Source organism: Pseudonaja textilis, chromosome 3 (assembly GCF_049901715.1).
Source record: "Pseudonaja textilis isolate UNSWEBS1 chromosome 3, rPseTex1.2, whole genome shotgun sequence".
NCBI classification, from domain to species: Eukaryota; Metazoa; Chordata; class Lepidosauria; order Squamata; family Elapidae; genus Pseudonaja; species Pseudonaja textilis.
Genome location: NC_141992.1, coordinates 134,859,134 through 134,990,018, shown reverse-complemented (window position 1 = coordinate 134,990,018; position 130,885 = coordinate 134,859,134). Strand labels below are relative to the sequence as shown.

General features: G+C 41.0%; 1 protein-coding gene across 7 annotated transcripts; it reads left to right on the top strand.

Annotated features, from left to right (window-relative positions):
• The first annotated feature begins 17,756 nt into the window (after nucleotides 1-17,756).
• On the top strand, nucleotides 17,757-71,197 carry TFAP2A (transcription factor AP-2 alpha). 7 transcript variants are annotated; one of them, XM_026715083.2, is made up of 8 exons: nucleotides 22,878-23,044; nucleotides 27,277-27,303; nucleotides 28,714-29,148; nucleotides 32,500-32,551; nucleotides 35,229-35,460; nucleotides 37,282-37,400; nucleotides 41,053-41,194; nucleotides 43,286-45,087. In XM_026715083.2, the coding sequence occupies exons 1-8, from the start codon at nucleotides 22,994-22,996 to the stop codon at nucleotides 43,572-43,574; spliced, it is 1,347 nt and encodes a 448-aa protein (XP_026570868.1). In that variant the 5' UTR covers nucleotides 22,878-22,993; the 3' UTR covers nucleotides 43,575-45,087. The 7 variants fall into 7 exon arrangements, with proteins under 7 accessions (XP_026570870.1, XP_026570869.1, XP_026570868.1 ...); XM_087930833.1 differs by lacking the exons at nucleotides 22,878-23,044; nucleotides 43,286-45,087 and adding exons at nucleotides 24,872-26,019; nucleotides 68,857-71,197; XM_026715081.2 differs by lacking the exon at nucleotides 22,878-23,044 and adding an exon at nucleotides 24,872-26,019.
• The last annotated feature ends 59,688 nt before the right edge of the window (nucleotides 71,198-130,885 follow it).

Sequence of the window (130,885 nt, the reverse complement as noted above, 5' to 3'; positions counted from 1 at the left end):
AATCAACCACTTGTCATGACTGGAGTTGAGTTAATCACTGCTTGAGGTTTCTTGTCAATAATCTCTTTTTAACCTTTAGAATAGTGCAATTTGTAAAACAAGTTGTCTTGTGTGGGATTGAATCCAGCACTGTCTCTACAGCTCCCTCAAAGAATTCCAAAGACGTTTACAAAATTATGTATACATAAGTAGAATGAATCCAAGGTAGGGGATTGTTAAATCACATTTGCATCCATCCATCCCCATCGTTTCAGAGCAGTTTTGCTTCTCTTTGGCTCTATGACCTTCCACCTCTGAAGTATTACATGCGTTGCACTCTGAAACTGCTGATCAGTGGGGTTTCAGGAAGGCCACTCAGACATGTCTGGCCAATGTGTCATCTTCTGCTCCGCCTCTGAAGACAAATCTACCGCCAACTCATCTTTTGGGGCAGGTTTCTGTAAGACATGACAACGTGCAATGTTCAGGGCTTTAGACACAGGATCTGAGTCCTTCTTCTCTTGTTAGTCAACTGAGAACACACGTCATCCATAGCAGCTCCTGATCAACAGTGGCAATATTGTCAATGTGTATGGTTAGCGTCTTAGAGCAAATCAACAAGAAGAGCAGTGGTTTCAAGCTGAATATGATTTGAAGGCCCATCAAGCTGGATTCAGAACCCCAATTTTCTCATGTGAAAGCTGGGGCAGAGGAAAGCTTCCTCGTCTCTCAACCTCCATGTAAAAAAGCCGTCTTTAACTGAAGTCAGAAACACACACTAGGCTAGGCTGTAATATGGTTTATTTAGTTTCAGCTCAGCATACTTGGTATATCTAGCTCAGAGTTGGCATTCAGCAGATTCTGACCAGTTCTGGAGAACCGGTAGCGGAAATTTTGAGTAGTTCAGAGAACCGGCAAATACCACCTCTCTGGGGATTTTACAGTATCCTTTCCCTGCCACGCCCACCAAGCCACGCCCATAGAACCGGTAGTAAATTTTATTGAATCCCACTACTGATCCAGCTGATGGTGAAGGATTTAATTCAATCCAGGGTTGGGAATTCTGCTAATATTATGAGATGTTTTTAGTAAAATCATGGTAGCCATATCTGAACTTGATCTGTACTTTTAAAGTGAAAGGGAGAAAAAGAGGCAGGCTGGATGACACAAATTCAGACAGTCATCCTTTCTATGCCATGCTAATTGTCTAGTACAGGGCTCTTCAAACTTGTGGATTCGACTCCCAGAATTCTTCCACCAGGAATTTTGGGATGTGAAGTCCACAAATCTTAAAGTTACCAAATTAGGAGACCCCTAGTCTGGTACGTTTGGAGAACTTCCGTTGACTTTATTTCTGTGAAAAAAGAGGGTGCCCCTTTGACAGAAAAGAGAGATTCTGAAGTGAAGAAGGGGATTTGGGTGCTGGGATTCATCATAATGCTTCACAGCTAAGCAGGAATATGAACATGGCTTCTTTCCAGAGAAATGTGAATAAGGCAGCCTAAGTCCACTGTCAGTTGTGCCTGCTGGCTGCCAGGATCTTACTTCATCTTGGCTTCTGGCTGGAAGGGAAAAATAAGCAAGGTTACTGGGCTTGTTCTGCTGCCACCAAGCCTCACGCTCAAATTGCATAGTGCGTGTGTCCAACCATATGGCCAGAATATCAGACCTGCATTTCCACCAGCAGCACAAGCTGTAGAGGCCTATCTGTTGCGTGCTCCCTTCTCAAGTGCTCCAGGTTAAAAACTCTGCCATTAGAAATTGTTCCTGTGAATGAAGCTTTCTTAGCTAATGCAACAAACAGGAAAGTCTGAACAGAGACACTTTAAGTTAAGGCTCCCTTCAGTCAATGGTCACAAAAGTCAAGATGGCGGCTCTAATTCTGCCTGTCTTGCAGTTGCGCTGCCTTTGGAGGGCAAACTGTGCGCAACTGTCTCAGAGGGAAGGAATTGAAACAGCTCCACCCGGAAAAGCTAGTCCTGATCAAAGGAGACAAAGGCAAAGGTGCATTGGTATTGCCAGCTGCAGCTGCACTTGGCAGAATGGAAGAGGCAGCAGCGTTGGCGGCATCCAGCCTGCAAGCAAGCCAGCCCTAAATGCTGAGTTTAAGGGTGAAGGTGCACCACAGGCAGATCCAAGGAAGCCACGCCCTCAACCACACTGCTCTGACAGTCTCCTGCCTGAAAGCAACACTTCTGTGTGAGAAATGTAATTTTAAACTTAGGACCTTTGCAGGCAAAGAATCTGAGGAGCGACTGACAGAATTACAGCCGGAACAAAATAAGAGGCCTCTTCCCTTCCAGCATCTTTCTCTCTCTCCTTCCCAGAGGTGGTATTCAGCAGGTTCTGACCACTCCTGGAGAACCAGCAGTGGAAATTTTGAGTAGTTTGGAATACCACCTCTGACTGGCCCCGCTCCCATCTATTCTCTGCTTCCCGAATCCCAGCTGATCGGCTGGGTCTTCTTTTGTTGCCCTGCACAGGAGAACGGAGCTGGAAAGCAGGTTAGTGGGGTGGGAATTGGGGATTTTGCAGTATCCTTTCCCTGTCATGCCCACCAAGCCACGCCCATGGAACTGGTAGTAAACATTTTTGAATACCACCACTGCTCCTTCCCTTCCTGTCCTGCTCCATCTCTACTGCAGTTGCTAACCTTGATATTCCGCATACCATCCATATTGAAGAACAATTAATCAGAATAGAGATGGAAGGGACCTTGGAGGTCTTCTAGTCCAACCCCCTGTTCAAGCCATTTCAGACAAGCTACTGTCCTTTCTCTTCTTAAAAGCGTCCAGTGATGAAGCACCCACAACTTCTGAAGGCAACTTCTGTTCCACTGGTTGACTGTTCTCACTATTAGGAAGTTTCTCCTTAATTCACCCTAGTTTGGCCCTTGCCGTTTACAACAGCTAACTCATACTTTGAAACAACACTAGGAGAAAAGACACAGATGTTGCCCCTTCCACAGAAGTTGGTGGGGGGGGGGTGAAAAAAATTTGCAATGTGACTAGACACTTCCTTACTTGGGTCCCCATGGACAGTTACTCCTGGGGGAACCTAGGAGAAATTCCATGTTATTCAGGGGTGGGATTCAAATTTTTTAACAACCGGTTCTGTGGACGTGGCTAGGTGGGTGTGGCTAGGTGGGCGTGGCCATGTGACTAGGTGGATATGGCTCCGTTTTTTTGCAGAACCCCCCCCCTGTTTTTGGGGCCTTCTGGGCCTCTGGGAGCCTCCGGGGGGGGGGCATTTTTGCTCCCAGAAGGCTTCCCTGGGGCTCAGGAAGGAAGAAAAGGAGCCTGGAGGGGCCATGCAGCCCCCTCCCACACTCTATTTTAGGGCCTTCTGGGCCTCAGGGAGGCTTCCTGGGGGCGTTTTTGCTCTCAGGAAGCATCCCTGGGGCCCAAGAAGGCAAAAAAATGGAGCATGGGGGGCCTCAGGGAAGCCTTGTGGGTGAAGCAGTAAGACAGTGAGGGGAATCCCGGCACAGCTGATCATAGGAACAGCTGGTTGTCGGGAGGAGGCCTGGAATCCATTCAGAGGATTTATTCATGCTTTAGAGCAAGGGTCTTCAAACTTGGCGAGTTTAAGACTTGTGGACTTCAACTCCCAGAATTCCTGAGCTAACATGACTGAAGGAGGAATTCTGGGAGTTGAAGTCCACAAGTCTTAAAGCTATCAAGTTTGAAGACGACTCTCTAAAGCAGGGGTCTCCAACCTTGGCTACTTTAAGACTTTTGGACTTCAATTCCCAGAATTCCCCAGCCAGCTTTGCTGAGCTGAGGAATTCTGGGAGTTGAAGTCCACAAGTCTTAAAGGTTGGAGACCCCTGCTTTAGAGAGTCGTCTTCTCAAGTACCTTTCCCTAATTTGGTCCCTCCCAAACAGCCTTGCTGAGAGTGATACAGTGCATTGAGAAAATAACAAGTTGGAGAAGTGTGCTTTTGAACTCTTATGCACCAGAGAGGAAGATGAAATGTACTTTTCTTTCTTTCTTTTTTAGAATAGAATAGAAAATGGAATGAAATGAAATAATAGAATAGAATAGAAAATGGAATGAAATGAAATAATAGAATAGAATAGAATAGAATAGAATAGAACAGAATAGAATAGAATAGACTAATACTTTATTGTCCATGTGATTAGACTCACAAGGAATTTGTCTCCGGTGCAAGCACTCTCAGTGAACATGCAAAGAACAGACTAATACTAACCATAATAATGATACCAATAAGAGATGATAGTAAAGAAGATGACAAAAATAATAATACTACAGCCATACAGCATGGGGAAATATACTTAGATAAGGCAGTACTGTGAAAATTAGGTGTTCAAAAGAATGATGGCAGGAGGGGAAAACTGTCCCTGTGTCTGCTTCTTTTGTCATGCAATGCCTTCCAGAGGTATCTCAAGAAGAGGACCTGAAACAGCTTATGTCCAGGATGTGAGGGGTCTGTAGATATTTTCTCAGCCCTTTTTCTGACCTGCACAATATACATTCTCTTTATGGAAGGCAGGCTGGTTGCAAATTGTTCTTTTCTGCAGTCCTAACTGTCCAGTGGAATCTTTTATCTGTCCCACTTGGATGCTGTACCAAACCAGACAGTTACTGAAGTACAAATGACAGACTCAACCACTCAGCTGTAGTAGAACTTTATCGACAGCTGTTGGGCAGTCTGAACTTTCTGAGTTGATGCAAGAAGGGCATTCTTTGTTGTGCCTTTTTAATGATGGTTCTAACGTTAGGAGACCATTTCAAATCCTGGGATATTATAGAAGCCCAAAACTTAAAGAATTCTATTGCTGATACCCACTTCATACCAGGAAAAAAATGATTCCTTATTTAACTATTTCTCCCCTGTAGTGAGGCATCGGGTGGGAATCTTTCTATGTGACATCTGGGCTTTGGGCTCCAAGGAGACTTCAATCATATATAAAACTAGCTCAATACCCATGCTTTACTCTGAAACTATGTGGTCGGGCTTAGTTTTTGGGGAGGAAAATAAGGGGAAAAAAGTATGCCTCTGCCTACCAGCATCCATCAGTATTCATTCGGCAAGCGTCCTGTCAGTGTGTGAGAGAGTTGAGGGCTGTTTGGAAACTGAAGGAGTATTTGCTGTGTGAGCAAGGAGACAGCAAGGAGCCTGGGCGTGGCTTAGCTCAACTATTCTGTACTAAAGCTGGTTGCTATTGTGAAACTTAAAACAAAAGGGAAACTCCTCTCCTCTGCTTGTGTTTTGCATTTGGAACAGATTTCTTTTCAGGTGGGGAGGGGGAGTAGAACTCCTTAGCATCAGAGCATGTTAATAATAATATACGAAATATTAATGCTCTGATGGTCATTTCAAAAAATCCTTTCTTAGTGAGAACCTAGAAGCCAAGAGGAATATTCCAGAGGAGATTTTACAGTATCCTTCCCCTGCCACGCCCACCAAGTCACGCCCACAGAACCGGTAGTAAAAAAAAATTGAATCCCACCACTGGAACATACGTGCCAGTTTCAAGTTTGTAGGCTTTACAGTTCAGGAGAGTTTATGCTGATGCAGGAATGGTATTTCACTTTATGTGTGTGTGTGTGTGTGTGTGTGTGTGTGTATGTATGTATGTATACATATATATATTTGTTTTCTTAAGTTTTCGTGGTACTTACATGTATAGCATTCAGCTTTGTTCGGGTATTTTCCCACGTCATTGTAGTTGTGCTTTTAAAGTTGTAGCAAGTTTGGCAGAATCTCATCTGCCATCATCAGGCTTCTGTATAGGGCAGATGTATGATGGCAGATGAGATTCTGCTGAAACGTTGCTACAACTTTAAAAGCACAACTACAATGACGTGGGAAAATACCCAAACAAAGCTGAATGCCATACATGTAAGTACCCACGAAAACTTAAGAATATATATATGCCACATTCTACCTGCAGTAAAATGTTGTGCTTTGAAACCAATTTTATTTTGCTCTAGACTAGCATGTCTTGAAGTCTTTTTTTTTTTTTTAGGCCTATTGACGATGACTGAACTCTGACAGCACAGTGTACAGTACTACCATGTAGAATGAGAAATGACAGGATAGGCTTATCAGCAGAGGTGGAAAAACCCTGTGTGTTGCTAAAGGCACAGTCACAACTTACACCCTTATTACCAGGCACTTTGTGTGGATTAGTACATCCAGAAGATGCTGGGAATTATTTTTCAAATACGGCTCTGTGTTAGTCAAGCCAGAGAAACTGCTCTCCTGCTAAATATTTCTTCCCAGTATCTTCTGATCTGTTATTGCTCCTTTCTGGAATGCGTATTGAGATTTCAAAGCAGGATTGCAGCACCTCCATTTTGCACACACATGTGTTTTCAAGCTAACTATTCCCTACGGTGGTTGGTTGGTCGCAACAGCACCACCAGAACCTGTGCAGTACTAGAGACATACTCCTAAATAACCTGTAAGGGAGGAAACTGTTTGAATCCCTCACCTGTTTTTGAGTAAATATTAAATTGCTCTGTGAAAGGTTGATTGCAAGATAGTTGCTGAGCTTTATTTTGTGTAGGATTGGGCACATGGCCTTGATTTCTTTATAAGCCCCAGAGGGGAATAAACGACTACATTAATCTAAGCACAGAATGGGGCTCCACCTGTGTTTAAGTGGATGCTCTTGGAAATATCTGAATTTTATTTCAGAATAAACATATTTCTGAAAAGAGATGCAGCCTAACAATCCAAAGGCAATTTGATTGCTGCCTTTCAAACTGCTCATCTGTTTTTATTCCTGGGGAAAGAATAGCTGGTTCAGAGACAAAAAGTGTGAGCACTGCGACAGTTGAGTTGCCTATATTTTGATTTTGATGTTGATGCTGTGGCCATTGGGCTCCTCTGGAATAAAAATTACCACCTCCTTACCTTCAAACTGGCATGGCTTTAGATAAGCCTGTATCCTCCATGGATTTCATGGGCAGGTAATCCCTTCCAGCTATGCAAATATCAGATAATTTCCAACCCAGACTAGTACAATGCAGCAAAAATAAAGAACCGGTTCTTAATCTTATTTTTTGCAAGGAAAGGAGAAGAAGATCTGTTCCCCTTTAAAAAAAAATTATTTATGTAAGTTAGTGGTGCTGTATTCCCAGGATCAGAAAAGGAAACTCTGGAAAAGTTTTCAACAGGAAGGCCAAGGAGGGTGCAGAGAAGAACCCTACCCAGTTTGATTCTGCACCAACCCCTTGCGGGGCTGTGGAAGTGTTCTTGCATCAGACTCTAATGATGCCCTCTAACTCCAACAGGTAGTAAGCAGCTTGCAGCATGCATTGCTGGGCCAAGAACAAGGCTTGATTTAAGTCTTGGAGTCTGTTTCCTATCTTCAGTAAATACAAAGCAGGAAGGGATTCTCCAAAAAAAAAAAGCCCGCCTCTTGTGTGCCAGATCCTTCTTGCTCAGCCATTCCCAAGCCAATGTCTCCAATTGGGTTGGACCATAACTCTGGTCAGTCCCAGGGTCTACGACAACTTACCACAGCCAACTCATCACCGCTAATTCGCCATGTCCAACTCGCCATGGGACAACTCGCCAGAGTCTCCACGGTCTCCAACCTTGGCAACTTTAAGGCCTGTGGACTTCAACTCCCAGAATTCCACAGCCAGCAAAGTTTAAAGAGGACAAGAGTTACACTAATATTGAAGAAAACGAAGAATGGAATCATGAAAGAAGTGTGGATGACAAAAATTTAAAAAATATTTTAACTATTTTAGATAATGAAATTGAATTGTTGAATAGTCTTGCAGCAAATTGTCCTGTGGTTGAATTAGCAGTGGTGAGTTGTCCCGTCAGTCCCAACCCGGGCAGTTCATGCAACTCGAGCTGATTCAAGAATAGTCCAATCCAAGAACTGACTGGATTTAAAATAGACCATAGACCAGAATGTTTTTTTTATTTGGAATTATACAAAAAAAAAAATACAATAAGGAAGGAGTTATATTTGATAATACATGTCATGGCTGTGGCAAGAATGGTATTTGCCCAGAAGTGGAAAGAGAAAGAAATTCCTAGTGAAGATGAAGTAATAAATAAAATTTTGACTTGTGCTGAAATGGACAGGTTAACACTAGAGATGAAAAAAAAGGATGAATCGGAATGTTATATAATTTGGAATAGATTTTACTATTGGTGGGGACAGAAAGGAAGGATTAAAGAGGACAGCTGTGATTATGAGACTTAAATAATACCAAGAGTGTTGGAAGATGTAAATAAGGATGAATAAATGTATATATGTCTATATATATGTACAAATGTATATAAGATCTATATTCTATTATATTCCACTAGAATGATGACCAAAAGTTATGTCAAAACAACTCCACTATGTTCAATGTTTTTTTTTTAAATTGTTATGTTTAATTTTAAAAAAGAGTACTCCAATCCATATGAAAAATGTCTGCCTGGAGAAGGCTGATCTAGTCATCCATGAGTGGAGGTTCACTTTCAATCCCATCAACCCCAGCAATGAGAAAAAGACTTGCTCTTCAAATGTTCCTCCTATCAAGGCATCATTCTTACTTTTTAAAAAGACACAGCACACATACAAACACCTGTAAGGTGGTGACCAATAACAGATCTGCATTATAATGAATGACAGAATCAAGATCTGCTACTTTTGAAGGCGGCTGTCCTGATAGTAGCAACGTGTGTCAATAGCTCTTCGCATGCTCTGAAACAAGGAGCAGCTTTTTTGATGCCTGGCAGAGCCCATCAAATAAGGGTTCTTCTGCACTGTAGACTCCTCTACATAAGAAAGGCAATCCTACTGTAAAACTCCAGTGTATTCCCCGGGCCCATCAATCTCCCTTATAGAGAAATAAAAGGCCTGCTTGCTAGAAAGGGAGTTCCAGAGAACTCGGGGACACTTAAAACAAGGAAACCTTTGGGATCAATTGACACTCACCATCAGATTGGATTTAAGTGGGAACAGTTTTGCCGTCTCAGTAAATAAAACACGGCCTACCACCTCCCAGATTAGGTGGCTGTTTGCATCTAAAGGGATGCAAATTCAGGTTCTTTATCTGAATTGATGAAGCAGCTGTTCAGGTTCACACACACACACACAGAGAGAGAGAGAGAGACAGAGACAGAGACAGAGACAGAGACAGAGACAGAGACAGAGACAGAGACAGAGACAGAGAGACAGAGAGCAAGCTCTCCAGCTTGCAGCTCTAATCGTCCATGATAGGCTTGAGGGAGCCTACATTCATCAGGACCAGCCCAAGGGGGCCTATATTGTATTTTTCCAAGTCCCACTGAGTTCAAAGAGCATTTAGGAGTTAAGGGCTTTTGAAACACCCTGAATTCAAAACAGACAAGTTGCCATCGAACAAAATCGGTGCAAATTTCCAGCTAAATTTGAACTGGCTCTAGCTCTTTTCTTTTCTCAGGGTCTCTTCCCTTAACCGTAGTCCTCAACATACGACCCCCCTCTCCCAATCGGTCTCCCCCTTGATTTTGCCTGTCAGAAGGTTGCAAAAGGTGGTCCCATGACCCTGGGACCCTGCAACCGTCGTCGTAAATGTGAGTCAATTGTCAAACGTCCAACTGTAAATCACAGGACCGTGGGGATGTGAAAAATGGCCCTAGGTCAGTGCCATGTTAACTTCAAATGATCCTTAAGGGAATTATTGTAAACTCCCTGTAAAGAGTCTAACTTCTTCCTTTTAACCATAAGCGTTGGAATATATAGCCCAATCTCCGGAAGAAATACAGTTCAGTTCATTCCCCTCCCCAAACTCTCAACTTCTTCTCCAGAAACTCCAGCCCTGGTTCGGTTCCTGGGAGCAGATGGAGGAAAGGACGGAGCAGAGGAGCAGAGGTGGGTTTGTTTGCTTGCAGAGAGAGGCCTCGTAGAAGGTAGTCTGGGGAGTTTCTGTGTCCTTCTCTTCCCTCCCCTTTCCCCGCGGTTTTTTTTTCTTCCTGGGGCGGATTAAACTTTGACAGGCCTGCCTGGATAAGAAGTGATTTGGCCTCTTTTTGATGGCGGGATTGCAATTGTCAACAGAAGGAAAATCTCGGGGCTGATCATGGTCACGCATCAGGTGCACAGCCGCATTTTGTGCCAGGCAGGAAACCCCGTGATGCAACCTGACAAGCTGCCGCCCAGGAAAGACATTGGCTTGGAAAAAGAAAATCTCACAAACTCCCCCACCCCCAATGTCTCTCTTTTCTAGAGAGTCTATTGAAGAGAAGGACCAGGGGAGACATGATAGAGTATATTTGAGGGGCTGCCACAGAGAGGAGGAAGGGGTCAAGCTATTTTCTAAAGCGCCTGAAGGCCAGACAAGGAATAATGGCTGGAAACTGAACAAGGAGAGATTTATAACCTGGAAACAAGGAGAAACTTTCTGACAGTGAGAACAATCAACCAATGGAAGAAGAGCCCTCGGACGTTGTGGGAGCGCCATCACTTGGGACCTTCAAGAAGAAGAGGAGATAGAGAGAAGGAACTGCCTCCTTAATCTCCGACAGCAAAAGCCACTTTAAAAAAATAAGAAACTAACGCGTCGCCAACTTTCTCCGTAATTTTCCCGTAACTTCTTTGTGTGTGATAGAAATTGCGTTTTTTAAGTATCTCTGAACCCACTACTGAATCATTTGAAAGTAGCCGGACCTCTTTTCATCCTATGGCACACCCCTCCGCTCCCCAATATTAGCCGGCTTAGGAGCCTAATTGAAGTAGATTGGATCGGATTATTCTTGCTTTGTGGCCACCTCCCGGCTCCGTTAAGTAGAAGTCACTTCCAGCAAGCTCCGGTCCGCGGAGGGGGAATTTGAGTTCGACCTGCGGCGAGCCCTTTGCAATCGATTTCGGACCGCCAAGGAGGAAGTTCCTTTCGATCTGCTCCACCTCCGGTGTCCAAAGTACGGTATTCTGTGGAAGAATAAGTTTTTACAGCCTCAACTCCTCGCAGCTTCAACCTCAAAGGGTCTACCCTGGACCTCACCCCATTTTTAAGAGGTCCTTAAGGGGGGCGTGCATAAGCGCACCAGCGTGCCTACCGTCCCTGTCTTACCCGTCCCCATTTATCTGTATTTACTTCCCTCGTTCTTGTCCATCTTCGTACTTCTACTTGTTATCTTGTACACGTGCGACAAATAAACAAGTCAGGGTGGATTGGCTTTCTGACGTGCCGCTTCTCAGCTTTTCAAAACCGGCAGAGCCGTCTTCGCGCTTGAGATCTGCCTTCTGTTGGAGGTGTCCATTGTGTCCAAGCTGATTGAAGTTCTTTTGATGTTGTCTGAGCGGTTCAAACAGACGAACGGTCCAGAGTGGGCGCGTGAGAACTGTGGCCAATATAGCAATAGCGCTTTTGAACTTAGATGGCAATTCACAGGGCTTCACAGAGTCAGCCTACCTCCCCCAGCAATCGGGGTCCTCATTTTACTCACCTCGGAAGGGTGGAAGGCTCAGTCAGGTAACAGATAATCAGAGTTGGAAGGTACACAAAAGGTCATCTAGTCCAACCCCCCCCCACCCCCAAGCAGGAGACCCTACACCGTTTCTGACAGATGGGAGTCCAATCTCTTCTTGAAAATTTCAGGTGATGGCTCTCCCACAACTTCCAAGGGCAAGCTGTTTTTATTTTTTATTTTTTTGACTTCCAATTATCTAAATAGCCATAGTTAAACCATAATTAAATCATGGCTTGCTGGAAAAAAAACTATAATTGCCTTGACCATTGAGACATGGTCAGTGTCAACCTTGAGCCTGGTGAGACTTGAACTGCCAAATTGCCAGCAGTCAGCAGAAGTAGCCTGCAGTGCAGCATTCTAGCCACTGCGCCCCCTCGGCTCTATCAATCACACCCTTCCATGCCGAAAGGCTGGAAAGGCTGTGATTGGCCACGGTTCTCAGGGACGACTGTCTGTTTGGAACGCACAGACAACATCAAAAGACTTTGTGCTAAACAGCCATTGAACACAACTGAGGCCTCAAACAGAAGTAGCCTTAAAGTGCAAAGTCGGGTCTGACTCTGCCTCAAAGCTGAGAAGTAGCATCTTATAAAGCCAGTCAACCATTGATTCTTCAGCCATTGATTCTTCAGCAGCAAGGCACATTTAAGAAGAAGGGCAATCTGGTAGAAAAACAGTGTCAATCTGCTGGCAACAGGATCTGGAATCAAGGGGTTCAGAAAGAAAACCGGCCAATGAATGGAATGCATTGGAGAAGATCTATCCAAGGGCTGCCTTACCTGAGTTGCAAATACCTACTTGACCAATAGACGGCAGCAAAGAGTTACGATTCTGTCTCTAATTTAGTCAGTGGACTCTGGCTTTTCCCAGTCCAGACAGGACACAGAGAAGGCCAAATATAGAGAAGCCAGTTATATTCAAATAGATGGTTTCTGAATGTACATGTTTTGGAGCTGGATTCTGGCTTTGAATGGGCTCATTGAAATAAACCACGCCTATGATAGATATGACAAACTTACCTCTCATTGGCGTCAACGTGTCACTTGAAACAAATACAGCTACACCCCATTCGGTATGAAGAGAGGCGCTTAACTTTAATCTCCTGCACCTTCAAATGACTCTCTTGGAGGAGCAATTTAACCATTATAACCCTAACTCTTTCCTTGGTTTTCATTCAATTATTTTGTCCCTTTCCAAATTTATGAATGCTGATCTTTGACTCGAGGACATCACCCTACCCCACCCTCTTTCTCCTCACTTTCACATACATTGCAGTGAATATTTTAGAGGGAATTCCTGCCTGAACTTCTCACCCTTCTTTTGGCCTTAGGTTCAATCTGCTTTTTAAGAGGAAGGGGAAAAAAGTAATTAATGAGTGCAAACTGCTTACAGTTTGATAACTCATCTTGCCTGCTATTAATTGCCCTTCATCGCTTTCTTAATTCTTCCCCAGGAAAACACTACAGATATACATAAGATGCAACACTATTGCTAAGGGTTGTATCTTATGATTCTTGATGCATGTATTTTATTTTTTATTATGTACACTGAGAGCATTTGCACCAAGACAAATTCCTTGCAAGGGCAATCACACTTGGCCAATAAAGAATGGAATTCTATTCTATTCCATTCCATTCTATTCATAGCAAGGCTTGGATTGAAGCTGGAAGGCGGGAAAGATAAAAGTGGCCCCTGGAATAAAGCAGATGCAGTGATCCCCCCTTGCCCAGTCTGATGGTGCCTTGGACTACAACCACTATCATCCCCAGCCAGCATGGTTATTGGATCTGTTCTCTAAATATGATGGGAGTTTTAATCAAAGATTGGGAGATGCTGGAGGGTGGGAGGAGGAAGTGTGATATGGGGGTGGCCCATTTTTCTCTCTCCATGATCCCACACTTGTTTAAAAGAAATTATGTTCTGTTTGCAGCCTTCCCTACTTTGACACACTGTCCAATGTATTGGGACTACAATTCCCATCACATCTGTAGTATTCATTCATTCATTCATTCATTCATTCATTCATTCATTGCCAAAGTGGCTCTGACCCATTTAAAGTTAACCACGATTAATAATGTAGTCCTATAGATATTTTTCCAGAAGGAAACCCTGTTAGTTCAATGAAATTTACTTGCAATTCAAAGCAGGTTTAGTTAAGTCTGCCCTCACATATACAGCCATGGATGGCTTTTGGAGGAGGGTTAACCCCAAAATGTGATTGAGGCCGGGGCTATAAAAGTTTGGGTTTGATGCTCTCAGCCTTCACGTGCTGCTGCTTGCATTTCCACTGTCTTCCACAGGACCCAACAGGTGAGCCAAGCAGTTGATTTTCAATTTTCAATGCCATCAAAACATGTTGGGTTGCAGGTCCCAGTTCAGTAGATTCTAGCAAAGCTGGTTGGGAAATATGGCAATCTCATCTGGAAGATCATCAGGTTGCAATGGTTTTATTAGATAGACTCATTTCTTTTTCACTTTGGTTTAACCCTAGAGTTCCTTGCATAAAATAGACTGTGGACTATCCGTAACTCTGTGGAGCAAATATAATGTTCCAGTACTTGCAGAGTAGGATGCCAGAATTTGTTTAACCAGAGCTTCATTCGGTAAAGTACAGGCGGACCACGGTGACTATGACATTAAACTGAGCCTTTCAAATCAGAGTCACTGGTTCATACAATGTGCTTACTGGAAATCAAACCACCTGATGGCTTAATAGTGGCACAGGAATCCAACCAGAACTTAAACAGGGCTCTCCAAACTTGACCACTTTGAGACTAGTGGACTTCAACTGAGTTCAGCTGAGGAATTCTGGGAGTTGAAGACCACAAGTCTCAAAGCTATCAAGTTTGGAGACCCGACGTAAAGGAATCCGACGTAAAGGAATCCGACTAAGACAGTCTCCCTCCCACCCCACCCCAAGTTTCAAAGGGCCTGTCTGGTCACTCTCCCCTTTGTGATCAAGAAGGCACCATAACTTGAAGTCAACTATGTTTTTTAAAAAAAATACCTGCTTAACCTGGAAATCGACTAGAAAAGAGCAATAGCAGCCAGGAGGTAAATCCGGGCCATACCCCCTTGCTCTGCCCTGCCCAGAGAGATGGAAAGGGGAAAGTAAGAAGAACCCCCAATGGTTGAGATGAAAACTTTTTCACACTCTGCAAGGCCTCAAGGCCTGAATTTGAACATTCAAAGCTCCTCCAGTTGCATAATGGGGACGATTGGTTATTTTCAGATCTCTCTCTCTCTCACACACACACACACACAATCTGTCTCTTTCTCCCTCCCTCTCTCTCTCATTCTCTCTCTCTCTCTCTCACACACAGTCTGTTTCTATCTCCCTCCCTCCCACCCTCCCTCTCATTCTCTCTCATTCTCTCTCTCTCACACACACACAATCTGTCTCTCTCTTTGTCTCTCTTTCCCTCCCTCCCTCTCTCACTCTCCCTCTCTCTCACACACACACACATTCTGTCTCCCTCTCCCTCCCTCTCTTTCATTCTCTCTCTTTCTCTCCCACACACAGTCTCTTTCCCTCCCTCCCCCCTCTCTCATTCTCTTTCTCTCACACACACACTGTCTTTCCCTCCCTCCCTCTCTCTCATTCTCCCTCTCTCTCTCTCTCACACACAGTCTGTCTCTATCTCCCTCCCTCTCATTATCTCTCTCTCTCACACACACACACAGTCTGTCTCCCTCCCTCTCCCTCTCCCTCCCTCCCTCTCTCACACACACAGTCCCTCTCTTTGTCTCTCTCTCCCTCCCTCTCCCTCCCTCCCTTATTCTCTCTTTCATCTCTCTCACACACACTCTCTCTCTCTCTGTCTCTCTCCCTCCCTCCCTCCCTCTCTCTCTCCCTCCCTCTCCCTCTCTCCCTTCCTCCCTCTCTCTTTCATTCTCTCTCTCTCTCTCTCTCACACACACACACTACCCTTCCTCTCCCCACAGGGACAAGAAACTCTCGGGTTCCTGTTCCTCTGCTCACCTTTGCAGCAGCTTCATTATAGAACTCGCCCCCTCCCCCCTCCAGCCCCGCTTTTGGAAACTTTCTGCCTTTCAAAAGAAGGAGGAGGGGTCTCTGCAGTTCTGAGAGGACTCTGCAGTTCTTGTTGCAGGCCTGTCTTTTTTGAAACCGGACAGCCAGCCTATCGTAACCGTGTAGTTTGGAAAGGAAGCCCAACGAGGCCCCCATTCATTCAAAGCCCAGAACCTCGGGGCCGATTAAACTCCAATCATTTCGGTCAGAGTATCTGGCCCTTGATAATCGCGGTAAGAAGTCGCCGCGTAAAGGCTAACACGACTTGCGCTTCTTTGACTGGCCCAGGATCTCCCCTCTCGTTAAATCCGAATTTCATGCCGATCTGGTTTTTCTCCCTTTTTTGTCCCTCACCTGCCTCCTTCCTGAGCTTTCAACCCGCCCTAGAGAAAGATACTTGGGATCAAAGAAGAGGCCGGCTCGGTTCTGGCCACGCAAGGTCTGTATCCAGCCTTGCGCCCTGTAGTCAAATGCAGGCGGAATGAATGCCAGGTAAAACGCCGAAGGGTTCTCGGGCACTGCTCAGCCCTCTGCCGGGGAACTGAGCACGAAGCTAGGGGGTCATTGGATCGCATATACCATGGCAGCTGCAGCTTCGTCTGTCTGTCTTTCCTTCCTTCCCTTCTCCCTCTTTCTCTTTCTTTCTTTCCCCCTCTCTTTCCCCCTTTCCCCCTCCCTCCCTCCCTCCCTCTCCCTCTCTCCCTCCCTCCCTCCCTTTCCCTTTTCCCACACCCCCGTCTTCCCCATGGGCATATATTTTCGGAGAAATGCACAGGAGAAGCCACGAAAGGCGCTATTTTCTCTCTTCCCAAAGGCTGGCGCCCAGACCGGCTGAGCGAAGCACATCTGAGCCGGCAACCAAGCGAGGGAGCCAAATGATTCCTGACAGAAGCCTGGCGTTCGGAAATGCTTTACGCACAATCCCAGCCAAACTTTTCTCTCTAAGCCTTGCTTCTCTTCTCTTTCTTAAAGGGCCCACAGCACCCAATTTCAAAATGTGGCATTCGCCTCCTTGGGAACCAAACACCAGAATAAGATAGCCCGCTTTAAAAAAAAAAAAAAAAAGAGCATTTCCCCTCCCTGCCGCCAATCTGTGTGAAAAGTCACTCAAGTTGCAGCCGACAGTAACACAGCGGGACACAAGTAACTGATGTAGTGCCGTAACGCCGCCGACTCGTGGCTTGCGGTGGTACCAAATCTCTCTCTCTCTCTCTCTCTTCATTACTGCTAAATCCCTACAGCAATTGTTGGATGAACTCTAAAGCGCTCGACAGCAGAGTCTCGAAATGGCTTTAAGTGAGTCATCTCTCAACCTGTTGGGTTACAATTCCTATCTCCGTCTACCACAGCCAAGAGCAGTTGTAAACTAACACATTCGAACGACACCAGAGCAGAAGGAAAAGAAGCAAGATCAAAGACCTTCTTAAGCCAAGGCCCGCTTTCCTCCTTTGGCTTTTTACCCCTCAATTAACACGTCCCCCCACTTCCCGTCCAGCCTTTCCTAGCGGAAAACTCAGACTAAGCCCACCACCTCACCCTGCGAAGTGACCCACAAGTCAAGCGAAGTTGAAACGCTAGAGCAGGGCCTCCCGAAACTTGGCCACTTTAAGACTTGTGGGCATCGCTGGCTGGGGAATTCTGGGAGTTGAAGTCCACACGTCTTAAAGTGGCCAAGTTTCGGGGGTGGGGGTGGGGGCTGCGCTAGAGTTTAACCCTGCGGCCCCATTCCAATTCTGCTTCGCTCAAGAGATCCAGACTGAGCGGGATTGCAACTCTTTGCTGTAGAAAAAGGTCCGGGCGCACAACTTCCAGCCAAGTTCTCTCCCTCCAAGGTCTCCGTTTCTTTCAAATAAAGAAATCTCTTCTTGCGTCCGAGCTGCACTTGACGCCGCTGTAAACGATACCCCCTCTCCTTTATTTGAACGCAAAGCCCACTCGCAGCTCGGCCCGCGAAGCCCGCCGCCCAGCGTCCCCCATTGAAGTCAATGAAGGTCCGCGGCGACTTCGGGAAAGGCCAGGGACTCACCTGGCTCAGTTGGGGCAAAGACCAGGCGAGGTCCCGTTCCAGCCCTGTGGCTGCTCTAAGCCAGGAGGGACCCGCGCTCGGATTAGCCAGTCCTCCTGCCCCCCGGAGGTCTGCGGTTGCCGCCCAAGCCGAGGAAGGAGGTGGCTCGCCGGTAAACCGACTGGACTTTGGAGACGCCGCGGCGGCGGCGGCTTTCTGGGACACTTTCCGTGCCAGAGCGCCTCAGTTCGCCAGAAGCTCCGGCTCTTGGCCGTTTGGCGAAGCGTCAGAAGAGCGAAGCCCAGTTTCCGTCGCTTCCTCCTTGCTCGGTCATCGCTTCTCTCTCTCGCTCATTCGTTCTGTAACCCACCACCCAAAATCGCCTTGGCGATGCACAGGAGCGCCAGGGCCACTCAGGCTAGCGCTCATTCGGCTGCCCTGGAGACGCGCGCCAGGCGCTTAACCGGGTCTCCGTTCCTCTACCCTCCCACAAAGCTCGACCCATAGAAGGAGAGGACCGAAGACGAAGGTGCGGGGTGGGGGTGGGGGGCGGAAATCATCCTGGCAGTCCTTCTGGCTCGCTTGTCCTCTGATTTTTCCCGGCTAGGAAAGGCGGGCCGACTCCCAAGAGAAACCGGGCCCTGAAAGGAGACCAAGGCGAGACGCGCAACTCCTGAGCTGCTCGTGGCGGTGTAAATCCATCATCCGCGGAGACAGTTTGTGAGCATTCCTGAGTCAATGCGCAGGCGCGGACAGGTAGCGCCTTGCACTTTATGACCAGGTGAGCAGTTCCTCTGGCAGGTAAAAGAAGTCTTTGCCTAAAGAGATCGCAGAAGAGGCAAGCGGGCGGATCACTCATTCCATGACCAGCGGGGACCTGGTAATAGGCAGCCCGGAGCCAAAATGTCACTTCTTGCAAAAATGGGGGACTGGCAGGTAACACAATTCCTCTATTCCTTTCGCTTTTCTTTTCTTTTCTTTTCTTCTTTCCCGGTGCAGGGTTATTATTATTTGGGGGGGCTTGTAATTTAAAGAAGGAAAAGGAAGCAGGGATCCAGGTCAGCAGGCTGAGTCACTAATCCAATAGTCTTAAGGGCAAGGGAAAAGAAGGCAATCTGATTAGGATACTACGTGGTTATGCAAAGAGACTCCGTGACCTTTCAACAGGTTGGGGGGGGGGGGGGAGAGAGAGAGAGAGAGAGACGCTTACGTTTAAAAAAGGAGCAACAGCGCCTGGCCATAGCTTTGTCTTTACAGTCACCCTCACTGGAGTCTTCCTGTCTGGGAGTTGGCTGGTTTGCTGGTTCTTTTTAGCATGGCTTTATGAAATCCATTGCACATACTAAACCTTTTTTTTTAAAAGAAGTTTTTCAAGCCCCGTGGGTCGATGTGACTGTGGTGTGTGAGAGAGCAAAAAGCAGGGGAGCAATGCACAAAGATGTTTCCAAAAAAGGAGCATATACTGTACATTGTGTAAGCACCTGGTTAGCCTCTCTGGCGTGGAGGTCGGGAGAAACTTAAAAGGCGCCAGAAAGCGAAAGCTATGTTGCTTCAGACTCTAGGCCTTAGTAAGGCGGATGCTTGGACTGCGGTCAGAGGTTCCCCCATCCTTCAGAGCGAAAAAGCTTAACACACACACACACACACACACATACATATGGCTGAACCTCACTACTCACCTTTATCACTGTTCCAGATCTCAGCGGCCAACCTGTAGCTCCTAATGTGCTTTGCATTTAGGTGCCCTGCCTCTCCTTTGCTTTCTTAATTTCAGGGCTGTTTCTGTAGAAAGAGAAAAGGTTAACTTTTACACAGGAAGCTTGGTGGCTTTCTGTTTCTTTCCGGGTCGGATCAAGAGAAAAAGAAAAGTTTTTTTTAAAAAAAAGTTCTTTTGATTTCTGAAAAGTTTCAGTGCTCCCCAGTTCTAGATAATCTGTGAAAATGTGTGTCTATGTCTGTGTTTCCAGGGGAAACATAGCTGAGTCTTAGACAACCTTAAAACGAGTCCTTGTTCTTTGGGTCCTTGGCTTCTTCCTATGGAAGTCAGGAGTCGAAGCCCGACAGTCTTAGCTGCCAATATTTCAAGTTACAATGTTTAGGATTGAACTGGAACAGCCTCCCAGTCAGAGACAAATTTGCAGTAAAAGCTCTTTCTTGTACTGCAGGGAATGGCATTTCAGGTGTGCAAAAGTTGGCTTGGAGGCCAACTTTTGGCCTAGGGGGCTGACCCCCCCCCTCCACTGGTCTAAAATGGGCAGAGCATTCGTTTTTAAAGGGATGGTCAGAAGAGAGCAACCTGTCTGTCTGTCCTCCCAGAAACCCTGATCAGGGGGCCTAAGTCCCCAACCAACTGCTCCCTTACAGGCTTGGGATGCTAGAGATCCCACTGGTATAATTGAGTAGGGACAGCTGAGAGACACATGAGGCCCATCGTGCATGCCAGAATGTTAGGGGGGCCTCACAAGGCCCCTTTCGGTTCACCTGCAAGCATGCCTGAAGCTCTTCTGCCATATTCCTTTTCCACTACTCCCCTTCCCCTTCTTTTCTTTACTGGGTTTGGGATCCTGACCCCAAGGCCTGGCCAGCCAATCTATGCAGGGCAGTTACCCCACTGCCGGTGCTCCTTGAAGAAAGGCCGAGCTTCCGATCCCTGCCTGCAGATCTCTCTCTCCCCCCGCCCACCACATCCTCGCCGTTTGCTGAGGTGACCCTGGGGGAAGAGAAATCACCCATTCCCGTTAGTGCCTGGGAGCCGAGTGGCGCAACAGCCTCGCAGCTGGAAGGCACAGCAGGGCCATGATGGGAAGAGGGAGCGGAGAGGGGTGTGTGTGCGGTGTGTGTGCGTGCGCGCAGTTGACTCGCCCTGCCAGCGGCTTGGCGATGGGCCTCGGAGCGAGCCTCCCCGCAGCTGGATTTGACCTTCGAGGGGAGAGGGAGGGAGGGAGGGAGGGGGAGAGAGAGAGAGAGAGCGAGAGAGCGAGCGAGAGAGAGAGCAAAACGCCCCTTCTCTTCAGGGAGTCGGGAGGAAAAGGAAGAAGGAGAGGAAAAAGACCGAGCGTAAATTGGGCAGGTGCTCCCTCCAGAACCCGGGAAGGCTGCTCCAAGAAACCGGTTGCACGGCTCTTGGTCTGATACGAAACTTCCAGATGCTTGAAGAGTTTTTCCATCAGCCAGTTCTGCCCTCTGCTTCAGTTGGGGTTAACCAACTTAAGGGTTTGAGTGTGTAGTGCCTGCTAAATCTCCGAATGGGCCCCCAGAATCTGAACCCAATTTGCTTCCCAATTAATTCGCCAATCTGTTGGGGCCTTGTTGGAGGTGGAGGCGGGCTGGACTATAGCTGGGGAAAAGAGCCTCTGCTTTTTCTTTTTCTTTTTTTGGAGTGGTAGGTTTTGCTGTTTTGCTGTTTTTTTTTTTTACAAAGGCTGTTTCCTTTGCCACTGCGGCTGTCCTCGGTGGAAGGGCACAAGCGGCAAAAGGGCAGCTCCCAGCAATGTTTCTGGGCTGCGGGTGTCGGCGTCCGAATAAGGGAAGAGGCTTGGTTTTAAAAGAATGGCCAGCTCAAACTTCCCACCTGCCTGATAAGAAATCAGTTTGGACTCGCATAAACAGACGAGCAAAGAGACAATCGCGGTAAACGGAGGAGGAGGAAGAGGAGGAAGAGGAGGAGGAGGTGGAGGAGGAGGAAGAGGGAATCCAAACGAACAGTTTTGAACAAGGAATGAAATGAAAGAGGAAATAAAGATCCGAGGTGTAGCCAAGGCCCACACCATTTGAACAGAAGTTGGGCTCTTTCCCTATCAGTCCTATCAGTCAATCTTGCCTGAAATTCGATTCCAGATATTGGGCGACTTGGCCGGCTCTGCTCGCATTCAATATGTGCCTTTCTCCCTGCTTTCCCCAGCCTTGAAAAAGGGAGTTGATTTCGAACAGAAAAAAAAACTGGGTAGGAAAATCCACACCTCTGCCTTTATTTAATTCACTGCTTGAGCCCAAATCCCCTGAGTCATGTGGCTCTGTTCGCCTCTCTTTGTCCCTTATGAAGAGCTATTCTCTGTAAAAGAAAAAAAAATAGCTGTTGTCTGTTAAAAACATTACACTGTGGCCTTGAGTCAAATTTATTGAAGTCTGAATGCTACCTGCCTGAGCTCCCCTGGAAACCACCTGTTGTTCAAAGTGTTTCTAATAACAAGTCCCATTTTGGAATCGAGTCCAAGTCAATTCTACTCAAGAACACAACCTTGGAGAATTGGGCAACACACCTCACTGTTTCCGATGAGCTGAAAAAGCACGGAGGGCCAATTCGTGGCCTCCACATATGTGAATAGGTAACAAGGTACCGAATGGGTGGGCGGGGGGAGTTTCATCAGTGTAAAAAATCCAGAAAGTCGCCTGCAGTGTTTTTTCTCCTTGCTGCTAAACAAATTGGGATTCACAAATGGTGTGTATGTGTGCGCCTGTTGGGTTTTGGAGAAAAAGCGTGCGGCGCGGGAGGCGATCTTTGTTAAACAAAAGTTAATGACTTCAGAGAACGAGGGAAAAAGTATGTTGAAGTCCAAACCTGAGCATTTAAAAAAAAACATTGGTGGCGGCGGTGGTGGTGGGGTTCGGCCCAGGGAACTTTTTGAGTAAATGGGGTGTGTGTGTGGGCGGGGGGGTGTCGGGCCCGACTCAGACCGTTAAGACGGACCTTTCGGGAATCCACCCGCTTCCCGCTAGATTCCAAGGGTCCAGAATGGGATTGCAGGTTGCGGCGGCTTTCAAGTTCGAAGGAGGGAGGCTGCTTCCAAACAGAAAAGGACCCCCGTCGGAAACACGGCTTGGAAAGGGGGCTTTTCTACGCTATTCCCCACTGAAGAACATTGAGGGGCAGCGGCTGCAGAGGGAGGCGGAGCCTGGAAGCAAACTTCAAGGGTCTCCCACGGGGTGGAGGGTGGGGGTCGCCTTGTGGAAGGTGGCCGAGAGAAACAGATGCCCGGAAGGCAACCGCCTTGCAATGCGTGGAAACCCTCCCCGCCCCACCCAAGAGAAGGGCCCGTTTCCATCTCCCCCGTCGGGGCCCAGTGGTTTCCAAAGGGGGTTCACCCCCCTCCCCCTTCCAAGGGAGGCAGAGCGCGAGCGAGTGGCGTCTCTGCGACCCTGGTCCCTTCGCGGGCCAGTTGCTGCGCTGCTGAGCAATTGGCCGAGGGTTGCTATGCTAATGAGGTGGCGGCTGGGCGGTTGGTGAAAGACGGGTGGGAGAAGGGAAAAGTTTCGACCATTAGAGGGAGATCTCCGAGCGGGCACGGGAGATCGCCTCCGCCTCCTCCTCCTCCTCCTCCTCCTCCGCCTGCTCCAGCACTCCAGCGGGCGCGCTCTGCATGCCAGAGGAGAGCGCAAGGCAGGCAGGCAGGCAGGGCAAACAGCCTCGTCCTCTCTCTCTCTCTCTTTCTTCCTCCCTCTCTCTTTCTTTCTCTTTTTTTTTCTTTCTTCCTTTCCTTCTTTCTTTCTCTCCCTTCCCCCTCCCCTCTCGCCCTCTTGCCTCTCGCCACGCCAATCCATGAAAATGCTTTGGAAACTGACGGATAATATCAAGTATGAGGAATGTGAGGTAAGCGCTTTCCGGCGACTGGGGCAACTGGGAAAGAGCATCCCTTTCCTCCCGCCCCCGTCTCTCTCTTCCCCCAAATGAGAGAAAGAGAGAGAGAGAGAGAAAGAAAGAAAGAAAGAAAGAAAGAAAGAAAGAAAGAAAGAAAGAAAGAAAGAAAGAAAGAAAGAAAGAAAGAAAGAAAGAAAGATTGCCAGCTGCGATAGGAAAACATCTTGCAACACCCAACGAAGCTTTGGGCGACCAACTTCTTCACTTGCCGACTTGGCAACTGGGGAGACGAGGGCGGGTGGAACCGAAAAGGGGCAGGCGGAGGATGCACGCCTGTGTGGTGGGTGGTTTAGGGGAGGAAAAAAGAGAGAGAAAAGACCTTTGCCGAAGCACACCGGGAGGGGAGAAAGAAAATACACCCACGCGGCTCTTCCTGCAAAGGCTCCGTATCCCAACAGCTACAGGGAAAGGAAGGGTCGAGCAGATGGAATGGATGAGCAAAGTGAATGCGGACGAGCAAAGGCACCACAAGGAAAATATATATATATATATGTGTGTGTGTGTGTGTGTGTGTATTAAAATGCGTTTTATTTTAGTCACTCCCGAGATTCCCAGGATCTCCCAAAGAGAGCCATCTTATCCGCTCTCCAGGGAGTTGCCTTGGATCCACAGGTCTGGTGGTGCAGACTCGGGAGACCTCTATCCGATAGGGGTAGTTGTCATTTCTGCATGCAGCTCCCTGGTTCTTCTTTGGTTAAGAATTACACGAGGAAAAGGAAGAAAAGGGTGGTGTTGAGGGAAGGCAGCGTGGTTTTAAGCTCTCTTTTTTAAAGTCGAAAGTGGAGCCTCGTGGGCATAGCGGGTGGGAGATGCTCGGAGTAATTCAGGTGGTGTGGAGAATAGGCAGAGGTGGAGAAGCACCGCCTAAGTCAGTCAGGTGCCAGAAACAATCTGTTGGTAAATTTGTGCCCCTGGGGTGCCTTGGCGATAGATCTCGCACAGACGTCTCCTATCACAGGGGAGAGTATAAGAAGTGATAAGTACTTGGATATATGGGAAGTGTTTATGAAAAGGCAGAGCATGGATCACTGCAGGAAAAGGAGTTTGCTGATTAAATAATCGCGTGTCTTCCACGTGCTCGTAGAAAGATGAGAGTTAAAGGCTAGCTTGTTGTTTTTGTGAATTGCAAGAATGGCGCTATCTTTAATTGGGTCTGAGTCTTCCAAATTCTTTGGAGGCGGTGGCGGGGGTCTCTTCCCTACTTGAGGTGTGCAATGCAAACATGAGCGCGTACATACAGTTTTGCCTTTAATTTTGTACACACACACACACACACACACACACACACACAAGGATCCGGGCGAGCGACACTTTGGAAAACCATTAATTAAGAAAACCAGCGTCGATTGGCGGGGAGATTTATGGCTGCTTTGGAGGGGTGAATCTATCTATAAATGTAGAGAGAGCAGGACAGGCTCCCTCTTTCATTGAAACGTGTGAATTGAGAAAGTTGCGCGGTTCTTTCCTGCTCTGTCATTTTCGGGTTGAAACCGTTTCCTTCCTCGCTGAGGCTTTGCAAAAAGCCGGGTTTGGGGATTCCCACGCTTGGAGCTTCAGACCAAGAGATTCAGAGGTGAGACTTCCGTGGCTGGACTGAGTGGTGTTTTGGGGCAGGGTGCGTGGCTGGTTGGACCCAACGGCTTCGCAGGACGCCCGTCTCCGAGAGTCAGCGGCTAAAACTAGCTTAGCAAGGGCTTAAACTTGACCCAGGCAGCTGGAAGTTACCTTATTTTTCCCGTTTACTTGGGAACAACTGCACCGAGCCTCGCGGTTTGTATTTCTAGGTAAATGTACCTGAAGCGGAAGATAAAGCGAAAATATAATCACTCCGATTACATTTGATTGCATTTATTTATGTAAAGTCGGGCCACAGAAGCAGCCTTGGGAAACTCGCAAGTGTTTTGATTGGCTTCCCCGGGTTTTTCCTCTGCCAAACGCGGTTGACATCGGAGTGCACTCTTACGTGCCCCCTCCACCCTTAATTTTTCTGCCAGGTGCCAGATTCTTCTTTATTAAAACAAAAAACCAAACCAAACCCACAGATGAGTGAGTCTTTAATTTGGTTGCCGGAGCTTTCGGCTGCCGCTCAGCGCCCCTTTTTGCTGGGAGGGAACCTGGAGAGCAGCATCGGAAGGCGGCGGGGGAGCGAAAGCAGCTCGCGACCCGCGCAGGGTTGGGTTTTTCTTTCATGCCTCTGGTGAGGTGTGCTTCAGGAGTTGTGCCGAGGCCTGCTTGCTCGGCGGCAAAATGCCTGTTGTTATGATAAGCTGGCAGGAAAAGTGGAAAGAGGCCTGTCATTTCTCCGGATTCGCTGGCTGGGAGCTGCCCAGCCAGTTGGACGGGTTGGGCCCAGCTTGGAAGCCCGAGCTTGTCAGGACCAGTAAAGCGGCAGTCGCCTCCCTTTCTTTCTCTCTCTCTCTCTCCCCCCCCCTTCCTTCCTTCCTTCCCTTCCTCCCTCCCCCCACTCTCTTCGCCACCCTCTTCCCCGATCTTCAGTCCCAAAGGGGGAAGGCGCCTCTGGGCTCCCAGGAGGCGGAGAAGGAGCTCCAGAGCCCCGATTCCCTGGGGGTGGGGGAACTGAACGCCTGGGGAGACGGGATCCCACGCGCCTTAGGAGGGAGGGAACAGCCCGGCTCTTCTGCTCGGGGATCCGGCCTAGGCCCGCAGCGCCAGCGCCGCCTCCTCCTCCTCCTCCTCCGGGCCCTGGAGCCATGGACCTGACGCAGCAGCAGCAACAGCAGGACGCCGCCGGAGCGGAACTGCCGGGCCCGCCTGAACACAGACAGCTGAAAGCCGGGGACAGCAAGCCGGAGCCAGAAAGCGGCACCTCTGGGGTCAAGAGGGGAGCAGGAGCCCGGCAGTTGCTAGCCCTGGCCTTTGAGGAGCCTGACTTCACCCAGGCGCCGCTCCCGCCGCCGCCGCCCGAGGTGCGCCTCCCTTGCCTCGCGCGTGGCTTCTCCACGGCTGGGCTTCCCCTCTTTTGCCGAGGAACCCCTACTGGCTTCTCTCTCCCATTCGCCCTTCTTTCCCACTCTGCTTCGGCAAGTTTTTCAGCTTGGTCTCTTTTCCAATTTCCTTCTCCTCGTTCTGCTTTCGGGCGCTCCTTCCTTCCTTCCTTCCTTCCTTCCTTCCTTCCTTCCTTCCTTCCTTCCTTCCCATCCCTCCTCCTCCCCCCGTCCTCTCCAGATTCTTTTCCCACCCATTCCCCTCTGCACCTTCTCCCGCACTCCTCTTACTCTGCCTGCCTTGGCTTGCCTTGCACCCACCCGTTTGCTCTCCCTGGCTCTCTTTCTCTTTCACTTCTGCCAGCCCTGCAACCTTTTAAAATGTTGCCCCTTTCCTGTGATTCGTCAGACGCAGCAACGGCATGACTCTCTCTTCTCCCCCACCCCCGTCCCCTTTTTGTCTCTCTCTCTCTCTCTCTCTTTCTCGCTCCCCCCCTCCTCTCCACTTCTGATTAGATACACTGATTCTTCATTCAATGGACGTCATTTAGAACAGCCTCTGCCTTGAGTTGCTTCCTCGCTTCACGCTCGATTTCCAGCCATTCTTCCCTTATTAAGTATTCGTGTAGTATTAATTGTCATGAATATCTGCTATTAGGAGTCTTAAAGGAAAGCAGGCTTGCAAATTCCCCTCCCTCCCTCCCTCTTTCTCATTTAGGAACTCACGTGCAGCAGCAAAAGGAGGGAGGGAGAGAGAGAGAAAGAGAGAGAGAGAGAGTGCGCAAGCGAGGTGGGGACCAACGCGCACACACGCACACCACCCGCAAACGGATTAAGGAACACGCGCGCGCGCGCGCGCGCGAGCGCGCGCACCCCCGCTCAACTTTGAATCGTGAACTCTCACGCCAAGGATCCGGCTTCTCGCCTTCGCTGCTGCAGAAACGTCGGGCATTCGGTTGTGGACTGATGGATTATAGGCGCGCTTGCCCAGTGCTGGCGGACAAGTCTGGGCGTTGGGGACTCGGGGTGGTCTAGACCCGGGCTCCTTCCATTGTGTGTGTGTGTGTGTGTGTGTGAGAGAGAGAGAGAGAGAGAGCTTGTGTGCAAGAGGGAGAAAGAGGGACAGAGCAAGAGTACAACTAGGAAACGGGCAAGCGACCTAGCGAGACCTAAAGAGCCCACTTTTTCTCTGCCTTTTTGTTTTTCCTGCCCTGACTTGGTTCCCCCGAATCCGCGCAGATGTTAGTTCACAGTTTCTCAGCGATGGTGAGTGTGCTTCAGACTTCTCTATCTGGGATGGGTGGTGGGAACCTCGTCACCATCATGCTTTTTTCCCCCCTCATCTTCTGGGGAGGGGGGGAGGGTTGTTGGTGGTGGGGAGGCGGATAGCCGGCTGGCCGGGTGTCACCTCCCGCCGAAACCTCCCCTCTCTCCGTGTCTCCCCCCCCCTCTCTTGCTCGTTTGCAAAAGCTTCCCGGCTCCCCTTACTTTGGCTGCTACAAGTAAACTACAAAAGGCTAGCCATGCTTCCACACCCGTCCATTGTGTTTTGTTTTGCTTTGCGTTTCCCCTCCCCTTCCGATTGGGTTTCACCTCTTCTTTCCGTTCTTGTCCTTTCCCGGGTTAATAACGCTCCCCGGGAGATTAAAGTCCAAGGCATTTAACAGCCACCTTTTTATTATTATTTCCCTCTACCTCCCCCCCTCCCCCGACTTCTCTTTGGATGGCTGTTAATTTCCTTGAGATGTACCTGCGGGCTATCATTTCACAATTTACCAAGTCCCGGTTGTACAAAAGCAAAACCTCTCTGGACATTTCCCTCCTCTTCGGCTTCATCTTTATGTTTCCAAATCGTTTCTCTTTAATTTTGCTGCCTTGTTATTTACATAAAATACGATTTGCATGTACACGTATATGGATGTGTGTCTGTCTGAGTGTGCAATTTACACGCGCACATACCTACGAGGCTGGGTGTCCCGTATTATATGATGATTTGATTCCAATCCATGGAATAGCACCATTGGTTTATCCATTTTGATCCCACGCTAGATTTGTAAATGGCTGGCTTACGGCACACTTATATTTAAGTATTTTTTTCTCCCCCAAACGCTGTTCTTTTTCATGGCGTTTTGGGTGTCATTTTCCAGGAGAAAAGAAGGACGAATGAAGCAATGATGCACTTTCACTTTTTTCGAACAAGGAAAAGAGCATTTGTTTGCTCTTTCACTTTTCTTTTTCTTTTTTCTTTTTTGACAACGATGCCCGTAGGCTTTTTAAAAACAAAGGTTGCGCACGCCCACAATAAGAGCAGAATACACACCATTCCTCTCGAAAGGAAAATCTTCTGGATCTGCTCCGAGTAGGAGAATTTTGTCCGTTTTCTTTTCCCCCCCCCCACTGGGAGTTTTGCCTTTCCCACCCCCCCTCCCCTCCAGTTTGTTAACTTGTAATTCATGCAGCTCCATTTAGACGAGATTGTTCTCTGCCCAGACGGGAATATCTCGAAGGCTGCGTTTGATTCTAGTCTGAGCGCAAATATTGTAGCTCATATTTTTTTTTAATAGGGTGATAAACATTTGGCCTAATCCTGTTTAATTTAAACTTTCTCTTCCTCCTCTCTCTCTCTCTCTCTTCTCTGGTCTCCCCCGTTCCCTTTTTCGTGTTCTTATTCATCAGGACCGCCACGACGCTACCAGCAACGGGACAGCCCGGCTACCCCAGCTGGGGAGTGTGGGCCAGTCCCCCTACACCAGCGCACCTCCGCTCTCCCATACACCGAACGCCGACTTCCAGCCCCCTTATTTCCCACCTCCATATCAGCCCATTTACCCGCAGTCTCAAGACCCGTATTCTCACGTTAACGATCCGTATAGCTTGAACCCACTTCACGCCCAGCCTCAGCCGCAGCACCCGGGCTGGCCGGGACAGAGGCAAAACCAGGACACGGGGCTTTTGCATACGCACCGCGGACTTCCACACCAGCTCTCCGGCTTGGATCCCCGAAGGGATTACCGGCGGCACGAAGATCTCTTGCACGGACCTCACGGCTTGAGCTCAGGACTAGGCGATATTCCCATTCACTCGATACCTCACTCGCTGGAAGACGTGCCGGTAAGGAGACCCGTGAGGCGGGGAGGCAGGCGGCTTCCTGTCGGCTCTTTCCCTCCCCCCCTCGTCCTCCCCCTGCCACGCTTCTTCTCCTTCTTCTCCTCCCCCCACCAGGGGATGGGAATTACAGTGTGCATTTCAAGCCTCCAGCACACCCTCCACGAAGGCAAGAAGCGGTGGTGTCTCGCGGTTGGCAACCGGAGTTGAATTGTCTCCCGCCAATGTCTTCAGTTGCTAATGCAGAAAAATAGCTCTTTGCTTTTGTTGGTGGGGAGTGGAGGAAGGAAGGAAGGAGAGAGAGAGAGGAGGGAGAGAGAGAAGGAGCTGGCAAGATCAGAATACCCCTGACTGGCTGCCTTGTTGGTGACAAAGCGAGGTAACTCTTTGGAAAGGCTCTTAGAAAGCCTGGCCTTCAGTCGGATTTTGGCTGGCTTGAAAAAGAAAACAAAAAATGACCCAAAGCTTTCTTCCCACTTCGAACCTGCTTGTTTGGACGATGGGGAGGAGGAGGAGGAAGAAAAGAATCTCTGTGAATTGCAATTCTTCGGATTGCAAACATGGCGTAAGAAATCTAGGCCCATCACCCCCCACACGGAGAAAGAGAACAATGTGCTGCGGTTGCTATTGTGGCTGTTATTATTTTAACTAAGGTTTTGGAGGGCCTTAAATGTTTTTTTTTAAATTATTATTCGGGTCAGGGTCTGGTTTCTCTTATCCACAAATATAATTTGGGTGTGGGGGGAATGGTGCCTCTCCTCCCATCTTTCAACAGCCTAGAGCCCTTTCTAGCCAGGGGCAAGCACCATCTGAGTCTGGCTGGAAAAGAAGGTCACTTCTCCAAAAAAAAAACCCAAAATACAAAAAAACCTCTCCTACTGAATGCAGAATTTATACAAGCCAGTAATTTTACTCCTGCTTCTTGTGCTGGTTACATTGGACAGAAAACATTTGTGGGAAAGGAGAAAGGAAGCTTCTAATATTAGCCTAGGGTTTGTTTTGGTTCCTCTTACTAAAATGTCACCGCAGATTACTGAATCCAATATTATCATAATACTGACAGTTTAATGATTTCCAATTGCACGTTGCAAGGATAATTTTGCCACGGGTTCCTTTCAGAAAGCGATTTCCCCACCTCCTTTATTCCATTCCCTTTTATTAATCCATATTTGAAGGAAACGGAGGAATTCATTACAGCTCCAACTCTCTTTTTCCCCCAAGAAAACTGCGCTTAGGTTTTGGTTTGCAAAAAAAAAAAAAAAAGCCATGCCTTACTTAAAGTATCCATGTCTCTGTGGGAATTGGGCACTTAAAAAAAAAGCCACACCAACCAGTTTTCTTTTAATTAAAAACAACCCCCAAACAACAACAAGAATACCTGGTTTGGAACTAGGGTTGTTTAGGCAAAAAAAACCCAGTTTGAATCATCACTTAACTAAAAACAGTTGCACCGAAATCAGGGGGAACTTCCACTGGTGTTTTGTTTTAGGTATCAAGTTGCAAACGATTTGATTTTGTTGGGATTTCGGTTGCGTTGAGAATTGTATGTGCATTTTCTTTTTGAATAATAAACATAGGTTATTTTTTTACTATCCCAGCAGTTAATAGATGTCTGGCCCATTTTAAGAAAGGCCGTTGCCAAGTAGTTTTAGATAAAAACATGTAACAGGAACACCTCCCTCTTTATTTGGGGTCGATTATTCCCAAAGCTGGTAAATCTGATCCGTTTAAAAGGGAAGGGCATTGATCTTAGGAGAGAGGCGGGCGGCGTCACGTTAGGATGCATGCTTTGCTTTGACAATGGAATAGAGAGCGGCCTTGCAAAGGCATCACGGAGCGAATGAAGTTCCTCGAAAATTTTCATGATAGGAACGGCTATTTTCATTTTTTTCTCCTGCTACCGCAGTTAGCCATTGATACAAGGACAGCCGCTTGATACGGAATACTTGCTTAAGCTGAGAACGAGAATTATTTTTAAAACTAAGTATCTGGGTGGGATTTTAAAAACCTGACAGCCGGTGGCTTCCGCGGATTCTGTCTAGGTGAAGAAATCAGACAAATTAAAAACGTTACCCCACCCCCACATTTTTTAAATAAAATAGGTTGAAGGCTGTTTGCTTGAAGGGATATTTCTCTACATCGTTTAAAAAAGAAAATCCGAGAGAACGGCAGCCATAGTCATTTCTGCACATTTCTCAATTTAATTATGCTCAAATCCAGAAGCACTTTAGGCAAGTTACAAATGAGAGCATTGAGTACAATAAAACCTGTAATAAAGCAACTTCGTACCATCCACCCGGAATCATTGAGATCAGGCACAATTAACAGGAGCATAAATCCAAGGCAGAATGGAAAAATGATAGACTCGGTATTATTGTTGGACGGAGACTTGGTGAAGGAGAAGAGGAGGGTGGTTTCTTGGGGAGGGGAGAGGAGGGAGGGGTGGGTGGGGGACTCCGTAGGAGCCTATGGGGGACGCGCGCGGGCGCGCACCTGCGCTAAATAGTAGCGCTGAAGTTCGGCAGCGCGAGAGAAAATTCTCCCGCTTAAGCAGCGTTAGTGCTACTTTGTAAACACAGGCAGACACATTAGATTGACTGTCAGTTTGGGAATTGGAAAACACGCTTTTCATTTTACTTTCTAATCACGTCTGAAAGCTCCCGCGTGCCCGGAGCATCAAGCTTTCCGAGCAGAATTTAAAAGCAGCGGCAAACGCTGCCTGGAACTAGAGGGGAGCCAGAATTGCCACGGCCTTCAGGAGCTCGCAGGGATAGCCTCCCTTCTCCTATCCCAATTTTCCGGATATTCCCTCCCCCCGCCTTTCTGTATGCATAGGTGGCACAAACACATTCTTCTAGAATCTTATTACAGTGTTAACCTCAATTTTAAAAGCACAAAGAGCCGGGAAGGCTTTCCCTTAAAATGCTTATTTCAGAGGGAGAGGCACTGTGATAGAAATTCAGTTTAAGCCCATGTGTGTTAAGAAGCACGGTGAGATTTATGCACAATTTACGCACATGTAATCAGGAGTTGCCCTTAATGCAGGAAGCCTGAATTATAACCACGTTTAGGCATTCTTAACTGAAGGTAATTGCTATTGAAACCAGCGGCCCCTACTTCTGAGCAGATGCCACTAAAGGTCCCCAAACCTAGCCGTTTCTGCTTTCCAAAGATCGTGTGCAATTGGAACCCAATATTCGCTTTTTAAATTAAAAAACGTCAACATGGGGAAATGAATATTATTCTATTTTTTTAAAACACCAAACTAGTTATAAGACGCAGGGAAATAAAGACCTTGGCGGGTTTCTCTTGGTGTGTTTAGAAATTCATACCCCTTTTGTATTGCTTTTGTTGCAGCACGTAGAGGACCCCGGTATTAACATCCCAGATCAAACTGTAATTAAGAAAGGTAAGCCACTTCTTTAGCATTCCAAGCATGTCCTCACAAGCTTGATACCGAAGCAGCCGAGAGAACTTACGAAAGCGATTGTTTTCTCCCCCTGCCCTCTCCTCGTAATTTACAACAGCTGAAAATGGAAAACGAAATTGACAATCTCGGTTGATAACCCCTTTACTTAATCGCACCCTCTGTATATGTATGATTATATTATCGAGCTAAACAGATCCATGTTTTAGCAGTTCCTAATGACATTGTGGTTCAGAACTGACTTCTAATTTCTTCAGTTGCCTTGAAAGTATGTTTCATTACCTAAGAAAGAGCCAATCCTGTTCAGCCGCCCCCCTCAGCCCTCTTCCTCACCCACCCACCCCCAGGCTTCAGGTTGAGGAGATTGTTCTGGATTGTTTACATCTGAGGGCTTTGTTGTAACAAGCGAGCAGGATGGCGGAAGGGTAGTCGCTTGCTTAGCCTGCTCTCTGCAACGGGGGCTGTGTGGTTTGGCTTTTCCTATGGTTTCAGTTGCTGCTTCCTCCTAATGTCTTGTTGCACTTGTGTTTTTTTTTTGTTTGTTTTTGGTCTGGAAGAAAGCGTCCTCCCGTCTCCCAAACCTTGTCTGGCTTCAGAATTTCGTTGTTGTTGTTGAAAGTATTCGGGATGTTGGCAGCAGAGCAAAACGGTTGGCTTTAATTTTAATCCGTGTTCAGGGAAATGCCGGATTCTGACCAGTTGGTATGAAAGATTTGAGAAAGGATCAATGCGGCTTTCTTACATAGTAGCAGGGTCTTGTGCTCTCCAAAACAATACTTCCTTGAAAATCTCAGCATTACACAATGAAAGCTAAAAAATTTACCCCTCCTCCCTGTCTGGAGAGTCTTTGTCACGTCAAATTAGATGTGCAAGGAATAAATCTTAAAGTGATGCTCTTTCCAAGTCGACATGATAATTGGCTCTTTTATTAGTAATCTCAAGAGTTCGTTTAACTCCTATTGTCTCTATTAGCCTCCCCAGAGCTATTAATGTCACAAGTGATCTATCCAAAACCTAGATATCCCTCCTCCACGCTCCACCCTTTAACATTTGGATTAGACCTATTAAAGTGAAAATGGAAAGTATAGGAGTGTAGGATGAAGGACAAGAGGAATAAACAGATGCTGATAAGAGTAAATATTTATAGTGCTGGAACATAATGCCAGGTCCATTTTCCTCCAAACAAGACTGCCCTAATTTTTCAATGATGCTAGCCAAACTAAACATGGAATTTTGGTAGGTTTGGGAGAATTTTACCCTTCTCCTGCATATTATAATAATGCCCTGGAACTTTCTGTCATCATTAGGGGAAAAATGAAAGTTATGTCAAGGAAGTTTCTTTTCTTTTTGGGAAGTAAATGGTAGTAAGGAGGCAGACCAAAAAATGCATCCATTTTCCTTTATTTTGTTTGGGGGTAATTGTTAAAGAAACTTGTACTACCTTTGAGAACAGTAATGAAAATACCTCTTTGGCGCCTCTTTCCAATATACAAAGTTGCAATTGCAGAAAACGTGACATCTAATCCAATTACTTTGAAACTATTCAATTGGAAGTACTAAGGGCTATTCTAGTACAAATTAAGCCCATAGCCGTGTAGCTTGTAGCATTACATCCCACCCCCCAAAACAAGGGAAAGGTATATTGTGTGGCCATCCTTTATATTAAATATTGGTAACAGGGAATACGTCTCCTTCCGGTAACCCTTTCGGTATCTTTAAGATTACAGGCGAACTGTTGTTCCTAGAATAATTTAGGACAGACGAGGTAATTTTAACTCCACCTCTTCTTCCCTTAATTTTGATCCAATCCTGATTTAGACTGGGCCTTCAAGGGGGGGGGGGCTGGGAAGTAGCCAGTCCAGACGTTGAAACTCGTTGTGTGCACTTCTGCCTGAAAAGGTTCACTTAGTTTTTAAATTAAGAGCTAAATTTTTAAGCAAGGGCTCAGAGCCCCCCCCCCACGAGCTTTCCCTTTCTCCCTCAGACAACTGAGAATTTAAAATTGAGGTTCTCTTCGAAGGTCATCCTCTAGGTCAGGGGTCTCCAACCTTGGCCCCTTTTAAGCTTTGCTGGCTGGGCAATTCTGGAAGTTGGAGACCCCTGATGTAGGGGCCAAGGGATGTAGTCCCCTGCCCAAGTTGCTGCGGAAGGAAATTGGCCTATTCCAACCCCCCCCCCCTTGTAAGCGTCTTTCCAAGTTTCCTCATCCGAAGTCGAGGCTGCGGGAGGGTGGGCGATGGGTAGAGGTCGCGAGAGGGAGGTCCGGGGGAGGGTGCTGGCCAGCTTCGGTTGTTGGCCTTCCAAGCGAAAAAGGCGGAGGAAGAGGAGGAGGAAGAAACCAAAATGGAGGAAGGGGCCGCCAGCCTCGGGGCTACTACCCCTTATTCAAAAAGCTTTCCTTCCCCCTCCCCGAGCCGTCATTCCCGTTGTGGCCCATCTGCCATCATCTCTCAGCCACCTTTCCTGGCTTGTTTTCATCCCCTTCCCCACTCCTGTCATCGCCCACGCCTCCCCCCACACGTCCCCCAAGCCTGCCGCCCCACCATCGCCTCAGGCTCCTTAGCAGCTGCTAATCCCTTCAGCGTTTGTGCACTAACGCGGCTCTGCCTTCCCTCGGCCTCCCTTCTCCCCTCCCCTCCCTCCGTCCCTCCCTCTGCAGGCCCCGTGTCCCTCTCCAAGTCTAACGCCAACGCCGTCTCCTCCATCCCCATCAACAAGGACGCGCTCTTCGGCGGCGTGGTGAATCCCAACGAGGTCTTCTGCTCGGTGCCCGGCCGCCTGTCGTTGCTCAGCTCCACCTCCAAATACAAAGTCACCGTGGCGGAAGTGCAGAGGCGCCTGTCCCCGCCGGAGTGCCTCAACGCGTCTCTGCTGGGCGGAGTGCTACGGAGGTGAGGCGGCCCGACCGAAACTGGCCTTCTTCTTCTTCTCCTCAGGCGCGCGGCAGACAAACTGAGGAGGGGAAAAGGCAGCCGCGGATTCGGTGCGAGGGGCAATGTGGCGGGAAGGGAGCCCATTGGCAGAGAGGGGTGGGCACGTGGTTGCCGTGTTCGGCCTCAGCCAATCCTCTCTTTCCCCAAAGGCTCCAGCTCCCACCTCTCTTCCTCCCGTCTATTGTTTTTAATTTCTCACAGTAGATACACTACCCCACACTTTAACCCCCACACCTCGCCCCTTCACACATCTTCATTTTTTCCCCCCTCCAAAGCTGCTTTTCTCCGCCCCCTCCTTTTTTTTTTTAACAGAAGGCAGCTGCTGTTACTAGCAGGATACCAGCCTTTCTTCCCAATATCCCCAAATGTCACTTTGTCAATTAACTGCTGCAACATTCTGGGCTTCCTCAGACATTGCTGGTTTTAAGTTCTGCTTCACATTTCTTTCTTTTTTTTAAACCACATTTGTTTTTGCCCTTCATGGTGCTTCTCGTGGCTCATTTATGTTTTTTTTTTTCACTGTAAGGGTTAATAATTTTTGAAAAAGTACTTTTGAGAGTATTCTTGTGTTAAGTGTTTTCTCATAATTCCCTCGCATTAATTTCCTCATTAACCATTTCCCCTTCTTTAAAAGTTTGGCGGAGTTAATGAGAATATACCTCAAAGATCCATGTTTTGAAATCGGAGCCACACTCCTTCCACATTTTCCTCTAAAAATGACTCTAGGTCTAGGATCTTTGGTTTTACTATTCCCTTCAAGTCTCTAAATCTTGCATTTGAGTTTCGGGTCTTTTTTTTTTTTTTCAGAGTAGACAATATAAGAGAAACTACCTACATCTCAATAATAAATCTGCACCTGAAACAAAATGACAGCAAAATGACCAGCCATTTCAAAAGATTGTGATTTAAAATATTACCAAGTATGAATTGCAATATATTTATTGAAAACGCAGAGACAGTTAAAATAATTAGTATTTAGAGTTTTCATTGCTGTCATTATCTGTAAGCTGGACCATATTATAGCACAGCATCATGTATCTATGGAAATTAGGCTGCATTCAGTTATAAGCAGGCAGCATGTCCTGTTAATGAGACCCACTCATATACAGTCAACATCAGCAATCACAGGAAGGCCCCTTTAGTGTAGCAAGGTCACTCATCTTAGCATAGCATGTTGAAAGCTCATACACACCAGCTGAGGGCACTGCCAGCATTACTTTCCTGAGGAAGGCCAGTGCAAGAGGGGAATTTGGCTAGGAATACATTTATGAGAAAATCATAAAAAAAATTCTCATACTAGTGTGCAAGATAAGCGATATCTTTCCTGTTTAATCTGTGTACCAGATTGAATGTAGTACTGTATCTATAATGAAAGGCAAATGATGATTGTAAATCTTACATAATGCAAGGAAATCTGGCTGAAACACATCTCCCATTGGTTCACAACTATGCAAAAACCTCACAGCTACATTTTTGATCACAATATATAAACATATTTTACAACGTTGTGAGTTTAATTGGTGTCCATATATGATTTGCAGCTGATATTGTAAGAATACAAAAGATTTAATTGTCTGTTTAACATGCAGTTATTTTAGTGAATTATATATTTCAGTGAATCTTGTGCATAACTCTCATTCTAGCACCCAAATTTAATTTTTTCCTAAACTTATTAAATTTTAATAAGCATAATATATACATTTGTGGAAAATATCTGAATAAGTTGCACCATGAACCTGAAGGTACTTGTGTGTTAAGTGCTGTTTTTTAATGGAACAGGGCAAAGTCAAAAAATGGAGGGAGATCTTTGAGAGAAAAACTGGACAAAATAGGATTAAATTTGCCAGCCGGGAGACGTAAAGCTGCTAATGTTACCCTGCTGACATCACTAGTAGAGGGTAAGTGATGGCTTTTTGGCAGTGGGAAAGGCATTATTTGGAAATGTTTCTTTTTGTTTGCTGAGAAACAAACTTGTGGACCCTGAAATGTTTATGAATATTGTTTAATTTAAATCATTATTGGTCAATGTGACCTTTTCCTCTTGTATTTTTTTAAAGGGGACTCCCAGCCAAAATCCATTGATGTCAAAACATTGGATGTGGCTTTATTGATATTTATTTGGATTTAAACCCTTGTAATGCATTTCAGACTTGGATGCTAAATCTCAGTGAAATGAATGTAACCAAATTGGCATGCTATGTGATGCTTCACTTTAACTGGGTTGCTAGTTGATTGATCACTTGGATTAAAAAGTAGGACTGAAAACATTAACAGAGTAAACATAACTAATGGGTTAATTTATTAATCACTGATTGACATGGTAGATTTTAATTGGATTTTAATCAGTGAAATCCCAAGTGAAAGGGGTGAAATAGCGACACATATCATTATTGTATATATCTTGATTTATATAACAAGGATTAGGGTTATGATGATTTTCCATATAATGCATGACTTGACTGAACTACTTTCTTAAAAGAAACTGCTGCTCTTCAACAGCATCTCAACATTTAATAGATTAATTATCATGCTAAAACATATAATTGGGCTATAATTTATAAACTAGTAGAATTAGAAAACAGCCATGCTGAAGATTATTTAGTCCATTTATCAACATAAGATAGCTGCTTCTTAAATGCCTGTTATTGTAAATACGTTTGAGAAATGAATGGATTTTAATATTTACAAATATATTAAATACAAATATTCATCTATATTATGTAGTTAACAGAAGATCCAATTGTAAGTCCTATAAAATTAATTCATACTGAAAATCAGGTTAAGTATGAACAATATTAGTCACTTCAAATTCTACAGCCATGCCTTTGAAGTCCATACATTTATTGCATTATTTCTGCTGAAATGAATATAGCTTAAATAACTCAAAATGACTCTTTAGTTATAGACAGTATAACACCAATCCAGAGAAACATTTAAGAATATAAGGATGAATTCTGAGAACAAGTCCCTGTTCACTATTATATGAGTAAAGGCTTTAAAAACACCTTCTTTGGGTGAAAATGTTAATTGTTTCATTAATTGAATCCCAAATAATGTGTTTTGTTTAACTTTGGTTTTATTTTTATTCTGTTTAGCTCTGTCTTTATTTTCTAGTGTTTTCAGAGTTGAACAGAATATGTGTATGCACATATATAGTGGCCTACCAATCAAATATGGAAACATTGTTCAGATAAAAAACCCCAGAAAAAGCACTATATCTATTCTTTATTCTCTGTCTGTATGCTTCAGTATAAGAGATACAGAATGACTGCCAGCATTACTGGCAGCGTGACCTCTAAGGAGTTACCATCTATGCCAGTTGCTTCAGAAACTAACTATAGGAGCAATTTTAGTCCAACTGAGAAAAAGAAATTAGTTTAGAAATGAGTTCAGGAATATTTTTTATTTTGACACATATAAAGCATGCTGCATTTATATGCTGTAACAAGTAGGATGGAAGTTTATTGTACCCAACAACACTTAAGATCTGTTTCCAGTGCTCAGGATCTCATTCTTTGCACCTTAATACGCATTAAAAAGTTAGCGCCTACAGCTAACTTAAGATACAACTCTGCTATTTCAAGCTACATACCAGTAGCTTATTTATATTTAAATCATTTTGACATCTGCATTTGAAAAATATAGAACCTTAACTTCTTGAATCAATTTGGGAATCCTTGACCTACACCACGATTTAATAGTGTCCTAATCTTACTGCAAGCTTCTGATCTCCTCTTTGCTTGGTAGAATTAAGCAGTATAGAAATGCTTTATTTTTCTTCTATTTTAATTGTGAAAAGAGGTTGGGTGAATGTACTGTTTGAACATTAAGAAGTCAAAAGGGGTGGGCATGTATCTTCCTTTATGTTAAAATAGTTACAAAGTTTATAATGAGAACAAGAAATGCAGGGGGCATGCTAAATTGGGAATTACTTTGTAGTAGCTATTGACCCAAGGAAGTTGATACAAGCTGTCCTACCCATGCAGTCTTCACTAGGTTTTAATTCAAAGGTCTTTAACCTTGATTTTGGTTATGTAGAGTGAATTTTAAGTCCATTCTTCATGCCAAGTTAGCTTTAGTTTTGCTTACTATCAGCTTATAGCCATCTTTTCTCTCTTTTTTTTGCTTGCTTTCCTTTTTTTTAAGTTCAAAGAAGTGAAAGTTATAAAAATTATAAAAATTATATAAATTACATTATAAAAACGCCAACTGCCACTGAAAGTCCATCAAGGAGTCCTGCCATTAATAAACAGCGTATTTAAATGCCACCAGCAACTAATGGGTAATCAAGGAAAGCAAAAGAAAATTTATAAGTAGCTGAAGAAAAACAAAAACAACAACAACAGGAGAGCAGGAAAAAGGAGAAAAATGAGACATGCTAATATTATCGTGATTTAGGGAATATTTTAAACGTTTAATAAAACCTATAATTTAAAAGGAGCGATCTTTTTTTTTTTAAAAAAAAAAAGCCACGGTTTGATCATCCTATTACGATGAAGAGAAACACAGGAATAAGGCTAATGCATAGATAAACTAATAATAGTGGCTAATTTTTTTCCCCTCTCAAGAGATAATAGACGATTGTTGGGTTGTGGTCCTTACGCGATGAGGCCGCTTCCAAAGTCCTGTTATTGTTTATGATCCGCTCCATTTTATGGAAACAAGCTCCGTGGACTGAGGCTTTGAAGCTCTAATTGGCGCATGCGTTCTTCCGGACCTCGAGCTAATGGCAGGAAGCCCTGCGGTGAAAACCAACTGGTTCAGGAAATTAAAACCAAAGATTTGAAAATCAACAAAACAGACAGACTCAACGGAATGACCCTAAAATTCTTATGGTTAATCGTTTGAAAAGGGGGGGGGGGGGAGAGGAAGGGAAGGAAGGATAATTATATGCAATCAAGTTAAATTTTAAGCACTTAACTATTTAATGCAGTCTATAGGGTGGGGATTGAAATAATGATCAATGATCAATATTCTCTAGGAACAGAATAATTATATGTTTCGTATGTTTTTCTTTTCTGTGTATACATAATTCTCCGTAATGTAATATAAACTAAAAGCACAAATTGAAACATTAAACTTTACAAAACAGAGATAAAATACTTGGGACACTTTTGTTAGTGAGCTGAACAAAATGCCATAAATATATTGCAATATAATTTAGGATTAAAAGCCGACTACATTTACCACTTTATGAATTGCCCAATCAGCATCTCACCCGCCCCCAAAGGATTCTTTAGGATCAGTATTAACACGCTCATAGTTTGATATAAAACAATGCATTTTGACCGCCTCCCCCCCCCCCAATCGCCTTCAGGAAATTTCTTTAGCACACTGAGATATTAGTCTTTTCTAAAGCAGCGCTTCACTAGTAGATTGCAAAGTGCCAGTTAATCTTGATTGACTGGATATCACGTGAGGAACCCAAAGATGCACCTAGCAAAGTCTAATAACAAATCCCATAGATTTGTTGGCGCGAGTTCCCACGTTCCTGTCGCCCGCTTATGCTTTGGGTATTAATTATGTATTTCCTCCCAATCCGCATTTCAGGAGAAGCCGTGCATCTCGCGAGAGATTTTGGTTACGTTTGTGAAACAGAATTTCCTGCCAAAGCAGTAGCTGAATTTCTCAACCGGCAACATTCCGATCCCAACGAGCAAGTCACAAGAAAAAACATGCTTCTAGCGACGAAGTAAGACTTTTTACCTCTGCGGAATATTCCTAAGGAAGATTTTGTTTATTATGTTTGGTTGTGCTCTGAGCTTTTCCTCTGGTGCATTTACATTTGTTTGCTGCGGATATACTATTCTCCGTACCTGCGTGATTGCCTTGACGGGGTAACTAAAAAGCACAATTTCCTCATCGAAGGAAAACGATGTTATTGCCAACGACGCTATTGCTGAAATCAAACAGACGTAGGAGAATGATTCCCCCACCCCACTCCCTGGAATGGTGTTACTAGAGGCGTTTAAATGGGAAGAAAACGGCACATAATTGCTAGGCTCTGTAGATTTATCAGAGAGTAAGCCCTGTTAAGTATAGTGGGATTTATTTTGAGGATTGTAGACAAGATTGCGTAGTTATTTGGAAGTAAGTAAAATTGATCTCAATGGAACTTACATGCTGAATAAAAATGCTGAAGATTGATTAACTGTGAATTCAGGTATTAAAAGTATTTCACTTCTAAGCAACTAAAATGCCAGTGGGGGTTTATTTTAAGAGAAAGACTCTAGGGATAACTTAATAGAAAAGATATTGAATATTCAGGTTAGGTGGTGGGGGAAGAGGAGAGGGAACTCTCAATTATTGTAAATGATGTGTTTGCTGGAAATTAAAATGCTTCCCCCCTCATAGTTAATTACAGATAGTGATTCACCGAAGAACAGTGGGCCAGAGGGCACCCAGTTATTGGGAGAGAGATACAGCTGAAATATGTCTCAATACTGCCCTTTAGAAACTCAACTGCTGCCATATATATGCTCCTAGTTTTTCTTATCTGCTGGCAGCTTATTTAGATACTGGTATGAATCTAATTTCTGAATGGAGACCTTTATTCCAGTGCTTTGTGACCTACATAAACACTACTGCATCTTTCTAATGCCATCAAATCTTATATGAAATGAGAGTCCTGGGATTGATAAGCTAAAGAAGTAGCTTTGAGAACTGTTCACTTCCTAAATTGGGGCTTTGTTTTTGTCCTTAAAATTAACTCTCACACTTCATTGCCAATTTGCTTGCTGGGAATAATGGAACGTTTCCTAAAACCATGTAGAGTGAAAAACATCTAAGTGGAAAAAAGAAAAGAAAATGTAATGGATGTGTTGTTGAGATCAATGCAACTTACTTTCAAGGAAACTTATAATCTTATGGTGAAACTTAGATCTAAAAAATAACTGTTGATTTAAATCCAGAAGACTAGATATGAATGCTAATTACAGAACTTGTAATTAACAAGCTTGATGGGGTAAACAGTGGGTATTACTCTGGAGGAAGGAAGTGGGAGATGTGTTTTGTATCAAGGAGAAATGTGTATGCTCGTGTGATTTCCATAGAACTTTCTGACATTTTTCATGTGATTATGAAGATGTGGTTGTATATGAGAGGAAAGAGTTAAATTGAAACAGAGAGATGTATTGAGTATGACAGAGATACCTCAGAAATCGGCATCAGTAAATAAATGTGAGGGCATATTGGGATGAAGAACACATTTGATGCAAACTGCTGTTCCAGTCATTATTGATACAGTAGTAGTATTACATTTTCATATTTTCCACATAGTAATCTCTAAGTGTTATCCTTGGGATGAAATAAAGACATGGCCCTCATTTTCTGACACATAGCTTAAGGATTAGTGGCACCCTATAGGTATCTAATGCACTTGTATGTAATGCTTGCACATGCACTCACTTACACACAGATAAATGTGGGGAAAAGATTGTAGATGCCACAAGATAAGAGGGCGATCTAGTGTAAAAATGCATCTGTGTGTTGAAAAGCAAAAAAGCAAAAAAATATTGTTCCTGGAAGAAGTGGATGTAAATCAGTGCAGAGGAGAAGCCAGGGAGATGAGAGAAAGAGAAAGGCTGTTATACTGATGTCAATATTTCTATATAGGGCATCAGCGGTGCAGAACGTCAGAGAGTGGGTAAAAGAGCAGAGATTATTTCTGTGCGTGCATGTATGACTTTGCTGTGGAGGCAACTGACTCCTTGGCTCGCCTGCTTGCTGACAAGACTGGCTTATTTTCCTCCCTCCCCTTCTCTCTGCTCCATTTATGCTGCAGACAGATCTGTAAGGAGTTCACCGACCTGCTGGCTCAGGATCGATCTCCACTGGGGAACTCTCGGCCCACCCCCATTCTGGAGCCGGGCATCCAGAGCTGCCTGACCCATTTCAACCTCATCTCTCACGGCTTTGGCAGCCCTGCTGTGTGCGCAGCGGTCACTGCCCTGCAGAACTATCTCACCGAGGCACTCAAGGCCATGGACAAAATGTACCTCAGCAACAATCCTAATAGTCACACAGATAACAGCACCAAAAGCAGCGACAAAGAAGAGAAGCACAGAAAATGAGGATTTTCTTCTTGCAGACCCAACCAGACCAGCCAGCCTGGCCCCCCCTCCCCTTCCTCCTCACCCTGAGGCTACAGAAAGAGAAGCTCAGAAATCTGTCCCAGCCTATTCACTCAGGAGGACCGGCTAATTCACATCTCTCTCACCCCCACCCCTGCCCCTGCCCCTCCCCACCGTTCTTCTTTTTCTTCTCTCCTCTCCTTCCCCACCTCCACCACTTCCCAGTTCATTTCCAGTTGCTACCCAGTTTGGAGCCTGAGGAAACAAAGGTGGCGATTGGGCCATCCTAAGAGGAAACAGAGAAAAAAACACTTTTTTGTCGTCTGTGTGAACTTTTATTATTTTTAACAAAAATAAATAAACTGATGAAAATAAACAACTTTTTTTCTAAAAAAAAGAAAAAGAAAAAGAACTAAGTTTAAAGGTTAATAATGAAATTTGGGGAAAAAAACAAAAACAAATGAGCTTCATCGGACTGGATCACCACCTTCTCTGATACAAACTTCCGTTTAAAATTGTAGCCATATTTAAACAAAACAAAACAGGAAAGAAAGGATGATAATGATGATGATGATGATGACATTTTATCAGTATTGTGAATAAACTTGAACACAAACCACATGCAGTTCCATGTCATGTCTTCAGTTTTAGCACCTCTCTCCTGCCAAGGTAAAGCGACTAATTTGAACTTTCTTATGGTGACACCGATTCATAGTGCTTCTATAAGGGAATCCGTGTTCTCTATGTATATATTTATTTATGTGTAATTTAATGGGAACTGTAAATATGGTGAGTCTGTTTGAAGCTTTTTTATTATTTATCTGGTGATCTCGTTTACCTCTTGTTTAGTGGGTTTTTAAGTCTTTCCCATCTTAGTTCCATCACTGTGGTTCATAGTTACTTATTTAGAAAACGGAAGGGGAGTTTTTTAGGGGGAGGTGGGGTGGTATTTTTTGGGATTCATCACTTCAGCCCTGTTGTAGCATGTTATAAAAAGAGGACAATAAAGCAGCTAAGCGATTGAAGCAACTTGGATTTTTACAAATATATTATTAATATGATACTTAATTTCCACATTGATAAAGGAAAATAAATCAGCCATCCAAACCAGACCGACTACCACTTCCACTGAAATAATTTAGGTTCCCCTTCCAAAAACATTTTTTTTCCGCATGTTGATAATTTTTAACAACTCTTTGTATGCTGTGGCTTTAAAAAAGTTTATATCCAGGGTCTTTCTATTGAAAGCATAATCAGAGCAATAAGTTGATATTGTCTATTCAGATAAAGAACTGGGGATCTTCACTTCCCTCTCCCCTTTTTCATTTTGAGTTGCCTTTTGGTTCAAAGAACTTCCATACATTGGGGACCACCTGGTATCCTCTATTTCCACCGGCCATATTGGAAGCAGTTACAGTTGTATTGTATTGAGTTGTGCTGGCAGTAGTTTCCATGCCTGTCAATGTATCATAGTCCTTTGTTGCCCAGATAAATAAATATTTGATACGCTTTATGTCGATTTTTTTTATTCAGTGGCTGTCTTTACCCAGGCGTATTTTTGTTCTTGGCAGTATTTTTTATTCAGTATGGTTACAGTAATTGAGTTTAACTCTCCCTTGACAATTGCTCTTTGCAATAAGCAGCTGAACCCATTGTTTCCCTCAAGTATAATAAAAACTTACTTTCAAGTTGGAGTTCAGAGCAGGGTATCATTTAGATATTCCACTGAGTCTGTATTCAGACAAATTACACAATAAAACAAAATGTATTCTTTTGGATTAAAAAAAATATTGTACTGTTGAAGAAATGGCATTTTAGTTTCCTTTAACTAAAAGGTGATTTTATTTTTTAAAAAATAAAGTTTTATTTTATTTATTTGATCTTTAGGTTTTGTTCTTGCTTCATAATTATATATCAGGGTTACCCATTTAAAATGTTTGACATATGAATTGCTTTTTAATTTTAATGCCATTTAAAATATGGGGAAGATAAGATATGGGGAAGAGAATTATGGGTAACTATGTATACATACAAATGTTCATACAGAACACATTTTTTAAAAAATCAATTGTGTCTATGTCAATGCATGGGATACATTTTCATATTAGGGAAAATAATAATATTCATCTTGTTTGACTGACATATTACTTCAGATTTATTTTAGGTTGGATTTTATGAATGTGTGCAGGTCACATTACTGTAAATATTTAATCATGTGATAATAACTTTTCCAATATTTTGGATGAGGAAGATCTTATTTTGAAATGATACATGTTTGAATTATAAGCAATACAACTCAAACTTTTAGATACGCATGAAATATTTTATTTTCATATTAGCTAGATTTTAGTTCCAGAGAATGAGGAAATTCATTTGGAAGAGATGGTAGTGTGCTTTTTACATTAGAAATTGGCTCAAAGTGCACTCCTATGAAAATTGCACTTTTAACTGATTATTTCATTTTCTTTGGGTTTGTATGATACAAAATTGGCTTTATGCCAATGTAGTTTGATAGAAATAGAAGCAGGGAATGAAATATTTACATTAAAGTGTTATTTTTGTGGAAATACATGCTTACAATGCTGGTTTGGAGTACTGAAACTGAAGTGTTTGAGCAAATATTGTGAAACTTATTTCCAGCATGATGATTGATATCAATCCAGATCAATTGTGTCTAGTTGTCCGATAAGTGTTGCAAAAAGTTAAAGGTGCGATGGCATACCTGATAAGGCAGTGCAGAATGCTACCCCAGAAGCACAATGTTGGTACCTTTTCTTAACAAAGAGAAATTTAGATCTGGTATTTCTATCTGATTGTTGAGAGAGGAAGCCAATCCAGTAGATGAAGAAGTTCTGTTTCTTCCTGACTGCTCCTTTACTTAGGGAAGACAACAGAAAACCAAGATAGTTGGTTTGCTGCTTTTAAAATGCAGTTTTACAGTGAAATATTTTCCCTCTGATGGCATATGAGTGTGCTGTTATGTCTGTGAGATATTGAAAGTGGATCTTCTGCATATCTTTTTGAAAATGCTTATTCATCCCCTTGCCCCAGATACATTGGTTAACTGTAAAGCGGATGTAACAAAATAATGAGGTGAATGAACCCTAACTGTACATGCAGCCTTGACATAAATGAAATGCACAGCATTGTAGCAGGTGAAGTGAAGCATTGTCTATCTGGGCTGTTTTTCTTGGCTGCAACTCAGATTGTGTGGGGGATCCTAACCTCAGGCACAATGGCATTCATAAACAGCCATGCACACACTGCTGCTCTTTCTCCAGCAATGCATAAATACTCATTTTTAAATGGAAAACAATCTTATTAAATACCATTCATTCATATCTGGATTTACAGATGCTTGTTACTTTAAAAAAAAATCTGCCTAATAGTTTTTAGCTGTAACTGGGGAATGTGTAAAGCATATTTAATCTTACAACGTTCCTAATAATTTAAAAGATATGAATAATGTATCTGGCAGTAAAATACAATTTCAGAAATGAAATTTAATAAATATTGCATAGTTACTTATTGCAAACAATTAAGAATTAGAGTTGTAAAAATAACATTAAACCTTAAATGATATTTATGCATTGCTTGATTCATATGTTAAAATATTGATCATTGGTTTAGTTAAAATGCTAATTATTAACACTCCATTTTGTTTTACTTTTTTGAAAAATGAAACTTATTTTCAGTTAACTTTAAGACAATAAGTCCGATGATTATTGAAATTGTTTATTCTGCTTTAGAAACCTGCAGTAAACATTGAGAATAAATCTCACTATTTCATTTTGACCTTTTTTTAAAAGAGCTTATTGCAGGAGATAATAATGGGTTCATTACAGTTTGGGGCTCATCTGCTGTGACAAAAGTGCAGTTACCAAATCATGATAATTACTTTCACAGTATTTTTCAAGAAGGGGGGATGTATTTTAAGTGTTGTAATCAATCACTGTTGCAGCCTTTCAAATTCTAGGCAATGCTTTTAGCTGCTAACCTTAACATACACACACACAGAGTAATAGAAATTAGTATGAATGGTTAAATGTTAATGAGCTATAGTGTAGTCCCTTCATGCTATGTTAATTTATGCATTTTTAAAAAATGTACTACAATGTGTCTTCAAGCTGAATGGTTACCACCCTCCTCTGTAATAAATCATAATCTACCCCTCCTTTCTCCCAACCTCCAAAATCGAATATTAATATAATTTGAGATTTAACTGGTGGAACAGCCATCAGGACAGCAATGCCCTGCAGCTGAAATAATATTTAAAATAGAAGAGATTTGACATTTGATAAGTCAGTGGCTTGAAATACCCAGTTGTACTTAGCTAATTCAGTCCTTAACCTCTGGTTTCAAATAAATCAATTACAGTCGATTCCACTTCAGTTCAGAAGTGCATGAGGTTTTCAGTTAATTGAATACATTTTATTTGCTAGGAATATTCATTTATCCAAACCTTTAATATAAAGGAGTTTTCTTTGATTGTCCGTGTTAAATTTAACTGCATAATCCAATCAAGACATGCTTGTTTGCTTGGATTCTCTCTAAATTCTATAATGGGTAGCTTGTTTTCTTTACAATGCATACTTCAGCAAATTGTAATTTTGCTGAATTTTGTTTAAAACAACTGTGGTTTTAGATCACTTAAGGTGAATTTAAATTCTCTAAAACTAGTGAAAGTTACTCCTCAGGTTTCTATTTAGGATAAGTCTGTAGAATAAGACTGGAATTCTGAAATACTTCTAGAATGAAATATTTAGTTTAGTCATATCTGATTTGTTGACAAGACTTGATTAAACTCCTGACAAAACCAGGTTTAGGATGTTATTTTCTTTACAAATAAACCCCAAGAAAACAAAGCACCACCAGTTTAATATACTCTCCTCTCAAGTATTGTCTTGAATGTAGCCTTTCCTAACCTGGTACCACAAGATGTTTTAAATTACATCTCCCAAAATGCTCTGCCTGCATAGCCACGGTGGCAGGAATTTTGGGAAATGTAATTCAGTACATCTGGAGTGCACAGAGCATCACCCAGTCATCTCTGAAGTGATAGAAAACCTGCCCTTGTTGCTGTTTTTTGGCACGATGATGGTTGAATGACTTTAGAGTTTAGATGATACTGTAAATTGCTAGTGGGGTAATGACCTAAAGCTTGAGGACGTTCCTTTTATAGGTTCCTGCTCCAAAGTAAACCCCCACTGATGTTAGAGCTTTATTCCCTGGCAGTAAATTGAAGGTATATAACTAGCACGTAAAAAATACAATCCTATATAGATTTATCAGAAGTTAAGTGCTGGTGTACATGGACATTTACTTCCAGTTGAGCCTGTGGAGCTTTAAGTCATATACAAAAAAACCAAAGCATATTGATTATTGTGGTGCAAGACAGTCTAAATAAGCAAATGAATATGCTTTTTTAAAAAAAAGTTTGCAGCAGAAATAAAATGGGAAGTCCGTAGTTTAAGGAAGTTAAGCATGCAAAGCATTACAATTGCTGTTTACAATTTCCATTTTGCCATTGAACTCCTTGGTGTTCATCATTCAACAAGAAAGACTCAGTTGCTTTCTATATTACCTGATCAATTATCTATCTATCTATCTATCTATCTATCTATCTATCTATCTATCTATCTATCTATCTATCTATCAATCATTGCTGCCTATTCGCCCATGGGGACTCGAGGCAGCTTACACAACATAAAACCATATTTAAAACAAAAACTAAACAATAAAAACTAACAAAAAGAACCAGATAAAAAAAGTACAATAGAACAAAATCTGGAAAAAATAAAATAAAAATCACCCCCAACTGCCCCCCCTCACCCCAAAGACAGCAGATCACACTAGCTATTTGATGGGCTGCATCCCCCTCTAGGTTCCCCAGGCCCGGTGGCAAAACCAGGTCTTCAGTGCCTTCTGAAAGAGTGCTAGAGTGGGGCCATATTACAGCCCAAACCAGGATATAATGAGAAGGTTGTCATGAACTTACTGGAATGTGAGTTGCACAGATCTCCATGCCATTTCACCCTTGGGGTTCTTCTATGATGCTTAGTGTTACTAATACCAATATTACTAATACTGCTAGTATACTTTATAATAATTGGCAGTGGTTCTAATTTTGGGGAGGGGTCCAAAAAGTTTCACTATCTTATGGCAGTGATGCATGAAACAAATCTGCACAGCAGGTCAATAAAGTTCACTTTAAAGTGACAAAGTTTTTGGAATAACTTAACTGAAAGCCACTTGGTGAATTGGAAATCGATTCCAAGAAGTTCGGGTTCATCTCCTAACTCAACTCTATAGACAATTATAAATAGAATATTGACGAAGGAATAGTCAGTCGAGTCCTGAATCATAACGGTTTGAAGGGTATTGTTTTCAGGCTGTCCTTTCTACAGTAAGAAGTCCTCCCTATTTCCCATAAAATGCCTCCAACACCCACCTCTTTCCTCTAAAATCAAAAGCGGCGTCCTCAAACTTCCCTATAACTCGAAGCGCTGGACTGCCATTCCTATCCTTTCGTTGAGGTCGGCCGGCCAATCTCAGGGAAGGAAGCGAGTTAAGGAGACTTTCAGTTTGCAATTGCGTGTTGCTACTTTGCTGGGGAGGGTTTCCAGGCACCGGCCGTAGTTTTGCCTGTTTTGGGGGGACGGAAAAGAACCGATTAGCGCCTTCTTTGCTTCTTTCAGACCTGACGGCACACCGAACGTGCCCAGAGGATAATCGGGTTAGACAACTGCTGGGAATCAACATCTGCTCCTCTTCCCACCTCCATTTCGGCCCCTTTCCCGCCCCGTTATTGAAAAGCAGGCAAGGCTTGGCCGGGAGGGTCAGGGCTATAGCACCGGGGAGGAGCGTTTCGATCCAGGCCGGAGGGGGAAATGCGTGGGAGATAACAGCAGACTTTTCTTGGCCGCCCTCTCTTTTCTGCAACAGCGAGGGACCAAAAGGTCCGGAGAGATGCTTTCCTTTCTCTCCCACGCTGCGACGCCGGGTTTTCTTCTGGCCCCGAAGCAGCTTTGGGAAACGCAGCGGGAGGGCCTGTGCAGCTCCCCACCCACGAATTCGCTCCTCCAACCCACGTGTTATAGCTGGTTACTTTGAGGAAGCAAACAAAGGTCAAGAAACTTGTTGCTCATTCCTGCGTTCCCGGTTAAAACAACCATCCTATTAGGAGAAAAAAAAGAATAAGGAACAGCTTACAGGGGAAGTTCCACTGAGTTGATTGTATGTATTCCCAGGTGACTAATAGCCCTTGCTAAGCTGGTGCTCTCTAGAATAGTTGGAGCACAACCGGCATCATTTTCTAGCAAGTTATTATAACACTTCTACTGCAAGAAAACTGGAGTTGAGCAGGTTGGGGCTATGGTAATATCGTTACTCTAAAACGCTGTTGGTGTTTGGGGGTGCCGGATTCTAGATAATAGGAATCTGTAACTAGGGAGAGCATATGGAGATGTATCATTTTTCCCCAATACATCCCCCCACACCACTAGTTATGGCTATAGTTATGTATTAAATAAAAAATCAAAGTCTGTTTCCCACCTGAACCACACTGTAACCCAATTTGAGTAATCCTACTGCTGTAACCCATAGCACACCTGCTAAATTCACTCAATGGCACCTAATTGAAAATAAACATGCTCAGAATACCAGATTAAATGCCAGCATTTTGTTGAGCTGGGTTGGAGATTCCTTACAACTGGTGATGTTCAGATTGTTTGCATTTCAGCCTCCATCAGCTCTGTTGTGGAGCCGATGCTATTGCCTTCCCAAAAACTTGGGGCCATCAATTTGGGTGGGTGGGTGGATGGGATGCTATTGGCTCCCACAGCCACCGTGACCAACAGTTATAGGTTAAGACATTTGCATTCCTGAACATCTTCCAATTTGCTGAAACTGGAAATGCTTAGCTAACCCAGCAAAGGTGTATGTGACAACAGCTACCCAAGCAAGGATGTATGCATTGGTTGGGTTGATGGAATAAAATAATTTCTGTTGCATTGACTGTAGCAAGCCAGATTGCTTCAGGGATTTTGATAGTAAGAAGGGATTCCTGATTTCTATGCTCTCGAGATAACTTGTTGGGCTCTCTATTTCAGAATATCTTACCCTAACCAGAATCTATTTCAGGATGAGAGCCGGCCAGAGGCGGCTGCTGCTTTGCTTTGTGGGCAGTTTCAACACAAAAGATGCAATTGCAGGTGATAGGGAAAGCCCCCAGCCTAAGCACTGAGAATGGCCAGCTACTCAGAGTGGGCAATCCTAGCAGAACCATTGGCTTGGCATTAAAAGATTTGGGTGCTCCAGTTGCCCCCTTTGATTCAGTTAACTCCATGAGAGACAAAAGCTCATGGGGTTCCAGCAACTGCAAGCAGTGGCTCATTGTCAGAGACCCAACATCTTCTGCAGAGAAAAGACTTTCAGGCAAAATGACAAGTGCATTCAAAATGCACAAGTTTTTCCCCATGGTGACATTATTGGCAATTTGCTTTTGGTTAAGTGGCAGTCTTGGAACAGCATGTGTTCCAAAGGAGGGCAAAAAAAAATATGATTGAAGCTACTTGGGGTGAATGTAGTGTTTATAATAAATATGTATAGGAAAAATGTTATGAGGTTGTTCTTTGCTTAGATTGCCAGTGTTTTGGAGAAACTAAATCTAATTCTTCCTATCAATTAATACTTTTTGTTCTGTGTCAGGATCATATATTAGTATGTCTGTATTACCAACATATGGTTTTTAATTATATTAAAGGCAGAGCTGGTTCAATTTTTAGATTACTAGGAGTGTAAAATAGTTCTAGATTTACATAAACCTCTTAATCCTATGTTGGTTTATTCAGAAGCAAGTCTTGATGAATTCTACAGTTTATTATATCCCAACTGTGGTTGCATCATGCCTTTTGCTCTTGGTCCTTCCTGAGCTACAAGTCTTATATTCATCATGCTTTCTTTGTATTCCATTCTAGAAGCTGAACAATGTTTTGATTAAGTAATGTTTGTATAGGTGCATGTACCTTAGGTTTTTAAACCAAGTCCCTTTATAAAAGAAGGAACACGTTCCTTTGTTTTGGAAACTCCAATTTTGATATTTTCTCCCTCTTTCCTATATTATATATATCAAAGGTTTCTAGCTGGTTATGCAATTGGGAGAGAAGGGCAGGAGGTGAATTGTTTTGTTTTACCACTCTGTTTAGCAACTTCCCTTTAGATTTTCTCTACTGTTTTGTGATTACAGCACTATTACAATGACTTCACTTTGCAAATGTTATTTGGAGCTAATTTCAATGAATAAGTTTCCTGTAGATTATAGAGTTTGGTTCAGCCATGGTTTGAAATACATCTGCAAAAGTCTTAGATTCTTTTTAGTAATAAAGTTGTGGCACTTTTTTAAAATGATGGTGGCCACCTCACTGCTTAAAGTTAAAGTAACTAGGTCTACTAATTCAGTGCCATTTCACTGAATACATATATTCTTTGGCCCTAGGTTTCATTTGGTGGAACTCTGAGTTCTAAATGTCCAGTGGTGATGGTGGTGTAAGAATGATAGATGTGCAAATTATGAAGTCTGTTTATCCCCAGAGTACTTTTATTAGAAATACGTCTCTCTAAATGTAACCCTTAAAACCTTATTTACATGACTTATTTTGGCCATTGCTCAGTTCATTTTACTAAGATCTTCTCCAAGTACTTGCCCTCCCCAATTGGTATAATTCAAGGTTTGGCTTTATTTAAACTAATTGACACCAATGGGATTTTAATTAGATACAACTGGTCAGTCTCATTTGAATGAGTTTATTCTAAAATATGATTCACAAATTTAACTATAGTTGGTTTAACCCAAATCCATTGTGTTCACACAACAGGCTAAACTACTACGAAACAATGTGAACTATGTGAGTACAACTAAGTCTGGCTCCATATTAATTAATTACTCCTGTTACTATCATTCTTTCCTTGCTAATTCACCCAATAAATTTCTCTTACTACGTCAATAATCCTGGGTATGTGGCTCATAGCTAGATGGCCTCTAGAGATACTTTGGGGGCAATCTCCAGAATTCCCAGTTGTAGTCCCAACACACCCTAGGTGCAGGCCTTAGGAAAAGACTGATGGCTTAATGTTTTCCATTCTGCTTAAGAAAATAACCAGCAATTTTGGTAGCAGATTAAGCTCCATTGTTAAGTTTTTGGTTTCAGTACTAAATGGTAATGATGATGCACCTATACAGGCTTCAAAAGAAGGAAAAGGGGATTCAAGCAATTCCTCTTCTTTATGATCCTTTTTTACATCCTTGCCTTACATTTTCACCCTTAACTGTTACTTTATCATGTTATCCCTTGTGGTGTGCATTATTGTTATTGTTAACTTACTCCTTAACTTCAGTGGCATCTTAGCAGATGTGATGAAACAGTGAGGAAGGAAAGAGTCCCACCCACACAGGACCATGCTTGATCTGAACTGAACAGAAAAATTCCACAGCATCCTTTGTTACCTCAGATCCTACACTTCTCCTTGGAAGAAATAGTTTACGTTGGTTTGCCTGGAGTCACGATCAGATGTCCTTACCCAGAAATCAGTCTGATTACATCTGATCAAGTTTATCCTAAAGTCCAGTGCATAGTATTATATCCAAGACAGGAAAAAGCACGCCCACATCTCTTACGTCCTTTCCTGCAATGAAAAGTTGGGACAGTTGGGGGGTAGGAGCAGAAAGAGAAGCTCTCTCGAAGCCTCCTTGTGGCTTCTTAATCAAGGCAGTGAACCTTTCCTTCTGAAACTGCTCAGGCCAGGACAGCTTAAAAGCCAACCCCTCCCCCTCCCCAATCTTTCCTAGAAAGGAAATTCGCGCTGTTCGAAGGAGATAGAGACAAGACCTTTATACAAAGACCGGCAGAAGCGCTCAGGGCATGCCAAAACCATGAATTTAACGTCATGCATGGAGCCGCCCTTCCTCCACCATGGAAAAAGCAATCAAAAGGCCACCACCACCCCCTCCCAGAATTAAGCATTATCACCGTTCTGTTTTCTTTTGAAAAGGCAAGGTTGGCTTTTGATTACTGCAGGGTTGCCCTAGAGCTAGGCAGAAGCATGCTAAGGTTCCTTGGTTCCATGATTCAGATTCAACTCCTGTGGAGAGAGAGAGAGATTCAGAACCGACTGATTACCCCGGTTTCCCATCAGTGTCAGAGGGAGGTTGAATCCTGGCCTCTCTTTCTCTCTCCTCCCCTCCCCTCCCTGCCTGGCCTTCTCCTGATATTCCAGGTTCAGCCTCTTTTCCTGGCTCTCATTCTCCCCAGCCAGTCAGGGGAGAGTTGCCCCAGGCCAAACATATGCTGTTTTCCTCCATAGCACTAATCCACCTTCAGCGTGGAGGAATAATTGCTTGGGTGGCCATGGATTCAGGGCGCTTTTGTCCCTCACTGGCTTCCATCCGCTTGGCAAACGCCATTTCAATCAAAGGCTTTCTCTCCCACTGCCTGCTTTTATCAACCCCCAGCCTCAGCAAATGAGGGAGGGGCCCAGGAAAAGGAAAGAGAAAACCAGACAGTGAGGTTCAGCTTCACTGTGTCACTGGTGAAGGGGGGCAATTTATGACACTTGGGGACATGAACAATATGTGGATCACTTCCCTTCTGCCGCCTCAGTATATAAATATAGTCTGCTAAAAATGATCTCTTCTCATTGATACAAGCTTGAAAGGAGGCTCAACTTGTTCTCCCTATCAGCTGCGATAGTCAGTTTAGCAGAATTTCTCAAATCTAGATCTACCGTGGTGGGGAGTGGAAGAGGAGAGAGGAAAAAACAGAGATTAAATAAATCCAGTGGTTTAGATCTTCCTATGAATTTTATCACTTCCAGTCAGAGAACTCCACATCAAACTCAAGTTTCTTGTGGTAGAAAAAGTGGTCAGCAAACTGGGAATCTATGTGGACTTGTTCTCCTTGACTTAAGGCAGGATTTGAGAATGTCATTTCTTAGAGAAGAATGTCAACCACAGAAAGCCTTCTCCTTATCGTGAAACAAATAATGCTTAACTTGCATTTGTAATATTGGAATAGTTGTTATAAAACATAAGGAATGAATGATCTGAACTTGTTTATTGTTGCTTTGAAAATGAAATTTTGGATCAGACAAGATTGGTTTGCTCTTGGGCTGGTACCCTCCTTTTAAGATATCTTTGTACCCTGTCTACTGAAAAATTTACTTTTGTAATTCTCAGTTTCAGCGTACATCTTTCAGTTCTGGTTCTGAAGTTAGGTGGTAAAACAAACTTCATTGCATGACCATAACATTTAAACTTATTTTCTAAATATATTAGCCAAATTTAGACAAACTCCATGAATAAATGTTTGGGTTTATTTATTTCATAAAATAGCCAGATATGTAAACATAGTTGATCTGCCATTTTATCACTGGCATAAGCCTTTGAGATTAGATTAGAGTGAAAAGTAAATTATTGGCTCAAGTTTACTCAGTGGAGATTTCAATGTGGTTCTATTTAGTCCTACTTTAACATTATAATCACTACACTGCTTCCATTTATGGAGCGATGCAGTTACATAAAACATATCTGTATAATATCCCCAGGGATTTGGGATATAAAGTCTTTAGGTCGGGTTTAAAAATACTGTTTAATGTTGGGATATGCCTCAAACCTGATCAATTTTTCCATAAAATACATTATCACATGGTGGAAAGCATCTCCCCTCCCCTGGGCCTGCAATCTGAAAGCACAACTTGCCCATAGCACACCTTTATTCATTCCTTTTTCTCTTTGTGAAGTAGAAATAGCAATAACACTTAAATTACGCTTCACAATGCTTTATAGCCCTCTCTAAGCCGTTTTTACAGAGTCAGCATATTGCCCCCAACAATCTGGGTCCTCTTTTTACCCACCTCGGAAGGATGGAAAATGAGTCGAAATGAGTCGAAACTTGAGTTGGTCAGGATTGAACTCCTGGCAGTTGGCAGAGTTAGCCTGCAGTACTGCATTCTAACCACTGTGCCACCATGGCTCTGGCCTTACTTGTCAATAGTTTCCACGCATGCAAGAATGGCTTTTTAAAAACAACTAAACCCCTCAGATGTCAGGGATGAGGGCCATTTCTAGTAAAAGTTCTTGGGCTCACATATTAAGCAGCTACTGGAAGACAAGCAATGTCAGTATAGTCATTGTTTCTCAGTGGTTTGCATTGTTAGGTTACAATATTTGAGAGGAAGCCTTGTTTTCCTCCTTTGATCTTCCAAGGCTTCTGAAACACTGTCAAAGGGATGAGTTGGGAGTTTAAAGCTGACAAGTAAAGACAGGAGCTGGTTTTAGGAAATGAATCAGAACATCCATAATTAAAAGACAAAGTTTCGGTTTTGAAACTTCTGGAAGTAAAGTGGAGTGAAATTCATAGCAAAATGTGTCCCTCTGTAAAATTGTAACACACCCTTCTAAATGCATTCACATCCTTTTACTACATATCTTTATTTAATTTCCCTTTAACATTAATCTAGGTTGGTATTTCTCTGCCACCTCCCCCCTCCTTATTAGGAAAAGCTTAATATCCTATTTAAATAATTTTTGAATCTATTTCTTTATGACTAATCCCCCTGCAAGCTTCAGAAGGGGAAGACAGTTTTTTTTAAAAAAAAGGTATATTCACAAGTCAACCTCAGTCTTAGTCTCTAGCTTCACTTTTACACTGTACCTTCTCTGTGCTTTTATAGCATGGTTTTCCATCATCGTATATTCTGTGTACTTTAGAAAAGTTACACCGTGTTTCCTGGGTGATAGATTCCCAGAGCAGCTTGCATGAAACCAATACAAGTCATCAAAATTCTAAGTGATTAGTACAAAAGGAAATAATTATCAATAATAAGAGCAAGATGCCGTCTCCAACAAATGCAGCACAATATATGTATAGCAGTAAGAAGCATGGACTTTTTGAGAAATATTTACTTTGTTATAGAAAGAAAATAGAGATAGAATCCTATTGGGGGAATAACATATATGAAGCACTAGAGACAGATGGCCTGGCTTTTTGACATCTTCTGCCTTAACTCAGTGGATGAGAGCAATACCAAATAGGGCTTCTAAGGCTGATTTGAATGGCCAGGCAGTTCATGACATATGGAAGGAAATCGTACTTAGGGTAAATTCTCGAACTATACATAGTTGGTTTTCCCAGCTTCATGTCTCTGGATTCAGATTGGATTACAGTTCCATCATCCTAGACTATTGACCTTTCTAATTGATGATGTGATCATATGACTTGATGATGACAGGCTGGGGAAAGCCGCTGTATAGGTTAATGGAATGGTATCCGCTATTATTGCTTCAAAACCGGGATGTTATATACAAGATGCCTCTCTGTGATTAACATACCACCTCCTTATTGACTGTTTCAAAGGCATTGGTTATAACTGATTTTGTGCAATTCGCTTGGGGTCAACTCTTCGCCACCACATAGATGGACCTTCTACAAGATGATTTGTCTTCACCATTTAGCTCTTCCAATAGGGCATCTACAGTTGCTGTAATTTTCAAAGGTATGGTCCCTGGCATTTGGAAGTCAAAGAAGATTAAGTTAAACCATGTCTTCACTGTGAAATCTCTTAGGTGAATTTAATCCCTTTCAGCCCATCACCTGCAATATGCATGGAGCGGGAAGTGGCTGAAATAATGCAACTTACTAACAATGATGTGATAATTGGAAGCATAACTGAGCTGTGAAATGCTTTGTGCACTTAGAAAATACGAAAAGGAATATTAATATGTAAAAATCTGTTTTCAAAATCTTGCCATTACTTTTTGGACCCCATTCTAGCCTGAGCTGTTGCAGAAGGTGTGATTTAAAGCTGCCTTTTATGGGGGCAACAATTCTTGGACAGTATTAAAACTTGTGATATTAAAATAGCAAGTACTGTACAAAGATCAAATGAGTAATGCTCCATAATCTTGGTTCCTTTCTAGAACTGAATTCACATATTGCTGATACCTCTGATTATCATCCTTAAATACTCATTTAACACTTATGAAACCTTCCTATTTTCTCTTTTACAGAATGGTTAAGGCAGCACTGAAACTTTGGTAGACAGGAAATTGACTTATATTAAGTTAGACCATTCTTCCTCCTAGCTGATTTTGTCAGATTCGATTGGAATAAGAATCTCGTCTTTTCTATCATCTGCAATCAGAACTGTTTTGGCAGGAAATTTCAGGTATTGAATTCAAAATCCTCACAGCAGGCTGTAAGAATCCTGCCAGGATTTTGGAATATTAATAATTTAAAGAGTGAAGAACTCAAGAAGGCTCATAAAATCAGATTGGCCCACATATTCCCTGTCGATTGTTGTACTTTCAGTGTAAGAAGGATCAGCAACAGCACAAGAAATAATGGTTTCTTGCCTGTCATGATTTTATGTCACAAAATATTGTGGTTACAGCCAGATGATGTGCAGAGAATAGAAAAAACACTTAAGAATCCAGAAAGTGGCCATTATGAACTTACAGGCAGAATGAGTGGTATGCCTAGTCTCAACTCTACTACTGCTCCCCAAAGGTCTCTCATTATTTTATGGTTTGATTGAACAGATATAACAATACAACGATATTTGGGTTTGTTTTAAAGCCTCCAAATACTTCATTGATTGTTAATTTGAGTCCCATTAAGCTATTTAGACCATGCAATTCTATGCATCTCCTGTGCACGAGTGATCCCTGCGTAATCGCAGTTCAAATTAGAGACACACTTATTAAGACTGATAAAAAATGAAAATGGGATATTACTGAAATGCAACTGGTGAGGTACTAAAGCTCAACAGTGGGCCCACCATTGTATTGAATGCCACCAATCCCAACTTTCTATTTGATTGAGCATGCCTCTTGTGTATTTTTTATTTTTTTTTAGAAAGCTCTTCCCCCCTCTAAAATATATCTATAACCCCTTTTGTATCTCAGTTTACAACAGCTTTGGATGTTTTCTGGAAACTTTAGTGGAATAGCCAGAACCTTCACACCTGCTCTGACCTTTAGGGTACAGATCTCACTCTCCCTGACTTCTTGACTCTGCCAGGTTAGCTGAGATGACCCCGAATGTACCATTATGCAGGCTGTGGCAGCCTTTGTCAGCCTTTGACTGTGCTAATAATCTGATAAGAGTATTGTTGGCACTTCAGTCCATTGGGAATCTCTTGGGATGGGGAATTCTCATAGGTTCTGCTCTGGGATATATTTCCGTGAAAAAAAAGCAGCCTTCATTTGGCTGGTGCCTTTCCCAAACCCCCCAAATCCTCATTATTGCCAGTACAAATACAGGTAGTAGTTGAACTTGCAACAGTTCATTTAGTGACCGTTCAAAGTTACAACGGCACTGAAAAAAGTGACTTAGGACTGTTTTTCACAATGACGACCTTCCCCCTGGTCATGTGATCAAAATTCAGATGCTTGGCAACTGGTTCATATATCTGAGGGTTGCACGATCCCCTTTTGCAACCGTCTGACAAAATCGATGGGGAAGCCAGATTCACTTAACAACCAGGTTACTAATTATCAGCTGCAGTGATTCACTTAACAACTGGGGCAACAAAGGTTGTAAAATGGGACAAAAATTCATTTAACAAATGTCTCGCTTAACAGAAATTTTGGGCTCAATTGTGATCATAAATCAAGGACTACCTGTGACAGATACAATGGTTGGGACTGATGGGTATTGTAATCCCACACATCGGAGGGACAGCACTAGTTTGAGACGAAAGTCAAATAATCCATTCCAATGCATCTATTCAACATAACAAATCAATGTAATTCCTAATAGGGATACATTAATCTCTGTTATAAAAATTCCTACTACAAGGAAACACCCGCTCCCCAAGGGAGGATTCTGTCTACAACCAACCATTTATTTTTCTTGGCCAGTTGGAAAAGTGTTCACACCTAAAGAGGTAGTGGGGTCATGGTTAAGTGACCAACCTTACCTGCTGAGATAGTTTGACTAAGGATTTCAGTCTGGTGCAATTTTGCAAGATATCCACCTACCCAGCCACTTTACAGTAATTGGAGGGAGGAACTAGGAGAATTAGCACCAGACTGCTATATAGCCCAGGGAGACAATCCACTGAATGAATGAACTTTGGATCCTAAATTGCATTCAGCATCCCTGGAGAATATCTTGTTTTGGGGCCTATAGCAAACAAGACTACCACCAACAATACATTTATATTTAATTGGAGAGTTGGGACTGTTTTGCCCAATAAATGGACATTGACAGTAGGCAAGCTATCCAGAACAGGGCATGCTCTAATGTTTGGCATATGATACAGCTATTTTAAGTAGCAGATGCTGGCAAGGACAGTTGCCATCCCAATGCAGTTCTGCTTAATGCTTTTCCTAGCTGTTTTTCCTCTGTGTGTTGGGGAGCAGAATTTGGTGTTTCTTGTGGTTAACCCAGATCCCTTCAGCTCAAGTAAAGTGGAAGATGTGGTTCTATTTTTAGTCCAGCCAGCTTCTGTATATTGAAGGGAAGAGCAGGTGCCAATTTGCCCTTCTTCTCAGGTGGCCAAATGTTTTGGCTAGTTCTGCTGCAGTGGGTTTTTTTTTAAAAAAAGTGTCTTGATGGACAGGTACCCTTATTGCCAAAATGAGTGAAAAGTCACCTGTATGGTCATGCAACGGAAATCATGCTGTTGTGATGACCAGCAATGTTAGTTTTCAAGATGTGCTATAAATTATTTTGATTGCACTTATGATCTATGTGTCAATGTGTGAATTGATGCCATGAAATGACATCTCAATAGGAGCTGAGCAAACCTCCAAGTCTGGAATTCTGCCTTTAGTCGCAGAACAAGGTGTGGTATATTTGGCCAAGGGACCATATTTGTCTTGGCTAGTCTCAAGCAGTATAGACCAAGGGGTCTTCAAACTTGACAACTTTAAGACTTGTGGACTTCAACTCCCATAATTCCTCCTCCAGTCATGGTAGCTCAGGAATTCTGGGAGTTGAAGTCCACAAGTCTTAAACTTGCCAAGTTTGAAGACCCTTGGTATAGACTCTCCCCTGGTTTTTATGCTACTAACAATCACAAAATATAACAGCAGATCATTTCCTTTAGTCCACACATTGCCTATATTGATCCTGATGATCATTGTCAGTTTAAGAATTTACATTATTATTATTTTAATGCCAGAGCCACAAGGAGGTTGAGGTAGGCTTTAGTTTGTAGGTTTCTGATTATTTTTTCTTAATTCAAATTTAGGTCTTAGCCTAACATCTTTTTTCTCCACTAGAGATGGGGGGAAAGAATCACAAACAGATTTGGGTGGTTTGTCACCAATGTTTGGAGATATGTTCTTGGGGATTTGGGGAGGCACCTGTGAGTTATCTACTCATAAGTAATGAAGAAGGCCGTCACCCCCTCCAATTTCTGTAGCATCTAAAGAAAGGAACATAATCAGGAAGAACTTTGGTTGCATTATTTTACATTTTTCTATTTTGTCATGGGCCATTTTCACTAAAACAAGATCATTTCCTATGGTGGTTAAGAAAAAGCTACTTTTTATAAAATCCTGCACGTTTTGATGTAACCACTACTCCCACACAAGCTGCCTTATGAAAACCAGACTTTCCTATGAAAAGAGTTTTCTGGCAGCAATTAGTCTGGCTTTCCTTAACAGAAATCTTTGTAATGTCATTCAGAACAGAAGGGCGGGGGATGAAATCTCCAAGATAATTCTGATTACCCAATGTTTGGTGTATATGTGTGTGTGACTACAAGAAAAACAAAATAAAATGTTAACATGCTATTTCTGAGCTGCAAAATACTCCAATTTTTCCAGTGACTGGGAACCTGCTGAAGTATTTCCATGGACAGATTGTTTCAGTGAGAGTAAGCTTGTACATTTAATATGAGGGAATCATGTTTAAAGGCATTAGCATATATTCAGAGTCCAAAAAGTATTTCATGTGGTTTACCAAAGCCATTTAGCCTAACCCTAGCTGTATTGAATAAAGGAGGCATAATTATAGAACATTTGAGCTAAAAAGACTTCTAGTGGCAAATGCATTTGAACACTGCAGTTCCCCCCCAGCCCACCAAACAGCTGTTATGCCACTTCCTTTTGTTGGGAGGTACAAGATGACAGGCAAGGGGAGATGGATTGGAAGATATTACAGCTTCTTTTCTTCCCTTTCCTTAAAAAAATACAAAGCTTGTAACTTCCCATAAAGGAAAAAATAAAACATTCAACACAAATGAACTCCAGTCAAGTCCTGATTATACATAAAAAGCAGAGTTGCCAACTGTCCAAGCAGTACCTTAGTTGAGTTTTAACCACAGACATGAACTCCAGGAATTAAAGAGATAAAGCTATTCCCAGCAGGTTTTTAATACTTCCCCCTTGCAATTACTGAGAGTCATGTTGCTGCTACAGGCAAAGTTTTAGGGATCAATTAAAAACCCAGTTTCTAACTATTATGTTTTAAAATGGAGATAGAGATTCCCAAACACTTAAAGTGGCAACCTTCACTCTATCAGGTGGAAATAAACATGTACACCCACATCTGCTTTGCACAGCTATATGTGAAGTGCAAGGTTCTATTGAATCACACACTTGTTCTGTGGGGAAGATTGAATGCATAATTATTCATATAAACACAGTCTGGTTATTTTTGAGTTGGGTCCATTATGAAGATTGGCCTGATTTCAAAAGCTGGACCAGTAAAGAATATTTGTAGCACAGCATTGAAATGAAGGGGTCTTTGGTGCTCTCTGAGTTTGGTTGTTTTCTTGCAGACGTTTCATTACCCAAACTAGGTAACATCATCAGTATTAAAGCAAGCACTGATTATGTTACCTAGTTTGGGCAATGAAACGTCTGCAAGAAAACAACCAAGCTCAGAGAGCACCAAAAACTGTCAAATTTCTGGCGAGAGTCAAATATTTTTAACTTCCCTTCCAGTTCACCAACAATAAGTGAGGGGGGAAGAATAAAATATCAGAGAAAAAAGAAAGTAGATGACCATGCCCAGTTTTGGCCTTTGGCTTGACATGTTACTGGTCTGGGACCTGACATTCCCAATACCTGGTCCCTGATACGTGATTCTGGGGGAACATAGTCACTACAGGAAAGTTTCAGTCCTGGCTTAATCTGATCCTTCTCTCAAAAGGATAATCAACACATCTGTTTTTCAAACTAAACCTCTCCAGGTGTACCAGACTATCAGCTTTATTCTCAGCCCCTTTGCCTGTCACCTTCATTGGGCAGGGAAGGAACAAATGTCACTCACATTGCCAGCCCAGGGCTAACCTGAGCCAACCTGCAGGACCAGCTGAATGCAGAACAAACTATGTTATGCTGGGCCCAAATGTGGCTGGAAACTCTAAAGGAGAGGTCTCCAACCGCGGCCATTTTAAGACTTGTGAACTTCAATTCCACAAGCCTTAAAGTGGCTGAGGTTGGAGACCCCTGCTCCAAAGGATTCTCCATCGTTGGCATGGGGAAGGAGGGAAATTGAAGGATCTCCAACTGCTTCCTTTGCAAGTGGCCTGGCGGTCTGGATCCCAGCGCTTCTACCGAAGGGATCCCCTGGCCTGGCCCTGATCCAGGAGAGGAGCGACTGTGGTTTGCAAGCAGAACTCCAGTCAAGGCAAACTTCCTGATGCGTTTTGATGGGAGGGGTGGAACCTTGGATGCTGTGCTCCCAGATATGCGCCCTGTGGAGGGGAGTCCTTTCCATATAAATGTGCAACTTTATTTATTCGTAATCATTTTACGCGCACACACACCTACACGGCAAATAATGTGTTTACGGGATTGCGCCACGGGCTCCCACTTGATCTTGGAAACAGCTCTTGAAAGGCGAGGGTCGTTTTCCTTGGCAGCAATTCCGCCCTCCCTAGGAGAAAGCACCGCCCACATCCACGTTGCAGGTATAAAAGTAGGAGGACGCTTTTCACCAAAACATAAAGACTTTATTTATAAAGTCTTAGCCTTAGAGACTTGACTCTTGTCTTATGCACTCCACCCTCCGGAAACTAAGCGGGCTTTCCTTCCAAAGAAATAAGCAGGGGGTTTAAACCGCTCTCCCAACCGCTTCCCCTGTTAGCCGCTTTACCACAAGAACCTCGGACGCTCAGATTCTTCTACAATCGTGTTTAAAAATTCCTGATAGCGTCTTCGCTTTTTATTAGGAAAACAACAACAACACGTCCTATATCTTCTGTGCTTGAGGAGAGAGTAATGCCCAGGATCGGCGCTGGGAATTTCTTCATATGTGTCACTGTATTTCGGCATCATTCAGACAGGCAGCTTTCCTTAAAACTTGGAATTCTTGGAATTAAGTCCAGAGCGTTGGAATCATTTTTAAATCGACTGGCTTAGCTTCGGAGGAAGTTTCTGAAGAAACTCCTTCGAAGTCAGTGGGCAGAAGGAAATAACTGGAAAAGTTCAGACTTTTGAGTCTTTGAGTCTGTTCTATTTCCTCTAATCCATACTAGCCTATATAGACCAATGCTTCTCAACTACGCTGGGGAATTCTCCCAGTTGAAGCCCACCCGTCTTAAAACTGTGGAGGTTGAGAAACACTATCCATGTAGTAGGCTATTCTTTGAAGGAATGGCCACTTAACTGCAAATATTTGGGAGTGATGTTATTTGTTGAATAGGGCTATCTGCTGATAATCTGAGTTAGTTTGTCTGGAATACAATTGTTTGGGCCTGATTAAATACTAGCTGTTGCCTGGATCTATAGTTTTGAACCCAGTAGGTTAAAATTTTTTAAATGTTTAAATAAAATTAGGAAAGAATTTGTTAGGCAATTTAGGTATTTTGCAGGGGAGGTACTTTTATTTCACTGACCGCTGCCTGGACCAGTCCTTGACAATTCTTGGTGAGATTTTCAGTAGTGAATAGAATAACAGAATTGGAAGGTGATCTTGGAGGTCTTTTAGTCAAACCCTCTGCTCAGGCAGGAACCCCTATACATTTCAGACAATTTGTTGTCTAATCTCTTCTTAAAAACGTAGTGTTAGAACGCTCAAAACTTTTGAAGGCAAGCTGTTCCACTGAGTCATTGTTCTGCCAGGAAATGTCTCCTTAGTTCTAGGTTTTTTCTCTCCTTGATGAGTTGCCACCCATTGCTTCTTTTCTTGTCCTCAGGGGCTTTGGAGAATAGCTTGACTCCCTCTTCTTTGTGGCAACCCCTGAGATATTGGAACACTGCTATCATGTCACACCTAGTCCTTCTTTTCATTACACGAGACATACCCAATTCCAGCAACAGTTCTTTATATGTTTTAGTCTCCAGTTCTCTAATCCCACTGTCTTCTTGACAGAGAGTGGGTTACCCCCAATTTACAAAGGTTTCTAGCAAGATGTCTTTAACAACTACATCAAACTGTCTAATGGTAGCTAACTACTCTTTAAAACAAATCTTCAAAATGCACATATAATTCATAATTTTTAAAATTTTAAACAAATTGATGAGTTGTTGTTGCCTTGCTTGTTGTTTAGACACAAAGTTAGGGCCAACCATTCCCACTGAATACATAAAACTGCATTAGGCTTACTTTACATCATACGCTTACACTTTCCACCGTCAGTCAGGTTGCATGCATTCGGACAATACACTGAACTCTAATTTAATCACATGCACTGGAGATGTACAATAGGATATGCTAAAATGGCTATAGTATGGTTGCAAACACAGCTCAGTGATTTCACTGGAAACGTGCAGTACTGCAAATAGAGGTATCTTCAAGATGTTATCAAATGCCAAAGTGATGGCCAGGATGGGGCAATTAGTTCTTTATGTGGGTTGAACTGTGGATACCTGATTGCAGAGTTACAGCCACAATTGTAGGAGGCAGAAAGATCTGGAATCATCATCATCATCATCATCATCAAAGGAAGTTGGCTTGTTTTGTTCTTCCTTGCCTCAGTAGAACAACCTACCATTTATATGGAGTTCATCTTTAAAACAATGAATGAGGGATTCATAGGGCTGCAAATTGAGTTGACCAGAAGCAGAAAATGGCAAGAGTTGTACTCCTATACATGGGTGGGTGGGGGACTTGGTTGGAGAAGGTGACTTTTATTTTTTTTAACTTTCCAGTCATCATTGTCATACACTTGGGATTTTATTTTCTTAGAAAAAAAGTTGTCTGTCCTTCAGATCCTCTGCTTTAGAGGCATGGATAAAGCAACGTCAGCATAAGGTGAGGGGACCATTCTATTCATGATAGATATACTTTTTAAGGTAGGTTTAAAATGATACCACAAACTCCACATGAGTTAACTACTTTTTAGTCTTGTGTGTTTAATGTATGCGGCTCCTGAAACTATGGCGTGGCTCAGTTGTGGTAACTTGTGATGACTGAATGACTTGACTAAATCACGATTCAATTAAGCAGAGATTACAGTGCCATGTGAACGCAGCTTCTAGGAGCAGGATGTAGTAGGTGGTAGGGACGAGGCAAACCCAACTTTGCAACCCAGCCAATAACGGATTTCTGGAAATTGTCTTTTTTTCCAGTTGTTGTGAGCCAAGAGTCCCTGGAGAACAGGACTGGTCAATCCAAACATTAATATGCCTTTAAAAAAAAAAAGGCGGGGATCTTGCGTTTCTACGGTATTCCGATTCTGTGTTGATAAACCAATTTTGCCAAGGCACAATCAACGGAGTGGATCTAAAGTTTAAATCTTCGAATAACTTCATTGTCCCTTTAAATGTACACTAATCGGCATCGATTAAAATGATTTTTCTTGCCCCCCCCCTCCCCCCCCCACCACGTAGCCCGGAAACTCGGGGACTTAAAGCTGTGTGTCTCCAAGAAACGGCCCAGAGTTTGGCAGGCCCGCCTTGTTTGTTACCCAGGGCCGCCAGAGCAAATTCCATCCGGGACGTCCCTCGGAAAAGTGCCGGAGCCTCGTCCTCTTTCCCAGCTGCTCGCTGCCCTTTTGGAAGAAGGAAAAAAGAGAAAGGGGAGGGGGGGGGGAAGGCGAAGGCCGATTTTATGAGCCGGGAGGGAGGCGTGTGCCGGGCGCGGAGGTTTCTTTGAAAAGTTTTACGGCGAAGAAAGGAGGGGAAGGGAGGGGCGGGCGGGCGGGCGAGAGTTAATAATGTCTCGCTCAATTAATAAACATGGCAATTTCACACCCCAAAGAGAAGGCCATTATCCCCTCCCAAGCGCTTAGCGGCGCCGACACAAAAGGGGTCACGGCGCAGCTGCAGCAGCCCGGGTGCTATTAAAGGAGGGAGGCTGCTGAGCGCGGCCCGCTTGCCGTTTCCCCAGCCCTCCAGGCGAAGTTTGGCTGCAGGCGCAGCCGGTGCCACCCCGTGATAAAGGGCTTACTCGGCACCTGAATGGAGGGGGGCCAGGCTTCCCCGGAGAAAGCAATCGCCGGGGTCTGCCTGCCTTCCCTCCCTCTCCCTCCCCAGCGCCAATTCGTCGCCTGCCTTCTCCCCCCCGCCCCAACTTTTGATCGTTAGGATATGGGAGACTGGGGAGGTTGTTTTTTGGGGGGTGGTAGTGGTGGCCAAATAAAAAAATCCGGCGTAATCTCTTAAACGCGTGGCGCTGGGAGGAAGTTTGCCCTCCTTGCCTCCGCGGTGGATTGCAGCCCCAAAGACAAAGGGTCGCGTCTTCGAACTGCCCGGCTTCTCTTCCCGATGCTCTCTGAAAGGGTTGCAAGGACGGCTCTCCCAAATTCCCAACCGGGGCAGGTTGGGACGGTTTGGTAGAGTAGGCTGGGGCAGGAGCATGTGATAAGGAAGGGAGGAGGGAGGAAGGAGTGAGGGAGGAAGGAGGGATTGAGGGAGGAGGAAGGAAGGAGTGAGGAAGGAGGAAGGGAGGAAGAAGGGGAGTGAGGGAGGAAGGAAGGAGTGAGGGAGGGAGGGAGGAAGGAAGGTTGGAAGGTTATGTGCTGAGTTGAGAGGGAGGTGATCCCCTAATGTCAAAGCAGCTAACCTTCCTCCAGAGTGCAGCAAAGTGTGAGTCTAGGAAATGGAGGTGTACATTTGATTAACTGGTTTGTAGCTCTTCCCTAATGGCATATATAAGGAGAGATTCAACCTGGAAATAAAGGAGAAATTTTCTGACAGTGAGAGTAACCGACCAATGGAAACAGCTTGCCTTCAGAAGTTGTGGGAGCTTCCAAGAAGAGACTGGACTGCCATCTGTCAGAAATGGTGTAGGTAGGGTGTGTGGGGGGGATTGGACTAGATGGCCTACAAGGTCCCTTCCACCTCTGTTAATCTGTAAAAAAATATCTTTTTATCTTTTAGATGCCGCAGAATCAGCTGCAGTCCTGGAAAATGAATATCCAGCTTCCCGACAGCAAAGTTGGACTGAGCTCAGTGGGATGTGGGTCTGAGTTGACAAGTTAACCAATTGTCTTGTTATCCAGAGAAACTCGGAGGGCTTTGCTGTTCATCTCTTTCTCTCTAATACTAATCCAGAAAATGAAAAGAAATCCTTTTGGATGGAACCTATTTGAATGATCTTTGGGCGTGTACAATGTGTCCTTAGTTACTTGTTCAATATTCATAGTAAGCTTGTCTTCTTAAAGCTGAGTGATCCAAGAAATCTACCTGGGACCTTACGTTCTGCATATTTTTTATCAGTGATGGGCAACCTGTGATGCTTAAGATGGGAGACTCCAATCAGTGTTGGTCAGTGTTCAAAAATTGAGGGAAATCTTCCTTAAATCTACTAGGTGGCCGTATGTTCATATATCCCCAGTATTTATTAAAGGATTCACTCTTATACAGAAATCTCATGGACTAAGTTATTGGAACTTCCTTTCAAGTTGACACAAGTAGGATTATCCTGTAAATACCTGATTAGTTTTAATGGGTCCTTCAGGTATGTTGGAATCAAATGGCCAATTGAATTGCTATTTTTTTTCTCCGCAAGGATGTTGTCTTTGGCTTCTACTAGATGCCATGGCTTCCCATAATGCACAGCTAAGTTCCTTTAATGATCAGTGTCCTAAACTCACCTCCCTTTGGTATAATCTCAATGTATACACCAGTGGCCCCCAATCTTTTTGGGAACCAGGGACCTGGTTTCCCCTCCCCCCCCCATGGGGAGCCTGGTTTTATGAGCTACCTAGATCCCACACATGAGCAGATGAAGCTTTGCTTGCTTGGGTGGCCAGGTTCCCAACAGTGTCTGTGGCCCTGGGGTTGGGGACCCCTTGTGTATACCTTCCATAAAAATCCAAAAACCAAAATGAGCACAAATGAATAAAGAAAACAATACAGTGAAAATGTGGCAAAGGTGGATTTATTGTAGCAATGTAATTAAAATATTCACATCCCACCTGGGCTCTATCTGTACCCCTCAAGGGAGGTATATCTCTTTAATAATTTAATGCTTTAATGGAGGGAGGGTGTTGTGCGGCACTGATAGAATTCAGTTATGTATAAGCCATATCGGTGATCTGCAGCAGTGCAGCTTTGAAGCATAGAGACTACAGAGTCCTCGCTTACTGATCATTCAAAGTCATAATTGAAGCATAGAGATTATAGAGAGTCCTTGCTTACAGAGCATTCAAAGTCATAATGGTGCTGAAAAAGGTGGTTTATGATCAATCCTTGAAGTGGCAGCTGTCACTGTGTCATCACATTCTCGTGACTTGAGCAATTGACAACAGGCGAACGTTTATGACAATCACATCATCCCATGGTCTCTCTGTCAGAGAAGATCTGGATTCCAGAAACCTTTGCTGGATCTTCTACAACTTAACACATTGCAGGTAGTCCTCCACTTAACAACCGTTTTTTTAAGTGACCGAAGTTACAATGGGACTGAAAATTGTGGCTTATGATCATTTCTCACAGGACTGTTGCAGCATCCCCATGGCCACATGATCCAAATTCAGATCAGTGGTGGGATTCAAATTTTTTTACTTCCAGTTCTGTGGGCATGGCTTGGGTGTGGCAGGGGAAGGATACTGTAAAATCTCCATTCAGAGGTGGTATTCTCCAAACGACTCAAAATTTCTGCTACCGGTTCTCCGGAACTGGTCAGAACCTGCTGAATACCACCTCTGATTCAGATGCTTGGCAACTGGTTCATATTTACGATGGTTGCAATATCCTGGGATCATGTGATCACCTTTTGCAACCCTTTGATCAGAGAAGTCAATGGCGAAGTCAGATTTGCTTAATAACTTACTAATTTAACAACCGCAGTGATTCATTTAACATGTGGCAGGAAAGGTTGTAAAAATTGCCTTTACAAATATTTTGGCTTGGCAACAGAAATTTTGGACTCAATTGTGCTCATAAGTTGAAGACTACCTGTATAATAGTAGGCCCAGACCTGTAGTCTAGTAACCCCACTATAAGGAGCTCCCACTTTTCAGGGGGGAAATAAAAGAACGGTTACATAAATTGCAATTATCTGATGGGCCAGCACTGTTGAGATATGAATGCCAAGCAGGTAGGGCTGAAATGCTGCTTCATTCTGGCCTGCTTCCTCGCTGTCACAAGCTGATCCGAGGCTAGATTTGCCCAAGCGTATACTGCCTTAAAAACAGATAAAGTCGTTTTGTTGAAAGCTGCTTTTAAATGCTGCGTTGAACATCTTAGTTAATATTTCCCTGGATCAGAAAATAATTTAACTCACTGACTGTCCTCACTGTCTCGTTCCCTACTCCCGCTGTATTTGGGGCTCAAAGGAAACATGGGGTGGGGAGGGGGGTGAGGGAGAAAGAAAGAAGCGTAATTACATTTTAAGAAAGTGAACACCAGTTAGGCATTTCGATGGCTTAACAATAAACATGGCCGACAGCCAGAGTTGGAAATGAAGTTCCAGTAGGCAGGGCCAGACTACCCACCCCCTGCGCTGACTCAGCATCTTCCCAAAATTATTTTGTTAAAATTATTCCCCTCCTTCCCTCCCTGTCAGCTTTCTAGAATCAGTTGAAGTCGGCTTTTCAATTGACATGGTTGTTTCCTGAGTGTAGCATCGTTTGAACCAGGGTTCCCCTGGATTACAAGAGAAATAAGTGGAACAAGCAAACGGAGGAAGTGTGCGGCATGTGTTCTCACTTCCTATTGACATGCGAAAGAGGGAGGGCCCAGAAAAAGGAAAAGGAAGCACGCTTCTTGCCTTTTCTCCTACACCCAGGTTGTTTCAGCAGCCAGTCAGAGGAAGGATTTGCCCTTTGCCTGTTCATGCTTTCAGCACCTGTCACCTGGAGAAGCTGTGACTCCACATGCCCCTGAGCAGTGGTTTCACAGTTGGGCCACATTCTTCCTGCCGCTCATGAGCGTTGATTTCCTCACTTCTTTCCAAACTCTCTTTTTCCTTTGAAGCAACCTGGCCAGCCACCACCACCACCCATTTGAAACAAACCTCATTGTGAGGAACTGACCCTCACGGGTTTCTGAACCGGTGGAAGAATGCAAATGTTTACTTCAGTTTAATGTACAAGAAAGTGTAGAAGAAAACAACGCTGCACATACATTTCTGGAAGAAAGGGTTTCAATTGTGCTGTGGCTTAATCTTAGCTATACCTCTCTGATGTAATAAAAATGCCTCAAATTGGTTTTGGTAGGACTTCTTTCAACTGAAAGCTCTACCCAAAAGACTCTTTCAAACTTTTGGATAGGGCACAATTGACTTTATTTACTTCCAGGCTGGGGCGGGGCGGGGGGGCGGCGGCGTGGGAACCTGACGCATGTAGTTATAAGTTCTATATTTATAAAGAATGCAGCTGGGGAAAAAAACAATCAAAACAGAGACAAATTATATTTGTACTTGTAAATACCCCTAGATATTAATTAAACCAATTAAATATAAATAGCACCTTACAGCATTGTGGTCTGCTATTTGCTGTGTGTGTGGGGGTATGTTAACTGTTGTCCTTTAAATACAGGCATGTTATGTAAGGAAACATAAAGTATATCTAAGTACCAGAATACTTCTGTTTAATATAAATACCATGTGCTGTTAAAATATGCAGGGATTTACCATTTTTTCTTCTGACAACTCTGTAACAGTTGCCTATTATGCACAATTGAAACTTGTGAAACTTCCATGCCTGCCAGGCTTGAATTTCCATGTTAGGGAAATCTCAGCAATGTGAGGGAGAAGCGGGGAGAAGAGGAGGAGGAAGAGCAAAAGAGAACGAGTGAGGCTCTCAGGAGTGGAACAACCCACCATCAAAAGAAGAGTGGCCCCTGGTCTTGGGATGACGACTAACTACAGGTAGTCCTTGACTTGCAACACTTCATTTAGTGATCACTTAACAGTGGCATTGAAAAAAGTGGCATATGACTGTTTTTCACATGGATGATGGGTGCAGCATCCCCTGGTCCTACGATCAAAAATCAGATGCCACTGACTCATATTTATGATTGCAGTGTCCTAGGGTCATGTGCAGTGGTGGGATTCAAGTTTTTTTTACTACCAGTTCTCTGGGCGTGGCTTGGTGGGCGTGGCAGGGGAAGGATACTGCAAAATCCCATTCCCTCCCCACCCCACTAACCTGCTTTCCAGTTCTGTTCTCCTATGCAGGGCAACAAAAGAAGACCCAGCCAATCAGCTGGTACTCAGGAGGCAGAGAATAGATGCGGGCAGGGCCAGTCAGAGGTGACATTTTCTGGTTCTCTGAACTACTCAAAATTTCTGCTACCGGTTCTCCAGAACTGGTCAGAATACCAGAACTGCTGAATACCACCTCTGGTTATGTGATCACCTTTTGTGACCTTTTTACAAGCCAAGTCAGAATCCAGATTCACTTAACGACAGTTTTACTAACTTGACACCTGCAGTGATTCATTTAACAACTCTGGCAGGAAGGTTGTAACATAGAGGCAAAGTTCACTTCACAACTGTCTCACTTAGCAATAGGCATTTTGGGCTCAATGGTGATCGTAAGTCTAAGACTACCTATACCTCCTAAATACTCCTAAATACTTTATATGATTTAATCCAGTGGTCCACAACCCTTTGGACACCAGGGACCAGTTCCATGGAGAAAGGTCCTTCTGTGAACTGGAGGAAGGCATGGTTTTGTGTGCTGCCTGCATTCCATGGATGGGGCTTCGCTTGTTTGCGTGGCCTGGTTGTTGTCATGTCATGGACCAGTGACTGTGTGAAGGGCAGATTCTTCATACAATTGTGTCTTAATTTTGCATTCTCCAGATCCGTTGGATACAATTACCCTACTTTTAGGACGCCACGAGCAGCTCTTCCAATTCTCCTGATGCATTGAATTATATAGCTGTAATTCAGAATTTCTGGGGAAGTGGGCACTAGATCGGAGAACGTTGCTCTAACCAATTTTCCCCCAGTCTGAGCTTCAATAGGGCTTTTCTTCTACAGAGCAGCAGATGAAATTTGGGGCAAGACCACACCTGTCAGCTATAAAGTATAGTCAGAATGACTGTAGGTGTGCCTTAAGCCTTCCTGAAATGGTATTTGCATATTTCATAAGGGGTTTATGCTGGGTAAACATTTTAATTAGAGCTATTCAGTGAAACTCCAATGTATTTTTTCCATTCAGTCATAGTTTAGACTCCATTTGCGTATATGTGAAACTAGGACATTGTCCCAATTTTCCTGTCTTTATTCGGGAACTATATTTGCCATATTACTGTTCATTTCTCCAATTTGGAGAATACATGCTTTCTGTTATTTTTAATGCTTTTGTTTAGGAGCTAGCAATGCTGGAAGCCCCCTACATTTCAATAAGCTTCATAGTCATCAGCTGAACAAATGATTGGCTTGACTGCTGAAATTACCTGATTCAATTTTATTTTGCACGGGAATAGCCAAGTTCCCATTAAAAGCAAAAGTTACGCAGCCTTGTAAAATGGCTGATAAGCCAAAAAAATATACATGAACCTTCCAAGCAAGAGAGTTCAACTTCAAATAGTTCATTTAAAAAAAATATGTGAATTAACCTTTTCTTTTACAGGGATAAAAGATAAACAATATAAAGAAAAGTTAAAGAGAAAAGATAAAAAGTGTAGAAAACAATACAACTTGAAGAAAACAGAAAATTAAAGAAGCAACTTCCAATCTTCTTAAAGCAGTTACAAACTTACTGCCATTTCTTCCTCCTTAACATTATATAACATAGTCCCCCTCCATCCCATATCCAACCCATTTTAATCAGCAAATCTAGAAATAATCATTTTTTTCCCCCTATTTTCAGCAAAAAGTCTATAAAAGGTTTCTACATTTTATAAAAGTGCTTATTATTCTTTCCCTGACTAAACAGATCATTTTTGCCATTGCTACAAATTCTACCATCTTCACAATCCAAAACTCATTGTGGGATTCCAACATTTCTCTTTAGTTGTTCATGTAATAATCTTGCTGGAGTGAATATAAATAAAATCAATCTTCTATGAGTGGCAAACATTCTAATTGGCTATTCCTAAGTCCCATTTTTTTTTAAAGCTGGTGTCATCTTTAGAATTCTTTGCATCATCATATACTGTATATTTGTGTCCGTTTTTAGTTTTTAGTTTTGCTTTTTTCACAAGTCTACCATTTGTGGTAAATATCCCTTCATGGTTTTTCACATTTTCAACATTGATTAGAGGTAACTTTATATGTCCTTGATAATTTGTTTTGTGACATATACCAATGGTACATCGACTTATTATCTCTTAAATTATAAAACAATGTGATTTTCGGTCCTTTTAATCACATTCTCTCCCATTGATCCATGTGTATATCAGAATCAAATTTCTTAGCCCATTTTATTACACAGACTTTAATTTGTTCCTTTTCTGTTTGAAATCTCAACAAAAATGTATACATGTTATTAATCACATTTTCATCATTTGTACATTGTTCCATCTTATGTTGTTCAATTCAATTGCTTTTTATCTCATTAAATCTTTCTCTTAATTGTGCATATGAAAACCAGTGAAAACTTTACCCCTCTGCAGTCATTATAAATTATGTTTGTTCCTATACTAACAGATCTTGATCCTAACCATTTTTTTTTTTAAATCCACTGTTTTCTTTCTTTAAAAAAGCTTCTTGTGCTGAGATCAATAAATGTATTTTTGGAAAAAATCTGGTTTATAGCTATTCCATATCCTTAGTATGGTACTTTCTACATAATTATTTTTAAAATCTATAACTTTGACTTCATTGTATCATTAAAAAAACACTATGCCATCCAACCTTACGTTATGTTTTTCTAATTCTAACATTGTCTTATTTTTCAGCAACACCCAATGTTTCATCCATATACCAAACAACTTTCTGGTTTTTTTTAAAACCTTACCATATAAATCTGGATATATATCCTTTTGGCATTGCTTAAAAGGTTCATCATTTTTCAAAACAGATATTGTCTTATATAAAAACATCATTCTAAATAATACATTCATATTTATCACAGAAATTCTTCCAAAAATTATAATTGTAATTTTTCCCATTTTAATAAATCTTTCTTAATTTCATTCCCTACCTTGACATAATTATTTTGAAATAAAATACAGTTCATATTTATCATAGCAATGACAAAGTATCTCACTTTTGTTATTTTACTTTTTTCTCAATTTGGAAACCAGCTTTTACTATTAATTCTTTTTGTTCTTTCATCCTATTTTTTTGTTAAAATCTTCATTTTCTCATTAATTTAAATTTAACAAAAACACCAAATTCCTTTGGTGTTTATATATATATATATAATTTATTAATATATATAATTAATTTCCTACTCATTTCTTCTCTATGTCTATTACCTTCATAGGATTTTCTAGAATTAAAACCAAGTTGTTTCCAAATGCCCTTAGTTTGTATACTTTATTTTTAAACTTCACTCTGGCTGTTCTCTCATCTTGTCTTATATCTCTATTCAGAACCAAAATGAACAAACAGCAGCAATAGTGGTCATTTTCACCTTGTTCCTTTCTACATTTCACAGGGTTTTAATTTTTTTTACAATTAACTATAATTTGTGTGGTATATTGATTTAACCCATGTAATTAAATTTTCTCCAAATTCCATACTGTATAAATTTTTTAAGGGGAAAGTCAAGTTCAAATTATCAAATACTTTCTCTGTGTCAAGAAATATTAACATGGTTTCTTTTTCATTATGATATTCCAAATATTCTAATACATTAAAATATTTCTAATATTGTTTTTTAAATTGTCTTTTAGATTAACAAGCCACATTGATCTTCATCTATAAAGTCTTTCCAAACACTTTTCATTCTTTCAGCTAAAAATCATCATAAATATTTTATACTCTTTATTCAGTAAATATATTGATCAATATTTTTTTGGTAAACTTGGGACATGACCTTTGTTTTGAATTAATGCTATATTTGCACCTGTCCAACTTTCTGATATCCTCCCAATATTTAAAAGGAAATTCATATTTTTTGAAGACGTTGTAACAATTTGTCTCCAAAATATTTGTAATAAGATAGTTCATTTCCCATTACCTATAGTTAGATGATATATAACACTGTTGAAACCAATTAAAGCTATTAAAGGGATTCTTTTATTATGTCAAGATGTACAAAATAGTTGCAAGTTTCTGAGTTCAGGAAAAAAAACCCTGATAAGACAGTTAAAAATCCTGAAAACATAAAACATATGATGGAAGAAGATGAAAGAAGAAAGTGGCTGGTATTTGAATTACGTCCATTTTAATGCTTTTTAAGGCGAAGACAAGACCACGGATACAAGTGCAAAATTCTTAGCAAGTCATGGCAATTTTGCTTCGGTAAGAAATGTGACATTTTACGCAGGTTAATGGAATGCTTGTTGCCCTTTTTAATAGAAAAATCTTTCTCTACCTACCCTTAAACGTTTTTCATCTGAATTATTGGCGTTGTGCTTTATGAGAGCAAGGGCAGAATCTTCACCAACTGCTAGGTTTGAAAACAAACATGATTGATTTGCGGCAGGAAACTCCAGACTGAAGTAGCACAGAAAGCTTTTAACATTTGGGAATTCCTTTCTGCTGTCAAGAGAGAGTGCCAGGGGCTTTAGAGATTTTATTCTGATTGGCTGTCAAGATGGACAACCCAAAGGGGAAGGTAAGGTTCCCAACCTGTCCGATGAAGTATTTCTTAAGCATCAAAGGGAAGACAAGAGAGAGTTAATCCGAAAATGACCACTTTTCAAAGCTCTCCAAATGGTTGCAAACCCATGGCTACAGCAGCAGATTTTAGCTGGCTTTTTTTTTAACCCCTCTACCACAACAAAACCATCTACTTAATGTCATAATAACACTTAGGAAGGGAAGGCAAGCCAACCGAGGCTCTTACACTGGTTTTTCTGCATTCTTAAGTCTAATTAAGGATGCAGAGAGGGCAATATGGTTTGGGTCAAAACGGTATTGGAGTCATCTTGTGTCAGGTTGAGGGGCTATAATTACCAGATTAGAATCCTGATTCTGTAGCTGTTACCTCTTGACTTTCTTAAAGTCTGAAGAAAGCTGCAATCATCCTGGAATGACGAGGGGGTTGTGCTCCAGACACTTTTCCAACACAAAACCATAACAGGGGACACAATTGCAAGCCACTGGATTGCTTTTTTATTTCCCCCCTTTAAAAAGTTGGATAAAGTGTATTTTGCCGTCAAGTCTGGAAAGAAATCAGCTTCACTCTTTTGAACATGGAGTAGAACAAATTCTATACTACAATACTAGTATTGTTTATTTCAAGAACTGCTGCCACTTCTTTTTAAATTCAGCCTGCACCTGTATCTTATTTGGGGGGGGGATAAAATGGGGAGGGGGAGACAATCGTTCATTGCCCAGCAAGAAAGCTGTACTTGCCTGCCAGTTCATATATAAAAGGAAAATGTAGCCACTCTGAGTTAAATCATCAAAAACTGCAGCTTTTATTTTTGCTGGGCTAGGAAAAAGTTGCACAGACACACTCACATACACAGAGCACTACTTCCAATGCTTGTTATATTACTTGTAAAAATACTTTGGTAAACTAGAATTCTGGATTCCCATGTTTGTAATTAATTAAATATATCACAGATAGAATAAATAAAACTGGAAATTGGTTGGTTGGGTCCAATATTATGAGGTAACAAAAAGCTGCCAAATTTCAAAGATATATCAAAATTAAGATGTTCAGATCTGGCAATTTCATTCTGCTTCACTACTATTATATACTGTACATCTGAAGAAAAAATTATTTGCAAGAAATTATTATTTGCTAAGTTTTAATTCTTTACTACCTTGATCTGATGCAAGTCTGACACAAACATAGGAACACTATCAAATTTGTTTCAACAGTACTTCAGGTTTGTAGAATCTATAGTGTTTTAGTAGAAAATCATTGGTGAATATTAGGAGTCTGGAGCAAAGTTCAACTTTTCATATTAAATAATTCTGAAACTAGAAATTCATTTGAGTACCCTAACTGAATGGTATCTGGGGTTTTTTTTGTTCCTTTTAGCAATTAATGGAGAGGGAATCATTTCACTGCTGTTCAATTGCAACAGAAATCCTACAATTGTTGCAAATCAAAGTGACACCTATCAATAGATCTAGATATTCTCTCAGCCCATCTTTGCATCTATTGTAGCATTTCCCACCTTAATTTTATTTTCACATGGTGGAGTTCGGTAATATTCCTGGCAATATTACTTCTCGTAAACACATCAACCAGTATAGAAGGTATTTTAGAGGATCAAAATACTTCCTTTAATGCTCCCTATAAATCTTCCTTATGAACACAGCGCAAAATTAGATAGCTAGGCTAGTGGATTAAAATCTGGGCAAATTGCAGGGTAGAATCATGGGGAAGCTTCATTTTATTGTACAGCTAGCTTTATAGCAAATTATTAGAAATCAGGATGAAAAAACTTACGTGGAAATTAATTAGATTTTGAAGTGGCCCACCCATCTGGCTGTAGAACTCTCTTTAGTAGGTTAGATTGGAAAAAGCTTCTTTTGAGGCCTTGTCTCTCAACCTTGGCAGGTTAGAGCAGTTCAATTTCAGAATTCCCCAACTAGCAAAGCCCCCAGATCTTAAACCTCCTGCGGTTAAAAAATACTGCTTTGGGGATGAAATCTTTCCAAGATGTTTACAGTGTCCTGTGGTCCCTGATCTTGTTCCTCATCTTTGGATGCCAAGTGTTCAATTCAGCCTTTCCATTCAATTTCTGATTTATGAAAGAAAAACACCTGGAACCTTGCGTGCTCAGAAAAAGGTTCTGGATAGGAGCACCTCTTCTGCCCTTAGCTAGCCTGGCATGGACCTTTGGGTGCTGCTTATATATGCTGTAGTATGGATAAATCTTTTGGATATGTATCTCATTAATATAAACTCTTGTATTATTTAGTGCTACTATTTTGTGACCATGTTGACTAGGGATTATGAGAACCAAATCTGACACACTTTGATGGCATCAGTTTGAGAAGATTGTTTTAATGGGCCACACTGGGAGCAGTGGGGGGACGACGACTTTGTGACAAGAAAGGGTAGGTGGAGACCACACCAAATAGCCAGCTGCTCTCTGCATGAACTCCAAAAGTGAAAGATTAATTAACATCTGCTTTTGTAACTGTTACTCTTTATCAGGAGCCCTTTAAAGGGTGAGACAGAGTACAAAAGTGAGCAACCTACAATTACAGAGGAATGTTCCCTGGGCTGTTGCAAACGCCCTGAAGATAGCCTGTTGGGTAGAGCACAAGGGTGGATTTTTCAACAGTTCTGCGGATGACAAAGAAAGTTAGCTGGGCATCTGTGGCTCCTTAACAAAGCATCATTTGAACACTTCTGTGAAGTTTTTACCTTTAAATATGTTTTAACCTTAACCTCTTAGCTTTAGAAACAACAACAAATAAAATGGGAATGTGCAGACTGCACAGATATTTCTTCTAATCAGTAAACAGAGAGGCACTAGAAAGTACCGGACACTACTACTAACCTTAATTCAAGATTTTGTTTCCCCTTTAGAAATAATTCTGAAGGAGAGCTTATAGCAATGGTGGGTGAGGTTTAAGCAAAAACAGGTAACTCAGATCCCAAATTGGGTAAGATTGCATTTATTTATGATGCCCCTGCTTTCTTACATCCTTCCCTTTCTCTCTTAGTTTCCCTTCCCATCTTCTGGACTATGATGAATTGCTATCACCAGAAGTCTGAATCAATGGTTTTCAGAGGGCTACATGAAAGCAACCTAGGGCCAGAGGTTGTCCATGATCCAAAAGAGAGGACGAGTCTTTTTCTTGTTTTCCCACCCTCTCTATTTGTGTAGTCACAGAATTTTCCTATTTATGAACCCTTCACTGGGCTGGCTTTTAACATTGATTACATCCAGGACTTTGCATCAGTTCAGAGAAATAGATTAGGACTCCTCTGTGCTTAAGGTGATTCAAAAGTATCTCAGCTACAGCTTGGACTATAACCCATCACTTCTCTGGAGTAATTATTAACAATTATTTCAAAAGGCCGAGTGGTCATTTTACATATAATTCAAAGCGAACAACATTAATGGATTTTAACTGGCTGGTTTGCTCTGGGGCCTACACTGAACAAGCTGTCTCTACCAGAGCCTACTTTTTCCATCCCTAACTGGTTAATAAATACAATTGTAAATCAACATCTTGGCCATAATGCAGGGGATACTGCCATATTTTCACTTGTCCTTGATGTGACTTCTGAATTTTTCCTTTCTCGACCCTTGTCTCCATGTTCATCTATTCAGATTGCTTTCTATTTTAGGGCTAAAGAAAATTCCTTTCTTTCTTTGTGTGGATATTTTAGATTTAGTTTTTTTGCTTTTGGCAACAGCCAAGGAACCACACATGAAGCCCATGGGGTTGGGCAAAAGTAAGAAAGAGCTATCTTTAAATAATTATTAAGATACTTTCCAAAATGGGCTGTGCCACAGCTACATACTGGGAAACACTTTTAACTGAATAGTCATGTACAAAACTCTTCATTTATATTCCCTCCTAAGTAAAGGCATTTAAATGTTTGCAAAACCCACATTGGGAAGTATAACATGCAGCCTACTTATTTTAAATGTCATGAAGTATGTGTCCACCCATTCAATTCATAGGGTTTTAATTCTTTGCTTCCTTTTTTTAAAAAAATGGAAGAGTTCATCTATCTTCTTTTACTTGGAAATCATGGAAGAACATTGGATGGATATCTGCTGGATATTCAGACCCAAGTTAGGAATGCATATGCGTCATTAAGAAGAGAAGATTAAGTTTGACTATGAAAAGACACTGATTTGAGCCCTAAATATACTGTGCTTTCTGCATTTTTATCAAATGGAGAAAAAAAAATCAGACTTGGACATACAACACTTTATCATGACAAATACACACACACACATACACATATTGTAGTAATTGTAGAGAAAACCTTGATATCATCTGAGAAATGCGTTTGAGAAAGAGTTTTCCTTTTCTCAAGAATTTCTCAAAGTTTCTTTTTCTGCAGAATCTATATCTATTATTTTCATCACTTATTCCATCTCACAGTATTGTTGTGAGCCTTTTTTTAAAAAAAATATAGACACAACATTATAAAGAAGCTTGTTTTGAGGAGGAACTCAAACAATTTTGTCTTGGAACTAAATTGCAACTATATGGTTTAATCCTAGCTACAGTCCTTTCCATGTGGTTGAGTGAAGTATTCTTGAGCTGGCAGAAAATCATACTGGTATGAACTGTGCTATCCCTAACCTGTCCATGTTGCTTCTGCAGTAGTCTGATTTTCCTCCCAGCTCCTGATAGCAAAGGCTATCAGATTTCATATACTTGGAGGCTGTCCTAGGACTATACTTGAAAAGGGGAATGACATTAACGCTGGTTCAGCTATGGAAGACTCAAGGGAGTCTCACTCTTGAGTGGGGTACAAGATGAGTGCAATGTCATGGGGAAATAGCAGAAGACAGATGTTGCCAAGGCAGGGAATGGGACAACCTGCCACCGCCAACTTGCGGCCAACGTGCTGTGGCCAACTCGCCATGGCCACCATATCTTTGATATTAGTATAACTCTTGACCCGCAGCAAGTTGCCCTGTGGTGAGATGGCTGCGGCAGGTTGGTCATGACAAACTGGCTGTGGTGGATGGTCATAAACCTGCCAAGGCATTATTTGTATTATGGTTAGGTGCAAATTCAGAAGGCCCTTTATGTGTGATTTATGAGAGCTAGACCAGCATGTCCATTGCTTCACTTCCCGTGAACGTGTCCTAGAATCCAAGGATCAGGGAAAACTCAAGCATGCCTTTAAGCAAAACATACAGGATAGCTTGAAATGGTGTTTTGATGTAATCTAGCAATAACAGAGGGCTGTACTATTGTACACATGGCATCTATAAAGTACTCTATGCAGCTGATTGACCTGAGATTGTATTTAAGTGCGCTTAGAAGAATAAAATTGGGGAAGGTCATGGGAATGCAAAAAGGCTGTTTTAATTCCACTTTCTTTTTTTTCATTCTGCTTATTCCTCAGTAACTAATGTAAACATTTGTTGAACTTATTTACCTGCTTTGCATCAAGTATGCCTTGTAATTTATACCATATGCTTGTTATATAGTGTGAGAAAACCCTTCTGTTCACCTAATATTTCCTGGTACCATTCTCTTTGCCTCCACCCCACCTTTCAAATCAATGCAAGATTAATCAAACTCTCCTTTAATCAGGGAAAGAAATGGCACATATTCTTTCAAACCTACTGTCTTCTTTCTGACCAATACATGGCAGGGGATATTGAGTACTTTCACTGATTTCAATAGAAGTTAATTGTATTGTTAAATATTTTACCCATTGGAATTAAAGGCATATGAAGACCCGATTAATTTTATACTACTATCTGAAGTCTGAGTATGTAACCAGTGTGATAAGCAGTCCTATATAAGAAGGGAATTATTAGCAGGCTCAGGGTAATTGTAGAAGTAGAAACAATATTTAGGAAAAACTGCTTAAGGCAAAGACATCCCCTCCCCCAATAATTCAATATTGATTGACCAGCCATGGTACACATGGAATAATGAATGTTAACAATTGTTAAAAGAAAACAAAGGGAAAAGGATCTTGGGAAATGGAATGGAGAATCTAAGAGAAAGTAGCCAAAGGAGGAGATACACACATATATAAAAAGGGCAAAATTATTTTACAGGTTGGCTGGGCGATTATCTGGTTCATGCAGAAATGTTATTTTTTTAAAAATTTCCCAAAAGGTATAAGAGACATTTGCCCTGTAAATCAGTGATGACAGTTTCAGCAACTTGGTAGTAGGGTATCCATTCTCATTTCCTACCACCCAAAGAAAACGGAATAGAAGGCATAGAATGGTTTCTGGCTGCCTTTGGAAAGATGGATTGGCTTGTTAGAACTATTAGGATTATATCTGAAACAGGCACACTAGGAAGGAAGAAGAACATATCAGCAACTACAGGGGGAACCCCTAGGTTTGTAGAGCTACATAGATTTTTTTTAAAAAAGAAATCTTTAATAAAACACCTATTTCTTTATACTTTCTTTATACTGCAATGAGGATTGAATGTTTCAGCAACCAAAAAAAAAAAAAAAAGAAGAAGAAGTAAAAAGAAAGAAACTAGAAGCTGGAAAGGTAGCAGATGATCCTAGAAATTTCCCAAAATTCTTATTTGAAAAGAAGAACTTGAGAGATGGCATAGTTGACTGGAAGTCAGAATGGGGATGATCCATACTACAATCGTTATTGAAAGTTCTGGTAGCTACATATTAAAATGCTACCTAATGGAAAACAAAGTCATAGGACTGTTAAGAGCAGAACAGCTACATGGATTAGTGTACATTGCTTAAAATATACAGATTTAGAGTAACAGTTTCTATTCTAAAGGGTAGGGGGATGATATGGAATAGGGCATTATCAGTAACAGCAAACAGTTTATGGAATTTTCGGTGTTGCAAAGTTGACATTATTGGTTCTACTTACTTTAATGTATGGCCCTCTGGAGGCTTTGGCTGAAGTCCTGGAAAAGATCATGCCACACACCCTCTCCTGGGTCATAACTCCCAAAACTCCTGGTTTATGGAAAAGCTGAGGGTCCTGAAAAGGGCCAAAAGATGGCTAAAACTCCACCAAAGGAAGACTAAGAATGAATCTGACCAGTCATGGGTCACGGACATGGATCTGAGCCACAATTACCCCTATCTTCTGGCAGTAAGAACAGCAAAAACATCACTATTTCTACACAGAGTGTCACCCAAGATCTTCCTCCTTGGGAAGGGATGATTATATTATCATTTACAAGGCCATGCAGAGGAATTTGTTGAACTCCTGAGGGATAAAATAGCTCAGATCCATTCTCTGTTTGAGTCCAAGCATGGAGCAGGTCCATTGGAGATGCCTGAGGAACAGACTTGCCAGATTATCTGGGAATGGTAGAACTGAGAAAAATGGATAGGATTCTTGGAGCAATTAAGGCAACTACTTGCCTATCAGCTTCTTGTCCCGCCTGGTTGGTGAAAGCCTCTAGGATGGTGGCCTGCAGGTGGGTCCAAGCAGTGATTAACACATTGCTACAGAATGGAGTGTTTCAAGCACCATTTGATAAAGCCTTGGTGCGCCCCTTCCTCAAGGAACCATCATTGGACCCAAGCTGTCTGGGGAATTTTCATCTAGTTTCCTACCTCCCCTTTCTAGGAAGGAGTGGAAAAAGTTATTTCCTTGCAGCACCAGATGGTCCTGAATGAAACAGATTATCTAGACTCCTTCCAGTTGGGGTTCAGGCCAGTTTATATGACAGAAATGGCATTGGTTGTATTTATGGATGATCTCTGGAGAGAATGGGATGGGATTAGTGCATCCATCCTTGCTCTCCTTGACCTCTCAATTCAATTGACTATAGTAACCTTTTGGGCTGGCTATGGGGTTTGGGACTTGGTATCACACTGGTTCAGCTCCTTTCTCCATGGCTGGTCCTAATCAATGTTAATAGGGAGCAAGAAGTCCAGTCCACAGCCACTCCTTTATAGCCACAGGGCTCGATACTTTCACTGCTCATCTTCAACATCTACATGAAGCCAGTGGGTGAGATCACCCATCAACATGGGTTGAGATATCATCAGTATGCTGATGATACACAGCTTTACATCTCTATCTCTGATGATCCAAGTGATGCTGTGGCTGCCCTTTCTCAGGGCCTGGAGGTTGTAGGGGTCTGGATGGAGGAAAACAGGCTTCAGCGGAACCCAGGCAAGATGGAGTGGCTGTGGGTGCAAGGGATCTCACAATCCGGTTGTTTATTATTGTTAACTCTGGATGGGGTTGTACTATCCAGACAGATCCAGTGTGCAACTTCAGGGGTCCTCCTAGACCAGAGGTTTCAAACTTGATTTCATTGAGGGCCGCATCAGGGTTGTGTTTGACCTTGGGGGTGGGGTAGGGGGACGTGGCCAGAATGGTCATGGCCAGCTCAACATCACTTGTGTCAGGGGTGCCTGCAGGGGCCTCCTGCAGTGCTTTGCCAACAAAAATGGAGCTCAGGCAACGCATGCAGCCCCCCCCCAGCTCTGTTTTTGCTGGCAGAGGCACCAGGTCAGGTCCCAGGGTAGCCCTATGGGCCAGATCTAAGCACCCCGTGAAACAGATCTGGCCTGTGGGCCTTGAGTTTGACACCCCCGTCCTAGACTCATAGCTTTTGCTCAAAGAGCAGATGGTAGTTGTGGCTAGAACAACCTTTATACAACTTCCTGTTGTTCACCAGTTGCACCCTTACCTGGATTGTGAGGCCCTGTGTGTGGCCACTTACACTCTAGTCATCTCCTGAATGAATTACTGCAATGCATTCTACATGGGGCTACACCTGAAAAGCATTTGAAAACTGCAGCTGGTGCAGAATGCAATGGCCTTGCTATTTGGTCTGGGGCCCTGAGGGGGGCATGCACTGCTGGACGTGCCTGATGAGTAAGAAGACCTCATCTCTGCCCCATCTGTCTCTTGGTTCTGGTTTCAGTACAGTTTTAAAATCATAGTCTGTGTAGTTTTAATGTTTTAATTATTTTTTACTAATAACTTTGAAGCCGCCCAAAATCACTTTATAGAGGAGATTGGGGGGGCGGGGGCACAAAAATTTAGTAAATAAAATGAAATAAAATTAATCATGCTAGTTTTAAATGTTTCTATTGTAAAAATGTTAATAATAATTGATGTTTTTTGTGTTTCTGGTTAGTAATATCACTACTGTTTTCCATTAAAGATCAAATCACACATCATTTTTGCTAAGGGCTAAATTACAAATCTAGTTCCCAGACACTATAATTTTCTGTTTCATAATTGGAGAACTTAGCATGTGTTACCAAGATTGTTAAATTTTCTTTCCTCTGTGCCATTTTCTTATAAGCCAGTCAAACTAGTGCCTTTTTAAAGGGTATGGTTCAGTGATTTACAGTTACTAACACTACACAGTTAAGAAATGGCTGGTTTGTCTACTGAAAAATATGGCTTGAAAATGTGTTATTTGTATATATAACTGCATTTTTTCTTTTATCATAAAGTCTCACATGCTCAGTCTTCCCATTTTAACAGGTGGTGATTACACTATGTTTGGTTTGGCAGTAAAAATAGTAATGCTTCCACAATAGGATTAAATGTTGATGGCACAACACTTGAATCCTGAGGCAAATGATTTGTCCAAGCTTAATATGAAGTACTTAGGAGGTACTGTTTGATGTAAACACCAGTTCTAATAAAATGGTGCCTGAGGAACAGGACTTCAACTTGTAATACACTATTTGTGTTGGCTTCTAGATGCTGAATTCAGAGCTACTATGATAAAAGAAAGCAAAAATCTAAGATTTAAAAAAAGTTAAAATAAGATGCAAGGCATTATCAGGTTGACCCAGGCTTTATTTTAATCACAGAAACATGAACCTTTGAGGACCTGATTTTTTTCTCCTTATTTCTAATATGACTAACAAAGCAGCTTATTTATAACTACAGCGACGAAACAGTGGAAATGAGTGGAAGGAACAAACTCTACTTTCTATTCCATCATGCTGGACTCTTATAGAAAGTTTATTATGGAAATACTTTCCATAAACTATAATTGAGTATTTCCTGGTGTTAGTGGATAGATAATATTAGGTGTTCACAATTACTGCTTGAATAAATAAAGGAAAAATAAGAGCATTTTTGCCTCATTTTTTTTCTTCATGTAGTAAGATTAAAACAAAACAAAACAAAAAATGGGCAGCATTCTAATATGCGATGTCCTTTTGCCTGAAAATTAAACATTGTAAAAGGAACATTTCTATTTCATTAGTATAATTTAAGTTGGTATCAGATTTTTGTATTTGGAATATTTGTACTTTTAAAACTGCCGTTAGCAGCACCCTTTTACAGTATATTGCTATTATGACTGTTTTAGAAAGCAGCTAAAAAAAAGAGAGATTTAATCGTGCAATACTGTCCACAATGATCCAAAAGCAACATTAAGTTGGCTCAATGGGAGTTACCTCTGAGTAAACCCTCTTAGGATTGCATCAATAACGTTTGCAAGCCTTGTATCATTGATTAGTTCAAGCGGATTTTGGAAACTACTGACAGAGAATATATTACAGCAATGGAAAGATTTCTGTTTACTCAGTTGTGTTAAAATCTTATGCAGAAGGAAGGAAGGAATGATGGAAGGAAATAAATTCCGTTGTGGAAATTCTCTCCAAATATCAGGATCTGGCTTTGGCTGAAAGTGCAGGCCTCAGGGAAAACAACAACAACAAGAAGACACACAGTTTAGGATCTATCACTGTGCTCCTCTTTTGCCTGGGGCTGCTAGTGCCCAGTGAGGACTTTATGAGGTAAAGAAGAACCACACAGCATTCTCCAACAGAAGGAGGCCAGAGTGAAGGAGGGCCTGTGTTTGATGTATGAGCTTTGGCTTGCCATTGTGAGTCACCCCAGCACTAGCTGCAGGCAAAACAAAAATCTTTTGTGATTAATTAGAAAAACTGGACAATTATGAATTGACTGCACACAAGCAGTCTAGAGCAATATAAATAGTAATGAAGTTGGCTCCATGTCTGAGATGAGCACATTGTGCGTTTATGAGTGATTACAAAAAAAGAAAAAAGAAAAAAAAAGAAAGGGAATAATAAAAAGGGCTCCCTTTTTGGCAGTGTCAGTTTAAATAACATAATTTCTGCTCTCTGACTCCTTGTTTCATTTTTGTAATAAAAAAAAAGAGAACCCCAAGATTAGATTGGAAATGATAAAACTGAGTTTTCGCAGACTTTTCTCAAAGCCTGGTTGTTCTCTTGAAGTCTGCTCTAACAATATACTTCATTTCAATGACCATCCAAAATGATTGCAGCGGGAATTAATGAATGAACCCAGTTATATGTTGCTTGTGGGATACAAGTCTTGTTCCTTTGTGTTGTGTCTGTAGCTTTGAGAGGTGGTGTTTGCCAGTGTAAGAGGCAGACATAAAAAATTCTGCAGTAGCTTTGAAAGAAATAAACCACAGCAGTAATTTTTGAGAGCCAGGCGGTCCAGTGACTAATACAGAGTGAGAAATGAAGCTTCAGATTTCAACATATCCATCCATGTTCAGGGAGGTCTTTCCATACAAGTAGATAAGCAGGGCTGCTGAAAGTTAGAGAGACATTATTGGGAAACTGCTAAGGTTCAAGGGCTCTAGCAAGGCCCACCACAGATACTTGCCCTGGGGCTTTCTTAAAATAGTTTTGTTTCCTTGCCCTTTGCAATCTGATGTGCCTGACTCTAGAGCATAGTGCTCATCTCCATTTCGTTGTCCGAAGACAATTTCTGTAGTCATTTGGTCAGCATGTTAAGTTAAATAACTGAGCTTTAGACAACATGGGATTCCCTAGATGCTATAGCCCCATTAGCATTGTCCTCATAGGTGTAAGCAGAAAGTAGCAGTTCAGCAATGTCTTCAGGATCATAGATTTCTTAGCTGTTGTTTACTTGCAGATATTTAATTTTACAACTAGTTACCTAGTTGAGTAATGAAATGTCTGGAAGCAAACAATCAAGGTCAGAGAACATCAAGGACTCAACAGTTCAACTGTATGTTCTCTTCTACTGAAACAGATTTCTTAGTCTGGCAATAGGACCTCCCAATGGCAGTTCACCAAAAGTATCTTTAGTCACAACCCTTTTAGTGTCGGAGTTGCTCTACAAAAGATATTCTTCCATGCACTTCCTTTCTTTGCTACTCATTAAGAATACTATCTAAAAGCATTTGGGGTGACATGTGTTAAAAACAGTATGATAATAAAGGATTGATGAATTCATTTACTGTCTGTCAGATAATTGTCCAGATCAGAGTAGGCAATATACCCATGACTCCAATTTTAGCACTCTGCAACCTTCCAATAGTATTGACTTATGGCAAAAGCATTTTCTCTCTACACCAAAAACATAATGGCTAGAAAAGACAACGGAGGGGTAAAAAAGAGCTGAATGAAAAGGTAGATAATTTTGTAGAAATGAAATGGATATGTAAGGTGGATGGGTCAGATTGCATACAAAGTCAAGCCTTGTTTATGCCCATCTAAACTCCCACTATCCTATGTTATTGCAAAGAAGGCATCTGCACATAAGAAACTGTAATATCCAGTCTTTCTTCCATCAAGATGCTGAAGGAGGGAAGCAGGAACAGCTGGAAGTTCGCTATGGGCAATTTTCACCATCCTTTGAGAAAGTTGATTGGATTCAATTGGGACTTCAGTGTTGGAGCAGATCATGGGGAGGGGGGGGGAGGGGGCATGGGTAAATCTTAGCAATTGCTTGTCCTATTCATGTAGCTTTTCAGCTTGTAGATCCCAAAGACATGGGACAAGATGTCTGGAGGGACGAGAGCCACCACCTGCCCTGGTTAATCTTTGCCATCCGGATTAAATTGGCCATGCTGGGATTGGCTTCATGGTGAAATGAGACCATTGTCTCCTTGAGAGGGCACTGCATTTCCACTGCCCAAAGAAGACAGATACAAGACTGTTTTATGAAAAGACTTCATATGTCTAAGAAGATTGCTGTAATTATAGTCAAGCCTCAGCTACAGCAACTATATATGAGGGAGGCTCTTTTCCTGTGTGCCTCTCAGTTATGGAATGCTTTCCGGGGTGGGGTAAGTTTGGCCTACACTCCCCAGCATTTATGTTTTGCCAGATTTTAAATGATAATTGATGTTAATATTTTAATTGATTTTACTGTCACAATTTATTTTAACTGGTTGCAAAAAGGCAGAGTATAACTTTAATGAATAATAAAAGTAAAAGCAAACTGTTCCTTCCACTTTTAGTTACTATATGTTGAATGCCCAAATAGCCTGGTATATTCATTAATACTTAGGAATTATTTCATGTTAATGCAGTTTCTTTCATATATGATCAGTTCACACACAGAGATTGTTCAGTGTTGCTGAACTAGAACCCCCAAGATTACTAATTATTTGCCTTACTAATAGGGCTGCTGGGAATTATACTTCAACATCTGGCAATGTGATATATGAATCTTTACAGGGGAATCTTACACTGACATTTATTTCCAAATAAAAAGCTTTTATTAAAATATTTAAATCCAAATTTATTTGATGTAGTGCATTGTTTTAAAAAGTTACCTTGAAATGCAATCTTGCCTTTACTTTTTCAAAAATAAATTTCGGTCTTATTTTGTGAAAAGTGTATATAGGAGCAAATCCCTAGATTTTATTGCCATCCAGACTTTTGCATTGTAGACCTAATAATCCTACATTTTTGTCCTTTGATTGCTACCACCCAACACTTGTGGTCAAATCTTTTGTCCAGTTCTTACATCATATTAAGATAAAATGTAATTTATTGCTTAGTGGATTGTGTCAACCCAACCATTATGGTTTGCAAATAAGAGTTATGGCTTGCAAATAAGAGTTATGGCTTTGTACATTGTGTGAATTCAGCTAACAATAGTTCATTCAACAAAGCGTAGCTAAAATGATTAGCATTACATGGGACTGTGGAAATGATGTAGACAAAAGTTAAAAGAGTGAAAGCTTTATGTATTTTTAAAATCTCTAATTGTACCAAAGAAAATAAATTTTTTTCTATTTTTTTCTTCTCTTCACTTTTCTTCTTCTTTTTCTTTCCTAAAAAACTTTTGGTTTCTTTTAAATTTGAATTTTGGTATGAAAATCAATAATGTTACAAAAATAATAATAAAAAGCTAAAACAAACCATGGTTCAGCAAAGTATAAACCTTTTCTGTCTTTAACATGTATTGGTCTTGCTACTCCTAGTTGTAGTAGCTGAGGTGCAATTCCCAGGAAAACTTTTTCAGAGCCATACATTCAGCATTTCTGTTGCTGAGTTACGTTTTGATAATGTTCTTTCTGCATTTTATTTAGAGAGAATGCTTTTTAAAATAATATTCTTGCTGAGACAATTTACTATGTTAGCAGTTGAATTTATAGTTCCTACTTGCCTTTACACTGCAGCATAGATGCAAAAGGTTACACAACTGGAGCTAATATTTTGATGGGATGGGGCTACTCCACACTGGAGTCTCTTATTACTTCACAATGTGGCCAGCCTTGTTTTCAGTACGATCTGAAAGGCAGGTCTCCAAAAAGTGTCTAAATTCTTGAGCACATTCCTACCTAGCCATAAACAGGCCATCAGGCTGTTCTGTGTAGGCGAAGAGTCTTAGCAAGATTGGTGGGCAAAAGACAAAAAAAATATGCGGAAGTGTGTGTCAAACATCCTTTTGTCATGGTGAGAAAACATTCTCCTCTTCCACTTCTCTGTCCCTCTGCCATCCTACTGTCTCACCCTCTCCTGCAGCCCCATTGTTTCCTTCTGTTATTCAAGTCTCACAGTCGCGAATCTGTTGACCATTCAGTAGTTTGAGTCGCTGCTAATTAAAAGTTCTCAACCTCTTGCCCGAAGGCCAGGCCAGAGCCAGTCAGAGAGGAGCCAGGTCCAAGCTGTTCAGGGACCAATCGATCAGCTGATTAACCCTTATTACTGATTGGCTGGAGCTGATTGCATCTCAGCAAAGAAATCTTCTTTTGCCCTGAGGTACCAAGGCAAATGGTACTATCAACATTAGGATGGTAGAGGAAGGGAAGCGTCTTTGCAGAACAGCTGATCGTTTTTTAAAAAAATGTATTTATTAAGAAAGGGAAGGAAGAATCTATCCTTTTCTTCTGCTTTGACCGCTTCCTTGTATTCTTCAATTTTGGGGTGGGCTGATTTTACAAATGAATTTTATTATTGTTTATTATTAGGTTTTTTTTAAAAAAAAGTAAAAAAAATGTAAGTAGTGATGGTAGCCTAATGGTAGCCATGGTAACTAATGGTAGCCATTGTGTTCAAGCAAATGCTTTCCAAGCAGGAATTCAAGGGACTGAATTTCTAGAATGGATAAGACATGTTGGAAAAACATTGACAATCAACATAGAAAATATTTAGCTATTTTAATTCCATAATACAGTAAAGTTTTAACATTAAAAATAGCTGGATCTTCTAAATACGTCTGGGATGACATATAAAACTTGGGGGGAATAGGATATACATATGATTAATAATTACATAGGACCATAGTTTCCTTTACTTATTCAAATATTATTTAAATTAGTAAAGCAACATTAATAGGGAAGAACAACCCAGTCTCCTACAAGCAGAACCTCTGACATTTGTTTGAGGCAGGTGTCTGCATACAACTGTACTCTTGCTGGATTTTAAATACAGTACCTCCAAATCCTAATCAGTATTAAGTAGTACTTAACATGCATACAGCTGTTCTTGGGAAGATCTTTGTTGTGTAGTTATCTGCATTGCTATGCAAAAATACTAATGAATACTTAGAATGTTTAGAAATACAATGTATTTATCCATAGTTGCAAAGTTGCAAAGTTATCCAAACTCTGGATAAATACAATGTGCACAGGTGACCATTTCCTTGGTCAGCCAGGATAGACAATTTCAGGAGCTACACTCTCTGTTTATTTTTCTTTTAAAATAGACTTGGGCTTAGGCATTCCTTTGAAGAAAAGACACTTTTAAGTAGAAGATACTCTGTTAAGGTGGAAGATACTTTTGGAGGTTTTCTAGGAATTTTTTCCACTCACAGTTGACATTGCCAAAGATTAAATTATGCTCTTGATTTCTGTGTTACTCCTGTAGGAAATTGGTTAGGAGTGATTCTCTTGCACACCTGCCTTTCGTTAGACTGCAATGGGGAGAGTGCAGGAGAGCCTGCTAATGAATTGTGCTGTACCTCCTTTGTAATTTCATTTGTACAATCTTTCCTAGTTTTTTTTTTAATTAGCAACTTTTTTTTTATTATGAAGCAGTTGGTATTCTTCCTTTCGGAAAATTTAGCTAGGTGGAGAAACAGCTAGGAAAAAGCCGAGTGCCTCAGGAAAACAATTTCTATCTAAGATCACCATCATATTTTACTTTGCAGAGAATAGCTTTCTGTTTGAAACACTGGTAAACAATCATCTATTTAAAGCAATAGTGGGATTCAATTTTTTTTACTACCGGTTCTGTGGGCATGGCTTGGTGGGCGTGGCAGGGGAAGGATACTGTAAAATCTCCAGTCAGAGGTGGTATTTGCCAGTTTTCCGAACTACTCAAAATTTCTACTACTGGTTCTCCAGAACTGGTCAGAACCTGCTGAACGCCACCTCTGGTTTAAAGAGGTGAAAAGAACTCCAAGAAGCAGTAAGTGGTTTTGAAAAGAGCAAGCACATAGAAATAGACCAATATTTTCCATTGTAGTAAGGCAATTGCGTTTCTGATTAAATATTACGATTATTTTAAATGTATATCATATAGAAACTTTGAAACATATCCTTTTAAATGCTACCCTGAAAGTTTTATGCAAATCAATGTCTTTTTGGTTAGTGTTTTGGATATTATAGAAGAAGATACTATCCCTAATTTTACTGTGAGGAACTTGACACAGGGCAGCTGTCCTTAGTTTAGGGCAGGGGTATCAAACTCAAGGCCCATGGGCTGGATCTGGCCCATAGGGTGCTTAAATCTGGCCTGCGGGGCTGGCCTGGAAATAGCAGGACCAGCCTGTGGTGCCTTTGGCAGCCAAAATGGGACACAGGGGTGCCTCCCACAGCCTGTTTAGGCCAGCAGGCTGCTTCAGGAGGTTCCGTCCTGTCTCACCAAACTCCCAACCTTGGCCCGGCCCATGGAGAACTACAATGCTGATCCGGCCCTTGAAGAAACCCAGTTTGACACCCCTAGTTTAGGGAGATATAATTCAGAAGAAGAGACTGTGCAGCTCTCACATGGATGTTCCTTCCCTTGGGTACCTCATGTTGCCATGTTGCTAACACATCTTTTTTTTCCCCCTTGTCACAAAAGGGATGAAGATGATTGGAAGTGTGATGCTGGTGGGCTTGTTAACATTTTTTATGTGCTCTTTCTGATCTGGGGACTGCTGATCAGTTCCACGGGAGCATGGAGAGTAGCAGTAGGGATACTGGCATGGTGTTGAGGTTTGATTGACTGACTGACTCTTGGTGACTTATATAATGTATACTATAGCAAAAAAAAAAACCCCCACCCTATCTATGATTAGAATAAAACATATAAGATTCACAAAACTCCTTCAAATAGAAGAACAGCACAAACAAATAAACAACAAATATAAAGGCGCTAGAGATGACCCAGTGCATAAGTGCAGTGGCAGCAATGGTAAATAGTCAATGGTTGCCAATTAGCTTTTGGGTAAAATTCTGGATGCTTCTTAGTATTTACAAAGGCTGAACTTTCTGAAAGACTATTGGTATCTGGTAGTTTCTGCCCATCTTCTTCATTTGAACAGCATCGGTATGTACTAGGTCGCAATGATTAAATTTATCACCTGATGGGACCCAGGAAGCTGGTTTTCTCTGTTGCAGTACCTATCCTCTGAAGCAACAACTCTCCAGAAATCCATATATCCCCAACATCTGCCTTGTTTTAATGGACTTTAAAAACATAACTTCTCTCCTCCCCCCAATCCTTGGCTGGGCAGGTGGTCTCTTATGGGACAAAGTATGTTAAGTTGGATATTGTATTGTTATTTCAGACCCACATAGCTCTTCTCTGATGGTTGTATTTGGACTATTTTTATTGTAAGCTACCTAAAATAATTATCGAGTCAGCAGCTTTATGAATCTGATAAGTAAGCAAATGGAGGAGGATGTTCTATGAAACATCCTGGGTATGGCTAGGGCATGGCTAGTCTAGAAAAAAATAGGATATGGCTAGTAAAAAAAAAAAAAGGACTGGGGTGACATGATAGCAGTACTCCAGTATTTGAGGGGCTGCCACAAAGAAGAGAGGGTCAACTTATTTTCCAAAGCACCAGAGGGCAAGAAACAATGGACAGAAACTAATCAAGGAGAGAAGCAACCTGGAATTAAGGAGAAACTTCCTAAGAGTCAGAACAATTAGCCGGTGGAATGGCTTGCCTTCAGAAGTTGTGGGTGCTTCATCACTGGAGGTTTTTAAGACGAGAGTGGATAGGCACTTGTCTGAAATGGTACAGGGAAGTGGTGGCTAACCCTTTTGGGCTCCTGTGCCAAAAATTGTGTGCGCACTTGCATGCTCACACTCATGTTTCAGCACCCAGAAGGCAATGCGTGCTCCCCCATGTCCCCTACGCATGTGTGCGCCAATCCCCCTATCCCCCTGCTGCCTTCTTACCCACACTGCACCTCACAGCTGATTTTTGGCCGGTTTGAGGCCTTTTTTGGTCTCCCAAAGGCTTGAGGAAGGCTTCTGCAGGCTTCTACAGGCTTTGTAGGCTGAAATCTAGCCCTGTTCATCACTTCCCGTTTTTCTGAAAATACCGGAAGTGACGAAACGGAGCTAGATTTCGGCCTACAAAGCTTGTAGAAGCCTGCAGAAGCCTTTCTCAAGTCTTTGGGAGGCTGAAAAAGGCCTCAAACGGGCCAGAAATCAGCTGTGAGGCGTGCACATGTGCAGTGAGGTAAGTTTGCCTACAGCTTGCATGCTGGCACAAATGGCTACATGTGCCATAGGTTCGCCATTATGGGTATAGGGTCTCCTGCTTGAGCAGGGGGTTGGACTGGAAGACCTCAAAGGTCCCATCCAGTTCTATTCTGAATTCAATTGAAAAAATCCGGTTTTAAATATTTTTTCTTAAACCCCAAAAGGAAGAGACTAGCTTGATCTCAGTGTGGAGGCTATTCTAAGACACTGACCACACAGAAGCAGTACCTTCAGCCCCCTCTTACCTCTTGGAAGTGTGTGGCTGTAATGTAGGTAGGTTCTTTCCACAAAATCTAAAGGAGTGGGCTGATGGATTTGAGGATGAGGCCTGAAACGGAGCAGCAGTGCTCTCAGATTGCAATAGTGTTGCTTTTAATGCCTCTTCTCTGAGGGATTCTGAATGATTAGAAACTGACAGCTTTGCCATCCATCCAAAGCAATTTAAATCTGGTATCCGAGGTGGTTGCCACACCCTGTCTTTTGCTGGAGTCAGTCTATGCTGTTCCAGCCAAGGCAAAATGATTTCCTCATAATTCAGCAGGTGACACCAAACCACACCATTTTCAAAGGTCCACCTGCCCTGTAACGGGAAGGCCTGTTTTTACCTCCACATTCTCTTATTAATCTGAAGTATTTTATTTAATGAGAGTGACTCATGCAAGGTGTTCCCATAAATCATTGGCTGGTTTACAAACTCAATAACTAGGCTTCCTGCTATAACTAGGCCGTGCACACCTTAAATTATTAACACACCAAGGCCCTCAAGGCAGATCTTTGATGATGATGATATAAACACTGTTAAGGACAAGATGCTCTCTCAGCAAAAGATTATTGACTCTAATTACCACTACCACCATGGGGGAAGGGAGGAAGAAAAGAAATCCAGCAAACTATGAAGGAAATTTTCATTCTTTGATTTAATGTGGCAAAGTATTTTTTTTAACTTTTGCCGGTTTGCTTGTTTTGTTTTTGCTTTCTTCTTCTTCTGTGCTCCATGATAGACTAGAGTTGGCTATGCTTTAAAGGCAGATAGTTGTTCAGAAGAAAAAAAAAAACAAATTCTTAAAGGAAAGCCCCACACAGCATGAGGGAATGTTCTGCTGTATGTACGTTCTTTGAAATGGATGGAAAAAGGCCAGAGGGAACAGAAAAGATGATAATATACTGGAAAGAATCCCAGTTTTAATTGTTTTCATGTATGTAATGTTATAAAAATGGCTGACACACCAATGTGCTTGACTACAATCAAACCAGAACTGCAGATCAACTCTTTTAAAAAAACGAGATGGTTGCTCCCATTGCTTACTCCCTCCCTCATTTTTTTGAGGAGGGGGAAAATTGCATTCTTATTTTAAGCCTGCAGGAAGGAACAGTCTACATGTTTACATGCTTTCAATTTAGTGCAGTAAAAAACAGCAAAGTTAACCAAAAAACCAGTGTCCTTTCCTCCTTTGGGCATCCAAGCCTTTGGCTCAGAAAGAGGCAAAGTGAAGATAGTTAACAATATAAATGACCTATCTCTTTGCAGGAGCTTTGCACTCTCCCTTCCTCAATACTCTAGCCCCCAATAGACAGCAGTGATTCTGTAACACTCATTAATGAAAAATTTCCTATGATATCTAAGAATAAGTTGTCTGTACTGTAACTTGGTGTTGTGCTTGACTGAAATTGACTCCAGTGTTCATGTGTTCAGAAGATAGGCTGGTTATTGATAAAGTTAACAGTATCTCCTGAGTGACATACAACATAACAAGCCTCTTCGTAACATTGTTTGTTTGGCCTAAAAAAGGCCCACACACAGCTTCTGGTCAGTTGAAAGATTTTTCCAGAGAATGATGTTGGAATGAGCTGTTGTTCATTTGTGGAGAGGAATTTGGATGATGTTCCCAGAGTTACACTGCTTATGTCTTCAGATAATAAACAGACTTTGAAACTATGTCTGCCATCCTAACAAGCCTACCACAAATGTTTGCTGGTTTCCTCCACATGGCTAGGGTGTTTTGTGCAGAGGGCTGTTGAGCAAGAAATAAACTGTGAATTCCTCTTTGAACTGATTGCTTCTTACAAAAAGGGCAGCCCATTTTAGTTTTCCCTACCAAAAATGCAAGAGTAGGCATTCCTTTCATCACTATTATAGGTTGTTTGCAATTAACAGATGATATCTTGACTGTGTTTAATGTAAATTTCATACTATGTTATATTTATTAATGGATGTTATCTAAATATTCATATAACAGTTCACTGGGGAAAATGTAGCTATAACATAGCATGATGAATAGCGGCTTCCATAATTGGGATAGGAAGTAGACAGGAGCAGGAGAATTTGAAACCTCTTTCCCCCTGTTAATGTTTCAATTAAAATGGGACCATTTTTTCCCAGCTTTAAAACTTTCAAAGTAAAACAAATTATTTGCATATCTAATCAAAACTCTTCCATAACGCATTTGTCCCAAAGATGGAGTGGGGACATGAATATATCAACTCAAAGGTCATCTGGACAGGAATTTCAGAAGCTGTCTTAAGAAAGAGTTGGGCCCAACAATCAGCTTGGGTTGTAGTGTGTCATTCCATATTGGAATATTTCTTTTCAGGAATAATGCATTCCCTGACCTGCCTACAGCAAAAATATTCAGTTTGTGATGTCCCACAATGGATTTTGCCATGTACAGCTGTGCATGCTGTCCAACTGCCTAGCAGCCTTTTAGCCCAACCTATCAGGTACCATCTCCAAGAATAATGTTTTCCTGCAAAATTGAACCAGAAACTGAAGGAGCTTCTAGACATCAGAACTGATGGTATGCTATTTAATTTTGAAAATATATCATTGAATTTATACCTCACCTTAATGGTTTGAGAATCAAGATGGCTTACAGTACTAAAGAATATATAGAATGCAAGTAACAGCACTGAAGTAATCAAAATCCAAGTATAAATCAAGCACTAAAAGAAATGAATAATAACACCAACAACAAAATAATCAGAAGAAAATATATGCTTTTACCAATTATGAGTGGGTGGGGCTTAACTTCCTAGGATAGGACTTTTCAAAGTATAGTGGTGACTTCTCCAAGATCAAGAGTAATTTAGAGGGAAATCACATTGTTTGAAAATTCAGTCAACTTTGCACAGGTAAAATAGGAGAGCTGTCAAGACATTACTTAGGCTTTGTTCCTTACTTTATCTGCAAAAGCCCCAGGAAGCAATTGCATTACAAGTAGTATCCAACGTATGACCATTTGTTAGCAATAGCAATATTACTTGGAATTATATACCACTTCACCGTGTTTTACAGCCCTCTCTAAGCAGTTTACAGAATCAGCATATTGACCCCAACAATCTGGGTCCTCATTTTACCCACCTCGGTAGGGTGGAAGGCTAAGTCAATCTTGAGCCTGGTGAATCCCAAACTGCCAAATTGCAGATAGCCAGCAGCCAGCAGAAGTAGTCTGCAGTGCTGTATTCTACCCACTGTGCCACCATGGCTCACCAAGTAACTATTTGAAGTTACACTGGCTCTGAAAAAAGTGAGTTATGGGTTGGTCGACACACTGATGACTGTTGCAGTGCCCCTGTGGTCACATGAGTACCTCTGCAGCCATCATGTGTTTATGAGGGTTGCAAAGTCCTGGGGTCATGTGATCATCTTTGTGACCTTTCCAACCGACTTCTTTAGGGAATGAATTTTGCTTAGGAGGAAAATGGAAGAGGGCTGTTTCCAGATAGAAAATAGAGATATATCTATAGAAGGGTGCTTCTTGCTAGGATATAGAGATTCATAGTGGAACAGGTAGTCCTTTAGATACAGGCTTAGGGCTTTAGAGGTTTAGGGTTTTATAGGCTAATGTTAATACTTCAAATTTTGTGTAGTAAGCAGCTGGCAACCATTTTGAATATTTCAGTATAAGAATATTTTCTCTGTATCTTGCACTGGTCAGCAGCTTAGCTGCTGCATTTTACAAAAATGGCCATTTCTGGAGAGTTTTCAAGAGTATCCTTACAAATAATACATTTCAATGCAAAACATAGATTTTAAACTAGGCATGGATAAATTGCTAAGTCCAATTAGCTCAGAAAAGGTCACAACTGGTGAACTAACCATATGTATGAACACCACTTGAGAGTTCAGAGACAATTATTAATTAAGAAGCACTCCCAAACAAACCTTGGAATCAAGATTCCAAGATCAAGAAAGTTGTGAACCTAGAAATCATTAGCAATTCTCTAGCACTCCTTTGAGGGTATGACAGGAAAGAACTATTAGAATTTCAGAAGTCTTATGGTCAGATCCAAAGAAAGTAATTGTGAAGATGCCAAGGCCATTGGATGATAAAAAGAGTGAAAAAAAGTCTGCAAATTGGCCAAAATCCTCAAAAGGCCTCAAGAATGCAATCAGCAAGGGTCCAATTTTTGAAGTATTTTAGCCAAAAGCACCACATGTTACATTGTGATGCTTTAAAAGGAAGTTGTGGACCAGTAATGATGGAGAAATAACAGCTATTGCTTTTTCTAGTATAGCATATAGATTGAACTAAAAGAAGATATGTCTAGATTGAAAAGAAATTATTAGTGGCGTTGCTTGGGGTGAAATTGTCCGGTTTGCTCACTGCTGAGACAGGACAGTTTTGCAACCATATCATTAGACCATTAGAGGTCAAAATGAAGAAGCTTTTAATTAACAGCCCTAAGAGGCTACAATGCATGATACTTAAATTTCAAGACTATGAAATGAGCGTGAAGAAATTCTTTGTACAGAAATTCTGTGCACGCAACTGAAGCATTAAGCAGAATATAATATTTTGTACAAGGATTGTAGAAGAGACAATTGAGATAATTAATATAAAACAAGATTTCTCATTTCTGGAAAATGATTTCAAAGCAATAAAACGAAGGAGAGAACAGGCTGGTATGTTTCAGGCAGTTTCAGAAACCATCCTAAAGGGCTGGCAATAGGATAAGACAAAATGCATTACCAGTTGCAGGATGAACATTGTACCAAAGCTGTACAAAGCATTGAAAGAAGTGCTTTGTAAAGCATATTGACACAGGGAAAGTACCCTTCCTCAAAATGCTGAGGCAGCTATATTCTTCAGAAAGCTTGGCATAGCTGTCTTCAGCACTTTCCCAGGATTGTATTTGCCAGAGTTCTGCAGGCAAACACACTGAGAAGGCCCACGAAGCAGGCCATGAAGAGGAGTGCTTGTACCAAAATATCTCTTTGAATGCCTCACACAGTCCTATATTATATAGTACTTTTGATTTTGTTTAAGGGAGAGAGAGTAAATGATCCCAGCAGCCCTGATTTCAAGAATAGATTTCATATTTCACATCCGGGATAGAAAGAGATTCATGACAGAAACTAGAATACATGTCTGTCTATTTGACTTGAAGAACAACTTGCAATCATGTAAGGCAGAGGTCTCCAACCCCGGGCCATGAGCTGTTCAGAAGTGGGCCGCCTGAAGCTGTGGATGGGTTGGCGTGCACATCCCCACTTACGTGAGCATTGGGTAAATACCCAGAATTGTGCATGCATGGAGGCTTGCCTGCCACTCACATGGAACCATCCCCTCTCCCCTCCCTGTTGGTCTGCAAAGCCGCAAAGGTTGGGGAACTCTGATAAAAGGAACAGAGTGAGATATCCCAAAATAAACAATACAAAAATACATTAAATTCCTCCTAGCAATGGAGAAGGTAGGAATAAAAAATGTCAATATCTATGATAAAGATTATGAAGTCAAGAAAAGAATAGATACCTGTTTTGGGGATGTGGTTTATTTAGGAAATCCTGTAGGCCAGGATTGTGATCAGGAAGCATAAGACTCATTTTGCAAGGAGTAGAGTATCTGAATATCGACTTAACAATCACAGTGGAGGCAGGAATTTTCATTGCTAAACAAGGTGATTGTTTAGTGAGTTGTGCATGATTTTATGACCTTATGAGGAAGAAAGGAGGAGGGAGGAAAGAAGGAAGAGAAAGGGAAGAAAGAAAGGGATAGAAGGAGGGAGGGAAGAATGGGAAATAAGGAAGACAAGTAAGAAGGAGGAAGGAAGGAAGAGGGAGGGAGGGAGCTAGAGAAGGAAGCAAGGAAGGAAAAGGAAGGACCAGAGAGAAAGGAAAAGGAAAGGAAAGGGAGGGAGTGATAGGGACTGGGGAAGGAAGAGAGGAAATAACAGGGAAGAAGAAAGAGGGATGGAGGAAGGAAGAGAGAAAGAAGAAAGGAAGAAGGAGAGAGGAAGGAAGGAAGGTTTTTTTTTTTCACTGATAGCTTGCCACAAGAAAACTCAGTGGTGAAGCTGACAGGAAGTTGGAAGCCAGTCCTACTCTCACTGATTTTTTTTTTTTTTTGCTTGGCTGTGGTCATTCTGTTTCTCTTTTTAGGTAAGGAAATATCTCTGAAACTATAATCCAGTAAGTCACAGATTGTCTAGTGATAACTCTGTGCTTGCCATTTGATGTTAAAAATCTGTTCATCCCTATTTTGAGAAAGATGGGTTTAATATAGCACTCCATTGTCCTAGCCACACACAAAATATTTATACAAATAACTTCTATTACATTATCAGAAATTATGAAGGCATCCTCCACATATTAAAAAGGTTCCACTCTATTTACAACATGTATGTGTATTGTATGCATATATATTTATATATGTGTAAAACATGACCATTAGATATGTATATTCAGAATTCAAGAACCAGAATGCTCAACAGTAAAACAAGCCTCTAACAGCCCATATTAATGAAATGTTACAGTTAAGATTTTAATCACATACAAGTCAGAAAATTCTCAGTTCCCATAGCAACCTTAATCCTGTTTCCTTTGTTTCTGTTTTACCATAGAATCATTTCATATCCGTACATGAGAGAAACAATGTGCATAACCACTTAAAGACATCTGAACTCAATATTTACATTCAATCATGAATACTGGATTTATATTATGTTGTTGTTTATTACTGAGTAAAATCTTTGTTTTTTAGTAGACCCTCCAGTAGTCTTTACCTTAGTGACTAAATAGAATTTTGATATAAATGAATGAAATCCAAATACTATATGAATGAAATAATATGCTAGGTAGCAACAGTAATACCATGTTCTCAATAAAATATCACAAATGTTGACAGGAAATATATGTTGCTCTTAATGATGAGTAGTAGACTTTCTGTGTAATTAAATATGTTATTAAATTATTAGATTACAGAAAAGTGTTTATCAAACTAGTATCTTACAGGTGCGTTGGACTAAATCCTCTATTACTGGGTGTGTGGACTGGTTGTGTTGAGATTTATATTCCACAATCTGGCGTGCCAGGTTGAGGAGGACTGTTAAAAATTGATATGCATTCGCTCAAACATGGATCACAATAGATCAATGGTGAGGAATGTCGAAACAGTAACTCACAGCATCTGGATGGCTGCAGGTTCCTCTATCCCTAATTTGAAGTGTGAAAGAGACCTTAAAAGTGAGAAAGGTCATATATTTGTTTAAGAAAGCTCTGTCAGAAGCTTACTTAGCCTAGAGTATTATGTGCTTTTATTTATAGATAGATTACATTATTATGTTTGTATTATATGTATGGCATCCATATTTATTATAGCTGCCAACCTCACTATTAAGTCTGATATGTAATTAAATTCACTAGATAACAATGTTATATAAAGTGGCAATATGGAGTGGCATTTCTGGTTTATTCATCCTGGAATGTCATTGCAGAATAATAGATGTCAAATAGGATTGGGGAGATCCGGGTTCAGATCCCACCTCAGACTGGAAACCTCCAAGATGAACCTGTGCAGATAAAGTGCGGGATGGCAAGAATGACAAATGCCATTAAGAGCTTCTTGAAGAAAATATATGCATATACTAGTTTGATACCTGTGCTTCACTACAAAGCTATGTGGTCAGGCTTAGTTTTGGGGGAAGAAAATACGGGGAAAAAATCTGCCTCTGCCTACCAGCATCTATTGGTATTCATCTGGATAGCATTCTGTCAGTGTGTGAGAGAGTTGAGAAACTGAAACGGTATTTGCTGTGTGAGCAAAAAGGAGACAACAAGGAGCCTGGGCATGGCTTAGCTCAACTGTTCTATGCTAAAGCTGCTTGCTGCTCTGAAACTAAAACTGAAACTCCTCTGCTTGTGTTTTGCATTTGGAACAGATTTCTTTTCAGGTGGGGAGGGGGAGTAGAACTCCTTAGCATCAGAGTGTGTTAATAATAATAATAATATATGAAATACTAATGCTCTGATGGTCATTTTGAAAAATCCTTTCTTAGAAGCCAAGAGGAACATATGTGCCAAATTTCCAATTTGTAAGTTGCTAGATTTTTCCATCACAGTGTCTTTGAATCTGTTTTTGCCACACAAAGCTGTTTTGATTTCTGCAACTCTGGTCTTTCTGAAAATAGACAGTGAGCGGAGCAGGAGAGGAGAATAAGATGGCTCTTAAACAAAGTGATCACTTAAGAATTTCCAGGTATCATGACAACGCAAGCACTTTCAAAATTTAGGATTGAACTCCCAGAGCATCCACCAAAAGTTACTTCCAAATTCTAATTTTAAGTATGACTGAATGTATGTGAAAATTATAAAAATGAAGGGGAGTAATACAGGTATTTGTTGACTTCTGACTATGATTGGAAGTACAATTCCTGTTATCAAGTTTGATGTCACGTGACTGTAATGCTTAGTGATTGCACTCCTGGAAGTCTTAATTGGGACAGAGGGCGTGGGGTGCATATCAGTGGTGGTATTCAGCTGGTTCGCACCGGTTCAAGTGAACTGGTAGCAAAAATTTGGCGTGAGTTGCCAAACTGGTAGTAAGTTCTGGCTGGCCATGCCCCTGGGGGAAGTAGTAAGACAAGCTAGGGGAATCCCGGCACAGCTGATTGTAAGAAGGGGGCAAAGGTATACCTTAAGGGCTGGTTGCTGGCTCACTTGCCCCGCCCAGCCAATGCTCGCTCACCCCTCCTGCCTGATGCTCAGCCCTTAAGGTATTTCTTTCCCCACATCTGACTATCAGCTGTGCCGGGATTCCCCTAGCTTGTCTTACTACTTCCCCCAGGAGGATTCCCTGAGGCCCAGGAAGGCAAAAAATGGAGGGAGGGGCACAGCCCCCCTTCTCCATCTTTTTGCCTTCCTGAGCCCCGGGGGAGCCTTCTGGGAGCAAAATCGCTCCCCCCCAGAGGCTTGCCTGAGGCCCAGAAGGCCCCAAAATGGGTGGGTGGGTAGCTGCAAAAAAGCAAAAAAAAAAAAAAAGACATGCCCACCCAGTCACATGGCCATGCCCACCTAGCCACACCCACCAAGCCACGCCCGCAGAACTGGTAGTAAAAAGTTTTGAATCCCACCACTGGTGCATATGTGCATGTGTACAAGTGCAGGAAAGTTGGGGAAAGAATATGCGGAGGCTCAGGAGCATTTTGATGTGCTATGGTTCTGGAGCTGAAGAAAATCCTTGATTATGCCCTCCCTCCCGCTGCTTTAAAGTTATTCAAACTGTTATCTTGGGAAATATGGGAACTTTTAAAAAAGTTTCCAGGCTATCCTTTAAGATTCCGAATGTCTTCTTATATTCTTATTTGTATAAATTAGAATTTCCTTTATTCAGAGTTTCTTTAATTAACTGAATTAAAGAAACAAGTAAGATATAATTGACTAAAAATACTCTGCCCTGGCTGCCACCAGCCACTGTTATTCCTTGATATTACAAATATTGAAGAGCATAAATATTATTTTAATATGCTTCAAGGTATATTGTATTGTATTGCATTGCATTGCATTGCATTGCATTGCATTGCATTGCATTGCATTGCATTGCATTGCATTGCATTGCATTGCATTGTATTGTGGCACAATGCATTAACAGTATAATTTCAATCATCCCTATCTCCCCCATTTTAACTAGAGAATAAAATCTGCTGTAGGCCTGTATTTAGAGTTCTGCCAAGGATTGCATCGAACTTTGTTAGGATACTAGTTAGTACCATGTGTGCAGGAGTGGGATTCTACAGGTTTGCACCTATTCTCTAGAACCGGTTGTTAACATTCTAAGCAGTTCGGAGAACTGGTTGTTAGAAGAAATTACTGGCCTAATCCTGTAAGGAAGGAAACATTCTGGTGTTGCTTACAGAAACTGCTTCTCCATTAACTCTTATTACATTCTTGGCAGGACTAGACTTCCTGTCTCTGGAACGTCTCTGGAGTTTTTTTTTCCTCCTTTGCTGGTACTTTGCTTGTGTGGAGTGACCATTCAAAGTTACAATGGCACTGAAAAAAATGACTTATGACCATTTCTCATACTTACAACTGTTGCAGCATCCCCACAGTCATGAGAGGCCAGGTGAGGAGATGCATGCCTCGAAGTGAGTGATGTTGAGTTGGCCACACCCAGCCAGTCACATGACCAGCAAGCCATGCCCATCAACTAAGCCACACCCACAGAACTGGTTGTTAAAATATTTGAATCCCACTCCTGCATGTGTGTAATGCCTCAATTCAGAAGACAGTTCAATAAATTACATATATATGATAGCAATTAACAGAAGGTAAATGCAATGGCTTTGACTCAAAATGGGAAAAATATGATTTGAATTGCGTATTGCTTTATAATGATCTTGTTACCTTCAGTGAGAAGAAAGTATCAAAACCCAGTGAATCCCTAAATACTTTAGACCAGGGATGTCAAACTCCCAGCCCACAGGCTGGATGTGTCACACTCTGGCCATGCCCAATTTAACAAAGTGGAAAAAAGACCTGATATCTCACATGACGCCATTGTGATGACACGAGTTTGACACCCCTGCTTTAGATGGTCACATGCTTACAGCTATTTGATCTACTAACTGCACAATATCAAAATGACTCCTGCATATTGCTATCTAATACACACAGTTGTAATACGCGAAATTGTAATATTATTGTTTTTTAGAAATTGTTCTACTTTTGCTGTGCATATTGTCTTTTGATAATATTTGTCAATGGATTACCTACTTCAGATTTTTCCGGGTTGTTGTATATTAAGTAGGCTTTATCACTCAGCTAAATTACAGTGCAAGAATCCCCTATGCTAACTGACAAGCATTGTAGTGTAAATGATTTAATTTACCAGCCGAAGCATGAGTCTACCTATTATTGTACTGATCAGTCATTGCATACTAAAATCACTCATCCTTAATATAATGATTTTGTATCCCTACAGAGAATCTGAATCATCAGAAAGTCATTAGATACAGTAAAAATATGAAAATTGCTGTGGCACAGCAGTAAACACTATTAGTTGTTAGTTAAAACAGCATTTAATTTAGTCATGGAATAATTTATACATTCTTTATTCTGTTTGGTTCACAAACCATTGTGGGATCTAACAACACCCCCTCTTCCAATGGTTAAAAGATGGAAAATAATATATAAACATGTGTTTTAAAATAAATAATCTAATGGGAGGATAAATATTAATCATTATATTATATTGCAAAATTGAAGTTATTTCTTACAGAAAAAGTAAGAATACAGAAAGGGGAAAAATGGTAGCCTACATCAATCTAGAAATAAAATAGTTTTCCAAGTCTGATTTCCTCCAGAAATGTTGAAACTACATGTTGGCTGGGAATTCTGGGAAGTTCTAGCTTTGGGAAATTAATCTCAAACATTTTTGTGTGATAATGTGGTTGATTTGAAATTTCTATCTGCTTTTGGTCAGTAAATAAGGAAAGTGTACCATGGTTCTGTAAAATTGTACGTGTTTTCCTAAGGAATCACCAGTGCTTTAGTTGATTTTATGTCTATTTCCATACATGGTTACAGCAATAATTTATGGAAAAACTGTGCAAGGCTTCCATTATTAGCATTGTTTTATCATGTCTTTCTGCCACAGCTTTTCATTAGAATTGTTCTGACCAAGGCTTCCCGAGACTGTAATTAAGCACACACTTCGTTAAAACAACTCTTGTTTTATTTCAATGCTGGGAATTATGTTCATTCCCAGCCGGTAATGAGTCCCAAACAGTCCCTTCAAGATAAGCACCCACCTTTCTTCCTTTTGAATTGCTGCCAACAACTAGAGTGCCAAATGACTATAAAAATGAAAGACTTTGCTTCCTGCAAAGGTTTCTTCACCTTTGCCTGTCCTTTATACTTTTGGGGAGGGGCAAGCACCTCCAAGCCTTACTCCTGAGTTGGTCCTTTTGTCTCAGCTGCTCTTGCCTTCTAGAAACTCTGCACACACATGCACTGGGAACAGGCTCCCCTTGTTCCTTGGCTTCGCTGCTGCCAGACTCCGGAGGCTCTGGAGTCAGCACCCCACTCCCAGATGGTCCTGGACCCATCTCTGCATCAGACACAGGACCCTCATCCGAGTTGTCTCTAGACTCCAGACTGGTCCCCATTCTTCCTCACTGTCCAATTCCGCTGCCGTCTGCACAGGCTGCTGGCGAACCACAACAAGAATCTTTTAGAATGTATAGAAATACTACCCGCAGTTAATTCTTAGCAGGTTGATGTAATTTCTTTGTCACTCCAGAGATAAGGATAATGTCCTCTTTCCTAGAGTTTCAGAAACCGCTCAAAACCTGGCTTTGGCCCCTGACCTGCGTTAAAAAGACCAAAGGAGTATCTTTTTAATTGACGTGCTGTCTGATTTGCATTGTTTACAAGATTAGTCTTTGCTGTTTGTTTGGTTTTCTGTTTTACCTGTTTTTATGGATTTTCATGTTTTATCTGCTGCCTAGAGTCCACTGGTGTTGGGAGGCTAATAAATTCAAATGAATAAATAAAGAATAGAAGTATTACCCAGAGCAAGAGTTATGTTGGAAAGAAATGGAAAAAACCACTTTGTCACTGGATCAGATGGCATTAGGAGCCTCGGGAATGGGTTAGGGCTGAAATGAATGCTGTGTTATGAGGTCAGGGTTAAAGAATGATTAGCAAGGTATTCTAAGGCACAGTTAGGGAGATGCGTAGATGAGCTCTCTCACTACCTTCTGCTATAAATGCAAAATTAATGGAGAGGAACTGGCAGTTCTAGTAGCTGCTTGAAAAGTTCTCATTACTTAGTAGTTTTGAGTCACTACTGCTTGTTTAATAACAGTGGATGACTTTTTATGGTCTTATGCAAGACATTTCTTCCTTGGGAAACCTGAGACACAAACTACAGAAAGGGAGGAAGAGAATTCAATCCTATTAATCTTTTGTGGTTTTCCAATTATTTTTATTATTTGTGCCTTTGAATCAGTGTTGATTCTTGGCAATTGCCTGGACAAGTCCATGCAGTTTGTTAGCAAAATTTCAGAAGTGGTTTGCCACGTTCCGCTTTCTAGGGCCGAGAGAAAGTCACTGACCCAAGGTCACAAGGCAAGATTAGAACTCATGATCTCCTAGTTTCTAGCCTAGTGCCTCTAACCACTACACTAAATTGGCTCTTCAATACCTATTACTTTTAAAAAGTTACAGAGTTGTGCTTTGGTATAAAAAGGAGAAATCGGGGAATAGAGTTTGCAAGTTTCACAAAACTTTGCCATTTTCAGAAATGAAATAGGATTAGTATCCAGGATCTAATTCAAAGACACAATGTACATGGATTGTCATTACCAGAAGGTTTGTGGTGAACAGATTAATATTGTGTCGGCTTTAAAACTGTCTTTGTGATCTTAAAGAGACTGAAAAGCCTGAATTGATGGTTTCTATTAAATCTGATATCACCTCTCACTGGAGAAAGATTTACAAATGACATAAACAGGGAAAATAAATTTCTAGTCCCCATTTCTAGGAATGAACAGCTGGAATCATGGATATCTGGATAGAGAATAGATAGACCAATAAAGGAACAGGGCTGGAAAAATGATGTGAAGATATATTCTTTCTTTCTTGTCATCATTTATACTCTGATCTTGTTAATCAAAATAAATCTAGGTAATAGAATACCAAGCATCCAATTTTAATTGCATGGCGAAATGATAGAGACCAGTTGCTGAAACTAAGAAAAAAATAGGTTAATAATTGGTCTGAAAGGGAGATTTCTGGTACCAGTCTAAGGTACTTGAAAATGCAGATTAGAAGTGTTGATAAACTATTTTGATTGTAGTAGTAGTAGTAACAACAACAACAATAATAATAGTAATATACTATAATAACAGCGAGGTGAAATCAAGCATGAGATACATAATATCGTAACTGAAGTGGGGAGCAGTAGGAGCCCATTTCAACCAATTCCTGATTTGTTTAATGGCAAAAGATAGCAGAAAAAGACAAAAAAAGAAATCTAGAAATAAATTTCAAAATATCAGAAGGGATATGTTTGTGTACAGGTAGTCCTCAGCTTACAACCATAGTGGCCATTAGAAGTTACAATGGTAATGACAACAGTGATTTACAACTGGTCCTCACACTTACAACCATTGCAGAGTCCCCGCTGTCACATGATTTTATTCTGGCATTTGGCATCTTGGGATCTGTCTGTCTGTCTGTCTTTCTGTCTGTCTGTCTGTCTGTCTGTCTGTCTATCTATCAGAATAATAGAGTTGGAAGGGATTTTGGAATTCTCTATTTCAACTCCCTGCTCAGGCAGAAGAACATACCATCCATCTATCTATCTATCTATCTATCTATCTATCTATCTATCTATCTATCTATCTATCTATCTATCTATCTATCTATCTATCTATCTATCTATCTGTCATAGGAGGCATGGCCCATTCCCATTCTCCAGCTCTGTTGCACATGCAGGATGAGCCTCCAGTGATGGCCAACCTGACCCTGGTCAAACTAGTTGTTAAATTACACCCCCACATGGAGTGGCCATCATGAGGAAAGGAGGAGGAGCAGTGAGAAGAAAGAGAGAGACCGGTCTCCTCCTTCCCTCAAGCTGGCCGCTCTGTTTCCCATATCTCCATTGCTCCACTGCTCAGATGCTCTCACTGAAAACTCACTTTATTTATTCTTCTGAAATGGTCCCATGTCTCTCCAGCAGTTGCCCAGGCCTTCTGTAGGGAAGGCCGGCATCTACCAGCACTTAAACGTGGCAGCATTCCAGCTCTGGCTGGGAAGGGGCAGCCGGCATGGGTGCTTCAGGCAGAATTTCCACTCGCTTCAGCACCCTCCCTGACCCGCTGGCACGCCACTGGCAGCTTTGCTCCTAGGCTGCTGCCTTTAGCGCAGGCCCTACCCCCTCGCCCACCTGAGACAATTTTCACCTGAGTAACATGATCAAAGATTTCTGTCGTGTCTCTCTTGGACTTTGGGGGAGAATATTTTTTTCTCAAGTTGAACGAAAACCACACATGTTCTGGAAAACAGATTTTCTGCAACACGTCTAACTGGTTCGTGGAACTCAACAAAGAATTATAGTTTCTAGTAAACCGGTGTGAACCAGCTGAATCCTATCTATCTATCTATCTATCTATCTATCTATCTATCTATCTATCTATCTATCTATCTATCATCTATCTGTCATCTATCTATCTCAAGGTGGCAATCATATCCAACACACCTGCTTCCTCTATTTTCCCTAAAACAACAACCCTGTGAAGTGAGATGCTGAGAGTGAGTCACTGAGAGAGTGATTGACCCAAGGTCATTCAGTCGGCTTTCATAGCAGGACCTGAATTCATGGTCTCCAGACTTTCTTCGTAAAGTCAATGGGAGAAGCTGGATTCACTTAATGACCACAGGAAAAATGCAACTCATTTCATGACCGGCTTGCTTAGGGATGGATGCTCTGATCCCAAATGTGGATGTAAGTCAAAGGCTACCTGAATGTGGGTGGGTGATATAGAGACTGTAAGTGAATATTAATAACATGACAGTAGTGTCTTGATGGAGGCCCTGAAGGAGAAAGAACCTTCTTTTGGTGCTAAAAATGGCTAATAGTTTCACACGTGCGCACAATAGCACACATAAAATGGCCACAAGAGATTCACCAAAATAGTGAAGGCATTTCTATCCCAGCCACCCCTCCCCCGCTTCAATTTCTTTTTGCATCTTTATAGGAACTGAGTCTGCTAGCCGGATAAAGTCTTGTCGTCCTGCACTTCCTCGGATGCCTGTGCTATCAAGGAGGAAGGTGTTAATTGCTATACTAATTACAACATGATTGCTTTGCACTTGTTTTGCACTTGCAGGTGATTAAATTTTTAACGAAGCATATTACTTGGCACTGTTAGCACAGTTAACATATTTCTCTCTCTCCCCCCCCCCCCGCCTCTCTTGCCTTGGGAGAAGGCCTGCACTGCAGACCCTTTGCTGGCTGCAAGGTGCTGTTGTGTTTGGAAGAAATCTGTTTAGTCTGTCAGTAGAACTAGCCTTGTTTTCTTGTTTGTGGAAAGAGCAATAGTCTATTAGAATCACACTCAGCAGGATGGCACGAGCCAGATGCAAACACAGACCCCACTGAGATATTAGCTAAAAAGCCAGGCAGGCCTGATTGGCGCTGCTTGCACAGATTTTCATGTAAAATCATGCCAGCTCAAGCCGGTCGGGCAGCCATCATCATCAGAGGACTTTGTAGCAAGGTAGAGAGAAAGAACTTCTGTGTGATTTATTTGTGTGTGTGCAGCCTGTGCTCTCCCAGTAGAACTACAGTCCAGGAACTATGCATCTGTTCCATCCACAGAACTGTAGAATATTGAGAGGCAGGAACAATTTAATAGTATAGGCTGGCTGCGCGTACGACAGCAGAGAAAGAAAAGGGGGGAAAAAAAGCAAATTTCAGCTAGTGAGTACAATCTAGTGCCCTGTGAAGTACATTTAAAAGTCCCATCCCAACTGCTGCTCTTGTTCTGTTTATTTTTTATATTGCATGCCTGCCTTATGGCAGTTGCTATGTTGCTACTATTCCATTTATTATTGCCTGTAATTACCACTAGTTGCTGGTGATGAATTTGATCTGGAAAAAAAGAGAGCTGAGCAAAAAAAAATAAAATTGCTGCACAAAGTGAACATGGGATTTGAAGCCCCACCTACCTATTTATGCAATGGCCATTCCTTTCACTGAGTATGTTTATCTACAGATACAGATGTGAGGCCAAATTGATTACAGCTTAAATATATTTAAATATAGATGTCACATCCTTGCCTTCTTCCCCATTTATATCCATAGACTTTTCCCTTATGTTTAAGTAGAGAGAGAATTCCCAAATCTATAATAACATCATCGCATCAGTGTTCCTTTTCTCTCTCCCTCCCTCCCTCTCTCTCTCAAGGATTATTGTTTTTAAAATTGGCTGACAGACTTTTCATAGACAACAGAAATACTTGGAATACTTGGAATGACCCAGTAGCCATGTTTGTATGCTAGTACTTTAACGTTGTCTTTCCACTGGTCTACAGAAAATACAGAATACTGTATACAGAATACAGAATACAGTTTTCAATACAGAAAACTCATTTCATGATGGAATAATTCCTGCAAAAAAAAATATATTGGCATATTCATGAACAAACTCAAAGTTTAGCTGATGTCATCAGTGAGATATTATCATCACCTCTCTCCCTTTCACCCTCTCTCTCCCCCCCCCCCCATCTCTTTCTCTTTGTCTCTCTCTCTGTCATAGGGGCTAGACTTGTGGCAGTATAGGAAATAAATGGAGCCCAATTAAGTATGCATCTCGTTGGATTTCTCCCCTTAAATATAAAACATTCATTTCAAATTTTAAAAACGATGTGGGTGATTATGTGCAGAACTTTGTATGCAAATGTGCAGTGTGATATAGCAGGGTAAATCATGCATGCAAAGAGTGCCTCAAACTTGGTTAAAGAGGCACAGTATTAAATAAAAAGATACTTAAAAATGAACAGAGGCAATAGATGCTTAAGAGAGGCTATTTGAGGTCGTATGAGATGCTGCCATTTACAGGCAGATTAGGCTCTTTTCTCTCACATGAACCAACCGAGCAATAAGCAAAATTCCATGTGTTCTTTTAAAGAATGTTAATAACAGCCACAGTATGGGGAGGACTGGATAGTGAAAGACCTTGAGGGGTTCATTTTCTCCCACCCTCAAACATTTTTTAAAATTAAAATCTCTCTGGTTATAGCTGCGGGTGTCTTTCTCTTTTCTCTGTATTCCCACCCCTGTTCCACCCCTCCATGGTACCACTTTGGAGTTTTGCACCACATGGTTCCACTGTCATCTCATGTGTTACCTTTTGAATTGGTACAACTTGATAATTAACTCTGAGTATATCATTCGTCCAGTTCAAGGCATGTCTAACAGAGAATTGAATTAGAAGTTAATTTTGTGTTCTCCAGCAACCACTGTGAAAGAGATGGCTACTCTTCAATTTCATAACAAGGACATGTAGCTAAAGTGGCTTTTCTGGAAGGCCACCTAGTGAGGACTTATCTGAGCAACCATTTTAAAACAGTCTCAAAGTCCCAAGCCACCTGTACTCTTAGACTGAAAAAAATGAGATTCAAACTGGCAGGGAATTCCATAAAGTGGCTTTATCCCAATAGCAAAACATTCAGGTGTAATATAAGCTTTGCACATTGTTACTCAACAGTAGTGCTCCCATCTTGTCATTTCCAAATACTCTCTGACAATACCCTTTGAAATTTTGTTTCACGTGAGGAGGCAAATTAATTTATTCATTGACAATTCCAATTAAAGTATCTAAAAATTTCCAAATCCTAACAAAATTTCATTTTTGTTACTACCTAACAATTGATTACACATAAGTATACTGTTAATATTACCAGGGGATGAGCAGGTCTCTTTGAAAAAAAAAGTTTACTTCAGTGCTAGGGATTTGGCACAAATTCTTCATATTATGGAGAATAATTGTCACTTCAGCTACTCATCTGAATCACTGCTTTCTCAATGATAAAGTCCCATGGTTAGAAGGAAGTCCAAGTGCGACTATTTAAGAATCCAAAGAATTTAGGAATGATTAAAATGAAATGGACTTAAATGTACCCATTCTACTTACTTAACACAAAAGCTTTTAGCCAACAAAAGAAAATAGAAACATTTCTGCTCATGTTCAGTAGATCATGAGCCAGCTTTTGCAACCACCTTGTGTATTTTTCTCTTTCATGGATATTCAGGTTTCTTACTTGAAGCATCCCACATTTGTAAACCAGTCACTATTTTATTTTAATTGCTCTTTTGCTGTATTTTAGATTCCATCCATTTTAGGTGGGTTTTTATTTTTTGTTATTCCTTGTAAGCTCAGCCTGACACCTTCCATGTCTAGTTACATCTGCATAACAATGATATACACAATAAATAAAATTATTCCCTGTCCATTGATATTAGAGAAGGTGTACCTATCCACATTCAAAACTACAATTTCATAATGCTATCATGGTTCAAGTGAGCTGGCAATATCTTTGATCTATTGCAGGTCATTCTTCCTCAACCAGATACTCTCCAGATATATATTTTACTTATACTGTATATACAGTATGCTGATGGCTAATGGTCATGCTACCTGGAGATTACTGGATTCATAATGTAATATATTTGGAATGATTAGATTGGGAAAGTACTGTTGATTATTCCTTAGATCTAGAATGGAACAATCAGTAGGTTCAGGTTTGTGTTGACTCAGGCACTTTTCAATTTGCAAGCTGTGTAATTATCATACCAATCTGATTGAAAATAAGCTGCGTAGGTTTGATTAATGCACATGCACAAACACTTTAGCTAAAAGCTGACTTGATGAGACATGGCTATGTTGCTGTAGACCCTTTCCTAATTCTACTTTGCTTTATTCTAACAACTCTGTGACAAATATTTTGAAAAAATATAAAAAAAAACATTTCCTTCATCCCATCCTGCCAAAGATTATTTGCCTAAACTACATGGTTTTTTGTTTTCTTTTGGAAATTTGACAATTTTAAGCATAGCTTTTTCTAACTTTGTGCCTTCCAAATGGCAGTTTTCATAATTTTGGAAACAATAGTTCCATACATCTGGTGGTGGAATGGTGTCCTGGTGGTACATTAAAATTTGGCCTTCAGTGGCTAAGTAAGATGGCTATGGTTGATATTCAGCATGATGGACATGTTTAACCATGTAATATATATTTATGTAATTACTAAAGGGAAAGATGTTCTGTTTTTTTATAATACATGAAATGATAGCTGGTTTTGACAAGTTTAATCATCCATAATTTTATTAAGAACAGTATCTGCTACAAGGACCACTGATTGGTCTATATTCTTTTTTTATTTTTTGTCTAATGGATTCAATTATTCTTGTTGCAAAAAGCATGCCATCTTTTTGATGAAAACCTCATATTCCACGCCATTAGTCATTGTCGGGCATTGGCCCCCTTTGTGCTTTTCACTGCAGATGTCATAACAGAGTGGAAATGAATCGGTTGCTTTCCAATAAATTAATGTGCAGCAATATAATCCATATCCCAAATGATGAAGTTAAGAACAGTTTGTAAGCCTATCACATAGGCTAAACCATTCAGATGAATTTCCTGACCCTGACAGCCTCCTGTTGTGTAGGAGTACAAAAATCTGTTTGATTTTTAATGCATTTAAAAAAATACAGCTACAATGTCACAATGAGGCACAATTAATTCATTGTCTGCCTTTAATTCTATGTCTTGGCTTTGTTTTTCTTCCTTTTTCTCCTTCTTCTTTTTAATGGAAAGGAACCTATTCTTTCCTCTGCATTGGCCACGCACTAGTTCCCTCAATTCATACCTCATTTCCTCAGCTGTTTCTCCTATTGCTTCCTCCCTGGTGTTCCAACTGGGCCGTAGCTACACTCAGCTGTCAGCCGTTCAGGGAGACTTTTTCTGTTGCCGATGAGGTCAGCCACCTGTGAGTCTCCCACACTCTGCACGTGGTTGCTGCTGGAACAAGACATCTAGAGCTTGGCAAAACCTGATCTAAATTAGTTTGGCTGGATTGCAGAACTCTTAGGCATCATCTGCCAAAGAGGCCATTCATTTTTAAAGAGGCATATATATATTTAAAAGTGCCACATGACCCTAGAGCAGATGCTGTATGACAGAGGAAAACACATCTAAATACTTGTAGGTTGGAAGAGAAAGTTGCTGATCTAGATATAGTTATGTGATGCTTGATGGCCAGAAGAAATATTTCACAAGATGTAGATCTGGGTTTTTTTTTTGAGGTGGAAATAATATGATACATGAAGAATTGGATTATTGTTCTACTGAAGTTAATAGTGGCAAGTCATTTACAGACATTAATTATCATTACTTAGGTATCTTGAGTGCCATTTCCAAGAAGACATGTTTGGCTATCATTTGGTTAATATAAAGCTTAATAAAATCCACCAAAGTTCATTTGACTTGATATCATCCCTATTAGCAAGAAGAAGGAAGAGATGGCCTCTCTGGTTGTGACTATCTTTACATAAACATCTTGTGATAGTCGTCTTGGCCCTCTGGAATGCATTACTTCCTCAAGTTGGGAAGGCCTCTTTCCTATTATACAAACGGAAAGAAGTCAAAATAATTCCTTTTTTCCAAGCCTTTAAAACATTGAGTATGGCTGCTATGCTTTTTTATGGCTTTAAAAATTTTTTTTTATATAATGGTCCATCTCACATATATGACTCTGGGTAGTTTACAATATTAACATGAATAAAAAACATATATGTATAAAAATAGATTGGTTTCGTATTTTTGTTGTTGTTGTTGTGATTTTGTGGGGTTAGTTCCATGCTTGTAAGCTCCTCAGACCCTGTAAGTATAAATATATATATATTTGAAGTAAATTTAAATATATAAATATAAATTTGTGAAATAAATAAAATAATCAAATTAAATAAGAATTAACCTATCTTCAGAATTATTAAGCAATATATCAATTTGCAGAGAACCGTTTTTCTCCTAAAATCATCCTACTGTGAATTCTACCCTTGCTAAAATAAAGTGGCCTCACTTTTCTTAAGTGGTTTCTTGGAGCTCTCTCAAAGGTTGGGATGCAGAGATAGTCCTTGACTTCTCCAATGTTTCCTACTCTTATTCTAAAATAAAATAAATTCTTATTTCATCCTACAAATTGGTATATAATACCGTCTATCTTTTCATCCATGTAATTAAAGACAATGTTGAAGAATACTGAGTTCAGAAGACAACTATGGATCTAAAACACTGTATTTTTAATCCCACTTATTAAACAGTGGGAATTGAAAATAATAATAATAACAATAATTAGGTACATGAGGTTTCAAAATTAAAGTACCAAGATGAACTAAGGAAGGACTGTAGGAGGAAAAAGTAGAAAAAGTCACCATTTTATATTTATTAAATATGTTCTTAAAATAGATGAGTTATTGAAGAAATATGTATGGAAAATAAAACATCTAGGGCTTTATCAGCAAAATTGAAAAAATGGTTTTAATTTCAGAGATTTTAAAAGTATATAATTGATTCATCAATTACATCTATGTGGAATGAACACCTGGAAGGACATCACTCTTTGTGTCTCTGTTGATATGTTCCCATTAGGAATTGCTAGACTTAGTACATAATAAATAGGATATTTATTCATCCCAAAATTTACAAACAATGGGAAATATTTGGGGCTTTTGGGGTCATAGATTAGAGTATGGAAAAACTCTAAAATAGGGGACAAACCATTCTAATGGAAGTTGTAAGTTAAATCAGGTATACAGACAATTACTTTGTAACAATTATTTGAAATATTTTTCTCAATTTCAACTAAAACATTGTCTCCCTAATTCACAACAGCGGTGATATATTACCAACCTAAGCAAGTTTTCATATCTCAATGCGGAACCTTTCATATCTCAATGCGGAATGTTTTGTTGACATTGGAGAAAGCCAAGGTGCTAATATATTTGGAAGAGTTAACGATTGAAATTAAACCCACATCCTTTTTATATAAAAAACTAAAGAACATTTTTAAAGTCAATATTAAGATTATTTATGATTCATGGATAAAAGAATTGAAGCACTCAGTAATGCAATACCAACGGTTTTAAAGTGGATTTAAAGTTAAAAGGGATTTAAAATTAAAATTGATTCATCAAAAGATCTTATTTTGAGTTTACTGTGCACACCAATGAATGTATTCAAAACAAGACATCAGATTTTCTCTGCTGCAAAAAAAAAAAAAAAAGGCAGCGGAATCAATGATCAATGTGATTTGGTCTGGTGAATCATTGACATAATGAAACAATATTTTAACATACATGAATAGATTTAATGGGAAATTGTTTAGTGTTAGATATATTGATTTTATGTTAAATTATAACTCCACTCATCGGAATTTGCTTATTTTTGAGGAGTTTTGGTTGCATTGAGCTTAGGTGATGCTGAGAGAATTATTGTGAGAAATTAAGAAAAGTAGTATTTTTAATATTAAGGGTTAGATTCCAGACTATGTGTCTTACCTGTTTTTAAAGGGCAATTTTATCCAAAATGGTGATGTTTTTCTAAGACATAGATTTTAGGATTTTGAAATGTTAGAGAATCATTAGTTATTTTTTCTCTCCAATGTCGATTCAAAAATCTGTTTGAGATTGATTAACATGTGACATGTTGATAGTCTCCTCCTTTTCTTTTCTTTTGTTTTACTTTTTTATTTTTATGTATTTCTTTCCTACTGTTTTTCTAATTTCCTAATATAAAATATTTGAAATAAGATAAAAAGATAAATTTCCATGGTCAATTATTTAAATTTTTAAAAAGATACAGTATAAAATGAAACTTTTAAATCCACATCTAGTGTATTTTCTATTGATAATGATTTAGCTTGGGTTGATGAAAGTAATTATTGGGTTTCATTGGTTTTAAATCTGCAAATACCTTAAGGAGGTTTGTTTTGGTGGGGGAGGAGAGAATCTGATTGCCTTATTAGAGTGCTAATTCCTTTGAATATGCATGTTAAATTCACAGTTGGATTTGTTCCTCTATACATTTGATCTTTGGAATTATTTGCAACAATATATGGAGTTACAGTAGAGCAGAGGTATCAAACTCACACCCTCATGGCATTATCATGACTTTTCCCCCTTCGCTAAACCGGGCGTGGGTGTGGCCAGCATATGACCTGTGGGCTGTGAGTTTGACACTCCTGCAGTAGAGAATGAGTTGAGAAAGGAAAGTAGTGGAGAGTAGTTAAATAAAAAAGATTTACTCCAATATGTGATTGATTATTTGATTAGGTACTATCAGGTTGGTATCAATTCTTAGTGACCATATAGATCAGGGGCCTTCAAACTTGACAGCTTTAAGATTTGTGGACTTTAACTCCCAGAATTCCTCCTCCAGTCATGCTAGCTCAGGAATTCTGGGAGTTGAAGTCCACAAGTATTAAACTTGCCAAGTTTGAAGACCCTTGATATAGATTGATTTTCTTCATAGCGATATGTTTCTGACCTGGTGCATTGGGTTTTCCAATAGTACACTCCTCTCTACTGTATAATCTGTTCACCTTGCTGCTGGGTCTTCTTGTTCTTCTCTTTTATTTCATCTTTCCCAGACTTCTCTCATATAAAACAAGATTATTCACAGGTAATTCTCAAGCAGATTAGTTAGATTTCATTTTCAAATAAATATTATTTGGATTCTAAGATTTTGGAGAAACTGTTTTAAATAACCTGTATGTGGAGCTGCACTTGAAATCTAGTATTATTTTTTAAGTTGCCTTATTTTCATTTGGCCAGATAATTCTATGAAAAACTCAAGTTAATACACAGAGTTCTCTTGATCGTTTTGTTTCTATGTGAGAGAGATCTTTCTGAGCTAACCAACCTCATGTTTACGCATGATTTGTCCTTGTGTTTCTTCCTATAAAAAGCCCTGATAGGATATGCCACTTGTCACAGTCTAATAGCTCTCCCTCTTTAAATAATGCCAATATAGATTGCTAGGTTAAATTTAAAATGTTTAAAATGCATACATGCCAACCTGCTTCCATTCCCCTGTTTTGCGTACTGTAGTGACTTGTGATATATGAATACTTACCAAAATCATGATTACTAACCATAACACTGTCTTATTATAGTTACATTTCTACTATAATAGCTGGAGACCTAAAGTCATAAGTGGGCATTATATATAAGCAGGGGGAGGATGCACCTGCCTTTTGAAACTGGGGGAAAGTCCTGCGATTAGAAGCAATTAATACTTCTGGAGCTTTCAGGAGCTCACTCTGGCAATCTACGGCCCACCAAAACCCTCTTTCTGGAATACAGTTGGGGTCTGTTTTCCTGAGGGAATACCCAAGAATGCCAAGCAACATAATAATTGGAATTTCTTGGGCAGATGCAGGAGTGCATGTATGTATGATCATTATGGCTCTTCATTATTCAGTAACTACTCTCGACCGCTCTCCTTTCCCAACTCATTCTCTAGGATGACTGCTTTTGACATGACAATTAATCATGCTGGCTGGGAACGATAGGAGTTTCAGTCAAACACATCCAAGGGCAGCAGCCAGGAAAATGCTGTCTTTAAGACATCAGCTATGAGAGAAGGAAGAACTTGTTAGGTATTATTTTTTGGCAATGAATGTAGACTTAGGATTCTTCATATATATATATTGTTTATATAGATATATAGATATAGAGATAGAGATAGAGATAGAGATAGAGATAGAGATAGAGATATCCATCACTATTTTGTTTTCCTTTTGGGATAAGCAATGTTAGGCACGGTGTAGAAAAGAAGTAAGGAATCAGACTTTCCAATTGGCATTACATCTGTTTAAGTGAGCTTATAGTGATATTAATAAATTTGATACGTTAAAGAAAACCTATCACTTTTTTCCAAAAAAAAATATTGTTGTCAAAGAATGCACAAAATGATTCATTTGTTACTCTTTGTATCGGTTGCTTGCTGTTAAATAATGCTTTTTGGAAAAGAAAGAATAGCAAGATGTGAGTTTCTATATGCACATACAGAAAGACTGAGAGAATAGGTTGTTGATCAAAATGACTCTGAAGCCTTCCTGAAATCTAAACATAACCAGCAAACAGAAGCATTCACTCTGCACCTGATCAATATGACTCCAATATCCGGTCCAGTGCTGCAGGTGCAGAGTGAAAGCCGTCAGCACATTTTGTATCAAGTGAAAGAAGTTGCACAGCTGTTTCCAAAGATCTATTTCTACCAATCCCTATTTGCTTCTTCCATTTCAATGAGAAGCTTGTATGTGCACATAACTATATAAAATATGTTGACATCAATTCTTTTAACAATAATTTTATTAATAATTCAATTACAATAAAAACTAATACAAAAAAAAAAACCCTGAAAAGAATAAAAAGAAAAAAATAGGCACAGGAAGAGAAATAGAAACAAAACAAAATTAAGAATATAGCAGAGAAAGGGAAAAGAAATATATAAATAAATTATTTCCCCCTTTCTAAATAATGTTAGCAGCTTACAATATAGCAATTTCTTCTCTTAACCCATCCCTTATCTATAAATAAATCCTTAAAGCATTGTCATTTGGAGGTTAGCAGAGGATTACCAGAGACAACATATCTGTTTTAATCTTGATCAAATAAATTAACTTTATATTCCTTTGTTTTACTTCTAATCATTATGATCATTAGTCCCTTCATATGTCATAGAACTTATTTCTTTTCATTTTTTTCCTCCCTTCTCAAAAAGCTCTACAAAGCATTAATAAGCATCTTTTGTAAATTCAATATAGGAAAATTATCTAGTTCACTCTATTGGTTTATTTGTATATTCATTTTAATTATTATGACATTAGCCAGTGTCTTTTGTATATCCATGATAGCATCTTTCTCTATATCATTCTTGTAGCCTGTCATTTTAAAATTCACTTTCAGATCATACTCAGTCTTGATAAAACTTGTTCCTCTTCCATAACATCTTTTAAACACAGTCTGTCTACACAGGCAGACACTCTTAAAATTAACTGTTAAGTCCAAAAACATCCTTTAATATACTGGATGTTAAAATAATTTTGCTCCATTCTCAATAAGACAAATTTAAGTATTTTCCTTTAGATGTTATTAGGAGCACCCCGAAAGAAGCAATATATACAGTATATACTGAATAGCTAAGTATAATTGGTATGGTTTGTCAATGCTGTGCTGTATACTTTGAGGATAAAAAACTCCCTTGTGTTTTTCTGTAAGTGCGGGGTCTGCTTTTTTTGGATCAACTGGGTGCTGACCCATTGATTGAAATAGGAATTGGCCAACTGGCATGTCTCCAGAGCCTAACATTGAGAGCTGAGAGAAAGTGACTGGCCCAAAGTCACCTAGCCAGCTTTCATACCTAAGACATAAGTAGTCTTCTTATTTCTAGTCTGATGCCTTAATCACTAGACCAAACTGGTTCTCTTGAGGATTAAGCATAATTAAACATCCTAAAGTCTAGTGATTGCATCAGTATAGAATAAGGCACTCAACACAAAGACCTATCTTCTCTATTGTAAAATGTACAAATATTCCATTGAAGACAGCACTGTTATTTTTGCCTTAAGGTCAACCATGTCACTACAGGTAGTCCTTGACTTATGACCATTTGTTTAGCAACTAAAGTTATGATGGCATTGAAAAAGTGACCTTGTAAATTTACAACTGTTGCAGCATCCCCATGAATGCCATTTGTGCCTTCCCAACTGGCTTCCAACAAGCAAAGTCATTGGAGAAGCTGGCAGAGAAAGTCACAAATTGTGGTCATTTGATGTCTTGACCACACCAATTAACAATGGATGTTCCAGTCCCTACTATGGTTGCAAGTAGAGGTATACCTATATAGAAAAAAAAAGGGCATAGAGCAGAATTGCCTTATTTTACATTTGGCGAACTGATGGCCTTAAGACATATTAGAATTTTACAAAATGCTACAGAAAATGTTCCGTGAATCCCTGATGACATTTGTCTTAAAAAGTATTGTTTTTCAGATTTTAAAGGGGATACATTTAAGCTGAAACTTTGTTGTTACATTATCCTGATAATATATTCATGTCATTTGTTAAGGCTACCCAACTCTAAGAAGGCTCTGGGTAACCCTAACTCTCTAGAACAAGGGTCTCCAACCTTGGCAACTTTAAGACTTGTAGACTTCAACTTCCAGAGTTGCTGTAGAACACCTGATTGCCTATTGTTTTTGTAATAGCTTTCTAAGAATTATTTATCAATCAGATTTTTATAATTACAAAAGTGTCCAAAATGTTTATAATTTGAATCAAATGCCTACAGGTTAGGGGGTCTTCATATCATTCCCTTTTCCCATGTGAGTTTCTTCTTTGACAGGAGGTGATTGAAGCATACCTGTTGATAGAACCATGGAGAAAAGGCACATATGTTACTTCAGGCCTTTTGGTTCCTTCTCGAGACAATGACCAATTCCCTCTCTGGGGGTCTTTTTCTTTTTCTTAGAAAGCTGATACCCTGAATCAAGATGCATTAGAAAATGCTGTATGTAAGAAATAAATTTGCAATAAGTGATCAAACGAACTTGTAAGTATTTCTACTCAAGTTCTAAATACATCTAAAGCCATATTGGTAAAAACAAAAATTCCAGAGAGATCCAATCTCTCTTAGAATATCACCAGTTCAAAGCAGAAATCTACAAACCCCATCTCTATGTCAGTTCAGTACGGGCATAACAAATTTTCTAAATCTTGGTTTGATAAGGAGTGTAGTTGTGCCAAGGCCCCAGAGATTGCCACACATCAAATTGCCAGAGGCAACAATAATCAGGAAGAGTTTATTCCTTAAAAATTGAATATAAAGACTTATTGAGAAGAAGAAAACAGGCCAGCCAACTGGTCAGATCAATTTGATCTAGTCAATTTAACTTCACAACAATTCCATATTCTGGCTCACACCCTTCCTTGGAGCAACTTTAAGATGTGTGAACATCAATTCCCATGCTGGCTAGGAATTCTGGGAGTAGGAGTCCACACATCTTAAAGATGCTGTGTTTGAAAAGCACTGGTCTAGGGGATGATGTAAATATACAAAAATATTTACTAGCTATGGTAAATGGGGGTGGGTGGGGGTAAAATAAAGTATTCTTGTTGCCTTTGCAATGGAGCCTTTCTATCCTTCAAACTCCTAAGGACATGAGAAAGCCACCTGAGGCAGGAAATTTGTATGTTTCAAAAATAAATTACTCATACTATTGACTGCTGTTGATTTCTGGAGAAAAGGAGAAGCATTTCTGTGATTTCATAACCAAAAAAAAAAGAAAAACAACCTGGAAGCTGGTTCTAAAACAAGTTTTTTAAAATGCTCTTGCTTGAATTTCCTCACAGTGGAAAGATAAACTGCCTGTGGTTTAAACTCTGCAGCTCCACAATGTGGACTATATAAAGCTTCGGCCAATGTAAACCACTCCTCCCACCTTCCTCTTATGCTGTAAACCTGCAGCTGGGCCCTCCCAGCAGTGAGCTTACTGTATAGCACCTCAGGCCAATGTGTCACCCTCCAATGGAAACTGTCCACAATGACTGCACGTATAAAGAAAAGGAAGAGACAAGCTATAATTTAGGGACAAATGAAAAGGCATTCATTTTTATAATTATGGCAAATAATTCAGGTAAAGTTTGTGTTTACATAACACTTGTAATATTAGCCACACATGCATTTGAACAAGAGAATTGTCTAATTCAAGATAACAGTGATTACCGTTTGAATGAGTCAGTGTTTGTGGTAGATTGAAAAGGCTCCAGTATAATTTCTGGTGCAACTTTCCTCTGTTAAGTGAAAAGGAGCCGTTTGTGGAGGGGCTTTGCTCATCTCCTGTGTCATAGCAGTAGACTGGAAAGGTTTTCATATAGGAAGCAGCTTCTGAAAGACAAGTGTCTGCTTTGGGTAGGAAAATGAGTCACACGTCCAATGAAGCAAAAGGCAGTACAATTAGTCAGTGAATCTCTCTTGTGCTCCTCATCACAATCGTGGAGAACTTTTTAAAATATTTATCATGCTTGGATTTTTTTTTTAATGCCATGTTTCCAGTTCACAAATTTCCATAAAAATAAAACACCAAAATTTAACCCTGCAGTAAAAAAAGAAAGAAAATTTATTGTAGTACTCTTAAGAATTTTTTTTCCTCACATTTGCCATTACAGTCTCTTGAAATGGGAAATGTATGGAGCAGAAAGTAATGGGAATGTTCTTTTCTTAATCGGAGATGATTTGAACGAATTTATGGGAACCCTCTGTCCCAATCCCTAAATTCCTTCCTGTAATTTTCTATGGTAATAAAAAAAACAGTGATCTGACCATGACTTCCCTATTTGATTTTTGGGGGGTATTTTTTTAAACAAAACAAAACACTGACATACTGAGAAGCAAAGAATCTATCTCTGGAATCATTTTTTTTTTATTTCTGGGATGGTGGAATTAAAAATAAAATAAAATTGACAAATGTTTGCTAAAGGACAACAAATTTGGGAAAACATGTAGAATATGGTTTCTGGATTCATTCTTAACCCTTTTACTACTGTGTTTCCCCCAAAATAAGACCCTGTCTTATATTTTTTCCCCACCAAAAAAGGCACCAGGTCTTATTTTCGGGGGAAGTCATCCACTGACTAACTTCACTTGCATGGGTCACACCCCCGGTCTCCTTTTCACTGACAGAGGCCTTCAGGAACTTCTTCTTCTGTGGCTGGCAAGGCTTTGTTGAAGGCCTCTGCAGCCTATAACTGAACTCCGGATCGATTCAGAGCTTTGTTATCAGCTGCAGAGGCCTTCAGGAAAGCCTTGCCAGCTGCAGAAGAACTAGGCTGGCAAGGCAGGTGTCGGGGTGTGTGAGGCCTGGCTACAATTGTCCAAAGGTAAGCAGTAGAGCAGCTCCACTCCCGCATCCCTACCCTAGCTTAATTTTTACCTGTCCACTCTGGAGTGGTGGGATCTTAATTAGGGCTTATTTTGGGGGATAGGGCTTATACTGGCGCATGTGTAAAAATCAAGCTAGGACTTACTTTCGGGGTAGGTCATACTTTCCAAGGAAACAAAGTAGCAGTTACCAAAGGATATATATATGTATATATGTGTTCCAATAATGAAGTGATATATGACATCTTATTATGTGTAGATATTTTTACTCTCTCCTGGTGTTGTGTGTTTATGTATTTTTGAGTGGCAGGAGAAGAGATGGGGGCTTAGATGGAGAGTTCCATAGGATCCCAAGATGCTGCCCATCTGGCTGTCCTCTAGGGATACATTTTGTGGTTTTTGTCCTCTTCAGCTCCCTGTTAGGTTCAGCACATTTTCAAACTTGGTTTTTCTTTTGCCAGCTTCTCCCTGCATACCAAACGTGGTTTCTTAGTGTTCAGATGTCAGAGTTATTGTGCTTGGATAGTCAGACAGAGTCCTGACATATAATTTCTTACCAGTATACCACTCAGTTGGAAAAAGTCAGGTGAACTTAGGCACATCCTAGGGGACCAAAAGAAAATGCTAAGCTTGCCTTTTAATAATTTTTTTTTCTGAGCATATTTATTGCACCAGACATTTCAAGGAAAGGCAGGTGCAACTTTGGTAGCCATTTTGTAAGATTATTTAAACATACCCCAGTATGAGTGGGAGAATGCACTGGTATCTAGAATGACTTCATATTTCAAAAATTAAACCTGATACAAAATTTAATTCAAATTGGAAACCATTCTTAAATTAAGATTCAAGATGGATTTGTACCACATCCAAAATTTAGCTTTCTCTCATATATATTTTAGTTTTACAGGAGTTTTAAATTAGAACCAATTTTTACTAGTATAGACAGAATATATTGCAGTTCATGATATATATGAGCTGATCTTGTTTCCAGGGGTGGGATTCTACTGGTTCGGACCAGATTGGGCGAACCACTTGTTCCCATGCTCAGCTTGTTCCAAACCAGTTCACTGCAACTATCTATGGTTTACTTATCACTTAAGGGTGATTTTTAAAGTTTTAAAATGATATTACATATTTAGTTATTGACAATGATATAGCAGAAAATGGTAATCTCTATGATATTTGTAACTCTCTTTTAATTCAGTTGTATCCTACTCTTTACCTCTTCCTTTTGTTTTTTTCCCCTTCCTGTTTATATATTTTCCGTAACGTGTCTAATAAAAATATTTTAAAAATAAATGAGCCCACAAAAATATGCTTCATATTCAGAAAGATTGAACACAGCCCATAATGTTTACCTAGTCTTGCTTCAGGCAAAATGACAGAGCCATCGTAGATAGCAAATACAGGGTCTCTGAAAAGCCAGACAATTGTTTTATTTGTATTATCAGGGTTGGGGAAGCAATTGTGTGGTTTTTCTTGCCTTATGTGACAAAATATTTTGCTTGGCTCTGTGTACTACACAGTTTTACTTGGGTTACCATTTGCTTCCTTGCCTCTGGTAGCAATATGCCTTAGGCAGCTACAAGGCGAAATATTCTGAGATGAACACGTGAAATCATCTGGGCCTTTTCAGTTGGGTAGCTGACTCCTCACTCTGGTACTAGCAGTCTGTGATTCCCATGTTCTCCCAGGTAGCATACAATTCAAATATATGTATTCAGGGGTGGGATTCAAAAATTTTAACAACTGGTTCTGTGAGCCTGGCTTAGGTGGTGGGTGTGGCTTGGTGGTCATATGACTGGGTGGATGTGGCTTGGCGGTCATGTTATTGGCTGGGAGTGGCCAACTCAATATCACTCACATCGAGGCATGCCTCCCCTCGCCTGGCCTCTCATGACTGGGGATGCTGCAACAGTCGTAAGTATGAAAAATGGCCATAAGTCACTTTTTTCAGTGCCATTGTAACTTTAAATGGTCACTCCACACAAGCAAAGTACCAGCAAAGGAGGGGAAAAAAAAAACTCCAGAGATGTTCCTGAGACAGGAAGTCTCATCCTGCGAAGAATGTAATAAGGGTTAACGGAGAGGGAGTAAGCAACACCAGAATGTTTCCTTCCTGCCTTCCTTACAGGATTAGGCCAGTAATTTCTTCTAATAACCGGTTCTCCAAACTGCTTAGAATGTTAGCAACTGGTTCTAGCAAATAGGTGCAAACTGGTAGAATCCTACCCCTGTATGTATTCCGTATGGCCTAAAAAGAACATGTGTTTTCTAACTGCAACTTCATGGTCAAAATTTGGAGTGTCCTATCAAATTCTGTACCCGTCAATAGTGGCGTCCCCCAAGGCAGTGTTCTAGGACCAACTCTCTTCATACTCTACATAAATGACCTCTGTGATCATATTAAGAGCAACTGCGTTCTCTTTGCTGATGATCTAAAGCTGTTCAATACCACAGACAATACTGCTACCCTTCAAAAAGATATTGACTATGTATCAGAATGGTCAAACAAATGGCAATTTCAAATCTCAACAAATAAATGCTTTGTCTTACATATTGCCAAAAAAATATCAGAAAATAAAATACAAGTTGAATAGTCAAGACCTTGTTGATGATCCAAGCTTTGTAAAGGACCTTGGAATACTCATCTCTAATGATCGAAGTGCTAGAGCCCACTGTAACTACATAGCCAAAAAGGCATTAAGAGTTGTTAACCTAATCTTACGTAGCTTTTTCTCTGGTAATATCATACTACTAACTAGAGCATACAAAACATTTACCAGACCAATACTCAAATACAGCTCATCAGTCTGGAATGTCTGAAACCCACATTACGTATCTGATATTAGCACAGTTGAGAAAGTCCAGAAATATTTCACAAGAAGAGTTCTCCACTCCTCTACCTTAAGCCACCAGACTTGAAATACTAGACCTAGAAAACCTTGAATTACGCCGTCTTTGGTTTGATCGAAGTATGGTATATAAAATCATACATTTCAATGACCTACTTGTCAATGAATACTTCAGCTTCAACCATAACAACACAAGAGCACACAATAGATACAAACTCACGTACCAAACTTGATTGCAGAAAATACGACTTCAGCAACAGAGTGGTCAATGTCTGGAATACTCTACCCGACTCTGTGGTTTCCTCCCCAAACCCCAAAAACTTTAACCTTAGACTGTCTACTATTGACCTCACCCCTTTCCTAAGAGGTCTGTAGGGGGTGTGCATAAGTGCACCAACGTGCCTACTCTCCCTGTCCTATTGTTTCTTTTATTTTTCTTATATGTACCCATTTCATGTATTCATAACTATGTATATACTTATACCTATTGTCTTGTAAGTGATTGACAAATGAAAATAAATAAAAAAATAAAGTACCAGGGGATGGAACAGGCTCGCTGTGTTTCTAAATTAAATGTTTAGCATTTATTACCCATTATTAGGCATCCTTTCTTTTAATTAAGAACATTAGTATGAAATATCTGAAAGATCTCTGTAGATTGGTGTTACACTCCCGTCATTTTAATAATTATTTTTCTCTTAAAAAACTGCCCACATTTACAAATAAGAGTTTTCTGCTTAAAAAGAAGAAACTCCAAATTATACTGGTTTATTAAATGGAGCTAATAGCC

Excerpts from the sequence above, each read along its gene's own strand:
- TFAP2A (XM_026715081.2), top strand. The coding sequence starts at position 25,804 with ATGGACCTGACGCAGCAGCAGCAACAGCAGGACGCCGCCGGAGCGGAA. Across the intron at positions 26,020-27,276 it reads TCCCGCCGCCGCCGCCCGAG|ATGTTAGTTCACAGTTTCTC; the intron begins GTGCGCCTCCCT and ends GAATCCGCGCAG. Across the intron at positions 41,195-43,285 it reads AACATGCTTCTAGCGACGAA|ACAGATCTGTAAGGAGTTCA; the intron begins GTAAGACTTTTT and ends TTTATGCTGCAG.